This window comes from Lutjanus erythropterus, chromosome 3, assembly GCF_056507025.1.
Source record: "Lutjanus erythropterus isolate fLutEry1 chromosome 3, fLutEry1.hap2, whole genome shotgun sequence".
In the NCBI taxonomy this organism is placed as follows: Eukaryota; Metazoa; Chordata; class Actinopteri; order Lutjaniformes; family Lutjanidae; genus Lutjanus; species Lutjanus erythropterus.
The window spans coordinates 33,401,781-33,515,945 of NC_139319.1; the positions used below are offsets into that span (position 1 = coordinate 33,401,781).

General features: G+C 39.0%; 3 protein-coding genes across 4 annotated transcripts; 2 read left to right on the forward strand and 1 right to left on the reverse strand.

The window, feature by feature from the left end:
* Positions 1-14,912: 14,912 nt before the first annotated feature.
* Positions 14,913-18,945, reverse strand: c3h4orf33 (chromosome 3 C4orf33 homolog). 2 transcript variants are annotated; one of them, XM_084715854.1, is made up of 6 exons: positions 18,728-18,945; positions 18,177-18,370; positions 16,772-16,832; positions 16,622-16,673; positions 16,302-16,501; positions 14,913-15,111 (listed from the first exon to the last, which is right to left on the reverse strand). In XM_084715854.1, the coding sequence occupies exons 2-6, from the start codon at positions 18,364-18,366 to the stop codon at positions 15,015-15,017; spliced, it is 600 nt and encodes a 199-aa protein (XP_084571980.1). In that variant the 5' UTR covers positions 18,367-18,370; positions 18,728-18,945; the 3' UTR covers positions 14,913-15,014. The 2 variants fall into 2 exon arrangements, with proteins under 2 accessions (XP_084571980.1, XP_084571978.1); XM_084715852.1 differs by lacking the exon at positions 18,728-18,945 and adding an exon at positions 18,450-18,532.
* A 143-nt stretch (positions 18,946-19,088) lies between these two features.
* Positions 19,089-36,122, forward strand: sclt1 (sodium channel and clathrin linker 1). The gene is made up of 22 exons (XM_084715855.1): positions 19,089-19,195; positions 19,622-19,669; positions 20,808-20,875; positions 21,151-21,203; positions 21,349-21,421; positions 22,374-22,429; positions 22,836-22,971; positions 24,070-24,192; positions 24,393-24,458; positions 25,201-25,271; positions 26,149-26,239; positions 26,469-26,560; positions 26,892-27,069; positions 27,228-27,326; positions 31,360-31,431; positions 31,565-31,639; positions 31,766-31,908; positions 32,126-32,318; positions 33,918-34,114; positions 34,795-34,873; positions 35,564-35,659; positions 35,786-36,122. The coding sequence occupies exons 2-22, from the start codon at positions 19,636-19,638 to the stop codon at positions 35,843-35,845; spliced, it is 2,055 nt and encodes a 684-aa protein (XP_084571981.1). The 5' UTR covers positions 19,089-19,195; positions 19,622-19,635; the 3' UTR covers positions 35,846-36,122.
* Positions 36,123-37,362: 1,240 nt separating this feature from the next.
* Positions 37,363-108,625, forward strand: dnah6 (dynein, axonemal, heavy chain 6). Its single transcript, XM_084714481.1, has 81 exons — positions 37,363-37,432; positions 39,431-39,507; positions 39,673-39,803; positions 40,224-40,272; positions 40,540-40,869; positions 40,999-41,133; positions 41,259-41,346; positions 42,464-42,681; positions 42,806-42,907; positions 43,005-43,112; positions 43,285-43,374; positions 43,472-43,592; positions 45,885-46,036; positions 46,312-46,464; positions 46,671-46,922; positions 47,116-47,244; positions 47,436-47,549; positions 47,669-47,812; positions 47,999-48,151; positions 49,663-49,713; positions 51,713-51,805; positions 51,906-52,025; positions 52,341-52,521; positions 52,618-52,714; positions 53,355-53,583; positions 55,137-55,301; positions 55,897-56,007; positions 56,151-56,276; positions 56,420-56,575; positions 57,656-57,817; positions 59,867-60,004; positions 61,187-61,354; positions 61,449-61,597; positions 63,581-63,688; positions 63,918-64,044; positions 64,547-64,759; positions 64,841-65,062; positions 65,191-65,313; positions 67,085-67,267; positions 67,617-67,760; positions 69,867-70,088; positions 71,557-71,704; positions 71,912-72,069; positions 74,468-74,599; positions 74,838-75,009; positions 77,043-77,189; positions 77,316-77,389; positions 77,490-77,644; positions 78,219-78,450; positions 78,577-78,729; positions 79,821-79,961; positions 80,581-80,823; positions 81,093-81,260; positions 81,878-82,113; positions 83,750-83,894; positions 84,199-84,315; positions 84,557-84,680; positions 84,883-85,079; positions 85,923-86,126; positions 86,954-87,079; positions 87,263-87,427; positions 88,111-88,178; positions 88,367-88,547; positions 88,755-88,934; positions 89,086-89,319; positions 91,166-91,301; positions 91,533-91,699; positions 92,209-92,399; positions 92,625-92,785; positions 93,658-93,746; positions 96,450-96,596; positions 96,749-96,887; positions 100,989-101,108; positions 101,242-101,363; positions 101,787-101,916; positions 102,035-102,162; positions 103,147-103,332; positions 105,164-105,236; positions 105,583-105,734; positions 106,906-107,128; positions 108,371-108,625. Exons 1-81 carry the CDS (start codon positions 37,363-37,365, stop codon positions 108,472-108,474), a joined length of 12,072 nt encoding a protein of 4,023 aa, XP_084570607.1. The 3' UTR covers positions 108,475-108,625.
* The last annotated feature ends 5,540 nt before the right edge of the window (positions 108,626-114,165 follow it).

Here is a 114,165-nt window from a genome sequence, read left to right on the forward strand (position 1 = left end):
ATGAAAAGAAAAGTATAAATAAATAATTTCTTCAAATGAGAGGGAGGCCCATATTAGCCCATTCATTGATTATATCTGCTGTTAAGCACAGAAACACTATTATAATGATTTAAATGATTTAAAGGAATTAATTTAGGAAATAAAACTGAATGAAAAATGATGTTAAATGCAAAATTGTGTTGATCTAGGATTACAAATGTGCTTTGTTTGTATTTTGTTTAGTTTTTTCCTTTTCTTGTGTTTCTTTTCCACTTGTAAAAACTTAAAAATGGGAGAAAAAATAAAAATGTACATAGTTTTACACATTTAAAGTTCTAACTTCACAGGTCAGACATGTGACCCTTTGCACATTCTATTTTTCCTAACATTATTGCTTTGGCTTTTGCCTTTATTTTTCATAGTGACAGCTGAAGACATGACAGGAAAGGAAGCAGAGAGAAAGGGGACGACATATAGCAAATGGGCCACAGGCAGGAGTCAAACCAGAGGCCACTGCAGGGGACTGACAGCCCCAGTAGAGGGGGTGTATTTATTTACTTATTTATTTGTTTGTTTGTTTTTTGTTTCTTTATTCAAATCTGGTACCTCTAAAAAAGTAATTGAATAGGCCTGCAGGATTTAGTGGCATCTAGCACTGAGCTTGCAGTCTGTACCAACTTGCCTCCCTCTCCCCTTCCAAGAACCTACAGTGGCTGCGAAACTGGTGCAAAACCCTGTCTGGAGCCAGTGTTCGGTTCATCTGTTCTGGGCTACTTCAGAAATATGGCAGTACAACTGGTGTAGACTCTGTGGAAGAAGACCTGCACCCTCTGTAGATATAAATGTTTCACTCTAATGTAACAAAAACACAGTCATTCTTAATTTAAGGTGATTATGACAGATTCTGCCAAGAGATCCCCCTAAATCTTATACACTGGACCTTTACATGTTACATGTAATAAATGTATGAAATGTATGATATGAAACAGCAGTCACTGTGGTCATAAGTGGAAATGAACATAATGGCATATTGAATTGAAAATTCCTTCATTTCCCAACTGTTGCTTCTGTCCATTGGTTTAAAGATAGCATCTATGTAAGTGATGTGACCAAGAGCAATATGGGTCCACAAGAAGGAACTACAAACATGTCTGCTGGTAAGGCACAGGGTGTTAACTTCTTGTTTTACTTTTCCGTTAACAGTGTAACATTGACATAAGAAGAGAAGAGTCATGACATCAGCAAACTGATGCATTAATATCAGTTACACAGTTAACAATATGACATACCAGACCTAATACAGCTGTACAGTACCTGAAGTGTATTGGACTGATCAAGGGTGAATTTATTTACTTATGATTTCAAGTTTTCATTTGTAAGAGGGTGATTGTCTTGTTTCCTATTTCAGAAGTTACATAGTCTCACTTTAAAGTTGACTCATCTTGGACTGGATGTTGACTTTTAGGATAAATGTAAAGTCATTCAGATGAGCAGATGACTTGCATCAACATGCAAAGCAGAAAAGGGCATGTAAGGCCATTGAAACTACAGCGTAATTAATAGCTGGCAAGTTGCTTGCCCAGCCTAACTGCTGGGAGGGGCCTACCTATCACACTAATTTGACAGACAGGTTTTGGATGGGATTTGGTCCACTGAGAGTCGGCCGCTCACCAGTCCAGTCAGTCACCTTCATAGAGTCTGACACCAGACTGCTTTCCTCTAATTCAAACTTCACATCCAATCACTTTTCATTTTCTCATAAATCCTGTTAGATCCCGCCTCCCTCCCTGTACTCCTATTAGGTGATTGTGTTTTAATTTGCAGCAGCGAATGAGCTATTAGCTGTCGCTGACACGTTACCCATGTAATGCTGGAAACGAGCAGAGCAGCTGTGACAGTTTATCCTCATTCACTCACTCACTCGCTCGCTGAACTCCGGGCACGCACGCTTGCTAACAAAATTAAATGCACCTACTTTTGGAACCGAGATCGGCCGTGCTGTCCGAGTCCGACTCTCCACAGAAACACAGAGAGACACGACACAGAGCAGATGAGCGGAGCTGGCTTCTCCTTTAAAAGTTAGATGTGTGCCAACTCTCTGATCACATATTCACAAGGTGGCTCAGAGTGAGGCGAAAAACGACATGGGAGAAAAAGGCAGACAGAAAATATTTTTTCTCTTCTGAGGAGGGGAGACAGAGCTGTGGTTAATTGTGGTTGCAGGAGATGTCAGAGCATTATCAGCGCCTGCTTGGCTTCAGAGTTGACTGGCAGTTAGATAGAAACCTAATCAGCGAGATAAAAAGTGAGAAGAGGATGCAGAAATGGGAAGAAGAGAGACAGAGAGATGAAAGAGGAGAAAAGGATGGGGAAGGAAAGAATGAGAGGAGATGCGCAAAAGAGATGGAGAAAGAGGAAAAAGAGCATGAAGAGGGTAAAATAAAAGATATTCTAATTCTGTCTTATCTGTGAGAGTGGAGAATGTTTATCTCCTTCACTCATCACCTTGCTGCTTCTGATCACCAGAGCAGTTCCAATGGTTTCCAGCCTGCTAACATGAGCTATGATAAAATATATTATAAAGTAAAAATAAAACCTCTCATTTGGCCTCTTTTCTGTCCGTTTAGCTCCCTTTTGCAAACCTCCCCTCTTCTGTGCGTTCCCAGTAGAATCCCAGTTTTGACTTTTAGCATTTGTATCCTATCTTCCGCTCTTTCTCTTTAAGCTTGCCCTCTATTTCTCTCTGCTGCGCAATTTCGTTGTCTTAGACGAGTTTTGTGTTGCTTTCATCTATTTCCCATTTTTTTTCCCTTTCTGTGCTGTTTATGCTTTTTCCCCTTTCAACTCTGTTACTTTATATTATTCTGTAGCACCTCTTTGTATATCCTCTCTGCCTTTGCTGCACTTTGCTTGTACTACTCCAATCAAATTCTGATCACATCTTTATATCAAAGATGCCAACCCTCCAGGAGGCACTACTTTCATGTGATGAAACTTGCTTATAATCCTTTCAAAGCTGTAAAGCCAAGGCTGAATATTAACACTCCACATTATTGACCTTCTACTTACACAACACTTCTTTGTCAGTTTTCTTACTCAGAAAGAACTTACAGTTCTTAGCGTAACAACTACATGCTGCAGAGCAAAAACAGCGGTAAAATTAACATTTCCACATGAGGTCAAGAATGGAAGTTGTTAAAGTGAAAAGGGCGCAAAGTCAATGTTATGAAAGTGCTGTATGTTTACAGTTTCACATATTTTATACATTGCATTGTATACTATCTGTATGTCTCTTGGCTGTTTCAGTGACCCAGTTTAAACTCAGAGATCAAGTTTAACTTTTGCTATCACTGTCAAATACATTATGAGCAGGTTATAGTTCTGTCTGATATAGGTGAGCAATCCTTTCTGGTTTGTTTTCATCCATTCAATTCCATTATGCAACGTTGCAGCTCTAACTTAAGCTTTGTGATATTGCATTTAGTTGTTTTAGTCAGCAAGGTTGCATTTCCAGGATCCTGGGGCTGTCAGCAAGTTTGGAACTGTCCCTGTTTCTTCTCTTCATTTACAGTGACTCCACTTCCCATAATAGTAGAGCCTTTGTTTTAAAGAGATGTTTTATTTTACAGCCCCTCTTTCACTTTTTTATGGCTAACATTATCCTTTGTCCAGATTGTGGATGTGGGCTTCTTGGCAGACAAAGGTCTGTTATATCAGCTGTGCTGTCTTTGGTCCACCCAGGAGACTACCAGCCTGTCAACGTGCCACCATAAAGCAAAAATCTGTGTAAATGATGAAAAGGGTTTTTCCTTTTCTTCCACACCACCCATTTGAATGCACAGTAGAACTGCTGCCCGCTCTGTGGCCTTGCCATCTTGACAGATTTTCACCAGCATCATGGCCCAGTCACACTAAAGTGGCAAAACAAATTTTATCTGTGTGTTCATGAAATATTTGCTTCTGAAAGCTTAGTGAAGGAGGAACGGCTCACACAGCTAGCTGGTCTTACAAGATAACCCACTAACACACCAGCTAACAGGACTGCATCAGTTAGTCACAAAAGCTCTGAAAACTTTATTTTCTTGATATACTTTCCACAGGTATTTTGTTCCTGGGTTGGTACATCATTTCATTCAACCAAGTTTTATTTAAGAGGGTAAAGAAGCTCTTTGAGCTAACAAGCTGTCAGTTAACAAGCTTGGTCACTAAATGGACAGTCAAAGGTGACACAGTTTATTCAAAAGATATTCAGATTCCTGTCTTACAACTGCCTGGTTTTGGGAGGCTCTGTTGGAAACCGGAAATACAACGGTGGCCACCTGGTCACAATCTTTCTTGTATTACTGCTATGAACTGAATTATGTTTCTGAAAACATTTTCAGCAAGAAATAAGCAATGTAGTAACATGCTCTTGATCCATATTTGATTTAATGTCTGGGCAGCATCCATCACTCTACCGCCTCTCCCACAAATTACATGTGTATGTGTGTATACAAGCCATTGTGTGAGTAAAATTAACAATTGAGTGAAAAAAAATCGATTTCCCCCAAGGGGGATTAATGAAGGAAGTTCTTCTTCTTCTAGTTTGACAGTTTGATCTGATTTTTGTGAGGCCTGTGTGTTGCACTGGACGGACACACTGAGAATGACCTGTCAATCACACTGTAGCCCTGCCCTAAAGCACACCCTGCTTTATTGTCTATTTCACCTGAAATGGGACCGTACTTTTTAAAAAATGAGCATCACACTGTATTGAAGAAGGCTTGAATCTAGCGATTGAGAGCATAAACTCATTGGGAAACTGTTTACTGAGGTCATAAATCAAGTGAGAAGTAGAATCATTTTCTCATAAGATTCCAGATAATGTGACTTCTTTTTGCAACCAGTGGCGTTGCACCCTGCTGGCCACCTTTTAGACCCTGCAGGTCTGTCCATTTTTATAATCATTCGTTTCTATAATATTACACTTAATTGACGGATAAAGGAAAATATCACTAAGGGGCCCACCAGCCAACTTATGCTCCCTAATGTGCTTAATCAGGCCATATAGTAGTATAGCCTTTCTCAAACACACAGTCAACATCATGCCTTTCTGAGCACACAGATGTTGAATTATAAAAAAAAAAAGTGTATCCTCTGATTGCTGGCTTGTGTGTTTGATGTGCTTATATAATGACTAGGTTGAAACAAGCTTATAGAGCTTGTCATCATGTTTTGCATGTCAAAGGTGGACACATACAAGCAACCTGCCCACCTGCACATGTGCACTGCTTACAGACATTTTCGATTGAGCTGGATTAAAGGCATTCTGGTAAATGTAAGCCATTGTTAAGTGAAGTAGACAAGACAGGTTGAGGGAAAGTGCACACCACAGTAGGTAACAAGGAAAACACTCAGCATCACATCACATTGTATCACATTTTCCTACAGCCTAATAGCCCTTACATTATTGAACCTTTCATTTTAACTGTGTGATGTACCGAGCCATGCCCACCTCAATTTGTTTTAGAATCCACTGCTTTCCTTTCTGTTAAAATTATCTGTCAAAATTGTCTGTCTTTTTTTACACTCGCAGGCTATCAGTTTTCTGCCCTGATGCAGCACTGCACAGCTCCTTTGCATGTCAAAGTTCAGCAACACACGCGGCATGAGTGCAAATTAGTATCTCACTACCCTGATATGTTACTATTGAAGAGAGCTGACTGTTTATGAGCATCATGGTAACATATGGTAATTCTCAAAATTAATGATATTTCCCAGTAATAAGGGGCAATTAGTGCATCTTAGTAAAGCTGTCACTTAGAAATGCACTCTTTTGCGTTGATTGATCTGCTTAATGATAGTGGTGGAATTCATTGAGTCAGTGGAGATAAATGGCTTTGCACTGCTCATCCACTGGCTTTCAAAGCATTGATTTGTCCCTTATCTTGGCTAATAAGATGCTGTTAATAGAAGACAGGGTGGCAGCGGTTATTCACACCTAAGCCTATTAGTATTACCTTTTCCTTCGGCTGCAGCTGATTAAACCAATAACAGTTTAATTATCAAGCACAATTAACATGAGGGTAGTTTGTAACTAGTAGCATTAGTTGCAGCAATAGTAGTGATAGCAGTAAAAGAAGTAGTATTTATGTTTTTAAATTTAGTAGCAATGTGAGTGTCAAATCCTGTGAGGTATGTATATAAGAAACTGATGCCACAATAAGAAAAGAAGATGTGAATTTAAAAATAATTAGAATAAATTCAATTAATTATCTTCCTAAAAATCAAACATTTCCTCAAAAAGTTAATTGGCAAGTTTGTATCTAATAAGATTGATTCATCATTATCTTTTCTTAGTAACTGACCTTTTCCAAGCTCTGCACCTTTTGCTATGTGCTCCAATCTGCAAACTTGGTTCCTCAGGCAACTTTCTCTTTTCCAATAAAAGCACCGTACAGGGTCAAATTTTAAGATAGCTCATGTTAGCAAGACAGTATCTAACCGGAGAGCTAATGAATTAGCTAGGGTTTTGTGAACATTACCTCTGTAAGATATTAATATATTCTGCTTTTACATGTCCCCCAGCAACATATTTTAATTATTTTCAAAATTTTCTTTCAATGTAGAGAAGCCTAGCACATAACGTATTTAAGTTTAAAAAAAAAAAAAAAGGAAAAAAAAGGAAAGGATAAGGATTGACTGAGGTTGTATTTAATAATCCATCTGACATAATAAATTACTGGACTTTTTTTTTAAAGAATTGATCCCATCCCAGCTTACTTTGCATTTGGGGTAAAATTCACCAGACAGTAATGCTAGCAGCTTGTTACATTTCAGCCAAAGATTTCAATCAATGGTTGGATAGTTTGACTGCATGTTAGCACTATTGTAACTGTTGTTTTGATTAGGCAGTGTGATGCATGTGGGGTAATCAAAATCTGGAGTTGAAATACTGACAGTTAAACCTTATGATGATCTAAACATACAAATTACCAATTTACAGAACTAATAATTTTAAGTTAGATCAACCTAACATACAGGTCAAAATAAAGTTACAGTATGATTTATTAAACTGAGTTTAAAGGTCCAGTATGTACGATTTAGGGGGATCTCTTTGCAAAATATGGTAGAAAGTGTTCATTAGTGTGCCCAAAAATAAGAATTGATGCATTGTTGTTTCCTTAGAATAAGCTGTCTATTAGCAGTATTCAGTTGTGCAGTCTACAACTTCACCGCTAGATGCCACTAAATCCTATATTTTGACATTTTTATGTTGAACTAAATGATACTCTCATATTTTGACAGACATTGAAGGCCTAACTTTCAACAGCTGATCATGATACATTTCCAGAACATCTTCTGTTTTAGAAAGCGTGTCCTATAATGCAAATGGATGGGAACAACCAGCATACTGGTTTAAACATTTGAAATAGCTGAATAAGTTGAAGTGAAACTCGAAATACAAGTGAAAGAAGTTGAAAAGGCAGCTGAGAGAGGTTGAAGTTTCAGTTCAAGTGTAAGCACTGAAAAAAGTTGAAGTGTTTTTAAGTTTAAGTGTGCGAGTCAAGTGAAGTTTAAGTATCAGGTTAAGTGAAAGTGTTGAAAGCGGTTGAGGATACGTTGAAGTATGCCATTCATGAAATTTGGCACACTTATGATGGAAATGTTTTTTTTTTTTTTCTTTATGCATAGCAGCCCCTTTCCCCAAAGAATATGTTCTACTTTCATTTGGTTTGAATTCCTCTTAATTTATACTATTCTCCATATATCTCTATATTATAGTGCAAATAAATGAAATCCCATGAGGCCACAACAGTCTCCATTCTGCATTTGAAGACATTCACTTAAATCATACACTTCATCTGTTTCCTGTATAGTCTGCTCCCTTTAAAAAATTGAGGTGCAGGTGTTGAACTGATGGAATGCATTGAAAGACGTTTCAGCCTTTTATCTGTTCATAATGCAGCATAGGCAGCCATGACACCTAACCCAGATAAATACTATAATTATCGCTTCTGCCTCTCACAGCTCACCCGTCTGTCGATCGTCTGTCGTATCCATCATGCCTACACAGACACGGGAATGCACACACACCGACACACACACACACTGTTTTGATCTGTCAAATCTGTATCCATCATAGCAAGTCAAAGTGAGATTTAGTGCAGCGCCCTGGCGGGGTAACGGCACTGTGGGCGAGTCCATATTAAATTGTCTGCTGAAGTGGGCCAGATTGTGTTAGGCCAGTCCCTCCATTCATCTACGCTAATGCCCTTTCTGCCTCCATCCATTTCATGAGCTGAAGGAGGCTGGAGAGCAGAGAACAGGGCCCAGGAGAGGAAGAGAGGGGAAGAGGAGGAGAAATGAATGAAGGTGAAAGTGAGAAAGGAAGAGATTTTAAAAGCAGAAAGAGAATGAGGCCAAATAACAATACATTCTTAAGAATAAGGGTTCCAAAATGGTTCATCCCGAAGAGCTGGGGATCTTTTAACACCCATCTCTTCAACAATCCTTGAAGGACTCTTTCCTCCAAAAAGGGTTCTTTGAATGAAAAGAATACAATATGGTAAAAGAGCATTTTAGATTCCCTTGGTAGAATCTAAATGAAACCCTTATAAAAAGGTTTTTGGTAGAACCTCCAAGGTGAGTTCTAGCTGAAACCTTTAGAATACGCAAGGGTTTTTGGTAGAATCCCCCAGGTGACCAGATTAAAGCCTTATGAGGAGGAAAGGTTCTGAATAGAACCCCCAGAGATTGTTTTGACGGAGACGGAGAACCCAATATGGTTCTAATTAGCACCTTTATTTCTAAAAGTCTAACAGTAAAGAAGATAAATTGGAGGAATCACAAACAGACTAAGTGAAAGAAATGCACAAGTAGACTGTCACACCTAATGATGTAATTATTTTTTGGGGTCACTATATGTGATTAAATACATTGTTATTTCAACATTTGCTAAGGTTTTAAATGGCCAAGCTTGCAGCTCCTTCTGTAAGAGCAAAATGAAGAAAATAGGACCTAATGGAACGAAACGGCATGCCATGTACAGTACATAGCAGCAGCTATACTAACAAGGCTATATGGTAATGAGCTGGAGGGGGAGAAAACACATGTATGAGTGGACACACTCCCTCTCACACACACACACACACATCTATGACACTATCAGCGTGCTCTCATTTTGCCATTACCACTTTTAAGTGTTTGTTTCCATGGCAACAGTGTGATTTATTTCCCAATTAAGAGTTAGTGAACTTGCTCACTTACAACCAGTAATATCAAGCTGCACATAAATTACCTTAAAGCGTAATGCAGTCCATTTGCTATTTAAAAACTGGGCAATATCACCATCTCGGAGTTCCCAAATAAGCAAACTTCAGTATCAAGAGTTTGCTTCTTTGTGAGTTTATTGTGCGAGAGCAAATATTCTCTAATAATTGTGCACCATGTCTACTAGGCAATTAATGTGCTTGTTAAAAAGGATGAAATTCAGCGGGCTTCACATCCAGTAGCAACCTTTTTCATCCATCTCGCCTAAAATGAAGATAAACAATACACGGATGGATGAGAGAGTCGGCAGGCAGGTGGGAATGTAATGGAATCAATTAGGCAAACACTCATGATTTATATTCTGTCTTGATAACAAAGAAAGCATAATTTACTTTCTCCCTCCCTTACTGGTATCATTTGTTTCTAATGTTTATGCACTGATAACATATGAATCTCATTCCTTCTTGTGATATATAAATCGAGCAGCGGTGCCTGTCTGTATATTCTTCTGTGTGTACTCACGTAGGCGCTTGTGCAGTGTGAATGTGAGCTTATAAAGCAGAAGTAATTGTTAATTATTAACTCTAACTAAAATGTTAATGCATATATTAGCACCGACTCATAAACATGAAAGCAATTTCTGCGTGCGTCTGGCTGGAGTAGATTAAACTTTCTGTTTGTGTGTCTGTGTGTAGTTTGTCTTCATGTTGACATGAAAAATGCATGCATATCTATACATACGAGCATGTCAGGAGGAAAAGACCCTTGCTTGCCTATAAGTTTGCCAGTGGTTGTCTAACATTCTTCTGTAATGAAACCTCTCTGTCCCTCTTTTTTTTTTTTTTTCCTGTCCCCCTCATTCTCTCCCCCTCTCTTCTCCTCCTCGCTGCGGTGTTATTGAGAAGTAGAACTCGTCTGGCCCTCATTAATGTCCCTGGCATCCGCTTGGCTCTGCATCTCTCTTTTCCTCTCCCCAGCCCCTTACAGCTTCATCCCACATTCTAGCCATGCCGTCCTCGTACGCGCAACAGTAGCAGGTTTCAACTGCAATTAGTACCTGTGTTATCACGCATTCACACACACACACACACACACACTGCAGAAGCATTTGGGTCCAGATCCTTTTTGTGCCCAGCACCACTCTTCAAATCCTTCACCCCTGCAGCCTTCTCAATAATGATGGACTTGTTGGACAATAATTAGACAGAGCTATTAAGCATTCAGTTGGTCCAGGGAAACACTTGGGATGCCATGTTCTCTTCAGTTAGGGCTTCATTATATGCCTATTTACTTTAACCTTAGTGGAGGACTGACACAGCACAGCTCTGTTAGTGTATTATCATATTTTAAGACTGGTTTAGCCTTGGTCACTGTGAAGAATAGATTGGGGACAAGGTTGCCTACAGTTCTGGCTTAAATGGCCCTTTTGTGATTGAGTAAGATTAAGTCCCTCATGAACACAGACCAAAGTTAACTTCTGTTTGTGAAATGTGGCGTACTGGAAGTGAGCCATACTTGGATTGTGTACTGCACAGTGTTGATAAGTTCTATCTCTTTGCACAATCTGATACTGTTCTTGGCTGAAAAGGCTATGAGTTGTCCCAGTATCTTATTAGCTCCAGTATGAATCTTTCATTTGGGCCTCTATCACAGAACCCCTAAAACTAGGCAAAGTCATTACCGTTTTCACTTTTTCAATCTCTCGCTCTTTTCATGTTCCGAGATCACTTCTTTATCCCTTTGCGTTCTATTTTTCATCACAACTTTATCCTCATTCATACCCTCAAACACTCTTTAAACTTGAAGAAATGAGACCCACGTCTCTTGTAAAAAAAAAAAAAAAGGAACTAGGTCTGGGGTGATCACCAGAAAGTTTCTGACACGCAGAATCACCCTTAAGCTGGTGCTGAATGTTTTAGAGCAGGCTGGTCTCTTTTTCTGAGGGGGATAAGACGGCTCTTGTGTCTGCTTGTCTGCCGGGGCTTTGGCGGTAGAGGAGAGGCAGCTACCTGTTCTGCTCTCCCCTCTCATCTCTTCACACTAATTAGAGAGAACTGGGTTTAAGTCTTAGTGTGGACACACATCCTCTGCCTGTGCACAGCTGGGTGTGCGAAGCCATGTGTATTCATCAAAGTGTTTTATGAAGATCCTGTTTTTGTCTTCATGTGTCCAGGAACATATTTTTAGGTCAACATTTTATTAGACATGCTTGGGGACTACAATGTGCCAGCTCCGTGCACATGTGTGTGCTTGTGAACAGTGTGCAGTGCGGTGGCAAGGCACCGCAGGCGATGATAAGGAGGGGGCTTAAGCAGTGGGCTCTCTAGGCCTAATCACTGCACACATTTCAAAGGCAAGAACGCCAATTAAAACTGATAGGGCTCAATATGGGCTTTTGGGCTGCCACAGCGAAGAGCAACACATCCAACATGAAAATCAATCCACCCCCCCGTCCCCTGGTCAGGGGAAGCTGTTTGCCGACCGGTGATCCGAGAGGAGCCTCTGATAAATACACGGGCTCTACAAAGGGCTGTGGCAGGGGCAAGGGGGAAAGACTCATGGGGTCATGGAGGGAAGACAGAGATTTGTGAGTCACCAGTCATCGTGTGTGTGCCGGTGTGTGTTGGGGATCAGAGGGCCTGTGATCTCAACTCCTAAAAGTAGGTGGAAAAGTAAGTGAGGGGGACTTTGATATATATATATGAGGGGAATGAACTGCAGACTGTCAGGATGAGTCATTCTATATTCCAAAAAGCTTTCAACCTACTTTATTTTGTCTTTAAGTATCCATATCATACAATCCTTTGACACAATGAGAGGACATTCCACCTAAGTAAAAGTTAAAGGAATAATCCGACATTTCGGGAAAACCACTTATTCCTTTTCCATACACATGTACTAGCCTGGTTTGACCTGGCGTGTCAGCCCAACACAGCAGGGATTTGCCTCTTCTTTACAACAGGGCAACACACTTGAAGGTGTGTCTTTTAACTGGAGACAAACTTAGCTTGAGTTGAGTGGCTGAAAAATAGCAAATAAACACTCTTTTTCCTAAAAACTCTTTAGAATAAAAGTCCTGTTATAAAAGGTATTTTGCTTTTATTGTGAAGCAGAGAAATCAGGAAATGTCAGGTTTTCATCAGCAGCAACTTAATTCCTATGGCTGAAATATGAAACCGTAAAATAAGGCAGACACCTAACATAAAAACAGCCACACAGGAGAGAAACTAAACTTCAAACCACAGAGATTCTGTCAGGAGTTATAAAAGTACTAAGAGCTGAAAACTAAGACTTTAAATAACCTCTTTCTCTCTCTGCTCTCCTGCACACTACTTGAGTCTTACAAAACATGCTTGTTTGAGAGGGAGAAAGGGGGGCTGTCACAAGTTGGCTGCAGTCGGTGAGACACCACCACCGCCCACTTTGAGGAGGAGGTCGGGCGTGCTGTGGCCCCCCTATAGTTCATCTCAGGTGCAACTCGGCAGAACTCTGCACGTCATAAGGGGTAAAGAAAGCTTAAATCAGTGTGGCACAGTTTGACTTAGCATGGCCAACAGTGACAAAGGTAAAGCTCCATTAGATGTATGGTGACTAGGTGTCCCAGTTTGTGGGATTGTCCCGGTTTCAACCTGGGTGTCTCCAGTCCCGACAGATATATGTAAAGCACAAAAATGTCCCTGTTTTCAACATTGACTAACAAACTGTTAAAATAATAATTAGAATATTATACTTGTTTTCAGCACCTACGTAGACATCTATCATGTTCTGTCCCACCATTATTTCCTAACTCTATATAAAAACATAAACAATGCACAACATGTCTGAATTCAATACTAAATTGTCAATCAGTCAATGTTTGTCAAGGCTGTTGCTAGCATATGAGATAACAAAAACCCTGTGTAAATGTCATCAGTAGTGTTGAAATGTGTGTTTGGTAAATGTGCTAAGCACTAAAATAAAGTCTCCCATCCTGATGAAAGTGCCAGTTCTGTATGCATAAACCCATACCTGTGCATGTGCATGACATATTGTAAGTTTAAGTATTCTGGTTTGTGAGTCTGAATATATGGTCGCCTTAGTTAGATGATAAAATTGATGACCAGTGTAATATCTGCATACTAACTATAGAGCTAGAGCTAGAAGTCGGTTAGCTTAGCTTAGTATAAAGACCACAAATCTGAGGAAAATGCTAGGCAGGCTCAGTCAAAAGATAACAAAATCTACTAGCACTTATGAGGGTTCTTAATTTATAAATTTTGTTTTGTTAAATCCAAATAAAAACTTTAAGTGCTAGACTGTTTCTTGGCCAGGTACAGTCACTTTGTTTGTTACCAGTAGACAGAGCCAGGCCAGCTGTTTCCTCATGCTTTCAGTCTTGAATGGGACGGACATGAAGAGACATGTGACCTTTGCCCACCAAATTCTTACCAGTTTATTCCTGAGCCCAGGTGGTCATGTGGGCCAAGGCTGTCGCTGACGTGTAGGCATAAAAAAAAAAAGTTATTTTTTGAGGTTTTTCAAAAACTGTGAATCACAGAGGTCCTTCAGCATGTCATAAATGTGCACAAAAAATATTAGGTTGATGGGCCCGGTAGTATTCAAGATCAGCTGTGGACAAACTTGGGCCTGTTGGTCACGCAGGCTTATGCCTGGCAGAGATTATATCAGTCACAAAAACGCCATTAAGGGTGTTTGATAATTTAAGTACATTTTGTTAATGGTACTTGAGTAGGAATTTGAATAGAGGATTTTTAGATGTAATGGGGTAGTTTTACATTGTTGTCCTGGAACTTGCTTAAAGGGACAGTCACCAGGGTCATGCTTTTTTGGAAAGGGACACTGGTTTTGAAATTTTCAAATGCATTTTTTTGTGCTTGGAGCAACACAGGACTTGCACCATCTTGTCCCATTATATTGGAGAGAAGGCAGACATTTCTATGGCTGATATGCCCAAAAATCTGCAACTCACACCAAAAAATCTAGATGGATGAATAGCACTACAGGCCAGAGGGAAAATATGTACTTTTTGATTTTAGGGTGACTATACCTTTGAGTGCTGATTTTAACCTCTAAGCAAGAAAGCCAAAAAGCATATTTCTGAAAATGATGAAGTTACTTTATAAGACAGACATGATCATACATCAGAAATACAATTTAAGTGTCAAATAATCATAGAAAAAAAAAAGAAAATACACTTAAAGCAATATGTAATCAATATGTAAACATTTAAGTGGAATGATTGCACAAGGATCTAATTACAGTACAGCACTAATTCAAAAGTTCTGGCATCTATCTCTGAAAAAGATTTTTCACGTCAGCAGTATGTGATTGTTTGTGTATGTGTGTCTTAACAGTCAGGGCAAAGACTCACAAGAACCTGCTGTGGTTCACCTCACTGAACAAGCTGCACAGAAGCTGAATGTCAAAGTGAACATTCCTTGCCACCACCCACAGTATAACTGCTGCAGGTCACCCTCTGCCAAGGCAATTTAAGGTGACGTCCAACACCTTGTGAAGTGTGTGTGACTGTGTGCTTGTACAGATGTGTGTGGAGGCTAACACGCTCTGACATGCTGATAACATATTTCTTGTCATATCATTTGACATCATTAACTAATAAAGATTGATTGCCCTTTGTTCTCTGTCAATGAGTGTTTGTACTGTTGCCCTACTGCTGTGATGTGTGTGTGTGTGTGTGTGTGTGTGTGTGTGTGTGTGTGTGTGTGTGTGTGTGTGTGTGTGTAAGAGACAGAGAGAGAGAGATGGGAGTGTTTTTGAAAAGCTCAGGGCTTTCCTTCCCACAGAGGAGACTCTGGCTGGACCCAACCTTCTCCCATGATGCTTTGCAGGCAAAAATCTTGGAAATACTCCAGGCGGTGGCTAAGAGACAGAGAGAGAACTTTGGATATAAGATGTGCAAAAATCTCACACAAACACACACACATATTTATACATGCATATACTGTAAATCTCTTTTTGAGTGTAATTTCACACTGCAAAATGAAAAAGTTGAGAAAAACTCAAAATTACAAGGCAACTCACTCAAGCGAGTAAGTGAAAAAGTTTGACCATCTAATTATGTTTTGTTTAAAGATTTACTTTTCTTCTGTTGATCAACTTGTATCTTTGAGTTATAGAACACCCCCCCCTCCCAAAAAAAAATTATTTAAAAAATTGTTAAGTAAAGACATTGAAGTCAATTGCAACAATTTAATGTTCAAGCACCCAAATAATGACAAAACCAAAATTTCTTCCAAAAATTCAAGTTCATCTAAAGAAGAAAAGTAAATGATCTCAGTAAGACATTATAGGATCGCAAAACTCCTTTTATTTCAAAACTTAAAATGTTTGATTCAAACTCAACAATCTAGTGAAGACAGTAACCTTAAAAATTATGAGTTTTCTCAACTTTTTTTAACAGCATGGCAAGGTATTGGCAAACAGCTCACTGATCTAAAAAGTGCAAGTTGGAGGTTAGCCTGACAGCACATATAAGCAGAGGCTGCCAAACAAGGTTCCTCTGCTCCTTGCAAACTAATCGTTCACACACTCACTCACACAGCAATGGCAATACATCTGGGGTCAATTTGGGGATACTTTGACATGCAGACTTGAGGTAGCTGGGGATCAATCTTCCAATGAGTGGAAAATGAAACAGAAGGGAAAATGATGTTGTCATCATTATGGGTGATTTTGGCAGGGTCTTGAGACTTGCAACAGAAAACTGTGTCACAAACTGTGGTGTGAAGTTTGAAACGTGGCCATTTACTAGTAAGGGGAAGTCTAATGAAAGATGCTATGAAATTGCATCATGGTAAATGTTGGATCTGGTGTTTTAGGAGCTTGAAACATACTAGGGACTGAAAGTCAGGATATCTCAACGTCTGCTGCTTTAATTTTGACCAGTCTTTTAAAAACATGTCTCTCACAAGTTCCCCAGCTTCATCAAAGTGCAATGCTAAATTGCTGGAGTGCCCAGTCAAAACAAAACATCTTTTACTTAAGAAATGTTTGTGCAAATTACCTATATGATCTCAAACAAGTGTACTCATAGGAGTCAGCATACTCACAAGTTGGGTTTTTGGCCTTCCTCTATCTCCTCCTTGGGGATAGGGTAGAGAGCCTCATATGTACGCTTCTCTCCTGAGCCATGGATGGCGTAGGAGTTCATCTTGTTGACATTAGGAGGGAAGTAGCCCCAGGGAATAGTGGCCTCACCCATCCACCTGTCCCCTTTGATTGTGGTCTTAAACACCATGGGCAGTTGTTGCTGGAGAAAGAATTTGAAGAAAAAAAGTAAGAAATACTTAAACAGCTTAATGAAAAATCAACAAAATCAAAAATAACCAGTTGCCCCCTTCAGTAACTCCCTTGACTGATGTTGACCTACCACGAATGCCTGGCCAACTCCTGACAGCAATAATATCAGGTGCTGTCCATGTCTAAAATGAAAACACAGTTTGTTTGTTTGTATTAAGAATGTCTCATAAACATATGGTCACAAACATGGATGTTACAAACAGTTAAGAGTTGTACTTACGGACAAAGCTCAATTTCTAGGTAATTTACTGTAGTGCTATCAAGGAAGAAGGACTCAACAACTGTGGAGAATAAGAAAAATAATTAAAGCAAGATAAGAAAAAAAACTTTAATCATACATTAATAGACTGCTTTAAAAGGTGTTATTAACCTCATGAGCACCTATTCCAGAGAAAAAAAAAAGACAAAAATTTAATCATTTTAGTGATTAAGTTACAGTTTAACAATATTATGTAGAAATGACACGTACATAAACTTTCAAATAAGATACGAAGACCAGCACACCCGCTAACCTAGCAGCATGCTCATTATCTGCTTAGATTATAATGGGGTTGGTTTCCAATCTAATAAGTAACATTAATGAGGCCAAATATGTGGGGCTCATTAACCGGAAATCGAACTTACTTAAGGTCAATTAGATAGGATTGTTATTACTCAACCTCATCACTGGGTTTAATTGCTGTGTCACCATAATAATGATAATGCAATTACTATTATGGCCTCATAAACAGAGCTAGTCCCTCATCTCTCCAACCTCATTGGATTTTATTCATAATTTTTATCTCAGCTTTTGCAGTGGCCAAAAATTGCATCACAACTGAATCCCTAACACATGACTGGAATAACAATGTTATAAATACAGCTATTGGGGGGTGGGAACCATAAAAGCAACACCTGTACAATATAATGCAATCCACTACAACAGGCCATAAATGCGACCTTTGTGAAGTTTGGCCTAATCAATGCTATAAAGTCTGGAGAGTGTGAGTGGAAAAATTACACAATTATTAAACTGGTTACTTATAATCAGTCAAAGATATATCCAAAATTCGATAAGAAGATTGATAACACTTTCATGTCTGTCCATTTATTATGAAGCTGGAGCTTAGAGACAGTTATCTTAGCTTAGCATAATGACTGGATTTTTCTTTTACACTTCCTTTGTCATACAAGTTAAACAAACGATATGCAGTATAATGTGTAAATTGGTCAGTTTTAACCGTCTGCTGGCTGTAGCCTCATAATGAAGACATAACAGTGGTATATATCTCCTCATCTAACTTGACAATAATTGAATAGGTGAATAGACAAATTACCCAAGATGTTCCTATTCCTTTAATTACAGATGGATTTAAGCAACCCTATTACAAACTCTTGGTGAAAAAGTTACAAACAGTCTGTAACAATTAGTTTTCAAATGTTTAGAAAAATTATGTTTTCTGAATGGAGATTTGTAGAGTGCCCTTTAAGATGGTCTTAAAACTTCGCCTTTGTTATTCCATTTGCCAGTCACTTAATATCACATTTAAACATTCCAACTGTTGCTTTTAACGTCACACTTATGCAACCATTTTATTTTAGACAGATTTGTCAATAAATTCCTAAATTCCTGCCTTCTTACCCACCTTCATAATCCCAGAGTCCAGGGAACGGATGACCAGGGGGTCCTGCAGGAGCTGCTGGGTCATTGAAGAAGGGACCAAACACTTCCATCTTCAGCCCTCCTTGACCAGGAGAGAAAACGATCTTGATGGGGTCATGATTCAGAGGACTGCTGTCCCAAGTGTGCTGGATCGCATACTGCATTGGCGTCATGGGACTGAAAGAAAAATGAAATCAGAATGATAATCTCCTATTTGACCGCAGTGACACAGTGCAGCAATAAATTGCAAACCTACAGAGATTCACAGCATAGCAGAATGTGGACAAGTGTCATAAACTGTATTCCACGAGCTGTCCCCATGTTGTCAAAGCTGCAAAGACTGAAGTAACCTCAACTGTGCAACAACTGAGCTTGTCAGCTCTTAATATAACCCCTGTTCGGCTCTTTAAGCAGTTCGTTATCAAATTAGGTTGATGTTAATTGCAGTTCTGTTACTCAATAACTTGTAAAGATAGTGAATTTGGCTTCCTGGTATGGAAAAATTGGTACTATCACTTATCAAAGTGAACCTACCTGGTGTTAATATAGTAGTTTCAGTGTAGACTTGATTTCAATGCTGGCAGCTGACCCAGAAGACGCTGTTTTCCAACGGAAAGTATGTTAAATTAGCATAACCGAATCTAATTTTGGTAGTAACCTTATCATATGACCAGGTGGCCGAGAGCTAGTCTACGTGTGTTAACGTGTGTTGCTTTAAAACGGACCAGACAAGCTGGTGAAGGTGAAAACATAATCTATTTACACTTAAAAAAAAGTCAAATACAATAGTCAAACTGAAACTAGAGGATTAAATTTTTTAAATTGACATGTCCCTGAAAGTATATCCGACTGAAGTTTCCCGACACTAAGCGGAACCATTGTACTTCCTCGTTGCACAGACGGAACAAATTCAGTGCTGCATACCTTCATTGCTATTGGTTTACATTTGTTTGCTTCAAATCCGACGGCGGAACCGAAGCTTTGAGTAAAGACCCCACTTTTGTACGTTTGTATTCTAAACTGCAGCGTGTTCTATAAAACATTTATATAACTCGTAATTGTCACCTTGGTCTAAAAATGTTCTGCAAGTTTGCCATTTTTCAACAGACCAAACGGTTTAGTTAGCTAGCTTAGCTAAGCTCAGTTGAGATTGATTAGCTGCGCCAGCTAACGCTAGCTCCAGGTAACCACTGGTAACGCTTGCTAGCCAACTGATTTTCAGCAGATGTGTAACGTCGTGGCGTGTTTTTTTAGAGACAGTCAACCAGTTCTTAGACTTACGGGGTGAAACGTTGCCTTGAAACTGTTCACAGAACTTATGGTCAGATTGTACCTGCATCTGTTTTATCGTTAATGTTGAGTTTGCAAGATAACGTTTGTGGTTATCGTTTTTAAATTTCCAAGTCAAACTGATCTGTTTCTATCTAGGCTGCACCTTCATAATGGAAGCAGAAGTTGAGTTTTTACGTGATCAAGGTAAGTAAGAGACAAACCAGGGAGGATGCACTGGTAGCTTGTCACGTCCATCAAAACTGACCAGCCCCAAATCTGTTGAAGGGAAGTTTAGCCCAGCTTTAAGTTCAAATGAAGAGAAATGGGGTTGTATAGCACACTATATTGCAATTCATGTGTTACGCATTAATACTGATCTGATCTGAATTCACCAGTAGCTAGAGAGCAGGCTGGCTGACAATGCTGATGTCAAAACAAAGAAATGCATACATTGGTTTATGCTGTAGACCTACCTGCTGTAGATTTCAGAACGCCTCTGAAGATACAGTATGTCAGAGGTGACTTCATTATTATTCTACTTTTCTATACACTATATGATAATATATATTTACCACTAACCAGTAACACATTTAGATTAGATATGCTGTCATGTAGAATGGAAGAAACATGTTAACACTTAGATTTAGAAATGGTGGCTGAGGAAGTTTAGGGAACTATTTTCAGCAGGATGCATGAGAGGGCTCAAAAGTATTTCACCACCATCCCAAAACTCACAAGGTGGAGTACAAACATCATTCCACAGGAGAGACACTGACAAGGGTGCCTGCACATGTGTCTACAGACATTTTTGTTTATCAGCCTCGTGAGTGCTTGCATCAGCCGATGCTGATCATCTTGAAATGCCAGATAATTGTCCGAATTAATTGACCAATAGACTAATTGGTTTATCACTAGAACCAAGAAATACCACATCAGAGCATTTATTCATCAAGAATCTCAGATTTGGTCATACAAATCTATGCTGGGAATATTATGAGGCTATCCTATAGTCCTAAATAAACTATGGATAGCAGAGTCCAGCTTAATCAGAGAGCATAATAAGTTAGGCAGCAATTTATCAAGACTGCTGCTTTGCTTTCATTTCAAGATGCTTATGTGTGCATCAACAATTATGCAACGCTGATACAGCTGTGTTGCATTCAGTTTTGATTTTATATTAGCTAAGATATTCGTGACTGACAAATCCAAGGAAACAATTATATGAAATGATTTTGGTGAAATACTTTTACTTCAGTGTGGAGCAACCTGTCATCTTGAATGGTAGAGCTGGAGCAACTTGACTGTGTATTCTTGACTTTGTGTGCATGTTTTTTTTTTCCAGTCCACAGGTTGAATTCAGCTCTCAGCCAGTATCAGTATGGGCACCACACTCAATCCACATCATCTCAGGTACAAAAATATCTGTAAAAACTGTTGAAGCTTTAGCTCATTATTTGGTATGTTCAGAAAAACAACTGAAGATGCCAAATTTCACTGTGTTAGGAAATTATTAAACAAGATGCCAACTGTTGTACATATATGGGAATTTTAATTACTGTAGTCTCTGTAACCCCTTCATCTAAATTTTTGGTTTAATAACAGTATAAAGAATATTAGGTAAATGAACTACAACTGGTCACCCCATAATGCTAACCCTCACGCCCTGCATCTCTTACATTCATCAGGTGGAAGAGACAAGACGGGCAGAGTCTCCTGCACCCTGGATCTCTGATAGAAGGTCAGGTGCAGTAAAAGTCAGTCAGTCAACATGCTGTTTTTTGCAAGTCCAAGTTAAAAAAAATGAAAGTCTGTTGATACAAGTGCACTGGAGAGCATATATTTTTCCTTTACATAAATGACATCATTGTCTATCTGTATTACAGTATAATGGCTCCTCTGGTTGCGGAGTATGATCAGCACGTGGACGAAATGACTGAACAGCTGCAGAGATACCAGGTGAAAAAGGCATAAATTCAGTTTGGACAGGGAAATGCACTATATTAGAAATTCACAAACCTATTAAGTATCTTCACTTCATTTACTGTATACTGTTGATATAAACTAAATTAATGAGATATATCAATATAAGCTGTTGACATATGCTAAATTGGGTAGCGTAATGCTCAGGCCACAGAGCCAGCTTGTACCTGTCGTGACAGACACCTTGATGAACTGCTGCAGCTTGATGTCTATGGTGTCTACACAGGCAGTGTTTCTGTGTCAGGGCTGCTGCTGCCAGCCCTATCTTTAAACATCGAGTTTGAGTTGTGAAGAGAACAACAGAGTTGTATTCATAAAGCAGTGTGATTTTTTTTTAACCTTCATTAAGAGAGAGGGAGGCAGGGAGGGAAAGAGAGAGAAAGAGAAAAAGAAAAGAAAGAAAGAAAAACTTTTTTCATATCTGACATATTCTACAGATGTAGACGATGAAACTGAAGTTCGAAGTGTCATGTTGCTTATATGATGTCAATATGGCTGTCAACAGATCATCTTCACTGTGTATTTTTGCATAGAGCTGTGAGTGCCATGCCACAAAAAAGGGCGAGACTCCAAATTTCTAATTGAAGTGTGGCTGCAGCTGTGCTGCTCATGTGAATTGTGTGGCTGCTCTGTTAATGTGGACACCAAAATGAAAACCATCAGCATCTGTGACACATACATGCTTCTCAAGTATCCAGTGGGGCCTGGGAGTAAAGTCTAAAACTTTACAAGTTGGAGCTGAGTGATGAATATCTCTTTATTGCTTGGTCTGAATTTACTTTATTGCATAAAATATGGTTCTTGTCTTTCTATAAAAAATACTGACCATTTACTTTTTAGTTGTGTTAAAGTTAATTGCAGGTGCCGTAAAATGTATTGAGATGATGCTAGTTACTAACAATGTTGGTCTACTTGTTTCAATCAACAGGCGCAGATGGCCGATGTAAAAGTGAAGTTGGAGAGGGTTGTCAAGGAGAACGAAAGGTAGAAAAATAGTAGAGTAGGTTCAAAAGAGGAGACAAAAGCAATCATTGATCACATCAATTAACATCTGCTCAGCTTTTTGTCATGAGTTATGTTCTGAAAGAGAATGACATGCTAATTGTTTTTTGACTCGAAAATTATACATTGAGTGACTTTGATTATATTTGTATGTCCCACCAAAAATGGTACAATAGTGAGTAGTAGGAGAGTATTAATGTTATATTTCTTGCTCATTAGTTCTTTGTTGTTTATCAAGGCTTGTTGATAGTTACATTGCAGCAAAATAATGTGATTTATTGGCTAAAATTTAAGGTTCTGATATTTTATTTAAAATCAAAAGCTATGTACCATTTTATCATTTGTTAAAAAAATTAGCCCTTCAGTATCAACTTCCCACCTTTCCCAGGCTGCATGCGGAGCTGCGGGAGTCTGTTGAGAAGCAGCTTCATGCCCTGCCCATGGCTTCAGGAATGGAGGGCAGCACACTGGAGGAGGACACAGTCACTAGAAAGCTCCAAGAACAAGTCCAGCTGTCTGAGCAGGTCTGAAAATGTTCATATGTGATGTCTAAACCTGTGTAGACAAAGTCCAGATTTACAAATATGTGTTCATACTATACAAACAATTTGTTGTGCTACATTGTGGTGTAACCAGATATGCTTGTTTGATATGCTGAATTGCGTGTTGACCACCTGGCACGGCTGCATCACATTTCAGCTGTGACACAGCAGAAGTGTGTCCCCACTCTGCTCCACTTCTGATCTGTCTAATTTATTTTTGCTGGAAGCTGTGTCAAGCTGCATAGAGCAAGTCAAGCTGGGCAGGAAGTCAAGTCAGGGCAAGATGCTCTATACCACGTCTGTATAGAAGTGGTATGTCTAATTTAACTTCTGTATAGAAGTGGTTTGGAGCAAATCAAAAAAATGGGCAAGCAAAACACTCTTCCTCTGAAACATTCCTGGTGGGTATGAAGCTGTGTTAGCAAGACTATGTAAGATACTGTTTAGTATTTAGCTAACTCATGTTACAGTAGCACAAGTGGAGGAGAGTCAGTAAAGTGGCTCATAAGTGCATGTTTTAGAGCAGTATTTACCTAAATTTTGCTAACATTACCCACCATAAGCTGGTAGTCGCGCCAGGCCAAGTATGGCTATAACTTTAAAACCCCTGAGCACCTTGAAATAAAAAAAGTCAACTTTTTTTGTAAGAGGAAGAATGTGTTATTTTTTCCTTCAGAGGTTTCATAGTTTCACTTTACATATACAGTATAGTACCAGAAAACAAGACATAATGGTTTATTGAGTAGTTGGCTCACAAAAGTTTTTTACTGATAGTGGTAACAACAACCGCTGGTCCCAGTGGCTCTACACAGCACTGCCATTATAATAAAGTTGCCAGATTCACACTATTTCATAACTGAACAAAATTCTGTGGATTTTTTTTTTTTAATCTAGTAGTTCTTTTCCACACCGTTAGTACCTAATCCACAAAAAGTTATACCCTGGATGTCTCTCTCTACTGAATGCACAGAGATGCTTAGTATTGTTCCTCTCATGTAACTCTTAAGTGAGAAAAATATGCATAGATGCCTCTGAGTGTGCATGAGCTAGTGTGTATGGTTTTTATGTGTGTTTGTTTAGGAGCGGGTCCAAGCCATGGAGCTGTGGCAGACAGCAGCCCAGGAGCTGGACCGCCTCCAGCAGGTCTACCAAAAGACCATCTCTGATGGACAGATCCACGATGCTCAGAGACAGCAGCTCAAGGTTCAGTATTGCTGCACTAACAAACAGAGCCAGCACGCTAGCAGCACATTATTAGCACATCAGCCCTTTACCACTAGATGGAGCCATTATGATGGAAAAGAGGTTAATTAGAGCAGCTTGGCCTCAGTGAATGCTTGATATATGCATGAGGTAATTACAAGCAGTTAACTTTTATCTAATGCCTCTTTTTTCCATCACAGGATCAGCTTGTTCAGCTCCAGCAACACACACACAAACTTCAAGTGGCCAATCAGAAACTGGAATCGGTAAGTGATGGTTAATTAAAAGCGTGTTAAATTATTGCCTCTTAATTAGCCACAGGATCGAAATGCTGTGCAGTTCTCTGAAATTAACCCTGCTCTAATAATTAATCTCGTAACTAAGTGAATCGGTTTTTAAATCATGCTGGTAGTCTGCCAGAACTGTCTTGGTTGTATAATAAAGTGTCAGCTCACTTGGTAATCTTCTGACTACCATAGCCTTTTCTTTTGCCAGCACATATTGTTACACACTAGTCTGTCTCTCTCTCACACCTACAGTCACACATAAATACACTCGGCTTCAGACTGTTCAGACTCTATTTAGACAGTAATCTGACTCAGGCTCTACCTTACTTGGAGATTTAGGTGCACAGTGTACTGTCCTTATATGAAGTCACATAAAAACCCATGCACAGACACATATACATGCATGTTTGTGTGCATGCTTGCTGAGGAGACAATGCAATGTGTGAGGAGAGAGTAATACTATATCCCTTTGATGCATTTTTAATGAGGGGGCAAGCCTTGGGCTTTCCCCTCTCTGACTTCTCAAACAAACAGCCTTTTTCAGTCACTGACTGTAAGAACGATTGACTTTGTAGCAATGAATGACTGACAGAGACTCCCAAGTTTGTTCTAAAGGGACACAAAGTTTTGAGAGAGAAGTTTGAGGGGAAAGTTGGATAAAGTTTGAGTGTTTGGAGTCATGCCACACAAATGGCAGTCTTGTCTCTCTTGCCACACACAGACTAACCAGCAGTTCCTGAAGACTGTGACAGAGCAGAGCACGGAGATGGAGGAGCTACACAGCCAGCTCAGGTAACTAAATACCTTGGACATTCAACATGGCTGCTGCCAGAGGTCTTGCTCTGTGAATGTGCTCTGTGAGGTTAGTGTTACTCCCGTGACAGCAGTTTTCAACAGTTTGTTTCATGGCCAATGAGTGGTGTACAATACCACAGCCTGCACCAATGAAGTGATGGAAGTTGCTGTATGAAAACAGACGCAGAATGCACAGTTAGTTTTGGTCTGAACGAGTTCGTCCCCATGCTGGGAAATACAGGTGGAACAAACACAGTATGTCCATGAGGAAACATAATATTTTCTTTGATGCCTTGGCAGTATACAGTACATGAATTGTGGTTAAGCTTTACGGTCTACCTTTTAAATTAAATTAAAGGAATTGTTCAGTATTTTGGGAAATAATATTTATTTGGTTTCTTGCTGAGTGTAAGATTCATTAAGATTAATACCACTCTCGTATCTATATGGTAAATTTAAAGCTACAGCCAGCAACTGGTTAGCTTAGCACAAAGACTGAAAAAACTATGGTAAGCAGCTAGCCCAGCTCTGGTCAGTGGTAACAGAATTCCCCTTTATAGCGTAAATTGTAAAAGTGAGCTTTAGTGGTGCTGGTAGGTGGATTACATTACCTTTGGACAGAGCTAGGCCAACACTTTCTACCCATTTACACTGTTTATGCTAAGCTAACAATGCTGGCTTCATATTTCTGTGCAGACATATTTGGTATATATCCTGTCATTTAACTCTTAGCGAGAAAGCAAATAAATATATAAATGTGGAACCATTTTCTAATCGCATTAATCAAATAAGGCAGCTATCAATTCAAGGTGGCAGCCAGGTCTTGATGTTGTTATCTGCTTACACTATTGTTTGCTCTGTTTTCCTGGTGTAGGCAGGCCAAGGCTGAGCTGAGGACGGCCACGGCAAAAGTGGATGAGATGACCAAATTGCTGCAGAATGTCCAGGACCAGATGCAGAGACGGGTAAGAGACAAAAATATCCAGAATAAAAAATGTATTGCGGTATAAAATTTGTTGTCCACCGAATGAAGGTGCGGAAAGTAGTGGAGAACTTGATCAGGACTTAAGACTGAACACATATTTTTTGGCTGTTGGGCATCACTTTTGACGTTTTAAAAACAAAATGATCCAGTGAATTAAAAAAAAAAAACAATAAGTGTGTGTGTGTGTGTGTGTGTGTTTGTGTCTGTAGGAGGAAGATGTGGCAGAGGCTCAGGGCCGTGAGGATGCAGCAGACAGACGGCTCCAACAGCTTCAGGCGGCCTTGAGCCAACTAGAGACCCGGTAAACACACCTTCTTCTTCTTGATCTTTTTCTTACCGTTCAAGCATTTCAGTCTTTGGTCAAATTCATGCAGCATTGTGGTACTACTACTAGCTACTAGACATGATCATACCACATTCTGTTTTTCAAAATGACTGAAAATATACAGTATAGAGGAAGCCCAACAACATTTACCAATTTCAGAAAGAACAGTACTCAGTCTTGTTGAAGCAGTGGGATGTATGACTCTTTTGGGAAGACAAATTTTTACATTAAAATTACAGAGAGCGAAGGAGCAGTTCCCCCCTTTTCCCTTTGCTGCTGGTACTCACTACCTTTTGTCCATTGCCAGACTAAAAGCTGCGTCTCAGGAGGCAGAGGCAGTTCGCAGAGACCAAACAGTGTGGGAGAGAAAGGTGGGGGAACTCCAAGCACGTTGCACCACCCTAGAAGAGGAAAAGTATGAGGCCTTAGCCAAAGTCCGAGAGAGTGTTCAGGTGGCAGAGGAAGCTGCACTGCAGAAGGACCAGGTGACTCTCTCGTTTCCTTTCTTTCTCTGTCCTGTTTCCCATTTTCAGCCCTTTTCTCTGGCAGAGGCTGTCCCTCTCAAACTGCTGAGGTGCACTGTCCTCCTTACAAGTGTCCACATCCCTTGCAATGTGTTTCTCTTTTTACCATCTGTCTTCAGGCCCTGCTAAGAGAGAAACAGAAGGCAGAGGAGCTGGAGAAGACAAAGGAGGCCATCAAACAGTTAATCCAGGATGCCGCAGTCCGAACTAGAAAGGAGGTAATGGCTCACTGAGCAAGCTCTGTTTCTGCAGAAAATGATACAGCCCTGAAAGTCACTGAAAAATCTACAAAATATTATAGAATCACAGCTTATTTTACTAAATGCCCTCCATGTAATTTGCTCTGTGTGCGACTAAAATCTGCCTTTTAAGCTACCGAATGTATCACACCATTACTTAAAAGCACTGGATGATGTCAAGATAATTGGTGCCAACTCTGTATACTTAAATTCTCAAAGAAATTAATATCTGTAAAAACTACAGAAACCACAGAATTTCTGATTTATAATTAGCCTTACATGGCAGCGCAACCCCCAACTTTACTGATGTACTAAGCCAAAAGCAAAGCTTTGCTCTTTTCCCCCAGCCTAACCTCAGTCGGGGACATGGTGATTAATGCTCAATTAATGGGTCTTCTTCATCAAGCCCTTCAACTGTTTAATCCTGTTAATGAAGCCTAGTATGACTGCAGTGCTGGCTGTCATCTTAGTCTGGCTGGCCTTCAAAAAATGATGGTATTTTAGAGAGTAACTGTTGATGTTTTACACTTTCTCTAAATTGACCCTTTGCTAAGCCACGCCCTCCTTAGTTACTGTTGCTATGCCTGCCAAACTTCAAACTCCATCCTCACACTGCATTTAACAGTTTACAGTGATAACAGTGGCAGATTTAACATCAAAATAGGGAGTAATTGTTGAAACATGAGGCCTTTGAATCCTTAGAGACGTAAACAAAAGCAAGTACTCATTTCTAGCTGAAGGCGGTGGATTTTGTCGGCTAAAATAATGACTCACAAGGAGATTTCATAAGTGTAGCTGGCTGATGTAAGCTACTGCTAACTCCTTGAGTGGGCTGAAAAGTCTGTCTCCAGCTGACATTTTAGTGTTTCTATCTGACATGTTTTGAAACAAGAACCCTGTGAAAGTGTAACTGTGAAGTTACCTCTTACCTGAATGCTAAAAGACTGAGGTTAAAGCTAGCTTACATCTCAGCAAACACTGGTTGGATGGTGAAATACGGCAGGTATATCTACATGATAGATGACGGAAATACACTCTTTAATAAGGAAAAAGGAAGTGCAGGGATTCTATCTATTCCAATACTTCTTACACTGGCGGAAGGGGTTACTGATAAATCGTGTTTTCATCGTCATCACAATGTGAACACATGCGATAAACACATTGCAAAAAAAATGCCTGAAATACAATGAATAGGAAACATAATTTTATTTACACATGCCATGCATTCACATTCAGGATGTTGAGCATTTGACCTATCGGATGGAGACCTGGATACCAGGTTTTGGTAAACAATGCTTTTAAAAAGGTACCTTTACCGAAATGCTGCCTGGACTGATAATATCAAAAAAAAAAGAAAAAGAAAAAAGAAACGGCACAAAACTAGCATTAACATAAAGGAAGAGCTTTTCTCATTGCTAAGAAGAATTTGAACTTGAAATTGGATGATATATTGACTGTTAACAGAACACTTAATAACAGTTACAGTAATAATAATGCAAAAATAGTAGTAAAATACAGCTTCAAATCGGAGGAAAGGCTGCTGTTATCATCACCAGTGGTCTCCCCATCACAGATATAAAGGTCAAGTCATTATGAAACATCTCATCTAGTGTTTTAAATCTATCCTCCTCATCTCAGGGGTCATCTCTGTTTAGAACTGTGTCCTGTGTGCAGTATTTTTTCCAGTCATGAAGTCATGTCTATGGGTCTTTACTTAAATATTTGTTGGACATCGCACCCAGTGTTGGAATCATTACAATTGAAATGCAGCCACAGTTGAGACAGTTTAGCTCAGCATTTTAACCATGTTTACCATAGCTGCTTGATAGCACAAGGCTTCCTGCTGCAAGAGTCATGTAGAGTGAAAGTTGCGGTAATAATAATTGGGCAGGTTTTGCTGACATGTCTGTAACATCCACACCAGAGAGGAACTATTTCAGTCAACAGCTCAGGCATATGGCACTAAAATGAGGCACCGTAATCTTTATTGTGATTCAGTCTGGTAGGTACTGGTCACATGAGAACTGGTGGCATGTTGGCACTGGATTTCCGTACCCAACCTTACTGGATACATACAATTACATGAAACCTCGGCTAGCTATAAGTGATCCTTAGATTAACTGGTACCAATTTAGTGGTGACTGTGAGGTTAGCCAGCACAATGAGTGCGGAAGGAGAGAAAAGCGAGGAAAATGTGGTGAAAACAGTTTGTTATAAATCATATGTTCATTGGAGTATTGAACAATGTTATTGCACATTGCAGATTTTTCTCATATCATGCTAGCCTAATTGGCTGACGGACCTCACCAGTTTTGCTTGTGTGGTGGAGTTTCTCAAAACAGGTGTGTGTTTAGAGTTATCAGCCATTCAGACTCCAAGATTAAAGGTGCCCTGTTGAGTTTTGACCACTAGAATTGCTATGGAGCAGTGTTTGCAAGAGTCGACCTTATTTTCTCCTTCATTTGCCTGCCTATAGTGTCATGTTATTCCACTGATGGACAGCTGGTGTGTCTAATGTGTCAAAAATGTAACGGCAAGGAAAACACTAGTAAGCAAACATGGATGTAAACAATGAAGGCGTTACTCCAAAAATTAGCTCTGCACATGTTTTTAAGGAAGGAAACGTGCATGGGAACCAGACAAAATGAGGCTCACTTTTGAAAGCACTGCATCATAGTGCTACTAATGGTCAAAATCTCCATAAGGTATGTTTAAAGAAGAGATGTTTATTTGCTTAAGAATAATCACTCAATTAAGATTGGACAAGCAAGCCATACTTTATGTTGTCAATGCCCAAAGATTTTACATTTTTTTGCAGGCATCTAGGGGTACATGCAACAGCCTAAAAATTATGGATTTTCCCTTTTCATTATCACTAGCCCTTTTTACATCCCACTTTTTTTACACTGAACGAAACAATGCCGCAATAAAGCCACCCCAGCAAAATAGGTGTGATGTAACACAACAGCATCACCAGCTTGTTACCACTCTGATCAGCGAGTGATTCTGCAAACACAACGGTGAGGCAGAATAATGATGCAACAGTCCTGCCTTGAACAGGCTATGTAAAAGGGGCCACTTAATATTTTGGGGGGCTTTTTTCCTTCATTTTGATATTCGATGGTTGAACAAGGACAGAAAATGAGGGGGGAGAGAGAGATAAGCGACAAAGTACAACAAAGGTCCCCAGCTAGTACCCGGACAGGTGACATTGAGATTACATTGCCAGCATCTTAACATCCAAGGCTTATAGAATGCCCCAAGTAAAATGAAGTACTCAAAGTAAGTCGATTAATGAGACCCTCTGAGTCCGTACTTGGTGGCCCAGATTAACTGATTCTGAAGGCTGCAATTTTATGATAAAAATTATTAACCAGAATTCATTTTTCTTTTCAGATTTTTGTTATCTCACTTTTATTGGACCACAAGGACAGCACAGAAAACTATAGCAATACTACGACAAGATAATACTCACATGACAGATATTTCTCTTCATAATAATAATTACAATATTTATCTTCCTGTTTCTTGTAAGACCGTTGTCCCTTTATTGTTCTGTTTTCACAAGGTAGCAAATTGACAGAATGCAAATCAAAGTTATTATCCTCCTGAATTCAAGTCAATAAGTACAGGACAACGAACAAAATTACCTCTAGGTGTTTATTTACACATTTTTTTTTTTTTTATTTTACTTTTATTTTACTATTATAAAAGCATTTATGACTTTTTCACACATTATTGCCATTTCAGTTTTCTTTTTCTCTCACCCAATATCTTTGGTATTAAAGGTGGAGTGTATTATTCTACGGAAGGAGTCTTTTTATTTGAACTCGACAACCAAACAAATCCTCCTTCAGTGCTCCCTCAGAAGATTTAGCATCCCTTTCTCTCCCCCCTTCCCTTCCCCTTGTCCTGTGCACAGGCACAAATGTTACCTGTTGCTGATAGGCTGGAATACCCAGATTTCAGTAGTCACTGTCCACTTTGGAACTGTGTTACTTTTCTCTGACAGGTGGATAACACGCGCAAGCAGTGCAATGTTCAAATCCACCGTATGGCTGAGGAGCTGTCTGCACTCCAGCTGGTAAGAACCTGGCCCATTTAGGACAAATTCTTTAAAACATTACACTAAATTCTTTTTTCATTCTCTATCTGTCTACTCAGTTATTTTATTTTTATTCTGATCCTCCCTGTTCCTTCTTTCCTACTCTCCCTAGGAGTGTGCAGATAAAGAGTCTCAGATTGAAAGGTCCCTGCGGGAGAGAAAAGCTGTGGAGGAGGAGCTGGAGAAGGTACCGTATCTATGAAAATATCAGTGAAACCACATGAAAAAAAGCTGTTAAAGCTAACTGCAGAGTGCTGATAGTGTTTGAGTCCAATTATTGCTTAAAATGCTGCCTGTGATGTTTTTGTTTAAGGTGTATAAGGAGGGCAGGGCAGAGCCAGAGTTTCAGAAGATTGATGCCCTTCACCAGAGATGTCTAGATGCAGAAAGAATGAAGGACGACATAAGCCTCACTCTGCAAAGCACCCAGAACAAACTGAAAAAGATGGAGATGGAGTAAGTGTAACTTGGCTTTGTAGGTTTCGTCTTCACTATTCAGGGCAGGAAGTTCTGTCCATCTTTATTCCTTTCCTCCATTCCTTCTCCCATTCTGGAGGACTCACAATGGCAGGGGTAGTCGCCCATGTGGCTCCATTTCCTCCCAATAATGACTGCTGTATAAAAATAACAATTATCCTCTTCATCTCTCTAAACCCTTCCTTTCCATTTGTAGCTACACTGAGGAGCTGTCACGGTGCCAGGAGGAAGTGCGGCGGCTGCAGGGCTCTCTGGCTGCGGTCCGCGACGACTGTGTCAGCGTCAGTGATGAGCGACTCCATCTGCAACAGGAGAACCTGCAGCTCCGCAGGGAGATGGATGAGTTGCGCAAGGCCACCCTACTGGTCCAAAAGAAGGCCAAACAACAGGTAACTCAGTGATCAACAGGAAAGGAAGGAAATGAGGGAAGATTTGCTCTTTAGAAGAAGTGCCAGAAAAGACTAGTTTAAACAAGAGTGAAGTTATATTTTGGTAGCAAATGAAGAAGGGGAAGGAAGTGAACTAGTGAATTAGAATAACGAACACAAAGAAGGGAGACAGTGGGAGGGGCATAAAGGCAGTAGAGGACAGCCTGCTAAGATCATTTAGCAAAACTCATAAAGTCTGAGGACTTGCGAGACAAAAACAGAACAATGGGCTCTGTCTACCAAAGAGTCTCTTTCTGAGGCCAGTGCAGTTTTTTCAATGTTTGCAAAGAGAGTGCCACGAATTTACACTATGCTACAAATGCCAGTAGCATGATGAGGTGCAGTGTATCTATTCTGTGCTGAGTGTGGCACATTGGGTGTTTTTCTTTTGGTTTGTTTTTGTTTTCAGTCACCAATTTTATACACTAATAAAAACATATTTATGAATAATATTTTCCATTTCTGCAACATTCTGCCAACAACTGCTGATAAATATTACACACTGGATTTTTAAATGATAGGACTTGCTGAGATGTTTCCTCACCCATGAATTTCCCTAACTCGCATAGACTGGCAGGTCTGTCCTCTCTCCCTATGTACTGCAGACTGCAGGCTTCATTCTGAGCAAGGGCCAGAGCAAGTACTGTACCTTGTGCCAACATTTTTACATTCAGTATTTGAATTGATAACACAAACTACCTCTGGAATTTGGAACAATTACGTCCAGTAGTTTTTGAGATATGTCAATCAGGACCAGGGTGGTTGACCGACAGACCAACATTGCCATCTCTAGAGCCATGGTGCTGGTGGTGGTCAGAACTGATGGAGCAGAAATTTTCAGCCTGGGATACAGTGGGATCTAGCTTAAAACCTGTGGATCACATATTTCCTATAATGCAGCTCAATAACTTTATAGCTTTTGTTAGACCATCCCAGCCTTCTTTTTTTCCAAATTCCAACAAGCACCTTCAGTTTGTAACTCAGCCTTCCTGGTATAAATTTTCTGTCTCTGAGCCCAAGCTGACATAACCCTGATGACATCATCAGGATTATTTTCTCAAACTTTAGAAAGCTCCCTCTAAAGCTACAGATGACATTGAACAACAGTTTTTTCAGGCTCAGTAGTAGTACTCAGGATGAGTAAACTAATCTTCATGTGTAAAGTCAGTGGAGTGCCTCTTTAAGAAGAGTGGGAGAAAAGATGAAAGCAGTAGGAAAAGGAAAAAAAAGGATTTGTTTAGCCTGCTGATCTGAAGTGTTTGCCAAACAGCCATTTGGATTAACAGTTGGAAAGCTCTTACTGACAGAAGTAGAGACTTGCATAGAAGGTGATTGGATAGTTGTCAGAAGTTAAAAATGGAGATAGGTGGACAGTCTAATACATGCTGTACACACAACTCATGCATATATAAAGTTATACTATCAAATAGCATAAATGGCATTCATTTGAATTAGTTCTGACAAGTTAGGGCATGTAGATCTTCATCTGTTTCAATGAATTCTTGTCCAGCAGTGTGACCTTACACACCCTACATTTCACTCTGCTGACCCCTCCCCCAGGTGTCTCAGATGGAGCAGGAGTACAGCCTGAAGGAGCAGGGACTAGACGCACGGGTGCGAGAGCTGGAGGAATGCAGCCGAAGCTCCAGTGCTGATCTGACTCGCCTTCTTACAGCGCAGCAGAAAAGTACGCAGCGCTGGAAAGAAGAGGCCAAGAACCTGATTCAGTCCTTCGAGACTAAAATCACAGGCCTCAAGTAAGAACTTTTGATGATATATTTAAAATTACTAAAGAATGAATGAAGGATGCAAAATATGTACTGAGGAATGTGCTTCAGGACTGAAAGATTGCTGGTCTAAATCCTCTAAATGATAGCAAACGTAAATGAAAAAGATATAAGCCTACTCTAATGTCTTTCAGTGTGACTGCGTACTTTCCTTCTGTGTAGATAAAAGTTAAATAATGAGGTGATCAAATGAGCAAGAAGGCTGAGCAAATGTTTTCTGTAACTGCTGAAACAACACTCTTCTCATCCCCAATTTGATACAGTTTAAAATTAGTTGAAATACACAAATTAATATTTAATACAATACTCTGTTTGTATTACGCTTAAGCGTTTTTATGAAATAAGAAATAATCCTTCTTGTGATACTTCTGCTACTGCCTAAGGATAGTTTCTTTATTATATCAGTTTTATCAGAAACACTGGATTAAAGACTAAGCAACAGCTAAGGTGCAGCAGCAAAGATTTTGATAACATTTTTGAAACAGAAATTGACTTACCTCTTGGAGTTGTTTTGCCCTCAGCGACAGCTGTTCTACGCCGAGCTGTGTTGGAAATATTGAACATGTTGAAACACTTGAAAATAAAGCTTTATAAATGTTTTTGTCTCTGAGAGAAGTGGCTGAGCTCTTTTTAAAAAATGTCTATTTCAGGGCAGAGCTGAATCGGCAGAAGCAGCGGTCACATGAGCTAGAGATGCAGCTTGAAACTGACCATAATACTGTCGCTGAGGTTTGTGTAACATGCAGACATGCGCGCACACACACACACACAGAAACAACCCTGCAGCTAGAGTTTAGTGTGAAAGGCAGATGAACAGTGTGCAACTGCTTAGAATAATTCTGTTCTTGTAAGAGAAATGTGAGGTGTTTGTCCTGCACTGTAGGACACTGTCTTCTACCTGAGCGGAGAAGCTGCCCTTTGCTGTTCAGGCCTGATCAGCTGCTGTTAGCCTCTGCAAATGTCAGGCCTCCTTTGTTACAGCATGCTCCGACAAGCAGGTACAAAAAGACAAGAAGCAGGAGGCATTTTACTATAAATCTACAACATCACCATCAGATGTGCCAAGCAGCATAAAGCAGCGAAGATGAAGACAGCTGGGAAAGGTTTAAATTTATGCAGTCCATCCAATGGACTTCAACAGAATATGTGCTGACTGTTTAGCTTACATTTACTGCATGAATGGAAAATAATGATTTAGTGCATCAAGTGGATGATGAACTGAAACAAGCTGGGTTTGAGTGACACCAACTAATAATGTGAGGATTAACTCACAATTTCTGCATATTTATAAATGCAGAGACCACATCTCCTAAGACCTAGGGGAAAAGTATGCCTATGGAAATGGATAGTGATAATTGTGCACATTGCAGTGTCTTTTGTTTCACTCCATGTAACTAATTGTTATGTGTGTTTGTGCAGTATGAGAGGCAGCTAGCAGAGTACCAAGAGAAGACAAGTCGTCTCCAGAGACGACTGACACAAGCTGAACAAAGGGCCACTACTGCTACACAACAGGTATGGGTGATTACAATATATGCCCTGTGCAGAGATATGGTGACTTGGTGTGACTGACTTATCTGAATGAATATGAATATGATGACATTTATTTATTTATTTGTTGTTGTTCTTTGTTTTTAACAGCTGAGTATGTTGGCGTCACAGCGAAGGAAAACAGCCATGGTTGATCCAGACACTATATAATTGTCACTTTGCCACAGGAAAAATAATGTACCTGTCTGAGTTTAGAACATGTTGCTCCTTTTTTTAATATGACATTAACATTTTGGCCAAAGGCATAAGACAACGGTGGTGTTACCAGTGCACTGGTGATTCAAAGGAAACATTTTCTAATTTCATACAATAATATATTACCAGATGTTTTCTAGTGAATTGTATTTATAACAATGGAATAATGTGTTTTGTGTAGTATGTGAAATAAACTGTTAATTATAACTACAAAATAAACACCTTCAAAATACATCCTGGTCTCTATTGTATTTACAGTAATACAGTGCTTTGTGTCTTGAATATGTGAATGTGCTTATTTGCAGAGCTGGAAGAGTACAGAAAATCTATGCAATAGCAATGTCTTCTCCAGAAATCATGACCTGAGTATTCAAGATAATCAGCAGACCCTGCAGTTTCATGTAGGAACTACTTTATTTCTACAGTAGAATCTACAAGAATCACTTTATTTTTACTAGAAACAAAATAGCTCCTACATGAAACTGCTCACATCAAGGTCTATGGAATATCTTGAGTAACTGAGTAATGATTTCTAGAGAGACAATCCTGTCGAGGTTTTTTTTTTTTTCTTTTGGCACTTTGAGCATCCCATTTTATTCAAGAGAAGGTAGACATCTCTATGGTGGATATCCTCAAAACTCAACAACAAGCACCCAAACTATCTAGATGGATAAATAACACTAAATGATAAGAGGAAAAGTATGTATTTTTGATTTTTTAGGGCGAACTGTCCTTTAAGAAGGAGTACAATTACAGGCTGAAAAAATACTTAAAGCGTACGAACCCAAAACAATAACTTTCATCCCTGCTTATTGGTATTTGTCCAACTGCAAGGGTATGAAAAAAATTCATTGTGAAACAAAACCAGCAACGAGCCTTTGTTTGTGTGCGTTGCATGCCGGGAGAGAACTTGTTGCTAGGAAACCGTAAACCTCAGCGTTATGTCAGACCAAATAAACCATCACGGTGCGACAACTTCATAGTTTTATGAAGTAGCATAGGCAAAGTGCATCAACACATTGCGGAGTGAATAGTTGTTCGATACGGTAGGCATGCTCGAAGTATCTTAAAAGAATATATTAGCTCAATAAGATGAAGTTCACATAATAAGGAAGTTAGAAAAGTTTGCGAATTTAAAGTAGTTACTAACGGTAACGATAGATTACCATTTCTATCGGCTCACGACGTTTGCGTTACCTTAAACAACCTAAGCTATTTCGTATAGCTTAGCTTGTAGTTTTCTGTGTCTGTGTATTTATTTTTAGCGTTATATAATGACATTGGATACTAGTGGGCTCGCAAATTTTGACTAACAGCTACTAAGAATTTAGTTGCGTAAATGATACAGTTTAAATTCACTTTGCCCATTTGTCTGATAAAATAACTGGTCGCTGACGTTACTATTTATCTTCTAGCTAACTCCTCTGTCTTCCTGTCCCCAAACTGTCCCACAGCCTGTGAGGTCACACACCATGGCCTCTGCGTCTCCAGGAGCTGCTCTGCCGAGCCGCTCCGGTCAAAACAGGGGAAATGAGTACAGAGGTAAGCCAAGCTAATAGACCTTTGCCACGCTTGCCATGTTGATATGAAATGGCAAGGTAAACATAGGTGTTGTCAATAATACTAAGGTCCCATTCCATTTAGTGTAACGGAGCCTCTCCAGTGAGGCATCGTGGGCAACAGCAGCACTTTGACTATTTATTCTGAATGGACAAACAAGGTCAGGCATAGAACCTTAATTAATGACACCTGTAACACCTGTGTTTACTGTACTATTGCCGAAAAGTCCAGAATTACAAGCACTTGTCCTGTATGCTGTCCTGTTTGACCCGAAAATGAACCATTGTGGTAATATGAACAACATGAATTTTGAAAAATTTCTGATCAAATCATTGGCATCAAAGTATGATTATTATTGATGTGTTTTACTCGTGTAAGGCATTGGTTAAACTGTCATAAATAACAGATTGTTAATGTCACTGGACCTGTTGTAAACCAGATGACGGACAGTGCAGCCGCCAACTTGAGAGAAATTTGTGATTAAGAAAGAACAAAGTGTGTGTATGCTCCTGCAGCCTACTGACAACCTTATTTGCTGACAAGATGTTTAAAATGACTGAAATATAACTGGTCAATGGTTTATGACTATTGTACACACAACTGCTGTGATTCATATAATCTTCAGAATCTGCTGATCTTCACGAATGAATTATCAGTTACAATCTGATGTTTTTCTACATTAAGAGAATCTAGATTGGAAAAGAATTTGGAGTACCATTTCTCTAACATCACATGACTATAATCACCAGCTGATACATTACAAAATGATACATGACTATTATCTTTCAACAAGGAAATGTTCAATGTTCAATGGTCAGTTGAGAATGATCCCAAGCCCAATATGCTCTCTGTGTAACCAAAAGACTCTTGGTATCTATGTGCACATGTTTTTCGAATCTACTGCAGTTTATCAGTTTTGCATCCAGGTGACTGACATAATATCTGCTGTCATTGGGATGCAAATACCGTGCCTCTCAAACGTTGCACTGTTGAACAGTGATTCTTCACTTAATTTGTTAAACCATCAGAGATAGGTTCTTTAGCTGGCTTAATGGCAGCCAAAAAAATCCTTATTACAAGGTGGATACCCCCACGTATTCTGTCTGTTAATCAGTGCATATCCTCCTTTAATAATGTATTAGTCTTAGAATTGTTGATTTCATCCATTTCATTCAGTGCTAAAGCAGAAACATTAGAGGCCATCAAACGAGCTGCTGACCAGGTGATATTCTTGATGTGACTCATGATTGAAGATTTATGCATAAATTAATATCTTGACAATGATGAGATTTCATATTAATGTAAAAGTGATTATATGTACTCCAATAATTGCAAACAAATATGGGCATGGAGTGGGCAAAGGGATGGCTCATTGTCTCCCCTCTTTTTTTTTTCTTCGACTTATGTACTAAATTATTTATAGATTGTATAATTGCGGATAACACCAATAAAGAAATTGGTCACAAAAAAGATAAGTTAACTAGCCTAAAAGTAAGAGAATGTTCAGAAAAAAAAATCAAAATTGAGCACAATATAAAGACCCTTTAAACACACAAATCACACATATACTGTACATAGCCAGTTACTCTGGAAGATACTCTGGTAGCTGGTACATCCTGTCGCACTCATTTGACACAGGGGCAGTGTGTTACATTATCTGCATTTAAATGTCAGTAAACACAAGTGCATCACTTAACCAGCATTGTGCTTTAATGAAATGTTGAAAATTAGTTTAATCGACTAGTATTTCTGGTACCTACTATTGACAATAGCAATGTTTTATTGACTGTTTGACTTATCATGTACAACCCTGATCAAAATGTTTTCTGTGACAGAAGGTCCATATAGGGCCGTTTAGTTATTATGAAAATGGCTTTGTTAGGCACTTATTACATGTGACACTGTATCACCAGCAAGCCTTGGCTAGTAAACTCTTAAAGTCAGTAAGAAACTTAAATTCCACTTGCTATACTGTCCCAGAGGGATTGCACAAGCCCTCTGAACTACAGAGCTCCACCATCCAACCAAGACCCCCAGTCCAAGCTCAGGATACACAGGTGAGACTTTGAAAACTAAGATCAGACTGAGTTATGAAATACCATTGACTGTACACCCGATTTAGTACTTCCTATAATAATATATATTATCCTTGCCTTAATCTTAAAGTAATTTCAGTATATAGGCATGAGTCTTTAGATGTCAGTTTCTTCCCCTTCATCAAGGCTGTGTTGAAGAGACGTGTGAAACGGAAAGAACCAAGTCTCCAGCACTTGAAATTCCGTGAACAGCTGTACTTTCCAGGCTGGGACACCCAGTCACGTCCATCTCAACAAAGACAGCAGCCACACAGACGCTGTCCACCTGACCGCCTACCTCCTCTGACCAAGGTCAGTGCCAGACATGTTTGAGGAGAGGACTGCTTATAAGATATCCATAGTGCATGATAGACAGCTTTTTGTCCACTCTACATATGACTAGTGAATGTTCCAATGTCAAGTTTACCAGCTACTCTATAGATAACCATTGTTTTTTGTTGCCCACTGAGTGAAGCATATCTGCCAGCCACGTGCTGAATTAACCATCATTTGGCTGGTGGCTGGTGCTGATTTTGTGCCCTGATGGACGTGTTTGTCAAAAACATCTTTACCTTCAAATTATTTCCTATATCTTAAATACAGGCCATGCAAAATGCCAAGATTACTAGTAAAACTCTGGCAAATGTATCTATCTTCCAGGATACCAGTTCGCTTTCTAGTCAGTCACCACCATCTCACAGACGCCATCCACCTGTCCACCTACCTCCTCTGCAAACCAAAACTAAGGTCAGTGACAGATATGTTAGAGATGAGGATAAGCATCGTGTAAAACTGCCAAATGGTACATTTTTCAGGCTGCCTGTTTACCTACCAATCTAAATAAGTAGTGCCAAAATATAGTGTAATCTCAGTAGTCTTCAAAAATCAGGCTCTTCTCTTCAAAGGATTGAGCAAGCATTTGTTAAAGCCCCAATTCATAGTTCGTTGACAACTGAAAATAGCTACTTCCAGGAATAAATTCATCTTTTCCTATATCTCTCCACTAATTCCCAGTTGTCCCAGAATGTGGTGTCAACCCCTAGCCTCCTCAGACGGCCCTTTCTCATTGATGAACATCTGGACAAACTTCAATTGTATGAGTACCATAAGGATGACCATTTTATCATCAGCCATGAAGGTGTGTTATCAGTGTGTGAGGGCGAGTTTATAACCATTGAGGACTGGAAAGAGGAGTATAACCTCCACTGCAAGCTGCTCCGCATCCCCCTCTTTGCCCACTTCAAAATGTGGAAACCCTTCTATTTCTGGCGCACCGGTATTCGTGGCAGGAAGATTGATTTGGCCAGGGAGAACCTCCAAAACAATTTGTTCCTTGTCAGTCAGGTGTGTGACTTTGTGTACAATTTCAGGTCTTTAATTTTTCTTAAGCTGCCTTAATGAATATGAAATACACTGTAAATATGTGACGAATACACTTTGAGGTTATTATTAACATTTGTATATATCATACAGTCTGCAAGTCCTGCCCTGATAGACATCAGGAAAATGTGCTGCCAAATCAGCGACACGAGCTTGTGTCACATGGAGAAAAAACATACTTACACACTGCAAGAGTTCCAGAACATCCAGTTTAAACAACTGCAAGAGGTACAATTGTGTATTTATACCAAAACTGGTCCAGATGTTTGAAGTGTGAGTGCATATAGAACATCGTGTATGCCTCTATGTGCTTCCTCACAAGCTCATTACCCTCATTTGTTCATTTTTATCAGGTATTGACTGATTTGGAGAAGTTTCAAGATCTGGTAAAGGAGGTGACAGTTATTGCCTGTCAGAACTACCTGTCACAGCATACATGTGGTGCGTCCACACTGATCATATGAAGACACTGAAATATACATACATAGGCTACAATGTTAAAAGACTGATAGTCCTCTCTGTTTCTCACAGATGATGAAAAAAACGCAAAGGCTTTTGTGAATTGGAAAAAGGTGAATATTGGTAGCCGCCTCACCAGGTGGGTAATTTTCTTGCATTTGTTTCCCTTCAGTTTGGTTTTAGGGGTGCCATGATATACTGGTATTGATGATAACTGGGATATTTATAAAATGCAATACTGACATCAGGTTAATAATACACAACACATATTTACTTGATAATATCATGTAAATAATCCAGTGTCTTTTAAATAATTTCCACTTCTTTCCATTCATGCTTTGTCTTGTTTTTGTATATTTTTGTACAGTTATGGTTATAGACTGTCTTTCCAGCTCCCTAAAGTTGTATTCTGAGTGTAATTCATTTGCCAAAAGAGAGACAAAATACACAATTAAACAAGTGGAAGATTACAACAGATGAAGTTGAGTGATCAGATTTTTGTCGAGATGTCGCAATCATATTGTTCTCATGAATTCTTTTGGCTACAATAATTGCAGCCCTATTCTGTTTGTTTTCTGTCTCTATTTGTGTATCTGAGATGCTACTTTTTTAATCGCAGGAGACAGTTTTACATGTCACGGCTGAGAACACAGGTGTAAATAATGAAATTAATGACGGCTTACTGGGTGATGTTAACAGAACAGAGACATTGTTAATTAATTAGTCAGTACTCTCCTTGCATTCTAAATTGTACAAAGTATGTATTTTGCATGCAGTATGAGACATACTGATTCCTCATATCATTGTGTCTTGAACTTTAAACTTCTTATTCATACACCCTTGACAAAAGATTGTGGGTCAGAATGCAAAAGGAAAAGCATGATGGCTTGCATACTGCAAAATGCAACCAGTAGGACATCCTTGTATTTTTACATACTGACATAATATCTGCTGTCATTGGGATGCAAATACTGCATTTTGCATACTATGTATTTGGACATACTAAATAGCAGGATAATATAAGTTTTGGGATGCACAATATGCCAAGTCAGAATGTCTGCTGTGAAAAAGGTCTATGACATCAGTGACAATAAGTGAGTCCAACCCTTCTCTGTCTCTCACCTTCCTAGCTTCATCCGTCTTGTTGACTATTTGGTCATCAACACCTTGCATACGTTGGTAGTGAATGCAGTGGCCAAACTACTGGCTGTGCTCCAGGAGCAGATACGTCAAACACCCAGCCATGCCATTATTCAGAGCTGGAGCCAGCACTCTGAGGCCACCACTGACCCTGCTGAAGAAGAGAAGGACAAGAAGGTATTGGTGTTTAAGTATTTTTTAACAGTTGAACCACTGTAATCACTATATCCACAAAATGTAAGCTTTCAAGCAGACACAGAACAGTATCAAGTTTTAGTTGGTATGTGTGTGTCTGTATTAGTCTGTCAAGTCAAAGGCTTCCCTTATCCAGCCCATGTTCATATCTGAGCTGATGCTGGGCAAAAATGCTTTGACCTACCAACCGTCTGAGGAGAACTTTCAGGTCAGTTTTCCAGTTTGTTATGAACTGTTTCACTCTAAGTTTTTTTTTTTTACTCATTTAATACACGTCTACAATATAGTGTTTGTTAATCCCACAGGAGACCATTGCAGAGATCATTGGGCAGTTTGAGAAAACAGTGATGTCACTTAATATGCTCACGGCAGATCCTGATTTTGATTCAATGACACAATCTGAATCGCACAAGGTAGTAAAAAAAAGGCAGCACTGATGTGTATATTCTTGGTAACTTAGTTGTTCTAAGTATTAATGTTGTTGATATGTTGATATGTCAAAAATATCGCGGACTGTTACATTTTACTTGGTAATTGAACTATGAAACAGCCAATGTGCATTTATTTGTGTTTGTTACCTGTTAGGATTCTGAAGACGAAGTTTTGAATGCCCCCTGTTTAGCATTCATCATAGGCAATGATGGCCACCTTCAAAGTCTCAGACAAAATATTAAGGTCAGTTTTACTCTGCCTTGTTTTCTACACCCAGAGATTGCACTTTGTCTGTACAGTACTGTGTATGTACGGGACTGATTTGTGTTTTTTCTCTTAGGAAACACTCCAGTTTGCTTTTGACACAGCACAAGTGTACTCACACACATTTGAGTGTTTTTGGCTGTTCTATAAAGAGAACGAGAGCCTGGATCTGGATGCAATGAAGCAACAGGATCATGGTGATGTACCGTACCTCAATGTAAACATTATTTTTGTAACACATCTCCCACTCACAACACTTAGACCTGTTCAGTTGAGAATAGTGTTCATGTAAGTATTTTTCCTTTTTTGATAAGTGAGAGGCCTTTGTTACCAGCTGTACTTGTATTGGAAACATTTTCTGTTTTTTTAAGACACCTCTCAGCTCCCCTCTGCCCTAAAATACCCTATGTTTTCTTAAAAACAAACAAAAGTTCTGTTTACATTCAGCATTTCTCGCCAAAATGTATTGGGTGAATCCTCAAGCTCTAACAAACGTATTGAAAGCATTTCCCTTCTCATAATATGTTTACAAAACTGGTGTTTTTAATCTTTTAAATTCTGCATTGTTTACATCTGTTGTCTGCTAGCATGTAGTGATTTTCATCGCTGTCTTTGGTGACACGCAGCTACAGTTCATGGTGTGTTACTGCCACAAACTGGTAAACAGCAGAATAGCATAAAACAGGCAGCACATGTACATGGTTGCGTGCATATGATGCAAACAAAACATGGAGCCATTTGTGAAAACATTGGGGTACCTTTAAAGACCATGTCATTGTATTTGTATTTTGTAGCCTCTTAACTACAAATATCCATTTCCTAAAAAAGATACACTTTCTTGAAATAATGATTTATTAATACCTTGTAAGTATCACAAAATAATGACCTAGTATCTAGAGTAATTATTTTGAGATACTAAGTCAGTATTTCAAGAAGGTTTATCATTGAAATGTTAAATTAGGATGATCTTTTTGTTTGCAGCACATTAGTGAAAATGACCAAAATATTTTGAAACATTTCCATGTTGCTGCATTTAAATCTTGTGATAATCTCTAACATTTGCGATGTGAGAATAGATTGCCAAACTGTTTGGCAATCATACGCAGTGCTGTCACTCTACTATTCCTGTCCATCACAGTTGGGTTTACTATATCTGGGAGCACTAATTGCATCTTCTTGTGATGCATGTTTCAAATCTTTTAATCTTTGCCAAAAGTGAAGGTATATGTGACTACTGATCTACATGGAATTGTATAGTCCTGTTGTTGTTATAGCAGAGTTAGTTATTAGTTATTCTTTTGTATTTGTTTATTTTTTCATATGTCATTCATCTTAATCAGTTTTAATGGGAGTTGAGTTGACTGAAATGATTACTGTGACTGTTTTTGCCAGCATACTTGTGACCAGCCCCATGAGACAGAAAGTTACTAACTTGCAGATCCTATCCTAACTGTGTCATAACTATGGTAATTGGTTCTTAAGTCAATGCTCCTGTCTTACCGTAAGATATGAAAAGCTATTACACAAGCATCCTGTCTTTCCAAAATCTTAAAAAAAAAACTAAATCCTAAACTGTCCTAACTTTTTCTGTCCTCAAATTCACCACATAATGTCAACTAACTTGTTTGATCCGTATGGCTGCTCTTTTACTGCTTACTGAATGTTATGTTAGCCCACTTTCTGTCTTTAATCTCCAGAGTTAAAGTTGTTGGAGATTTTCTGAAAAAGTTGGCAACGCCCCTAACTCATCTGTCTTGAAGTTAATTGTCTGTCGTTGGTTTGCTCATTTTTTGTATGTTTCAATGAGAAAAAAAAATGTTGCAAAGTTGTTTAGCTTGGCGAGATGACAAAAGTAGTGTCAGTTTCCAAGCAATTCACATAGAAGTTGATTAGTGGTGTTGGACTGAGTATTTAGGATTTCCCAACCTGTGATAAGGTAGAATGAAGTAAGATAAGATAGGATTCCCAAAGTTAGTTGGGATTTGCTTTTATAATGCCAAATTGGAAAAATTCCTATCTTAGACTCTTCTTATCTTAACTTAAAAGACTGAAGATAGGAAGTTTCTGTAATATGGTCCCTGGGAAACATCTGGGGAGACTATTCAAAGAAGGGAGAGGTGGTGGGTTTTGGGTAGAGACAAAAAAAGTTTCCAACAATACACTTTAATATCATTTCTTAAATAGTGACTAATATATTCATGAACTGAACAATGTGGTATACAGTTGCTGTTGGCAACATCATGTCATCTTTGCATTTGCATGTGTGCATGTGCATTTTTTCTGTAAATCGTGCAGTTGTGGCACACAAAATTCTTACATGCCTGTCCACCACATAAAACAAACAAAAAAAAAAACCTGAAAAAAAAAACAAAACTGAAAGACATTCAATAAGCAAACATACACAAGTTTTAGTTAGGGAGTAAAGCATAACAAATGAGATGGTTGTTTTAGACTGATTGATGTTGACTCTTGACTGCTCTGTTTCACAGATTTGGCTTTTTTTGGAAAAGCACTGGAATTATACCACAGGGAGCATGAGGAGGCCTTATCCATCCAACAGAAAAGGCACCTAGGCTTACTGCTTGTGGACCTAACGCAGCTCAAAGAGAAGCTTGTGTCTTCCCCACTCCGCTGTCTGGAGGTGAAGACTAGCTATTTGCAAACACATACTGTATTACTGCTATCACACAATATTTTTTTTTTGTTTAAGAAGTGTGAGTTTTTTGGGGGGCTTTTTTAGCATGACAAACAAGTGCTTTAAACAAGAGGGCAGTGAGGCCATTCTGTGTTAATTAAAACTGACTGAAATGATTTGGAAGAAGTATTTTCTCATACAACCAAATATAAATAAATAAAACACTACAGCATCTTAAAACCATGTTGGAATCATTGCTCTACTCTGAATCTCTGCTTCAGGTCGTCAACCAGGTGCTTACTGAGTTGGCTAAGAGGAAACTAGATGCTGTCATTGCCGAGGCTTGTGAAGCCCAATTTAAACTAGAGTCCAGTCCCTCCACTACAGCTGAGTTTGCCAACTTCCTCACATTCCGGGATGAGATAGAGAAGAGGGTAAGATGTACATTTCATAGTGATAGCAGTTTATTGACCAATCATAAGTGTTTGCAACAAAATCAACAAAGCAAAGTTATTTTACAGTGTGTAGTCATCAACCCAGTCTCCTGTTTTCTATTCCATCCACTCTTCTTACCTCCTCTTCTCTCTCGGACTCTTTTCTAACACATTCTGTTCGACTCTTTCTTCTATTCTCTCACCAGATATCAGTGCTGGAGGAGGAGCAGGAGACAGTACGTCAGCTGTACAATCTGATTAACACGTACTCAGTTCCCACACCACCTGAGGATCTGGTTGTTTTTGCTACCTTGCAACCCACCATTAACTCGTTGCACAGCATAATCAGTGAGGTAGCGGTGGATGGTTACTTCCTCATGGACAGCTTTTGCAGCTCCCTGCACAAGGACATAAAGGAGCTGAACCATGAAGTTAAGAAAGTAAAGCATAAGTCATGGGTACGTGAAGAAGTGGTTTTCATTTGTGCATTCACCAGTGCAGGTTAATTAAAATAAAAAGGGTCCTATGTTTGGTTAGAATATGTAGTTTGGAAGGGTGCGTTTCATGCTCAGCCATGTTACTCAAGGGGTGTCTATGCAAATGTCTTTTCTTCATTTTTATGTGTTTACCTTGTTATTTTTTCATGTGGAGGATCCCCAAATCCTAGACGTCAATGCAGATTCCTCCAAAGTGCGTATGCTGTTGGGGGCGATCCAGATTTCCATAGATGAGCTGCAGGCCCAGGCCTCCACCTACACTTCCTACCAAAAGACATTCAAGGTGCTGGAATTCTTAAGCTCCTTTCAGTAGTTCCAAAACGATTAGTGCAAAAAAAATGTTCAGAGTCAAGACAATGATTTTATTTTATGTTGGAAAACAGGGCAGAAAAGGCCATGTTATTTAAATGTAACAAACAAGCCAACCAACCCAACCCAAATGAGTTTTTCTCTTTTACCTTGTGACAAATAAAGGTTGAGGTGACCAAGTTCGACACCCTGGAGGAGTTAAGTGCTGAGTTTAGGCTGAAGAAGCTTCTGTGGGACTCTCTAGAGGAATGGGACTCTTTACAAGATGGATGGAGGCAGGTCAGTTGCACTTAATGTATTGGGCATGAACTCACATGCAGTATCATGTACAGACAGACAGATGTGAACAGCTCTTCATCTCTGCTTGACTTTGCCCATCCATGATCATCTGTCCCCAGAGCACACTTGAGCAGTTGGACCTAGAGCAGTTTAGCTCACAAGTCATTAAATATAGCAAATATGTCAACCAGCTGGAGAAGGGACTGCCACCCAACAAGTTAGTGCCACGTCTTAAGGAGAAGGTGGAAGTCATGAAGCAGAGGGTGGGTATGATACTGTGTTATATAGTGACTGACATTAATGTGTGCTGTGTGTGGTGTGAACAAAATTATCACAAATCTCTTATTGAAATTATGCCATTTACAATGTGGACTGCAAGCAAGTGATTTTGCCAGTTTGTTCTGGACTACAAGGTTGTGACAAAATCAAATTCATATGTTTTCCTTCAGCTGCCTGTGATCACTGATCTACTTAACCCATGTATGAAACCAGAGCACTGGAAGACTCTAGAGTCTGTTGTGGGGACCTCCCTGAATGCAGAGTTTACTGTTGCTGTTTTGGAGGAGCTCGACATCTTCTCCCATGGCATGGAGATACAGGAGGTAACACATAAATATAGCCAGATAATGAGTTTCTCTTGCTTTAGTTGTGTTACCTTGGTTACTGCTGATGATTTAGTTGGTTACAGGGCATGTATGTACTGTCACTTGTCTAATGTAAACTACAACCTTGAGTTAAACTGATCATTGCTTGTACTACACAACATATTGTATAAGTACACAATACTTGCACACAGGCTGTTTATACTTGAAGGGATCATTTGGATTATTTGAAAAGGGAGAAGCAGTGAGGAGCACCAGCATGGAAGCCTAATAATGTATTTCTGTTGACATGGTCAGCAGCAAAAAGTGTTTTAGCCACTTAAAAAAAACCCAACCTAAAAAAAAATCAATATCAGTTTAAGTGTACATTACATTTTTTATATTTTCAGTTCTTTACCTCACTGTCAGATAGCCTTTTCTCACAGTAAGCTGATATTATATAAGTCAAATATTGTTCTGTTTAGCCCAACCAGACACCATTAGGTGATTTAGAAGGTTATTTCAAATTCACTGAAGTCACACAATTGCACAAACAAACTTAACAAATCAAAGCATGTTCTGCGAGGAAAAAAATTGGATGTTATTTTTGCTTAAGTTTGCATAGGAGAGATGATATTTATCTTTTATAATGCTAGTTTCCTGTCAGGAAGGGATGTCTGATTGCAAGGTAAAGCAGTGAAAATACTCTTAATCAGGGGTCTTCAACATTTTTCAGACCATGGGCCGCTTACCTGCTAGAGATCAAGGCATATATTGCACTGAATATTTTGTGTCTTCTCTTGTTTGTGTTTACCCGTAGTTGCTAAGTTATCATCAGTTGTAGCGTGACTAATGTTAGGTTTGTTAGTCTCACCCTCTGTAGGTGGAGGTTATGTCAGAGTCTACAAAATTATCCGTTATAGTAAGTATCTGTGCACTTGGGATAAGAATATAGCTGATTGGCCAATATGCTTCAATATTGTGTAGCTAACTAGGTCGCTGTTATGGACAGGTGCTGCACAGCGATCTAGCTCACATAATGTCACAAGGATTAATGGGTAGCCTTTTGTTAAAGTTTTGTAAATTGTATTTTTTGGATTTATGAATAGGGTGATTTTTCTTTACTAATTGTTTGCTCTGTATTTTCAGACATAATTTCAGAAAAACAAAACAAAAAAAGATTTAAATGACAAACAAAAAATTGGAGGACCCCCTAGGAGTCATGGACCCCCTGATAAAGAAAACTGTTCTAAATATAGCATAGACTTAAACTGCTATTGAATTTTTTAAATGGGCCTTTTTGAAGTAGTTAAAATATGTTTTGCTGCTGACCCTGCCGACAGCAGTACATTGCTTCCCACACCGGTACTTCTGCTGTTTCTCCAAACTGTGGGCTTGTCAACCGACATCTACTGTACACTGACAATTGATAAGTACTTCATACAACTCTGCTTCAAATAATATGAAGTATCCTTTTAATACCTTTATGTCTGACCTGGATTAACAGGACTAACACAATCCTTGACTTTTAGGTGTCAGGACAGGCTTCAGGAGAGGCATCAGTGGAGGCCATAATTACAAAGGTGTGTTGAGGGGAACTACCTCTGAATTTGTATATGGACATTATATCTTCATCTAAATGTATTGGAGCAACTGCAGTAGAAGTGTACTCAACCTTTCTGCCTGTTGAAAATAATTTGCTTTAATCCTACCATTTTATGCCTACATATGCCAATTTGATGACTCAGTCTACATGAGTCAACAGTTTCATTGAGAAATACAAAGATATCTGCTTTTTTAGGACTTACTAAGATGCTTCCTAGTATCACGTCAAGCTGAATCCCTATTTTTGTGATTTGACGCACACAGCACAAAGTGCAATTTTTGTGGTGGGTTAACGTTAAGTGGATTCACAGCTAGTGGCTGGTGGCATGTGATTCACTGATGGTTGCAACATAGTTGGACTTGGAGTAATACATTATTAGTGGATGGAGGCTGGCATTAATTATAGCCAATTAAAATCAGTTTCTTTGATCCACTGTAAAAGTAGTGGCCTCTCCGACATAGCAGATTGACAGTTTTGTAATGAAGAGGGGAGCCCAGACAAGTATCTCTCAAGAGGAAGCGAATGTTCTTTCCTAGGAGGAGAGTTACAAAAACTAAACTGATATATGACACCATAAATAGCGTATGCCGCCAAATTTATGTTTTATCTCTAAAAGAATAGTTTGGCATTTTGGAAAATATGCTTATTTGCCTTCTTGCCAAGAGTCAGATGAGAAGATTGATATCACTTTCAAATGTGTCTGTTAAATGTGAAGCTACAGCCAGGAGACAGTTATCTTAGCATAGCATAAAGACTGGAAGCATTGGGAAACAGATTGCCTGGCTCTGTCCAATGATAAAAGAAAATCTGTCTACCTTTTCTACAGAGTAAGCAAATGAGATATAACATAGAGATTACTGAGCTTTAGTGGTGCTGTTAGGTTGAATTTATGTTTCTGGAGACAATGAAAGCCTGGTCACCATATTTATACAATACATCCATACATATGTCATACATATTTCCATTAATATATGGTTTTAGTTTTCAATTTTAGTAATAAATGCAATAGCCACATATGCAGCATTACATATCAGAATCAGAAGTATTTGATCCCCACGGGGGAAATTGTTATATATTACATGCTATATTTAGTAGATATAGCATTATACTACAATAAATACAATATACACAAATGTACATATAGAGTGTTTAGCTCATACAGAGCCACATCAGCATTATGGTTGCCCTCAAAGGGACGGTTGTAAATGTCAGACTATATCAATTTATTGACTTATCATATTACATAAGTGCCTCTATATTCGATATTGATAGGTTTTAGAAATAACTTAAAAATTAAAAACTAGCTCTGAAAGTAGAAGTCCAGGAAAAAATATGTCAAGCAGACACTCAAATGTAAAACTATTATTCAAGATATAAAAAAATAAATACACAAAGCAGCGTAAGTAATAAAAATGTATATTTGCATAAAAATAAAATGATTTTGCTAGCTAACTTAACTAGTCACACTTGGCTAGAAATGCTGGAAATGATTGTATGATATTGAGTCACCATCTGCACTGACATCTAGTGGCTAGACACCTTCATTGTACATACAAAAAAAATCTGGATATATTCTGGGAAATTTAGTTTATGGACACAATATATGTAATTATGTTGTTTGCAAGCTCTCCTGGGTCACTAAAATGTCATGGAATGATTATCAAACAAGTTCTCAGTGAATTTTCTGATGATTAACTGATTGATTAAATGAATAAGGGAAGAGTTGTAGCTCTAGGTCTGGTGTTGTCTGCCATTCAGATTTGATAATCATGTTATTCCTTTGTGCCACATCCACTCTAGCCTAGTAAGTAAGTAAGTATTGTGTCACTGTTAACTTCTGTTGTGACCACCAATCTCCTCCCTTTATGTCTGTTGGAGAATACACACATGATTCACACATACACAAGAACGTATTTATGGATGCAGTACAGTGAGCCCGCACTGTATAACCTCTGCTTTCTCAATGAGCCCTGCAGGTGGAGGACGTGTGGAAGACCACAAAGTTCACCGTGTTGTCTCATGGTGACTCCAAAGACGTCTTCATCTTGGGGGGCACGGATGATATCCAGGTGGTAACGCACAGCATTCATGCACTGTCTGTTGTAACACACTAGTTGTGTTTCAGCACATCTGATTGGGTGTGTGTTTTCACGTTTGTTTACTGTGAAGGTACTCCTGGATGACAGCATTATCAGTGTGGGCACGGTGGCATCTTCTCGCTATGTAGCTCCCATCAAGCTCAGGGTGGACAAATTGCTGACACAACTGAACCTGTTCAACCAAACACTGGTAAAAAGCTGAGAAAAGAAGAGCAAAGAGTGATCTTTCACTTGGCTCCAAGTGATTCTTCTTTACATATTAAATCTAGGTTTGTACTTTGGATTTGGCCTCAAATGTTACACAGTAGCTCTCCCTGGTGGCTGCAAGCAAGAACTCACATTACTTGCAGTTGACTTCTATATTTTGGTTCATGTAAGGACAGACTAACAGTATTGTGTTTAAGACCATTGTTTATTCAGATGATTTACTTACTTTGTTGTCTACTCTCTTCTCTCCCTGTCTGTTTCTTTCTTCTCCCTGACCTCTCTCTGGCCTCCTTTCTAGGATGAGTGGCTTACGTGCCAAAGGAACTGGCTATATCTAGAGAGTATCTTCTTGGCCCCAGACATCACAAGGCAACTCCCTGCTGAGTCCAAGATGTTTCTTAAAGTGGACGGTTCCTGGAAGGAGATCATGGCAAGGGTCAATAAAATGCCTAATGCCCTTACTGCAGCCACACAGCCTGGTAGGTATTCATGCAGCAGTGGTGGAAAATTAGACAAGACAACATGAAAGGCCAACAGATGCACTCACTTACGTCAACACATTTTATTTGACACAGATCTGTTGCAGACATTTCAGCACAATAATGCCCTTTTGGATGAGATACAGAAATGTCTGGAAGCCTACCTGGAGTCCAAGAGAGTCATATTCCCCAGGTAAACACGAGCTTGGTGTGCTACATGTAACATTTACATCATACTTCATCTTCTATGAACTTATCATCCTAACTGTTTCCTAACTTTTTACCTTATTTTAAATTCCTTTCTTAATTAGTAGTTTTCACCGTCCACAAGCTAGATTTAAAATGTAACAAAAAATGTAGAGTAAAAAAACAAGGTCTCCAAAATGTCAGAAAATGGTGAAAAATGTCAGTCAGGCTTTCCTAAAGCCTCCATCCTCAAATGTCTTGTTTTGCTCACAACCCAAAGATATTCCATTTGCTGTCCTAAAGGAATAAGGAAACCAGAAAATATTCACAGTTAAGAAGCTGAAATGACTAAAAAAAAAGACTCAAATTGATAGATATGTACACACACGTATATATTTATACTCACTGGCCACTTTATTAGGTGCACCTGCTCAACTGCTATTTAATCAGCCAATCACGTGGCAGCAACTCAATGCATTTCAGCATGTAGACATGGTCAAGATGACCTCCCCTTTACATGTGACCAGTTGTCACTCTATCACTCTAAACATCTTTTTCCTGTGATCACTAAGTGATAAACACCACGAGGTGGGTACTGATGTGTAGTGTTAAGTACTCTGATATTTGTCCTTATCTGTCCCTTGCAGGTTCTACTTCCTATCCAATGATGAGTTGTTAAAGATCTTGGCCCAGACAAGAAACCCCCAGGCAGTGCAGCCCCACCTCAGGAAATGTTTTGATGCCATTACACGGCTTGAGTTTGCCTTGCTGCCAGAACAGTCTTCTAGTGCTACAGGAACTGCACTAGATGCTGGAGAACAGGAGGCAGTCTACAGCAATGACATCCTGAGCATGGTTTCTCCTGAGGGAGAAAAGGTCAGGTTTGAGTGACCTTAACACCTTCAGTCATCATGCTCTCTGTTTTATCCTACCTGTTATTCTCTTGTTGCAGTTCTTGCTGAGAATGAGAGCATGAGAAAGGAAAAAATACACTATTATGCTACCATCCTTGCTGTATAAACCATGGATCTTCAACAGGGGTCCGCAGAGTTATTGCAAGGGCCCTCCAAATTAGTGTTTTTCTTTTGTTTAAATTAAAATATTCCTGTAAATACACATGAATACCTGAATGAATCCAACACATTATTAGCTAAGATAGCTTAGATAAATCAGCCTATTTAGTTACTTATTGAAACACTGGTCAATCAGCTGTATTATTATCTCAAGTGTGGAGCTACAATGAATCATTTTACAACTTCACTAGAAAGAGACTCTGATATATGGTGCGCTCCATTTACCTTGGAGGCCGGAAGGCAGAGCTGGTAATCATGTCACGCTCAAGTTGACCGCGTACTAGTGCAACAAGTTTGTAAAAACAGCAGTATTTTGTGCATAAAAAGTGTAGCATTGTACCCACAGACTGTACTCTGTACAGTTGTTTTAATGAGACACAAGTGCAAATAAACAGTTTTACTACTGTTGACACACACTGCAGCCATATTGGATTTTGAGGTTGGGGTTGTTGAGGTTCCTGCAGCTTTCCTTGACAGAAATCTGACTTCAGGGGGTGTTCAAGTTAGAATTTCCAAGGGGAAACTCAGAAACTCTGAATTCTGACAGTTCAAATGAAACACACCAGTGCCCTCCACCTCAGAAACCAGTGGCAAAAAATGTAGACAGTGAGGCTAACACATGCAAATGAGAGGAGACCCAAAAATATTCAATGCAATATATGTAGTAGGAGGCCCCTGCTCCATCTCTTTCTCATCTTACGGGTTATGGTTGGCCTGAAACACATTGAAGACCCCTGGTATAAATTATTAAAAAAAAAAAAAAACACCACTCTTCCCTTACTAACCCTTAATCCTAAGAATAAGGCACATTCTCAAATTATGCAAAATCATTAATTAAAGCAAAAAATGGATATGCCAAATTCTGGTTTGTACTGATCAAAAAAGAAAAATTAATTGTGTAGTACTGTTTTAGAAAATACACATTTGACAGTTGGGTAACAGCTATTTCTCTTTGCCACTGGTTGGCTGACTGGTCTGATCCTCTGTCTGTGGCTGTGAGTTGTTTCATGATCATTTTGTCCAGCTGAGGACCAGGCTCTTCTCAGTTGTAAATTATAGCCTAGCAGTTGTTGTGATATAATGTTTGACATCTCAATTTCAACAAGGATGATGAACAATTTTTGAGAGCAGGCAATTTTGCATGCACCGATCCCTTAGTCACCTGCTGTATCAGACGTAGGGCTCGTCAGTTATGACCACAGGGGTCATTAGTTATCCACTGTGCAGTCCTTTGATCACACAAGGAAAATAAAGGCTGTGAGAATGACCAGAAGATTAACATTGAACTCTTAATAAAGATATGTATAATTATGTCCTTAACTGTAACTGATCCTGTCCTTCTGTGTTTAAGTGTAGGTGGGACTGACCAAAGGTTTGAAGGCACAAGGCAATGTGGAAGGCTGGCTTTGCAAGGTGGAGAAGGCTATGTTCTCCTCACTGCGCCGCCTCAGTCAAGCTGCCATTGCAGACTACCAGATGAAGTCTAGAGAAGAATGGGTGGTGGCTGGACATCCATCGCAGGTACACACACACACTCACTCACTCACTCACTCACTCACTCACTCACTCACTCACTCACTCACTCACACACACACACACACACACACACACACACACACACACACACACACACACACACACACACACACACACATTTGCATTAAAGGGACCATTGCTTTTCAGATTTTTTTTAAATAACAGACTTGTGTGCTCTTGTTTGACTTATGTTACACACTTTTGCATTGCATGGGAACTGTCAAGACATCATTACACATTTTTTTTACAGTACACTAATGAGATGTAAGAAGCTGTAATTTATTATCATATTAGACAAAAACTATAAGTAATATATTCTTTATTAGACAGTAAAAAACACATTACCATAATAAGAGCTACCAAGCTGTAATTTGTATCAAATTTGACAAAAAAAAATAGAAATAATATGTTTAATTAGACACTCAGCTCATCAAACACTATCAAAGTACATCATAATACCTGTCAGCCAAATAAAGGCCGTTGATCAATTTGTGTCAGCATATATATATTCAGGAAGAGGTAATTATCCTCTTTGTTTCTATACGGTGATTAAACTTTAAGTGGTTTGTGTGTCCACCAGGTGGTGCTGACCATCTCTCAGATGATGTGGTGTAAGGAAATTGAGGCCTGTCTGGAGGGAGACCATGACCACTTTGCTGCCCTGCAGGAGTTTGAACAAGCAAACTTTGATGTAAATCACACTAATTACTCTCCTGCTTGCTTTTCTTCTAATTGTCTGGTTAAACTTTTGATTTGACAAATCAAATCTTAGTGTTTGTACTTTCTAACTTCAACTTTTTAACCCAGTAATGTTTGTACTTGTGTGTATTCCAGAGGCTCAATGCCCTGGCGGCATTAGTACGAGGACAGCTGCCTACTTTACACCGTAATATCATCACTGCCCTCATCACCATCGACGTCCATGCCAGAGATATTGTTACAGATTTAGTCCATCATAAGGTACAGTAGTGCAGTATTAAGAGCACACATGGACACCATCAAGCAGCTTCTATCTTTTCTGAGTTTGGTATGATAGGTGCAGGTATTCACTGAGGATTTTCTGGTGTAGCTGGCGAAAAGTCACTTCATCCGTTTTTTTTCAGGTGGACACCAGGTCTAACTTTGAATGGCAGAAACAACTACGCTACTACTGGGACATGGACCTGAACAACTGCATAGCCACAATGGCTCTATCGACTTACATTTATGGCTATGAGTACTTGGGAGCCTGTCCTAGGCTGGTTATCACACCACTCACGGTAACACACGCATGCACATTAATACTCAAAACACTTCATGTATGGATGTGATCCCTGTGTAACACAGAAACCTTTTCATGCTTTATGATGAATGCAAATGCAATTAGATGAAAATGGGCACAAATAATTAATCCAGAAACAGCGTTCCACAATATTATGTTACTTCATTCAGATTGCTTGTAAACCCAGAGACCTGTAAAGACTGCTACTAGGACATAAGCTATCAAACCACTATAAGAAGTTAATACTTATTTGACAGTTTATTTGCATTAAAAGAAGATCACAGAAAACACAATAAGGTCACAGGACTTATTTCCATTGTGGTCCTTGTTGTAATCGGATCTCATATGTGCATGTCTGCATGTGTGTGTGCATACTTGCACAAAGAAGTAGTAAAGTACAGGATATACAAAAACTATTAATATCAAGCTTTAACAGGAGTCATTCTGAGCCGGTGTTTCCACTTTGTCTTAAATACCATTGATGCTACTGACTCTTACCAATTTCAGTTTTGCTACACTGTACTTGCTGTTGTGTCTGTCAGCCTCCCTGACTTGTGGGGAGAAGTTTATTAAGTAATTTCGGGCTACACCATTTATATTTTTTTTAACCTGGCACAGTTTTAACTGTGTCACTCTGGACTCCACAGGGAGGCAGTTTAGCTGCATGAGCTGGTTCCTCCCTGTGTGCTCTTGTGGACCGAGACAGTTTATTCTGGGAGACCTGAAGTTTTCTCTTCTCTAAAATGGGAAAGCTGCAGCATCTGGTGGTGCTAGCATATTAGAAGTGGCATTGTATTAAGCTGAATATTATGAGTTTCTGACTTTCTTTGACTTTCTGGACAAGAACTTAGTTCTGGTATTTTCTGGCGTTTTCCAATCACTCTTAGGAAATACCTGCACTTCTACATTGCTGTCAAGTGTTTTAATGGGGATACCATTCCCTAAAAATGTATTTCAAAATGTATTTCTTTGTTTAATGTGACACAGAAACAGGACATATTGTGTGTTTGTCTGTTATCATGTTAATCTTCAGTCACAGTTTACTGTCCCATATCTCTCACCCCTCCCTGATACACAGGACCGTTGCTATTTGTGTCTGATGGGGGCTCTCCAGTTAGACCTGGGAGGAGCTCCAGCTGGACCAGCAGGAACAGGCAAAACAGAGACTACCAAGGACCTGGCTAAGGCTCTGGCCATACAGTGTGTGGTGTTTAACTGCTCTGATGGACTTGACTACAAGGTCAGCCATGACAAACTGTATTAACTTACAACCCACACCTGAACGTTTCTGTCTTGTTTGCTTGTTTGTCCACTCAGTTCTTCAATATTTCTTCCTCCCTGTACCTCTACATGTGATTCAGCAATTTTCTTTTTGTTCCAAATATCTTTCACTGCAATTGCATGTTTTCACTCCAATGGACATAACATTAACACTGATTGTACCTACTAAGTGATTCCATTAGATGGCACTATTGCTAAAGCTGTCAGACCTTTTGTCCAGTTCACAGATACACTGTACAAAGCCTTTAGGATAGTGGGTGCTACTAAAACATTGCCAGATTTGATCTTTTCATATATGTTCATAAAGCAATGTTTCTTTTGCCACCTTAACAGAAATGGTAACAGATACATCAAAAAGTATCTTGTTACAAAGTACAAATACCGGTACTTGCTTATCAAATGTCCCAAAGTAAAATGCTTTAATTAATATATAGATTTAATTGAATGAAAATACAAAAGATAATTCTGTAACATGTCAGGGATTTAGAAGCCTCAATATTGGTTTCACCTTAACCCCCCTAAACTGTTAAGACGGGCTCTGCTAATTACCTACATCACAGATTTGAAATGGCCAATCAGGGTATCCTGGGGGTGGGAGACTGTGAATTTTTGGGTGCATGCTAAGTGGTTTCAAGCTAGTAAGTAGCCCATATTTGCTAGTTTTAGAGCATGTGTTTGCTAATTGACCTTTTCTTCTGTTATATTCTGGTGTCATTAAGTAAGCTTGCCTTAGCATGCAATATCTAATCATACTTTGATCGCATACCTTTGATTGCATACATACATTTATTCTATGTGGCTGGTAATGATCAAAAATGTGTTAATTGCATGTGTATTTAGTGCATTAACAAAAAAGTTAAAAGATGTCTTCTGTGACCCAAATGGGACTTCTTTTGGATGACTGATCAAAAAAAAAAAAAAAAAAAAAAAAGGTTTTGAAGCCACTTTAAGGGGCTGGTCTTTTATAATGAATTATTGATTGTTTCTATTTGTTTACAGTTTGTTTACATCTATCAGACTCCATTTATTTTGTTCAGGTGACAAACAAACACAATTCTGATATTTCATCCATGAGTTATAACTAATATTATATACTAGTATATAAAATATTTGTAAAAAACAAAACAAAAACAAAACTGTAAGCCCCCAGAACTTCAGATTGGACCTTTAACCTTGAGACAAACTGTAGATTTCAGCTGAATGTTGAGCAGTATTTTGTCTTTCAGTGCTGCTTAAAGCATGCTGACAAGACAGCTGGAAAGCCATTCTCTTTATGTCTTCTGCAGTTTCGTGTTGGACACCTGTGTATTAGTGTTGGACAGGGCTTTGATTTAGCCAGACTAGAATCATGGCACTCAATGGCTTTAAGTGTTAATGCTTTGTTCACCTCTGTTTCACTGTGGAGGAGCAACATTCAGCTGTAACATTTAATTCCACCACCCATGAGATATTAATGCATTATTTTTGAACAGTGCTTTTTGTGTCACCTGTGGGAGTCATAAAAATAACACAACTTAATATGATCATAATAAAATTTACTGATATTACCTGCAGCTGCAAAGACATTGTACACTGTGTTCACTAGCAAACATGGCTGCTTTCTGTTGAAAAAATAAAAACATTTAAAGCCAAAAAGCCACTTTTATATTTAAATTTTTATTAGGATTACAAGAATTTAAGGATTTAAGTATGTATGGACTTAAACTTCAGTTACATATTTTTCTCTCTCTTTTCTCATATTTTTTCCTTAAGTCATATTAATAGCTTGTTTACTGTATATAAGCAAATATTTTCATCTATGCAGACAACTAAGGCAGGGTGAGGAGAGACAAGTAGAGCCAATTTATCTGTAACCTTCAATTACAGTGACAGTTTGACATGGCCTCAATATTTTCACTTTATGAAATGATATTTAAAATAAAATTAGAAATCACATCCCAAACCTGTATATATCACAATAATACATGTATTTTTCTTACTTTTAATCAGTGAAACTTCTCTCTTCCAGATGATGGGGCGCTTCTTCAGTGGGCTTGCTCAGTCGGGTGCTTGGTGTTGTTTTGATGAATTTAACCGAATCGACATTGAAGTGTTGTCTGTCATCGCTCAGCAGCTCATAACCATACGAAACGCCAAAGCTGCAAAGGTACACTCACACACACACACACACACACTTACACAGTACTTTTGCTTTGTTGTAAGACACAGTTCATCCTATGTATGGAGAAGAATTAAGGACATTGCATGCATCAAGTTATGTGCCTTACAGATGTCAAAACTGTCAGTCATTCAACAGTTAGACTCCACTGTGATTCCACTCTACCTTTGTGATGATGGTCTTCTATTAGACTTTGTCACTGTAAATGTTTTATAGATCGAAGAAACTGTTACACTTTATACGTTTTCTTTGAGTTTCAACAAAACATCTGTAATTCGCTTTACACAGCTGAATGACAGTGAATTCCATGGGATATCACACAACACGTTAGCTTTAATCTTTCATTTTATGACCCAATGCACACAGCTTTGATCAAATAATATGCTACAATAGCCCTGTTCAGTTTTTTTTCACAAGGGTCAGATTTGAAGAAGCGCCAAGGGGCAGGGCATATAAATTACCTATATCTGATCTGAAAACATATGAATTTAAATGTATTAAACAAATGCACCTTTTCACCTTTACCTTACCATACCTTTTACACACCTTTTTCTACACTGTCTTAGTTTCCCAGTTGTAGAAGAAACATTATATAAAAGAGTACAGGAAAAAACAATGCACCTTTTTGATCTTATATTAGAAGTAGCTCATTGTTCTAATAAACTCAATGTTGCATTTAACAATTTTTTTTCACTCAGTGTGAGTTTCCCAAGTTCCCTCTTCTGAAACAGCCTGAGAAAGGGCTATTTAAAATAATAAGTGTCTCTGTGCTTAACAACAAACATAAACAATGAATGGGGTAATTAGTCTTCTAATATAATGCTGACTTTCTAATAAGCAATGTAAACACCCATTAACTTAGAATGTTTGCAAATTTATTGAAATAAAATCACAATTATATACTTTTTTCATATTTATAAATGATCAAAGGGCTACATTGAGGTCATTAAAGGGCCCACATTCTATCTCTTGATTAGGCCTGTGCTACAATTTCACCTGAATATCAGCCAATGATGTATATCAGCATTGCTGTATTTTCCTTAGAGGACATAGAGAAATACATCAGGTTAGGAGTCTGATTAGATTACATAAATTAGAAGTTAATTTGGTCCATAAGTCACTGCCTCATACAGACATAAGGAGCATCTCACTCAACTCTGTTTTATGCAGCTTTCAAGGTTTCGATTTGAAGGCCAGGAGATCAAGCTGGTGATGACATGCGCCGCGTTCATCACCATGAACCCAGGCTATGCTGGAAGGACAGAGCTACCCGACAACCTTAAAGCTCTCTTCAGGCCCATAGCCATGATGGTGCCAAACTACGCACTCATTGCTGAGGTAACAAACTCTCTGCATGTGCATTGTTGTGTACACTTCCTTATTTTGTCTACATAACAGTTTATCATTCACCTGTTTCTCTTCCTCACTCCAGGTGATTTTGTACTCAGAGGGATTTGAATCGAGTAAGACACTAGCAAGGAAAATGACGCAGATGTACAAGTTGTGCTCCGAGCAGCTGTCCCAGCAGGACCACTACGACTTTGGCATGAGAGCAGTCAAGTCTGTCCTGGTCATGGCTGGGTCAGAACATCACACTCATACGTACACTGACACACATGTGCATTCAGTTATAGAACAACCAGAAGGACCATTGTGGTTGGTGACACACATGCATAAGTACACACAGTATACTAAGCTTCCACATACAATGTCCTATGACTATTAATGTTAAATGGGTATATTGCTAATCAGCACACAGTGGTTATGTTTTAGTACTTTGCAGAGGCAGTCGTCACCAGTGAGTTAGACAGTCATGTTTGTAAACTCTTATATGTCCAGCTAATGTTTTAAAGGGATAGTTCAGATTCAGTAGTTTTTTTTTATGCATTTGCATTGGATTAAATGGATAGTTTGTTATTTTGAGTGGTGTTGTATGAGGTTCTTTTCAAAAGTGAGTGTATTACTTACAGTAAATGCTGGTTGGCACACCCCTGTTTGTAGAAGAAGAGAGGAAGACCAGCACGGTAGCTAGGCAATTACTTGCTGTGGACAGGTTCAGCAACAAATGATGTTTTCGCCACTTAAAAAAGGTGTGCCTAAAAAAATCATATTATTTTAAATGTACACTGTAATTAGAATATTTTCATCATTTTATCTTGTCATCAGCTATCCTTTTCTGACGGGAAACTGACATTATGTAAGCCTAATATCACACTTTCCAAACCAACCAAACTCCCTGGGTGAAATTAGTAATTAGTACTGCACTACTGTGCAGAACATGGGAGGCGTTGGTCTATCTCTGCATTGATCTGTTGGTTTGTGTGTTTAATTGTGTGACTTTAGTGAAATCCAACTATCATTTTAAAACATAGAAGACACACAATAACACAAACAAATTAACAGATCGATGCAGAGATAGACCAGCAACACCTGTGTTCTGCAAGATAAAATTACTGATTTCATCCATGGAGTTTGATTGGTTTGGAGAGAGTGATACTTGACGCATATAACAGGGTTTTCCTGCTGTAAAAATGAATGTGTGACAGCAAAGTAAAGTGGTGAAAATATTGTTAACATAATGTACATTTAAACTCATAATAATTTTTTTAGGTGGACTTTTTTGAAGGGGCTAAAACACCTTTTGTTGTTGACCCTGTCCACAGCAGTGCATATTTCAGCCTCTCTGCTTCTCCAAACTGGGGGCTGCCGAATGCAATTCACTGAAGGTAATATCAGTAAGTGCCTCAAAGAACCCCACATGAAATAATCCAATGTAAAAACAAAAAATAATCTACTGTGTTAGTGTTTAGTCAGATTTGAGGGTAAGAGACTGTTGAAATGATCCATTTCTTTGTTGCTGTGGCTGCAGTTGATTAGAGAAGATAAGCATTTCTTCAATTCAGTACCAGTTTCACTGTGTGTCATCTGTGTGTAATTCCTTCACTCAGTCAAATAGTTTTCACTCTACATAAAATAGCCTTAGGACACATGAGGAGATGAGTAACAATATTAGGTAGACAAAAGAAAGATTTGGAGACAGCTAAAGCACGGTTGTTCCTGGTCTGCGTGGGTGCATAAATGAATTTGAATAGATGTTCTTGACCATATGTATTGAAAGTCATGCTTTTGCCTGTTGGTTATTAGCTGAAGCTCAGGGAACTGTTGTAATTGGCTTGTGATTCATTGTCTGGCTTTGCTTAGATATTACTCCTCTGAGTCTGCTCATTCCACACTAAGCACACATTCATTATCTCCCACTCTAATGTCTCTAATGTTTTTTTGCTTTGTTTTTTATAATCGAGTGGAGGTCAGATTGCGTAATATTTAATTATTAGCTTGTCGACTGCGTTTTATCTCTATTATGTCTGTATTTGTAGTGACTCTATTTTACACTAATTAATTTTCCCATTGTATCATTACTTCTCCTTTATTATTAATATTTATGTCAATGAATGCAACTGATGCAACTTGCACCATCTTGAAGAAAATGCCTGATGTATAACAAAGTTTGCATGAAATGCATATAATTAGTAAAGTAATGATTTTTTATTTGTGTGTTCTTAGGTCTCTAAAGAGAAATAACCCCCACCTCAGTGAGGATGTGGTTCTTATAAGAGCCCTGAGGGATTCCAACCTGCCAAAGTTTCTTGTTGATGATGCTGTGCTGTTTGGGTAAGATGATCAGTCATTTTGGTAACAAAGTACATCTTACTTCTGGTACTTCCAGTTGCACACATTGTGACATCTAACAGGACATTGGAATATTACACCAGACAATGAATACAAGCTTCAGTGAGAAAAGGTTATTTTTAATGCTGTTACATGTGAAAACAATATTTTTTATTGTGTGTTTGTGTGAATACTGTATATGAGTATGTGTTATGCCAACCTCTCCCTCCAGCGGTATCCTATCAGACCTCTTCCCTGGTGTGTGTATCCCTGAACACGACTACGGTGTGCTACACTCCACCATCCTGGACTCTCTGGTTAAGCGAAACCTGCAGCCTCTGGCTAACATGACCGAGAAGGTATTTTTGTTAATTTATTTATTTATTTAATTTTGAATATTTTTGCTCTGTAAAATACTTTGTATGTAATGTGCACATTTTTAAAACACAATGCTGGTATTATTCTTAATTCAACCACCAACATGTTAGGCTAAGGCACTTATCCCCATGCCTGTTCATGCTTGCTGAAAATGTGGACCTTTTAAACAGGTCACAGTTGTATTTCCAATGGCAAAAGGAGCCTACATGTTAAAGTATGATCGAGCAAGACACTGAACCCCAATTACTTGCAATAAATGTGTGTGTAAATGGATAAACGACAGGCAAATTGTAAACTTTAAGCACTATGGATAAAAGCACTATTTTGTATAAATGTAGCCCATTTACGAGCAATACAATGCTTTGTAATAGTTTTTGGACACTGGAGGTTGATGGTACAGGGGAATAAGCTATTATCAAGCTTTGGCTCCATTGACATTAGTTAATCTTGTTACCTCCTCTGCTTTCCACTTCTTTTTATTAGGTGATCCAGCTGTATGAGACCATGTTAGTGCGTCATGGTGTCATGTTGGTAGGGCCTGCTGGTGGAGGTAAGACCACTGTCTACACTGTCCTGGCAGACACACTGGAGACCCTCCATTGCACAGGGCACAAGGCTAACAACCCCTTCTATCAGCCTGTTAAGACATATGTTCTTAACCCCAAATCTGTCACAATGGGAGAGCTTTATGGAGAGGTACTGTAGCCAGAGAATAAATGATACAGGAGCTTCTTTGCACCTCTCTACTTTGATTGATTATTTACTTCAACCCCTCAGGTCAACACATTAACACTGGAATGGCGTGATGGACTGATGGCGCTGAGCGTCCGTGATGCAGTCAGTGACACCAGTGATGACCACAAATGGGTGGTCTGTGACGGGCCAGTTGACGCCCTCTGGATTGAAAACATGAACACGGTGCTGGATGACAACAAGATGCTCTGTCTGGCTAACAGCGAGCGAATCAAACTTACTCCCTCCATACATATGGTGTTTGAGGTTAGAGCTGAAAGCAGTGAAAGTAGTCAGTTTTTTGTCTTGAATATGAGTTTGATGTACTCTGCTTTAGTCTATACTTAGAAGTTTCCCTAGATTATTTGTGTTTCTTCTGTAAATGTGTTTTTCAGGTCCAGGACTTGGCTGTAGCATCTCCAGCCACAGTCAGTCGTTGTGGGATGGTATATATTGACCCAGATGAGCTCAAGTGGATCCCCTATGTCCAGACATGGATCAGTGGTCTAGGAGCCAAGGTTGTATATGTATTTCTTTTAGACCAGTATATGGAATTGGTGGGAGATAACTTTTGAAAGTGGCTAAAAGTATGTTCATTATAACAGAGAATTCATGGTTGAGGCTTGGCATTAAAAAGACAGACAGTTTTTTGAGTTGGGATTGTATGAGGTACTTATCCATAGTTAGTGTCTTACCTGCAGTAGATGGTGGTCGGCACACTCACAAGCAGATTGTAGTGCCAGCATGGAAGATAAACAGTGTACTGCTTTGGACAGGGTCAGCAGCAAAACACATTTCAGCTACCTAAAAAAGTACCATCTGAAAAACATCAATGGCAGTTAAAATGATATATTTAGAATATTTTCACTGCTTTGAAAAGTCGGCCATTGGACAGCCTTTTTTAATGTGAAAAAGACGTTATATAATCCAAATATCACTCTCTCCAAAACAACCAGAGTCCTTTGGCAAAAACATTTTACATCACAGAAAACAGGAGTTTCTGGTCTATGGCTGCCTCAATCAGTTAGTTTGTTTGTGTTATTATGTGACTTCAGTGAATCCGAAATAACCCATTAAGTGCCTTTAAAGCAGTATAGTTCTTAGTTCTGCACCCTTGATTACAGACAAAGCTGGGGAGAACATACAGACAGTGGTCCATCATTGCTCTAGTTTTCTCTATGTCTGAGACTGACTGTATGTTCCTGACTGTTTGTACACTGGTACATGGCTAGTAATGTGCACAGGCATTACAAGCAGGAGAACTTTAGCATCAACATAAACATTGATGATGGTACATCACATCAAAGTTTATAGCTTGCAAGATTATCCCTGAGCCGCTTAGGGTGACTTAACACTGCAGTAAGAGTCGGTCATCTCTCCTCTCAACTTTTAACTCTCTTTTTCTCTTTCATTGTGTATTTCTCTGTCTCAGTGTTTAATTATTCTGTTTGTTGACAGTGCATTTGGTTTTTGCTTTTGTTATTTTTCTTTTTTCTGCCTTCTTCTGTTGTCTTTGCTCATTTTTCTTTCACTTTTCAGTAGTTCATCCTCTCCATTAAGCTACTTCAGCTCTTTTTTTTTTTTTAACAAGTATTTTTTTTAAATGGACTTTCTTTTCTTAGTTTTAATTGTTGCATTCTGCTTTGGATGGGACAACATTTACACTTTCAGAAAAATGTGGAGTTGTTAGAGTCTGTAATTAATTTTGTATTGATTTCCACTTAGGAGTCTCTCTCTCTCTCTCTGTCTCTTGAGTAAAGGGAGCGCACTGCCCACTCTTATTTTAATTCTCTGTCTTCTTTTGCTCTAAAACTCTCCTTGTTCAAGAAATATTTCAACATTATGGAACATAAGCTGAGAGTTAGATGAAAAGATCAATACCACCCTCATGTCTGTCCATTAAATATGAAGCTACAACCAGACAGTTAGCATAGCTTAGGATAAAGTCTGAAGACTGGAAGTGACATAAGTGAACTTTGCAGGTGGATTTTTTTCTACCTTTCCACAGAGACAGAATACATGGGTCCCCCTTGCTTTATGTTTTTTATGTTAAGGTTACGTAACTGTCAAATTTAGCAGACAGATATGAGAGTGACATTGATCTTCTCATCTAAATCTTCGCAGGAAAGTAAATAAATGTTCTTCCCAAAAAAGTCACTCTAACGAGGTTACTTCAGTGGTTAAGTGGATAAACGAATCTTAAAGATCACTTCTTAACCTTACCCTCTTCTGCCTACATCAGTCTCTGTGTGACGCTCTTTCTTCTTTTGCTCTGTGTTGTGTTTTTAGCTCCCAGACCCAGTGCGAACATACCTCCTGGAGCTGTTTGAGCAGTATGTGGAGAAGGGTCTTCAGTTCGTGTTGAAGCACTGTACCCAGGCGATTCGCCAGGTGGACATCAGTAAAGTCACCACACTTTGCTCCCTCCTAGAGGCACTACTGCTGGGCGAAGGAGGGCCAGACCTCAGAATGGTACATTTATCACAAGATTTAAGTGTCACTTTAATTTGTCTCCTTTCTGTCTGTGGTGCAGTCTGTTAATGCAAATGAGGACACTTTTGCACAATGACTGTAATCAAAAGAGTTGCTGTGGGAAGATAAGAAAAGTGAGATGACAAAAGGTCAAGGCAGAACCTCTTCTTAAGTCACACATGACACCAACACCTTATAGATGATTGGACTCCACAAGTATACAAACTGACAAGAGCATAATTTAGGTTATATGTATGCTTAATTTTGAACCATTACTTGTCATTACTTACTAACCGAGACTTTTCCTCTCTCATGTTTGTGTATCTGTGCGTTGTGGTGGTGGTGTCAGGATTCCAAGCATCTCAACAGCGTATTATGCCAGACCTTCATATTTTGCTACCTATGGGCAGTAGGTGGCAACCTGACCAGTTCTCACTGGGATGCTTTTGACACCTTTGTCCGAGAGCAGTTTGAGGACAACAGCAATGCAAAGGTATGCACACAACCACAAATATATGTAGAGATAGATGGACAGGACAGAGTTATGTTTTTTTACACTATACTGCATTATAACCACATATGTTCATAACACACTGACATTAAAAAAAACAAAACTGTACATCTCACATGTCCACTGTTGCAGGTAAATTCCTCTCTGCCATCCAAGGCACTTTTATCCCTCATCTGTATTACTGAGGGTCAAATCCATTTACCCACACATTGCTGGTATCGACATGAAATATGTGAAAAGGCCTGTAGGTTAGCTCATATTATATATTACACCAAAGCACTCTTGGCACTGGATGTATCTAGCTGAAGCACTCCTGATCCTAAAGAGGATTCTTTTCTATGATATCAGTCACTTGTGTGAAATGTAGCCATTAAAAAAGAGCATCCATATTGTACAATTTAGTTATACCCTCAATGGGTTACAAGGAACGTAAGCTAAATCAGATGGATAGGATGAGCTCTGTGCCAAGGTTATATAAAAGTCTATTGCATACTATTATTTTACTTCATCACCCTTACAGAATTATGAATTGGCAATTATAGAATGAAGGAAATAATTTTTATTTGTAAAGGACCAGGCGCAGAGAATATGAGAAGGTGGAGGCTGATGTTATGGATCCTTCAGTCTTTCAGTCTAAGAGGAAATAGAAAGATAATTGTTTGAGGTTTGTCTTGGCTGGCATTAGCAGCAGATGATTGAAGGAATGTTTTACTGACAGAGGCAGAACACAGTTGGGTAGGAACATGGCTCACTCACCTGATGGTGGAGTGAGCATGTTAAGCAAAAGATTTATGAAAGCTGCAGAGTATCTTCTGGAACATCCCACATGCTTCCACATCTGTTCATCTGTCTGTGCATAAGGACCTGAAATTTCATTTAAACGTTATTTATATCAGAGGACTGTTTGCTTGTATATTTTTGTTTGTTTACCATGAGACGAAGCCACTGCAGCAGGCTCCCTGCTGTGTAGCTTGAGGGAAAAACTGCACATACACACATCAGTTACAGCTGGATTCAGGGAAACAAATATGGCAGACAAATCCTAATTCACATACCACAGAGAAACATCCATAGTACCACATAACAGAAACTACAATCAGCAACAGCTCTCAACAACAGAGTAGAATAAGTTTCTTTATAGGGACAGCTCACCCCAAAGATTAAAGATACATATTTCCTCTGGCCTGTAGTGTTATTTATCCATCTATACTGTTTTGGTGTGAGTAGCCAGTTTTGGATATATTGGCTGTAGAGACATCAGCCTTCTCTCAAATATAACAGAATATATAACAAATATATGAAATATAACAGAAGCAGATGGTGACAAAAAAAGAAAACATTTGAAAAACTCAACAATGTCTCTTTCCAGAAATCATGACCCAGTTGCTCAAAATAGTCTATAGATATTGTTGTGAGCAGTTTCACTTTCTATCTGCAGTAGAATCTACTAGAACTACTTTAGAATCTACCAAAACTACTTTCCCTCTAATAAAAAGATGAAACATGAAACTGCTCACAACAAGATGTATGAATTATCTTGAGTGACCAGGTCATGATTTTTGGAAAGAGACACTGGTTTTTAATTTTTCTTCTTTCCTTTTTTGTGCTTTGACCACATTGGGCCAAGTGTCATTTAGTCCCACTATATTGGGGAAAGGCAAATATTTTTTTTTTTTTTTTTTGGGGGGGGGGGGGTTGCCTATATTGACAGTGACAGCTGAAGAGTTGACAGGAAAAGGGGCAGAGGGAGGGAGTGATACGCAGTAAAAGGCCACAGGTGCCTCAGTACTGTTGCTCTACCAACAGAGCTACAGGGGCACCCCAGAAATGCTGATATCTTTTTCTCCAAAACTCTGCAACTCGCACCAAAAAACAAAAAAAGAAATAGCTCTACAGGCCAGGGAAAACATACGTGTTTTTGATTTTGGAGTGAACTGTCACTTTAATGCCTTATTACTAGGGGGTTTTATAACTAATGGCATGCAGTCAAATGTAGATACTTTAATGCATTTCGTAAAATGAATTACTCTACTTTTTGTGTGCATTTTCATCTTTGGTGATTGATGTCCATTCATCTGTGCCATGTAGCTGCCGAAGAATGCTACCTTGTGGAGTGTTTACATGAACTTTAACCACAAATGTCTGGCGCCATGGGAGAAGATAGTCCCTTCATTTAAATATAACAGGGAGCAGCCCTTTTTTGAGATGCTGGTTCCCACCACAGATACTGTCTGCTACGGCTACGTGATGGAGAAACTGCTATCAGTGCATCGCTCTGTACTCTTTACTGGCAGCACTGGAGTAGGGAAGGTAAGGATTCATGGGTACAGTAGAAATAGTAGCAACACTGTAATATACTGTACTTTAAATCTTAGCACACTGACCTAATATAAAGAAGTAAAAAGGAAAATCACTGGTCTACCACAGCTGGTTTTACAGTGAATACTGGCAGTGCCACCAAAAAAGTAAGTTCCTCTGGTTGCTTTTTGCACATGGTTTGTCAGGACCTACTGCATGTACTAAGGTTGAGACATGCTTCTTTGTCTGTGAGTTTGCAAACACTGTCTAAATATTATAGTGAAGGATTTTCAGCAATTACTGGTATTTGGCTCTGTGCACTGATTTCTTTCACAGCTACTGGAAATCTTTCCCACAGTCACCATTCAATTTGTTGGACACAGAGGGCCACAGATACATATTGTGTGTAGCTGAGATTTTCAAGGTGTGAATAGTCAATATACATACAATCTAATGACACCCCAGGCTTATGTCTCCATACAAGGTCATTTGTGCTTATCTTTCCTCAAGCATATTTCAACCCTGTTTGTTTTGGAGAAGATATAGCTGGAGCTCATGAGTAAATGAAAGATAAGAATACCCACTAAAATCATCAATACCGGTAACTCTGGCTTTACATCGGTTCCTGATGTATCTTTCGGGATGGTTGTTCTGTGTGGAAACTGGGGATTATCAGTCATCTCCAGCACCCCTATGGAGTTAACATTTTGATGCCAGTGACACGCAGTAATATATCTCCTTTGACCTAATGACACCAATCAAAAAGCAACCTCCACATGTGTATGGCAGAGATCAGTAGCTGGATGGCATCAAATTTTCCACAGGTGAAGTAAGAAAAATCCAAGATTATTATGATAGGAACATAAGAACACATTACAAATTACACCGATTTTAAAATCACTTAATTATCTCCAGTCCAGTCTATCTCAGATTACATTTTAAAATTTTAATGAGTACTTTTAAGGCTGATAGAGGGTCAGCTCCAGAATACATAGCTAACCTCCTGACCCTCTGCAAGCCTAAGTGCAACCTGACATCCAAAGCTATTTCAAGGAACTTTCATATTTTGTTGATTTTGGAGGCCCCTGTAGACAAAAGTGGTGCTGTTTCTATCATAATAGCATCAAAATATATTGTCAAAAATAAAATAATCTAAATAGAAATCTCCCCCTGCTTCTTATAGACTGGTTAATGTGCTACTCACTGTAACTTGGGAAAATGAAAACAAAATCTCTTTTTAATCGGATTTCACAGAGACTCTGACCAGGTTGCAGGCGTTAAGAATAACTATGAAGAAATACTAAATCTTCTCACTGATGGTCTTGTTAACTTATGTAGGTCATATAGAAGCATCAGTATTAAATTGTGACTGTTTCATAACTCATTGTTGTAGCTTTAACAAAAAAAAAATCAAGATAAAATAAAATTCAATAAAACTGTTGGTAATACAGAAATATTGTCATGTGTCTGTTACTTACAGTCAGTGGTGGCTCGGGGCCTTCTTAGCAGTATCCAGGAAAAAGCAGGATACCTTCCAGTCTACATCAACTTCTCTGCTCAAACCTCCTCTGCCCGCACGCAGGAGATCATTGAGTCCAAACTGGAGAAAAAGAGGAAAAACATTCTGGGTACTGGGTTGCTGTTGAATTACCACCCAAACATTCATATACTGAATTATAGAAAATCTGTGTAAAAACTGGTATTGAGACAGTTCATCTGTTCATGTAGCTGTTCATGCAGTTAACCTTCACTGTCCTGCATCTACGTCAAACCACATCATCATTTCTTCCCATCTGTCTGTACATCTGTTAAACTTTTACCCCTTCTCCCTGTAGGTGCTCCTGGTAACAAGAGGTTAGTGGTCTTTGTGGATGACCTCAATATGCCTAAGCTGGACAGTTACGGTTCTCAGCCCCCTATTGAACTGCTGCGCCAGTTCCAGGACTTTTCTGGCTTCTATGATAGAAACAAGTTCTTCTGGAAGGAGATCCAGGTATAAATATGTTCAAATAATATGAGCAACATTGCAATGGCACATTTAACAGTAATCATGTATATGCATACATCTTACATCTGGCCTCATGGAATTGGCGGTTATAGTGTTCTACAGCATGTACTCCTCTGCTTTATGAATCTGCAAACAGACAAGTAAACATGCCTTTGAGTATTCAGTTAGAACAGTTGTTGGATAGAACATTTAGAAGAACATGGCTCCGCTGTTGTTGGGCCAGACTAGCTCTAATCTATAATCCACATATGTGCCCCTTTAACCATAGTTCAGATTTTATATTTCTACACATTATACAGAAGAGACGTCCTGCCAACAAGACAGTCCTGCGGGGCTTCTTAGACTGAACTTGTCTAGCTGGTTCCTCTTGTTCCCAGTCTTTATGCTAAACTAGGCTAAACCATCCAGGAGCTGTATTTAACACAGAGACATGAAAATGATTTCTCTGGGTGAGATGGCAAATAACCGTATTTCCCAAAATGGCAGAGGGCCTTTGTAATGTTCGATTGGTCATTAAGCTAAAAAGAATATATATATATATATATATATATATATATATGTCTTAAGTTTTGTTTTTACACAGTCAGTATCAACGTAATTTGTTCTCTAGCTGGACATTTAATGAAGTTTGTCCATTTATATGAGAGACTCATTCATCTTGTGTGCCTGTGTGTGTGTGTGTGCGCGCACGCATCTGTATTTGTGTTTATATAGTGTACCCATTAAGTGTGTGTGTGTTTGTGTGTGTGTGTGTGTTGGTGTGCGCGTGAGTATATGTGATGTTAGAGTTGCACATAATACATACACAATACATTCAGGATCTTGTGTGATAATCCCCTGCACCACAGACAGACAGACAGTGCAAGGACATACACATGCAAAGAGCGTTTATATACCACTATACTACACTAATATTAAAGCTTAAATTCAGAGGAAAAAGAGAAGGTGTATGTGGTTTTCATTCAAAAATACAATTAAAGCATCAAACTTAATTTATTCAATATACTTATTTTTTATTTAGCTAATTTATGCTAAAATACTTTTTTAAATTAAATTTTTAGTCATGAAATGTATCACAATCTGGATTGTTTAAAAAAGTCCAAAGGTTAACACCTACCTCATGTTCTTACTGACTAAAGCCGAAATCTGTGCAGCATAACAAGCAAGACAGCTATAGGAGGGACTGTATTTTACATCCACCTGCCTTCACAGGTATTCTGACCAATTCTGTTTCTCCATCTGATGCTCCATCCCTCTACCACCTTCTCACATAGAGAATCTTATTACTTTCACAGTCAATATGATTTTGTTTTGTTTTATTTTTGTTTACCCCAGGAGCAAATAAAATGCATATTGCCCTTATGGATTTTTTGAATCTAAAGAAATGCTAATATAGTTACTTCACTATCTGCAGCTTTCCAAATGCTGAATGTCAGGCTTTAGAGCAGTATAAATATTCCTGTTGCTTACAGATCTGATTGGATTAGATTGGATTGGATTTTATGTTTAAATTAATTTTATGTATGCCTTAAAATGGAGAGAAAATTCAAATGGGTAAACAAGAAAGACAAACTGAACTGAAGCTATAACTTTATTTGGAACTATATTTGCATGCGTACAGTTTATTAGAAGGCAGTTCTTTTAAATTTTCCCTCATCTCCAGCTGGATGCTACCACCGGCTACCTTGGACATTGAAATAAATATTTAGTAATGCTGAAACAATTAGTCAACCAGATGATTAGTAGATTGAAAGAAAATCAATCAAAAAATTTTAATTGTCAAGCATGTAAGAATGTAACAATGCCAAAAACTTAAGACCATACCTAAATAAAAAGTCCACAGTATGATTTATCACATTATCAAAAAACAAAGAAATGTGTGAACTTGAAGAAATGTCCCTACAAAGATCTGGCCTTGGACTCAATACTCAAATTTTCAATAAACAACAGTAAAATTCCTGACAATTAGTATTACTGTTTGAAATTTTAATTATCATAAAAAATAAAATAAATAAATAAAAAAATGTTTGATTATTGCACTTTGAAACATACTGTCCAGCATCAATAAAGTGAGTTTGTTTTGTCTCAGTAAAAACACTGACATCACAAAGGACTTAACGCCATTTCAAATTGTTGAGACATTTTCCATATAAAACATGATGATTTCAGTGTGTGTATCAGTACTTTCTGAAAATTCTCAACAAATTTTAACAGTACCTTGATAATACTAATAACTGTTTTATATTTTGGTCTCTACAATTGTGATATGAAATCTTTACACTATTTCATATCTGCTGGGCATTTTTCACTGTTTTCTGACATTTCATAGACTAAATTAATTGAGAAAAATTATGTGCTCTTCCTCTTTCTTCCTTTTGTCCAGGAAATGACCATTGCAGCAGCATGTGCTCCACCAGGCGGTGGGCGTAATCCAGTGACCCCCCGATTCATCCGCCACTTCAGCATGCTGTGTCTTCCCACACCCTCTGAGCACAGCCTCAAGCAGATCTTCAAAGTGAAGAGACATGCACAGACACACACACATAGTATATACACCCACATTCATGTTCTTAGTTGGTTTAGAAACATTTTTATGTGGCCAGAATGTACATCTTTGTGAGACAGATGACTCTTGCTCACTCTGTCTCATTTCTCCATTTCACCACATTCCTCAATATTAATCTGCTTTCAACACACTTTGTCCCTTCTTTAATTCCTGTTATTATATCTTTTCCTTCCCAACCCTCCTTTAGGCCATCCTAAACGGTTTCCTCAGTGAGTTTTCCCAGGCAGTGAAGGACTGTGCCGATCAGATTGTGGATGCAGCTGTGGAGATTTACAACCGTTTGAGTGTAGATCTGCTGCCCACTCCAGCTAAGTCCCACTATGTCTTCAATCTCCGGGACCTCTCCAAGTGTGTCCAAGGTAAGACGTAAGCACACACATTCAGATCAGCGTCATTGGACACCCAGGGGCTTTGACCCTAATCAGTGAGCTTTTTGGGTGACACTTTCCAGTCAGTCCAGTGATTGCATTTTAATGGACACACATCCGTCCTTCAGGCATGCAGCATGTACGCCTTCTCTTTTCCTCAGCAGCACAAACTTACCTGAAAGAGACTGACAGATACAGAGTGTCTAAATTATGACACCTCCACAGTATGGGGTACAGCTATGATACATCTCTTCAAGCCACATTACCAACTTTTATAAGCTCTGTCTAAGTCTCATTCTCCCAAATCATGTGCACCATCACCCCTTCTGCCTCCTTTCCTTTCTCCCTCCCCTTTCTTTCTTTACCCAGCAGGCATCATTACAGCATGAAGATGAGCTTAAGTGACTCCTGCAATTGCTTTCTACCCACTACTTGCTCAATATAGCTAGAGTGCATTATTCAAAGCTTCAGCTATACATACTGTTGTTGAGGTGTAATAAACTGACACCCACTCTTCCCATTTTCTTTGGCGTCACTGGCATGACGTGGCCTCTCTCAACATGTTGTCCTCTTCTGTTTTGTTTCCCTTCATATAAAACCTCTCTAGTTACCGTTAGATGGCTCTGATTTAGGTTGTTTGCATTTGTCCTAGTGCTGTAATCAACCAAAGAAAAAGTCAACCAGTTGATTAGTTGGAGAAAAAAAAAAGTCTGCATGTTATCTCTAGATTAACTACATCAGCCAGAGTGCAGTGAGCAGCCTAGTAGCTACTGGTAGCCTTGTAGCCTAAACAGATGGTAATCAAAGTTAGACAATGCTTCCAAGCAAATGAATTCCATTCTAACCATTTCTTTTTCACATGTAGCTATATTGTTACCTTCAGGGCATGTCTATCCAGAAAATGCACATACGGCAGAAACACAAGTACACACATGCAAATACAAGCAAGGCTCACAGAGCAGAGCTGGTGTTCATTTATCAACAAACCTAATGCTAGCTAAGCTAACATGAAAAAATGTTACTGACAGCCAAACCCACTACTCTCTCTTTCTCTTTCTCTTTTGTTGGCTTATGAGGCTTAAAGGTGCAATAACCAATTGTGGGGAAAGAATGATTGTTAAACCTCATTCCCAGGTCTTAAAATGGTATAATTTTATGAATGAGACTCAACAATTAATTATCTTACTGGCCTGTGATTTGCCAGAGTCTCATGGGATAGATTTTGTAAAGTCTGAAAAACCGAGCTAAGAGGAGGAGCAGAAGTCTAGTTTTCTCTCAGACCACTTGAATTACATTAAGCTAAAAGGTTATTATTGAGTACCAAATGACGGCAAAAATAAACTTCCTACCCCAGTTTTAACACTCACACATTTTCTCTTGCCTTCCCTGCAATATTACAACATTGGTACAACTTCAACCCGGCCTGTGGGAATAGCCACATTTGCTGTGCAACATACTTAAGCCACGTTCAACAGGATAACCTACAAAATAAGCACCAGACAGCTTTTAGCTCTTAGCTTGAACTGTTACTGGGTGATCCTCGTGGCAGAATAAAATGCGCCACATATGTTGTCATCAAAATTTTTTTCTCATTATCTACTCAGCTCTTCTGTCCTCTGAGGCTGACAGCCAGTGTACTAATTTGTACTAGTACTTTGACAGTGTCAGTTAGTTTGGAGTGAAGTAAATGTTGAGTGAATAGCCTCTCACTCAAAAATTATATACATCAGATCTGCATATATCCATCCCACCTCTGAAAATTAAGGATTTAGTAGCACTTTTCTTGTTCTTGTGACACCAGTGATTGTCCATCCATTGAGAATTTGTCCACACAATACCATAACATACCATATCAACCAACCAACCAGAAGATGCCCCTGATTGGCTTTACCTTTTTGTTGAGCTTTGTTTTTTTATTCTTTCTTTTTTTACAAGCTCCCTTTTTTTAGCCTCATATTTTTTCTTATAATTTTGCTCCTGTGTATTATGCAGTTGGGATGAAAAAACTTTCCTCTCTTGTCCAGGTATACTACAGTGTGAGCAAAGTCAAGTGAGAGACAAAAACCAGATCTTCCGTCTCTTCTGCCATGAATGTCAGCGGGTGTTCCACGACCGACTTATCAACAACCAAGATAAGACCTATTTCAACACCATCATCTGTGAGATGGCCAGTAAGAACATCCTGATGGCTCACTTTTCACAACTGTTTCTGTCCCACAAGTCATTTTCCACTTACTTGATTTTTCATCTTTCCCTCTTAAAGAATACAACTCTTTTTGACTCTCTCTTTCTGATAGGCAAATATTTTAGCATTAGCCTGGAGCCGTCTTATTTCGTGACTCAGCCCATCATATTTGGGGACTTCATTAAGGTCAGATTTTGTCTTGTTTTATTGAAAATGAGTTTTAAGTTCAGAAAACACTGACACTTTATATGATTACACTGAAATACCTCATAACGTCTCCCTGTAGGTGGGTGTGGAGAAAGAAGACCGTCTGTATGAGGATCTGACAGACATGGATAAGATTCAGGCTGTTCTCCAGGACTACCTCGATGATTACAACACTACCTTCTCCAAGGAGACCAAGCTTGTTTTCTTCCAGGATGCCATCGAGCATGTCTCCAGGTTTGTACATGGGAACTTGCACCGCTGAATTGCCTGATGTTTTGTAAGGCGACTTCTTAGTTGGTGGTTAATAGTTTTTATCTGTAGGTGGTACAAACTGTGAGACGAAACACACAAAGGACGAAGTTATGACACAATTATGTGGTTATGTATCTGTTATACTCTTTGTCTGTGCTTATGTGCTTTGTATGTATGTGTTTTATTTTTAGTTTCTTTTTCATTTATTTATTTCTCAGGGACAGTGCATATTAATAATCATTAACAAAAAGATTTTTATTATGTTGAATGTCAACCTGCCAGGGAGTGTAGACGAAAATTAGCCTACCTCTCTTAAAAAAATGTAGAAATTAAATCTCTGCTTATATGGTCAAGAGTTCTGTTGTATCAATGTATATCGCTCCAAACAAACGTGTTGTATTGAGTTAGCAGTGAGTAGTTAGAGCCACAGGCTCTAAGACCTCTGAGGCGATACATGGTTCACATGGCATGGTACCTGAGACCTGTGTTTATCTTTAAAACCAAATGCTTTCTTGCTCAGTTTTTCTTTACAAATGATGACTTTTTTTTCCACTAGGATTGCTCGCATGATTCGCCAGGAGAGAGGCAATGCCTTGTTAGTTGGGGTGGGAGGTACAGGAAAGCAGTCACTCACTCGGTTGGCAGCCCACATGTGTGGATACCACTGCTTCGAGATCGAACTGAGCCGAGGCTACAACTATGACAGCTTCCATGAGGACCTGAGGAGGCTCTACAAGATGGCTGGTGTGGAGGGCAAAGATATGGTGTTCCTCTTTACAGATACTCAAGTATGATATAAGGATTTGGCTGATATAGTTAATTAATATATGGATGCCTGCAGATGTTTTTTTTTATTATTCTTTTTGGACTTCAGAGTATATTTACAAGTGTCTACTCTCTCTTTCCTGTTGTAGATTGTGGTTGAAGAGTTTTTAGAGGATATCAACAATATGCTGAACTCTGGTGAGGTGCCCAACCTCTTTGAGAAAGATGAGCTGGAGCAAGTACTGGCTGCCACCCGGCCTAAAGCCAAGGAGGCTGGAATCAGTGAGGAGAACAGGGATGAGGTATGCACAGACACAAACACTTGCCACAAACATATATCATTCTGAAAGTAAGAATGTAGCACAGTATATATCTACAGCATGTGCTGGCAAACAAGATTCAAGATTCACATGTCTCATATAAACTGATTTATATGCAGTAGCATTTAAAATTGATCATCTTAGGGAGGAAATTATATCAAGTTTTCTTCACATGACATATTATGCTGCAAAATGTTGAATGAAGATTTGAGGAAAAATTTGGCTGTGTGAAGTGCAAAGAACTATAAACAGTCTTTTTCCAATAAATTCCAATGGTGCCCAAAAAGACTGTGGTTTACTCAAGGGTAAGACTTCTGAAGGAATAGTTCTGCATTTGGGGAAAATACATATTAACCTTCTTGCCATTAGTTAGATGACATGATCGATACCACTTTTTCTTTTTGCTGTCAGTGTGATGCTGTCAGCAGCCAGTTAGCTTAGCTTAGCACAGGGACTGGAAATGGGGAAACACCCAGCCTGTCATGTTTTTTTTGTTTAATTCATACAGAAACTGATACACATAATACAAAGTGTCCTCCCAGAGAGACTTCAATAAAAAATCTAAAACAATACCAGATATTTGTCACCTAATGTTTTAGATTTTCAAATAAAATCAAGGGATTATCAGCATCAAATGCCACAGTAAAGATCTAAGAGAAATAAAAGACTGACCAGTGTCTGTAGCCAAAAGAACATACTCAAAGCTATATGTAACATTTCTGCATTAAAATGTCTAAAAACACTAGACTGATATATGTTTTGTTGAGTTGTGTACTTAAATTAACCCAAATATTTCTAATAATGTCCAAATACAGAGACATCTGTAATTTATCCAAGGTTTGTTTCCTGTTAGCTGTGGCTACCTAGTTGCTAGTCGCTATGACTTCTGAATCAGATATTTCAGAGAACGAACAAGGAAGTCCCCACATCTGACAAAACACAAACATAGACTGTGCCCCCAAATGAGCTGAAAGAAAATATCAGCCATTAAAATAAAACTTTAATGTTGTCTGCCCGCAGAGGCCATGCTTCCAGAAATAATGGATTCTCTGTATGTGTGTCCTGTCCTTCAGGTGTTCCAGTATTTCATCTCTCGTGTACGCGAGAAGCTGCACATTGTGCTGTGTATGAGTCCCGTGGGTGATGCCTTCAGGTCCCGCTGTCGTATGTTTCCTTCACTAGTCAACTGCTGCACTATTGACTGGTTTGTGCAGGTATGCTGAGATACCTCTCATTTTCTGACCATATCTAGTCATATATAACTACTCAGTTTGGTTTGGGGTTGTGAAATTAGATGATTATGTAACTATTATTATATAAAGCCACTGAATATTAATGTAATCAGTCTAACTAGTACAAACATTTTATATGGATTATCTATATGTTAGGATGTACTCACCTCGTCTTGAACCAGTCTGTCTAAAATTACAACCATGTTGCTGGTCCTGGCAACTATACTGCAAAATGTCATTTCTTCTCCCCTCTGATGTAATTTTCCACCCCCTTCTTTCGTCTTATAGTATTTTTCATGTTTTACAACTGCCCTCTCTCTTACCCACCGTTCTCTTCACCTGCTCTTGTGCAGGATTGTAGTTTATGGCTTTCTGTCCACATCATTCCATTTATGTCCTTTGTTAGCATATTGAATTTTCTCGTTAATTCAGTTGTGGAAGCTTATAATTTGCATCTTTATTTAATGTCTTTATAATTACATACATTCTTTATGTCTTCCTAATGCTGCTCTTTTGAATAATCATACAGATAAACAAAAAACAAATCAAAAGCTATATATCTCACTCTGTCCTTTTTTCCCCTTTACCCCCTGGTGCTCAGTGGCCTCGTGAGGCGCTGCTCTCTGTCTCTCAAGCTTTCTTCCAGAATGTTGACTTTGGCAGTGAGGAGCTGAAGCAGAGCTTCTCAGCAATGTGTGTGGAGATACATGTCAGTGTCTCTAACATGGCTGAGCGCTTCTACTCAGAGCTGAGACGCCGATACTACACTACACCTACCTCCTACCTGGAGCTCATCAACCTCTACCTCTCCATGCTAGATGAGAAGAGACAGCAGCTTGTCCTTGTAAGTCTAACCATCAAAATGCACAAGCAATCACCAGTACAAGTGATTAGTTGTCAGTTGTAGTATTTAGGATGAATTGTCACCTGACATTGAAGAGGATGTAGCAGCTAGTTGCTCTAACTTGTGGTTAGTAGTAATTGTGAACATTTTTCTATGTGATCAGTTTCTTTGTGGTTGTGCACTGTAATGTATTTTGTCATAGATTTTGCAGATGATGTCTGCATGAAAACTGAATAATATATCTGTGTGGGGGGGGCGTTCATGTTTAGGCCAGGGATCGCGTGAAGAACGGTCTGACCAAACTGCTGGAGACCAATGAGCTTGTGGACAAAATGAAAGTGGAGCTGTCTGCTCTGGAGCCCGTCCTGAAACAAAAATCCATTGATGTTGATGCCCTCATGGAGAAACTGGCTGTAGACCAGGAGAGTGCTGACGAGGTGTGTGTGTGTAGAGAGAGATAAGCGGGAGAGATATACACAGAACTTTAAAAAATGTGTCTGGTGTTTGAAATTGCTTCAAACAATTGCTATTGGTGCAGCACCTGTGCTCCTGCAGCTGTCGATGTTTCCTCAGCAATGACATGTCTAGCTTGTGGCTATCAGTAGCAATTACTTGTAGGCACTTTTTACAAGCAGTAAAGCCAGTGACAACATTACTCTTACAATTCTTGAACTTAGCAAATGTCTGACTTGGCCTTCAACAATGTATTGTCTATGATTTGTTGTTCTCTGCTGGCTTTTTTTGCCTGTATGTCATCCATTTTTACTATCAGTGGCCTTCAACACTGTCAGATCAAACAGTGAACTCCCATTGTTTGGTAGGAGGTGGGTTCAAAGGTTGTGGCGTAGGCTTTCACAATAAAATCCTGGCAGTTGATCAGGCTTGATATTGCTGTATAAATAATTTTGTCCTGAAAAAAAAACATGTTTTTGTATCATAGATGCTACACTATCAGTCACACAACTTTTTTGTGGGTTACCCTGCAGGACTCTACTCTTTTCTCATTGCGGTAGCTTACATGTATGCATCCTACAAAAATGTATCCTTGCCACAGGTGCGTAAAGTAGTGGCAGAGGACGAGGCTTTGGCCAAGGTCAAAGCTGAAGACACCCAGGCCATAGCCGATGATGCCCAGAGGGACCTGGATGAGGCTCTCCCAGCCCTGGAAGGTGCCAATCAGGCCCTTAATTCTCTCGACAAGGCTGACATCTCTGAGATCAAGGTGTTCACCAAGCCCCCAGACCTTGTCATGACCGTCATGGAGGCTGTCTGCATCCTGCTCAACTGCAAGTCAGTGTGCTTCTCTCTCAGTCAATTCTTCCCCAGAGATTTTTGATTAGAAATGTCTCTCCTCCTCTTTTATCACATAAAAGTGCCCTTCTCTCCCCAGCTGGTATTCCAATATTACAGACTCACTTTTTACTAATTATGTCATATCCTAATAGTCTTTTTCAGAAAAAACGGATGGCAGATGCCATTTGATTGGGCTTTGGAGGACAAACAGCTCATCTCTCTATGATATGTGTTTCATTTGTTCAGCACAACTAATTTAATTCAACACCAGTGGAAAATAGGCGTCTGTTAACAGTGTCTAATTCTGTCAGATGAAAATTAAATACTGGTGTGTGTACACATCCAATTCCAGTCAAGAATATGTCACTAAAAAAATTAAGACTGCAAAACAGGAAAATGAATTCACCCCATGTCTGTGTCCCAAAAAAAAAGATCCATCATAATAATCACAGTCATCACTGTAGCCACCTAATCATCACCGTGGCACTTTCAATATCATCTGCGTAATTATTATTGTCAACATAATTTTAGTCATTTCAGAAATTATCATTATTATAATCACAATCATCACTCTGCCAAATGAATGAGATTTGGGCCATTTTTTCAGTCCCATATATCTTGTAGTCAGCATCCAGAGGGATTACCCCACCATCTCATGACTCATCCCTCTGTCAACCTTTAAATTTCATTACTCATTAATCTACTGCATTGCTGCACTAAATCCAATCCTGCCCAATGTGTTTTCTACTTTAACCTTTTAACAACTTGTGTTTTGCCGCCGGTACACTAGCACTCTTTGGAACTTTCATTGATTGCTACTATGACAAGTTAAATGAGTATGAATATGAAACATATATTTATTTATAGAGTAGACTATTTTGTTTATTCTTGGTATGAGTGATGTGAGTCTTTCTGTTGAATGTGATTTGTAAGCCTTACTTTATTTTAAAGTGTAATTCCTGCATTATTATATTTACAGTATCCAGACTTACACTAGTTTGCATGTGCTTTGATTTGTAAGTGTTTCATTCTTAATTCATTGTTAGCAATTAACTGTTCCAGACTGCCTTTTTTAACTCATGCAGCATGTGCTAAGTAAGGGATAATGTACAGTGAGCAGGTAATTATTGCAAAATAAAACCTGAAGGGGTTTACTTTGCAATAATGACATGCTCACTGTGAATTTTCCTGCTTCTTACATGACTGCTTACATGACTACTTACTTAAAAAAATAATTTGACAAAATATTAATTTTAAAAGAACTGTATTGCAAATTGTGTGTATCTGTATCGTGTGCAAGTGTATCTCCAAAATCTGTGTTCAGAACTGCATTGATAGCAACAGTCTGTTCCTCAGAGAAATCTACTTCAATATAACGTCCTGCTATACAGAAATAACAGACCTTAAAATATTAAACTGACCAATCAGAACTGAACATGTAACAAAACCATGAAATAAAATGTGTAACAACCTGCAAGACTCAAATTGGAACTCAGCTTACATATTTTTTTGGTAGATATGTTTTGTCTCCATATAAATTAAACCACACATGAACATTCAATAATTGTTATTAGGAATTTTCTGAAGACCTCTTTTTCTACAACTCCTCACCAACATCCCCTTCTCCTTACAGATCGGACTGGGCTGGTGCCAAGCAATTACTGGGAGATGCCAATTTCCTCAGGCGTCTGACAGACTATGACAAGGACAATATCAAGCCTCAGATCCTGCTGAAGCTGCAGAAATACATCAACAACCCTGATTTCATACCTGAGAAGGTCTGTTTGGATTTCATGTCAAACACTCTGATGTGTCAGTCAGATCCTTTGGAGTTGGGCTCAGAGTAAACAGACTGCAGTGAAATTGGAGTTTAAACACTTTGACAGTATTAAATATGCCAGAACTGTGATGGAAACTGCAAAATAGCTGCATAAATTTCGCTTATGGTATTATGGTCATATGTATGTTACTGAAATTAAATGTGTACATTTTGTGGTGGCACAAATTGTCAGTAATTTATGGAACATAGCACAGGATGTATCTGTTACTCTGCTTAATTTCATAATATGTTGCTGCTGTTAGGTGGAGAAGGTATCTAAAGCTTGCAGATCAATGTGCATGTGGGTCAGAGCCATGAATCTTTACTCCAGAGTCCTCAAAGAAGTGGGCCCAAAGAGAGAAAAACTGGCCCAGGCGCAGGTCAGTAACATACTGTAGGAGTATAGTAAGCATACAGATACACAAGTTAAAATTTATTGGCTTGTGGTTTATATATTCCTTCTTTAAATCTCAATAATGCATCCATTATCTATTCCCGCTCAATCCCTAGGATTGCCATGCATATGTTGCACAAAATATTGAAAGTTAAAATGGACTAAATATTGTCAAAATTGATGGTCTGTACCTTAGCTCATTTCTCCCCCTATTCAAACACATGCAGGAGGAGCTAGATGCAACTATGGCCACCCTTAGGGAGAAGCAGCAAACGCTTCAGGAGGTAGAGAACCAGATCAAGGTCCTACAGGACCAGTTTGACAGCAGCCTAGATGAGAAGGAAGATTTGGGTAAGGCATGTCCCCAGCCACTGTGTATTTTATATTTATTCATTCCTGTTGTGTGAACATCTCTAGAAATGGAGCAAGTTCTCACTTGTATATATTTTATCACTTTCAGTATTGAAGGAAGTTTTAGAAAACTGAAAAGTCCACCAGTGCTGATATTCTCCCCCCCTCCTTCTGTCTTTGTGACCCCTCTCTGTCCTCAAAGCTAACACCATGGCTCTGACACAAGCTCGGTTGGACAGGGCAGGGAAGTTAACCTCTGCTCTTGGTGATGAGCAAATACGCTGGCAAGAAAGTGTTGCCATGTTTGAGCAAGAGATCATCAACGTTGTTGGAAACGTCTTTATCGCAGCTGCCTGCGTGGCCTACTATGGAGCGTTCACTTCCCACTACAGACAGCTGGTAGGTCCAGTGTGATAAAGATGATGATGTGATTGCTTTAAGGGTGAGGGCAACTAAAATGTTGCTTGTTGAGTTGTTAATTCCATAAGTAGTCACATGTTTATGATACTAATTGAATTACTTAAATATATATTTTTGGGGAACGAAGTGAGCTGTCTGTTAAATGCTAACAGCCTGACTCTGAATGTGTTGGAACAAACAGCAAGGAGACTGATCATTTGTTAATTTTTCTTAACACAGTACAATCTCACACAAGTCTTGTTGAAAATGGGAATTCATCATTTCCAACTTCACAAAAAAAATACTGACAGCACAGTTAGCAGCAGAGCACTGCTGACTTCAGTTTTGTAAGAAAAATGGGTCCTTATTGCAATAATCCCCTGATGCATTAGCCCTGGACCTCAGTCAAGGTTTTTTTTTTTGTTTTTTGTTTTTTTAATTCTGTGACCACCAGATAAATGAAAACTTTGTCAACTAAGACTTTTCTCATAAGTGTAGTTGACTATTGTTTAGAACTACTCTGGTATGCAGAATGGACTGTATAGAGAACTGGTAGCTTCAGAGTGTACGCTTACATTTTGTTGCAATACAGTGCACTGTGTCTCTTTATGTTGCAGTGTCCATATGAAAGAAAATTAGCTGAACTGTATATACATTATTAAAACATTTATTAAATTAGTATTAAGAAACATTATGAAATATGCAGGATACAAAAACACAAGAGGTTTAAAAACAAAAAACAGAACAGTCATCTTTCAAACAAAACAACCAAAGAAAAAATGTATGAACTCATGTGTGTGTGTGTTTGTGTGTGTGTGTGTGTGTATGCTCCCCTTTCTCCAGCTAATTGACCAGTGGATAATACAGTGCCAGGAACTGAAAATCCCCATCAGCTCTAGTTTCAGCCTGATCAACATTCTGGGTAACCCATTTGTCATTCGCCAGTGGAACACAGAGGGTCTGCCTCGTGACACTGTTTCCACAGAGAACGGGATCCTGGTGACAGAAGGCCGCCGCTGGCCTCTTATGATTGACCCACAGGACCAGGTGAACCAGAAACAGGGATCAAGGCAACATTTATTCAGTGTATATTTCAGGCATAGATTGATTTGTTGACAGTTGTGATTAGCCAGTTAATCCATTTATCTTTTGAGGTCTTTCTACTCAAGTTTCACACCATGTCTTATTAGGGGCATATAAATGTATACACACAGGGTTAAAAAAAAAAGTGTGTCGTAGTCACCTTTCACATGATTTAAAACTTTTACTACATGGTTTTGGTACCAGTGTGAAGAACAGAGAAAATCTCTCAAAATAGAACTTCCTGTCAGACAGGGTCAATGACAAAGTCGCAGACTGGCCGCTGCCCCAGGACACACACACACAGTTCCCAGCTTCCCCACATAAAAAGGACACAAACCAGCTCACTCAGACTTAGAAACATGCACAGGATGGAAATTCTGTCTCAGCTTCAGTTTTTTATGCTTCCATGTAGCTGACTGTCTTCTTGACCACTGACAAGTCCAATTTTCTCACTTGTCATGTTTTAGCCTTTTTTTTTCCTCTATTCCTGTAACTCTCTGTTGTTCTTTTTCTGACTGAGCTGCTCTCTCCTGCTTTACATATACAGAGAGAAGCTCTGACAAGTCATTTATGAAAGCCTCCATGTCTGATTGTACCTGACAGACACATTGTTCACTGTAGATTATATATATAGTCCCATGACATACAGTAAAGTTCTGTTTTTTAACGCTGCACTACACTGGCAACAGTCTCCCTTTATTACATCATGTGCTAACATTCATTCTTATCATATGATATGCATATACATCTTTTTTATCACATTGGATAAAGGTTATTCCTTTCATTCTCAGGCCAACCGATGGATCCGCTCCAAGGAGTCCAAGCATGGTCTGAAGGTGATCAAGCTGACAGACTCAAGCTTTCTCCGTACGCTAGAGAATGCCATACGCATGGGCATGCCTGTACTGCTAGAGGAGGTAGGAGGACCCTAAAAACATAAAAAACTTAACACTGTTTATATACACACCTTTTTTTCCATATTGTAGTGTACATAACTGTCCCGTTCTTAGCTTTATGTCTGTTCAACTCCTGTGTAAGAACAGTCTTGTTTAATACCATTTGTGTGTGTGTTCCTGCATTCCTGTATTGTGTTTGCATAGTTAAAGGAGACCCTAGATCCTGCTCTGGAGCCCATTCTGCTGAAACAGACTTTTGTGGCTGGTGGACGGACATTGATCCGTCTCGGAGACTCAGATATTGACTATGACAAAAACTTCAGGTTCTATATGACCACCAAGATGGCCAACCCACACTACTTACCAGAGGTAAGGACAGCACACTCTCACACACACACACTCCTTTAAATCTCCAGATTAGGTTTATCTGGCATGAATTGTTATGCATCAGACAGGCAATGCCAGTTCACTATGGAGTCTTGGATTAAACACCAGCACACTCTGCTGGTTACCTCAAGGTTTTTTGAGAAGAAATCCCAAATGGATTCCAACTATGGCAACCAGATATTTATAGGCTTGTGAAAAGCAAATGTTTTGCCGAATAAGAGAAACAGTAACACAAAAGAACATTTGTGCCCTTCTGCCATGGTGTTGGCCTCCTGTAATGTCATCGACTATAGTCAGTTTTCAGGCATTGTCAAGAGACCTAGTTACCTGCCAACTCACTGACTGTGCGGTGGCCTTTTATTCAACACCAGCCAAGGAGAGCAGCAACACCATGTGAATACAAGCTTTGATCCCGGTGTTAATTCAAACCAGCAATGCATGAATGCAGTATCTTAGACAGCATGAAGCCATTCAGCAGTTGTCTACAAAAGGATTATTGTTGGACATCAGCATTCAAATGCTTTGAAAGATTTAAAGTGACATGGCAGTTCAAATCGTTTTGCAAATGAATACAAATTTAGGGTACATGCAGAATGGTGACTGTTTGAATGAGTGGTGATGGAAATGCACCAACAGTTTCACTTTGTATTTCTGTTGCCCTTCAGGTGTGTATCAAAGTTACGATTATCAACTTCACTGTGACCAAGTCTGGCCTGGAGGACCAACTGCTTAGGTACATATTTGCATAGACACACAAGAAAAATAAGAATGAATCTTTTCCAAACCACATGGTTCACATTTACAACCCGCTATCCACCTCTATATGTACTGGCTATTTGCACTCTGCACTCGCACCTTTACTATTATCTCAGCCTTCTTTATCTAGTGATATTTGTATTTGATTTATCTTTCTCTCTTCAGTGATGTGGTGTGTCTGGAGAGTCCCCATCTTGAGGAGCAGAGGAATGAGCTGATTGTACGCATCAATGCTGACCGCAACCAGCTAAAAGATATCGAAGACCACATCCTCAAGCTTCTCTTCACCTCTAAGGGGAATGTACTTGACAATGAAGAGCTAGTGCAGACTCTCCAGGAGTCAAAGGTAAATGGATGTTCTGTTTTGTTCTGTGCAGTTAAGATGATGGATTTTTCATAACCAGTCATTTTCTATAAAGATCATTCTCATTTGTGTTTGGAATTTCTTTTTCTGTTTTCTTGACTTCCTCTACCTCGATCTCATCTCTCCTGTGTTGTTGCTGTTCTCCTCTTTCTTTTTTGCTTTATCCTCTCTGTTAACACCATTCCTTAGGTGACATCAGAGGCCATAAAGCATCGCCTGGAGGAGGCAGAGGCCACTGAGCTGATGATCAACTCTGCAAGGGAGCGTTACCGACCCGTGGCCACCCGAGGCTCAGTCTTGTACTTTGTCATTGCCAGTCTCTCTGAGATCGATCCAATGTACCAGTTCTCCCTCAAGTACTTCAAACAGGTGAGTAACCAGGCGTCATTTTACGAGCTACAGACAAAGCTTCATCAGGCTTTGTTAGGAACACAGTATGTAAAGACTTAAAGCCCCCTTGGAACATATTGATTTTATTCATCTTTCTGGACCATTGTTTCATTTCATTCTTCACCCTCAGCTCTTTAACTCCACCACTGAGACGTCAGAGAAAAGCAGTGTGTTAGAGAAGCGCCTCCAGATCTTGTTGGACCAGATTCTGCTCAACTCCTACATCAATGTGTCCCGTGGACTCTTCGAGCAGCACAAACTTATATACAGCTTCATGTTGTGTGTGGAGGTCATGAGGCAGCGGGGAGAAATCTCAGATGCTGAGTGGCAGCACTTCCTGAGAGGATCTACCTCCTTGGAAAAGGTGAGGTGGGACATCAAGTAAGAAATAAAAATTCATTCTGATACATTGCTGGTGTGAGATTAAAATCTATTTAATGGTGGGGCATGTGCATTCTGTGTGTAGCCAATTAGTTCCATTCAGTTCTGTTCAGTAGCACTAACTCTACTTACACTATAACTTAACTAAGTCGGCTGTATTGAAAACGTTGCAGAGAGTGACATTTCAACTAGACAAACTAAACACTGTCTCTAGAGAGGGAGTAATTTCTCCTCCAAGCTTGGAGGGGGAAGGTGAGGCTAGCGGTATTTGGTAGGTTGCAATGTACGTCACCACTAGATGCTGCTAAGTTCTACACAAAGGTCCTTTAAACCTACCAAATTTATAGTTAATCTTAGACTTACTTTCCAGCTAACTTGTATTGTGACATCAGCTTTTACTAAGTTTTACTAAGCCAACTTAAATAAAGAGTAGCTGGTGCAACAGACTGCACAGTGATTGAGAAAAGCTACGTCAGTTCAGCTATTCAGAGTTTGAATGTACCAGAATGGTCAACTGTCAATAAGGTGATTGGACCACTGAAGCCAGAACAAATCCTAAGGTATGAGGCTTAATTGCCTGCAGGAATGGAGAGATAACAACCTATTTTTAACTGTGTCATGAGTTCTAACTGAAAAAAAAGATTATTTTTCAGCTTTTTTGGCTTCCTGGTATTCTCATAATTAGGCGAAAATAGAGAAATTTGTTACAGTTTGTTGGCTCGATCCTCTTAACTGCAGATAAACAAGGTGCTATTTTATATCCCCCGTCAAAAATCCCCCTAGGTTGGCCTGTAGGCATTATCTTCATTCTCCCCTCCTCTTATGTTTGGATTGAGATGATCGAAAAAAAAAAGTCACAAAAGCAGCAGTCAGGCTGTCTCTCTCTTGGCGAGCTTATTGCTCAGGATCTACTGAGACTGGTGGAAATGCAGTGAGTGAGAGACAAAAGAACATATGAGAAAGTCTGTCTGTGGAGAGGTTGACAAAATAAATATTTCTGTGGAGGAGAGATAAGAAAAGGAGAGTATCTATGCTTCTCAGCTGTCCATACAACCTGTATGTAGCATGCTAATAGGCCTTGAGCAAAAGCCTTACTATCTGAAATCAGAATAAGGCCTGTTTTGACGCCTTCAGAGAGGCTAAATGAGGTCATCCACATTGAGAATCTGCCTGACCTCAGAATAGTCCAACTTTCTTACATTTCAGTGGTATTCTTTGAATAATAGCCTTCTTTGTCTCTCCTTTTCTATATATATTTCTCTGTAATTGTTATCTTCCCTGTCAAACCCCAGTGGGGCAGGAGGGTGTGCAGCTAAGGCACCACTGGTTTGGGCAATAAAGAGGCTGAAAGGTAGTACAGAGCAACGAATAAAAGGACCTTTGAGATTCAGCTCTGGTTTTATTGATGAGTTCAGACAGGTTTGAGATCAGTCAGTGCCACCCAGGGGTTTATGCCTGTGTTCACCCACCATTTGGCTCTCATTTATATGGCATTAGTTAGGCTGAGGGTGCTGCCTGTCAGCTGCTGCGATCCTCATGCTAATGCTGTCCTTCCTTTCCCATCCTTCACCTCTGCACTTCTGTCTCCTGTCTTTAGTATTGTAGCTTCAATACATCCATCATCTATGCTCCTCTTGCTAATTTAGAATTTTTTCTTATCTGTTGTTTTACATACCTCAGATGTTATGAATCGTCCTCTCTTCACAGTTTTATTGACATCCTTTAATTCTTATTTACTGCCTCTCTTTTCAAGGTCTGTCCTCCATCTTTTTTCCATCTCCTTCCTTTACTGTTGTGATCATCTCTTTTACAATTTCTCCTTCTTCCAGGACTATGCAGAGCGTCCAGATGTGCCATGGTTAAGTGATTTTTACTGGCAGACATGTTGTGAGCTGGAGGACACACTGCCCTGCTTCAAGGACATCTCCAAGGAAATCACCCGAACTCATATCCACATCAAGCTAGGTAACCCAGAGCTACTGTTATCCTGGCTAATCCAAGAAGAATCAGTATTTTTAGTGCATCCTGTTTTTGCTGAATGTTTGACCATAATTTTTCACTGTCAGGCTTGGACATTCAAACCATTCTTCTAACATTTATCTACAAAATAGTATACAAATCTGTACATACAGTGCTGGGTAAAGGTCTCACAAAATCCCTATGCGAAGCATTAAATGACTGTCACTTTTCCTTTAGGGCGTTTTGAGGCATCTATTAATCCAGAAAACTGGGAGAGCTATGTGTCAGAATTGCCTCCTCTTGGGGAGTCCAAAGAGGTGAAGCAGGAGATCAGAGGCTACTGGAACGAAAAGTTGGGGGCCTTCCAAAAGCTAGTTCTTATCAAGAGCTTCATGGAAGAGAAGGTAAAGTATATGAAGGGATGATTTTAAAGATGTTGGAATTTGTTTTCGGGTTTACAGTTTTACAGAAGGAAAGTGAAATGAGATGAATTGTTGTCCATGACAGTTGATCTTTTATTTTTAAACCCAGCAAAGATTTGGCTAATTACACTAATTTAAAATTATGCTGGTCTTCAGCCCTCAGCAAAACTCTGCCAAAGCATTCTTCTCTCTGTTGCACAAACCAGACATGCCAGCAACTGGATCTTAGAAAATAAAGCCTTCCAGTCAGTGATGTCCTGTCCACTGCTGTTAAAAACATCTTGTTTACCCATTTCATTTTATTTCTATTTATGTCCCCATAATGTCAGTCTTCCTCAGTCCCCTTGGTTATAACATCTGTCAAATTTTCTTTTTATGTTCACACATTGATGCTGTCTCATTACTTTCTCATCTGTCTCATACACACAGTGTACCTCTCTCTCCTTACTGATGTTTCACTTCTACTTGTCCTTTTTGTCCTTTTATTCCAGGTGGTGTTTGCAGCAACAGAGTTTGTGATTGTCAGCCTGGGGAAGCAGTTTGTGGAAAACCCTCCAGTTGACCTGGCAAACCTTTACAACGATATGTCGTCCTCCACACCATTGATCTTCATTCTTAGCACAGGATCTGACCCCATGGGGGCCTTTCAGCGCTTTGCAAAAGATAGAGGTTGTCTTGACAGGTAAAATAAGATAGACAGGCAGATAGGGGACAATAGGTTGGAGACTGTGACAGAATTAAGCTGAATATATACAGGCAATGGCCAGCGAGCTGAACAAGTGGGGTGTAGTAAGGCAAGGAAGGATTTCTGGATGGAGAGAGAATGGAGGAATTTGGTGTAATGATCAGTATAAACTGTTGTTTACACATGATCACAGACATATTTCAATCTATCCCTGTCTCTCAGAGTTGAGTCCATCTCATTGGGTCAAGGTCAAGGGCCAATAGCAGAGAAGATGATCCGTGAGGCACTGGAGAGTGGCAAATGGGTCTTCCTGCAGAACTGTCATCTGGCTGTCTCCTGGATGTTAGCCATGGAAGAGCTCATCAAGACCTTTGCTGAGCCTGGTATTACTACACTAAACCAGCAATGAAACATGTCCATATAAGGCAGAGCATCATAACATCTAATCCAGATGTGGCTAGTGACCCATTTGTGATTACATTTTTAACTGCTGCTTCAGGAAATAAGAATGAAAGAAATTCGTTCAGTTTCAGTTGTAAGATTTTGAAAGGGAAAAAAGTAAGGTTTTCATTTATTTACTACAGTCTTTATCAGGTTTTATTAAAATTATGTATTTTTCTAATTTTATCAAAGAGTATGGAGGCAAATTTGTCGGTTTTATAATTTCAAATTCAGATTTATTTATTTTTTTTTATTATTTTAAGATAGATCCCTTGTCCTTGTTCTTGTATCTCTATAATGCTATAGATTATAACAATGAAATCCCTTAGGCTCCAGTTTAGTTCCATGTTTGACAGGAGGACAAATAAATCTCCACAGCCACTTTGTTACATGCCAGAGGATTAATGTGTAAAAATGAAGTAGGAAGAAGGAAACTTGTTCTGCTGTGAAAATGCCATGTGGTAATTTGTGACTTCAGGATCTAGTGTCATGTCCCTGATTTGTGCTGAACAGGTTTAATATGTGGTGCCTAAGAGCCAGTCTCAGTTTGGAAAAAAAACACTAAACACTAAGAACATACAGAAAACACTAGCAAGCACACCACACACACTGCAATATGTACACAACACAACACTTCTGGGGGCAGAAATGACTAAATTACATTATGTTTTTGTGGTTGTTTCCTTGGTTTTTCACAGCATTGGTATTAGTGAAAAATAATTCTTAAAAGTTGTTTGTCTGTGTAGTCAGAGAGACAGTCATTAACTTTTTTTTTCTTCTTATTTAAATCATGTTCCTCTCTATTTCTGTGCAGACACATCAATCCACGAGAATTTCCGCTTGTTTCTGAGTTCGATGCCTTCCAAAGTATTTCCTGTTACAGTGCTCCAAAACTCTGTCAAGGTAAACACACACACACTTACTGTGCCACTTTAAAATCTCAATTTAATTCAGTTCATTTCATCTGGAGTCTGTCAAACATTGCTCTGCAGGAGAAATGTTCCCAGTATGAACAAATGTGTTGCATTCACTTTCAATATGAAAAAGTTCAGCTTTGAACAAATCTTAATTTTCTCCACTGTACAGTTGTGCACGGCTCTGCATCATTCTTCATGAAAAATATTCACACCCACATGCCTTGAAAGCAAATATTCAAAATTTATATATTGAGTAACTTCTTAGACCTCTGTGGGGAAACATACAGTTGATGCCATTATTGCATCTAAACAAAGACTATTAATAATTCATTATTCATAATGCTGTTAATAATACTGATGTGTATTCTAGAGATAGCAGGTAGAAGAAAGCTTATTAAATACAAAGATGAACTTGATACTAATATGCTAAAGCTGGGTTAAGAGATGAATATATGTATGTATGTGAGGAAAAAGGACAAAAGGATACAATTTGCATACCTTTTATTGAAAAGTTCTGTGACATTTTGCATGCTTTGTAATAGGTGAAACAACAGACAGAATTGATACCTTCTCCTAAAAAAGAAGTGCCACAGAGAGAATGTAAATAGTGTTTCATTGGACAATAATGCCAGACTGTGTGGTAGTAAAATGAGCCGTGAAAAAAAAACGATTTATTCATTATGCCGCTGTGCCAGCAGTCCGTCCCACTCTCAAGAATGCAGTATCTCAGGAACACCTTGAGGGCATTTCTTTGAATTTGTCACAAACATCCACTTGGACACGAGGATGAGCTGATTAGATTTTGATGGTCAAAGTTCAAGTTCACTGTGACTTAACAAAAGTCATGCTTCTGGTCACAATGCAAGAATTCAGATGCTAATTATGCAATATTACACACAAATATCTAATAGGAAAAACTAATGAAGTGATGGCATTTTATATCCAAAAGGTCAACTTCACTGTGACATTATAATGTTATGCAATAACAGTTTTCTGGCCCTTATTCAACACCAAAACTCAGGAATAGAAGGGGAGATAGCGGCCATATATCACCTTTAGACGGATACTGTATTGATGACACTAATCTTGGGTGCTCCCTTGCCTAACCTTATTTAGGTTAATTTGAGGATTGCATGTATTTAATTGGGTTTCAGCTATGTAAGTAAAACTGAAATGACTCAAAATGTAATCCATTTACAGATCTGTAAATCCATTTGACACTTGCATATACAGCTGTCACTGAGCCTATTCAGTACTGTACATTAAGATTCAAGCAAAAGCTAAACAACTGTTAACAAATGCTCTTTGTTTCTTCAACATCTGTGAGCTCACTTAAATTGTTAATAGTGGATGTCAGCACAAATCAGGAGGTTAAAAAATTGGTATTTGTGTGTGTGTACTGTCCAATATCTGGAACAAACCACAGTGTCAAAGAACTTGAAATAATAGCAACGCACCAGAGCATTTAGCAACATATTTTATGGCAGGTCCCGGTTTAAACCCTGCTATGTTTTCAAAACATGAAAGATTTAATGATGTAAAGCTTTGAGAATGTTATTGCTTCATATGCAGTTCTGCTGCATTTCAGTAACTGTACACTTTTTGTCCACTGGAAAAATTATCTATGATAACTGTAGAAGTTTTCAGTCATTTTCAGGGACCCTTACAGGATTCTTCAAGCAGAAAGACCATTTTTAGATTTTGTATTGTTGCAACACTTTGTTATATATTAAATGAAAACATTTAATCAGCAACAAATAAAGAACTTTGCTTTAAGGCCCTCACTTGACTATCTCAAAACTACTTACTTTTAGATGCAACACCTGATTTTGTCTGTAGTAGCCAGGTCAACCTCACACATATTCTTTGAATATTTTTTTATTCTTGTTCTGAACTGAAAACATCCTTCAGCAGCTTCTTAAGTAAGTTTTGACAGGAAACTCTTCACAATATGAACACACCATATGTAGTGCTATCTGAGCTACTACAAGTTAGAAACATACATTGTGAATACAGCCCTAGCTTTGCTAGGTCTCCACTGAAAGAATTTGCTTTGTGGCCTAATCTTTCTCTACATTCCTGGGAGGGACAATATCAGCATAAGATATATTTTACATGAATGCACAATCAGACACACACACATTTAAACAAACAAACACTTGGAACAAAAATCCACGATTGCTTATCCTTTGATGGATAAATGATGAGTTGCACCAGGGATTATTTGTTTATATAACACATTTCTCCTCTTACAAATAAAATTAGATACTCTTTCTTTAGGTTACTTTACAGTATGCATTATTGGTATGTATTTTTTATATTACTATTAGGTATCCATCGAACTGATCTGAAATCTAACAGTCCTTTTACTCATTAGCTCCTTGAATATTATTGATAAACAGTATGATTTGTCTTGTTTTGGTAGATCAACAGGATCAGCTTGTGTCTGCAGGATAGACATGATTTTCCAGCTTTCAGGATTAGCAACAAACCAGACCTAATGAATTCCAATTTTGCACAGGTTCCCATGAGGGAGAACTGCATGAGAGCTACAGGTCATCATAACTAGGCTTACTGAGTGCCTGCACAAGAAGGAGGAATAGCCACTTTTTTTGCAGTCTGAGCAGAGCTCACTGTGGTCTTCTCAGTAGCAGCTACCTATGTGCCTTTGTGTTGCTGTTGTTGCCAGGTGACTAATGAGCCTCCTAAAGGCCTGCGAGCCAACATGCGGCGGGCCTTCACAGAGATCTCCAGCAGTTTCTTTGAAGACCATGTTCTGGGTCGACAGTGGAGGAAGATCGTCTTTGGCATCTGCTTTTTCCATGCAATCATCCAGGTAACACACTGTAGAGCCTCAGATGTATATGATCATTACTGATTTGTGTGCCTGTACATGTTTCACAGTCTTGCATGCTAAGGGATGCTTGTTTGTGCAGGTATGTGCCTGTCCTTCTACATGTCCCTATTATGTGTCTTGTTTTGTCTTAGGAGCGAAAAAAGTTTGGTCCTCTGGGCTGGAACATCCGCTACGAGTTTAATGACAGTGACAGGGAGTGTGCTCTGCTCAACCTCAACCTGTACTGCAAGGATGGCACCATCCCTTGGGACGCTCTCATCTACATTACTGGTAGGGAAGCTAAGTCACAACCTTCACACTTCTCTCTAAATGCATACAGGTATACATGTAGAGCACAAGCAGATGCAATTGTGTATGTGTGGTGTACAGCACCAGTGATGCACATTAATTTGGCCCTAAAAACACAACATTGTAAAGTGCAATGTGCAAAGCATGACATGAAACCTCAGATCGGTGACTTTAAACAAGGCAGGATGTGTGGATGGAAACAGTCTCTTCTGTCACTGGGGTCTGGCATGTTTGTTGTGTTGCCAGTCTGTGACACAGACAGCACACTGCTGTTTTGTCAACACATTTTCAGCATCATGTCAAATGGGGAAAGCAAAATGTTTGCTGATTTCACAAAGCAGGGCAGTTCTGTAACACAGTTTCACTCTGTTCTGCAGCTGTGATCCTGTGTTTGTTCAACTTTCACTAAGTGAACTTTTGCTACTCTCTTCCACTTGGCTTTGTGTTTATAGAAATGAAAGTAAAATAACAGATGCTCACAGGCACAGCAAAGCTCCTTTTCTATGTCAGACACAGCAGATAAAGAAATCACAATGTTCTGGCTATGAAGGCATTTATATGAAATAATGACAAATCATGGCATTTATACATACATGGGAGTGTCCACCACATTTATATCAATGAGGTTAGACTAAATGTTAGAAACACCTCCCGCTGTAATGCTATAATTCAACAGCACCACACTGCAGCCTCCGAAATGACCAGATAGATCACCTAGATAACCACATCAACACCTCTAACAGTTTTAATAAAAAAAAGTCATATCTTTAGATTTTGTAAAGCCACCATAAATTTCCATTTAGTCAGTACCACTTTACAATAAGACTACACTTAGAAATACTATATAAATTGTATATAATTACATTACTAATGAGGTTGTAAATACTATAAATCATTAATAAACAAATACAAACAAGTTATAACAGAGTCTTTGCAGGCTTACTATTTTACTTAACTACTTTATTGTTGTACTGGTTACTACTAATTAATTTTACTTCTGAATTCCTGCTATTTATAACTGGCAATAGAGAGCCTTGTTGTAAAGTATAAGCCTCCCAACATATCATTTTAATATCCACAGTGTGTAAAAACCTGATAGCATATGTCATATCAACACCTGTGATTATAATGAGGAAGGCCGCTTATAGCATACTTAATAGCTGTCAGGGTACATGGCTTTGTTAAATATTATATTATTATTGGTCAGTTACAGCATTCTATGGTCAGTTATTTCTGTATAACAGACTGTTACTATAAAGAACATTTCTATGTACACTGCTCTGATCACAGACTCTGGAGGAGCAAGAAAAGTGTTTAAAAATCCATAAAGTAATTTTTAAATTAATTTTTTTTGTCTTTTTTTTAGTGACCTGCTCTCACTGTACCTTATCCCTTACATAAACCCCAAAAGGGTGGTGTAGGACCCCAACACAAAGTGGAAGGGTTTTGAAACATCATGAAGGGGTTTATTTTGCAATGACCCCCACAGCTGCTTACTTAAAAAATAATTTGACAAAAAATATTAAGTTAAAAAGGATTTTATTGCTCCTCCAGAGTCGATGAGTCTGTTCTTCATAGCAATTGTTTGTTATTAATAGCAGTGGTCTGCTACATAGAAATAACAGACATGAGGATGCTGTAATTGAACAATGCTAGTAACATATTAATGGATATCTGATAAAACTGGCAGCTGTAAATGCTGCTGATGGAGAGCACAAAGTAAACAATGAGATCTGAGGCTTAACACTACACATGAAAGAGGGCTCACTATTTGGCAACCAACAAGTCACTGTTGCCCTTTTTTGCTTTGTAAGAGATTATAAATGAATTATAAACTGTTTACAACCTAATTCTAAACCACTTGTAAATAATTTATAAGGGTAGTCTAATTGTGAAGCAGCACCAACTTATTTGTCAAGTATTTTGTTATTTTGTTATTATATAATGTGTTGTAGGCACACATGGCCACACAATATTTCAGTTTTAATTATATCAGTATTGTTAGTTCTGGACTTCCGTAACAGGCATCCTCAAAGTCATTAAGAAGGAGTGGAAAGGATCCCTTTCATTAACAATACTCATCATATCTCTAAAGTTCATTTGCTTTCCTAATCTGGTTTTCAATTACACTTTCAAATGATTATGTTCAGTCTCAGTGGAGCGCACCACTCCGGCATCAAATTGATGTCTCTCATTGTTGTTATCACACTACTGTGTTATTAGTTTAATCCTTAATTCTAATAGTTCTTGTGTGCCAGAGCTACTCATTCTTTGAGGGAAAGAATTTGGTCTCAAACCAAGCATGATATTGCCTTTCGTCTTTCAGAAGGAGCCGTTCCTCTCCTCTGGTGAGGAACAAAAATCTCTGCCAGCTTTACCACGCCTGCAGCTTACTAAAGGCTTCAGTCAGTAATCATTTGCCTGATTATTCACTATTCACTCCCTTTCATACTGTCTTACACATCTATGTATTTACAGTAAATATGGATTTTAAACGTTGAAATATAGATCTTAAAAATAAATTTCTTTCCTCATGTCTGTCTTTATGTCAGTGACTACTACCTATACACATTTGCCTCTCTGTGCTGTGTATTTATACATGAAAAGTCAAAGAGCTGGACACACTTCTCAATCAAAATGTTACTGGTATCACACTATTATTTATGTCTTTTTACATCACTGTGTGAGTGAAGCAGATATTCTTTTAAATTGTGGCCGCATGTTTAAACTCTTATGGCCCTATCTTACGCTGATCTAAAGTGCAAGTGGAAAGTGCGAGGCGCACTGGATTTAATTTATTCAAGGTGTGTCCAAATCCACCTTTGCCGTCTTGCGCCAGCAGCATGAGCAGTATTTTGCCCTGCCCCACCCTTTGCAGCAGCAGCGCAGAGCGGGATACACATATCAGGCGTACCCAAGTACCCTCCTTAATTCACAGGCAAGTTTAGGCCGAACATGCAATAAACCAATTAAAAGGTCATCTCTCATCACCTTTAAGAGGCAGGTGCGCCAGCATTGCAAGCAGTGGCAGCATGACAGTGGATTTACCACGAGGAAACAACGAGAAAAGATTTTCAAAGCGAGAAGACAGATCTTCTGGTTTGAGAAGTGAAAGTGCGAGAGCGTGCAATATATGGAGATGGCAGGACGTCTCCAAAGCAGCTTCATGTGTAAATAGTTTATTTTACATTGACGCTTGCAAAAACCAATACAATAAATGAACCACAAATGTCATGCAGATATGTAACTGGTTATGTTTTACACTGAAGCACCTTGAAATTGTGTTGTATTTTATAATGAATTATCATCATCATCATTATTATGCAGCTCTGCTGGCTGAGGAGGGGGGAGAAAGATGGTGCGGGAGAGAGGGGAGGCGACCCGATCCAGTCTAGCTGCGAAGCTGCCAGGCTCCATGGCCCACCTGAGCCGGGTGGAGGAGCAGTTATGTGGCTGTCCATGCTCCTCCTTCTTCTCCTCTCCCATCTAATCCTCATCTCCTCGCATCCTCGCTCCTCTGTCCCACGACAAAACACACAACACACATACCTTTTTCTCTCCAGGTCGGACTGGACTTATGCATTTTGTATGTTATAAATCCTTGTTTTTCTCGATCACAACAAACACGCAGACACAAACACTTTACTAATCTACAGTCCTGTGTGAGGGAAAGAATGAACATAAATGAAGGTGTTTTGTGATTGTGATGATGTGCATGTGTTTGGGCCAAACATGCAGGGTGCTATCTTGTGCTCAAAGACCACAGACTTTGCACTTCAACCAAGTTTTAGCTGGTCTAAAGCACAAGCTAGCAAGATAGCTTCATGTTTAGACCTCCCACCCATGACTGCACAGACCAGGCGCAAGTGCATTTGCTATAAATATTTAAAGTCGAAATGTTTGCTTTAGACTAAGTGTTTTATCCTGTTGATTCTGAATGGAATTGGAATAATTTGAGGGTGGCACTCACACCGGCTGACTTAAATAGGGATGGTCATTAAAATCACCTCCTCCTGTAACAGTTTCAAAGAAATGCTGTTGCAGGCTGAAAACATCAGGTTGTCTTTGTGTCTGTCTCCCTAGGCGAGATCACATATGGTGGCAGAGTGACAGATGCCTGGGACCAACGCTGCCTCAGGACAATCCTCAAAGGCTTCTTCTCACCTCAAACCCTGGAGCCTGGCTACAACTTCTCCTCCTCAGGTATTTTTCAATCTCACGCTCTCTCCTTCCCCTCCCTCTGTATATATACAGTGCATGGACAAAAAACAGGAACAATTTACCATATAATGTATCTTTTCTTTGTATGAGTTGTTTTCTTGCTTGTGTGTTTAAGGTACCTACTTTGCCCCAGAGACCGATGAGCTAGAGGAATATAAGAAATACATTGATAGTCTTCCAATCATAGATGATCCAGAGGTCTTCGGCATGCATGAAAATGCCAACCTGGCCTTCCAGGTGAGGAACAGGTGTAGTGTTTTACAGAAAAATGTACAAATCTACAAAAACTTTTTTTAGAGTGCATTCTGTGAGTCTGTCAGTTGCCGCCCTTAAATATGCATGATTAGATTTGATGTGATTATTACTTTTCATGATCATACGAACATATGTTTTAAAGTAACTAACTTATTCTTTGCTTTCATTTTATTTGTTTGTTTTGCATAAGTGCAGTGTGTTGAATAGCTCATTTTAACTAGTAAATGTAGTCATTTGTGCGCCTATTCATGATTTAATCTGGAGCTGCTTGTACATTTTTTAATGGACGGTTATAAAAGCATCTGCATTTTAAGAGCATGAGAGTGCAGCTGCAAAATACTAGTAAACAAGGATGCTACAGTGTGTGTGTTTCATTGAGTGTGTGTTTTGTGTTTGCCTCCACAGCGCCAAGAAACCCTGACTCTAATCAACACCATACTGGATGTTAATCCTCGCTCATCAGCCAGTCATGGAGCTAAAAGTAATGATGACATTGTCTGTGAGCTTGCTGAATCCATCTTAGCCAAGCTACCCGGTACACACACACACACAGATACACATGCAAACACACACATACTGTACATTTTTCATTGTTGAGAATGGATATCATTACCTAACACTGTGTTTGTCTCCCTGCTTGTGTACCTGTTCAGAGCGTCTGGACATGGACGAGGCAGTGGAAACTCTCTTCGTCCGAGATGAAAGTGGGCGCCTTAACTCCCTGACAACCGTGCTGGGCCAAGAGACAGACCGATTCAACAACCTGCTGAGAGTGCTCAGGGTGACCCACTTAGATAGCACCCATGACCACACACTTTTAATCAAAGTTTATTTCCTGTCAGCTATTGATGTGATTAAACACTGCCAGAGGAACTGTTAGGGCTGAATATCGGTGCTCAATACCTTTAAAGTATAGACTGAAATAACCCAGTACAAAGTAGTACTGAAACTCTACCAATCAAACACTACCTAAATCTGATACCTAAATTTTGTACACAGATGCTTCTGTGGTTTTGCTGACAGCCAGTCGCCACAAACATTCTTCAACTTAATGCAACACGTTATTGTCCCACTACTGCAGCAGCCACAACCCATACAGTCAAGTTGGCAATTCAGTGTGCCAAGATGCCACCAAAACTGGCATCTTGGCACACTGAAATGCATTAAATGAGAACTAATTATTTCAGGAATGCTTCTACTCATATGATGTGTATCAAATGAAGTTCTTTATTTCAATCAGTATCACTGTAAGGGTACTGGGATCGTCATTTTTTAAACGATTAAAAAGAATAAAACTTAATAAAAAACCATCATTAATAAATGGTAAATTGAGTTACATAAACGTAGGTTAATCGCTATTCTACTGTAAACAAACAATGAAATGATAATCAATAACATTTACTATTTATTAGTTATACTGTAATGTTATTTGAGATGTCTTTTATCCAGAGATACTATTGCAATGTGTAAACTGATCCTTCCTAAATCCCGCCCCCAACTTTGTTTTAATATTGCAGCTGATGTAATCAGAATGAAATTATTAGATAAGTATTACTAATACTTAGCTATTTACATGATATATTTATTATGGAAAAAAAAGTTTAACTCAGTTTACACTTTATTAATGATTCGCATTATAAAGTGTTACTGAAAAAAGTCATAAATTATATATGAAAATATTGTATATATTAGAAATAAACAACAAGAACAACCATGAATTCTTCTACCACCTCATTGTGATGTATGATATTTTTGTCTTTCCCAGATGTCTCTTATCACTCTGCAGAAGGCCATAGCGGGTTTGGTAGTGATGTCAGAGGAGATGGACCGCATATACACGAGCTTCCTGAACAACCAGGTTCCCACCCACTGGGCAAACTCTGCCTACCCCTCCCTCAAACCCCTGGCCTCATGGGTCAGAGACTTGACCCTCAGGACCTCATTTATCCAGGTTTGAGAAAGGAAAAGAAATTCCAACACCCACACTCAGACACACATATGAGCATCTTAGGCATATGATAATGCTGAGTGGTATTGTTAAAGGGACAGTTCACCCCAAAATCAAAAATACATATTTTTCCTCTGGCCTGCCTTCTCTCCTGTGTAAATGGCACCTTGGTGAAAAAGCTCACAACAACTATACAATACATATAGGAAATACAATGATGGGAAACAGGAAAAAAATATTGTATTTATGTAAATCTTTTAAACACAGATCATATTAAAATTTATTTTAAAAATGTAGGCTGACAGTTTAGTGTCATAAAACATGCAGCAGATATGTGTGTGTGCATGCTGTGTGCCGGTAAAACACAACACAACGGATTAATTAACACAAAGCGCTATGATTAAAAAGCACATGCATGCTCTGAGTTTGACCTTGTGGGATTGTGCCTCTATTGTAGGTAGTACGGTAACGCCCATCAAATTCATTCTGTTGCTGGCTGACCTGTTGTTATTGCACCAATACAATAGTTAATACGGTTGACTCACTGAATTCATCTGTTGCATGCAGCTCGCACTCGCAGCCTCAGCTGACACCAGTGGAGCAGCCGTAGAATACTTTGTTTAATAGAATGGCTTAGAAGACACCAAATGACTCGCTCTAATGAATTTCGTTGAAGACTTGTAAATGAGGTACATGAGGTTGTTATTCTCAGAAGACAAATCACAGACAATAAACTTGCCGTTTCATAATTCTGGCAGTCACAGTGAGCAGCAGATATAACAAAGTTCAAGCTGGATGCGATGCTTATATTAATTATAATATTGTTGGACATAAATTATGTTCTTTTTCTTTAATAATGATCAGAATAATACCCAAAAAAGTCAGGTTAGGAACACGTATATGTGTATTTGTTGCATTTATTGCTGCTTGAAATGACCAGGGCTTAGCTGAAGTTATGCCCTTACAAAAACAGTTTATTTCCTGGGATTCCCGGGAAAATTGTCTTCTTTCCCAGGGTAGAAAAAGTCTCATTTTTTTGAAAAATATTAATCCCTACTATGCACCTCACACAAAAACTTTTCCAGTTGGATAAATAGCACTACAGACCAGGGGAAAAATGTGCATTTTTGTGATTTTGGGGTGAGCTGTCCTTTTAAGTTATTTTAAAATAATTTGACTCAATGAAGATAATAAGCATGTAAATGAATCTAAAAATACGATAATAGGATTCACTTCCTTCTACTGGCTCAAGTCTCTCTTGCACACACTGACATGACAAAAATCTCACTATGCATACTGGTTTGTTGGTATGTGTGTTTGGGTGCATGAAAGTGTATTTTTGTGTGTTTGACCGTGTGTGTGTGTGTTTTCTCATCAAGTCAAAAAACACTAATAACACATGAACATTCTGCGTTCCTCCCAGAGGCACAGACCATCTCCCTCCCTCTCCCTGTACACCCTCTTTCAGCATTTGGTTCATCTCCTCTGACTTAAGCTGCTCTTCCGTAAGACTGGTCTGAACATGTGTGTTGCACAACCACTGAAATTCACTCTCATACACCCACACAGAAGGCACAAACGGAGGAAGAGTTGCATTAGTTCAAAAAGTGATGGGTAGCCGCTGAGTCAGGCTGCACATGTTCACTACCTCAGAAGAGAGAATCCACCTCACTGTGCCCGTCCAGTGGGGCTCACTGAGTCACTTTCAGGTCCCATAAGTACAAGGATGCCTGTAATGCACCATGGCTTGTTAAACACCAAACACAACACATAAAAAAATTATTTAAAGATATTTTAATTTCATCACTCTCTTTCTCTATCTCTGTCTTGCTAGACTTGGATCACACGTGGTCAGCCCAAATCTTTCTGGATCTCAGGATTCTTCTTCCCTCAAGGCTTTCTTACTGGTAAAGCACTACTGCACCAAAATGTCTTCCATGTTTTTAATGAACCATAGCAGCGAGGCAAATTTCAACACTGCTAGAATATAGTCATACGCTATTCTTTCAAGTATACAACATGAAAATAACATGATTAGCTTTTAACTGCTCAACAACATCCTTAGCTGCCACTAATTACGTGTTAGATCTTGCAAAAGAACATGATGAAATACATTGTTCATGTTCTCCTCTGCGTGCCAGCCCATATCTGTATATATGTTGTATTTTGTGCGTATTATGAAGGAACTACAACTCTAATTTCGTTGTACAACCCTGTGTTGTATATTGGTAATAAATGTCTTTGAATCCATAGGGTTGCTTCAGAATCATGCCAGGCACTACAATTTGCCCATTGATGAGCTGAGCTTCCGCTTCAACATGGTGCCGGTGTACAGAGACCAGGTAGCAGTCTGTGAGGCTCTACGCAATCTGCCCAACAATGCAGAACTGGACATGGATGAGCAGGTACTGGAAACTTCCTGGAAATTTAGTGTCATCTCTGTCGGTAGAGGCTGTCTAAACAGGGTATACATACAAAAAAAGAGATTATTTCCAGGATGTTTGTTGCGGCTGTTATCAGGCCAACAGCCACCACAAATGTCCACGGGCAACACAATAAATAATACTAAAAAAAGATGGTCAAGAACAAGTAAAATCTTAAATAGTGTCTTCTGACATTAGTAGGTAATATTTTTGTTAATCACGATTTTCACTCCAGACCCACAGCTCAGCTGAAGTTATGCCAATTTGTTCATGTCCATCTCATCATCTCATCATGTCAACCATCTCATCATTTGTTATTTTTCCCCCTGAACTAATTTGGCTTCGCACTAAATACGGTTAAATTAACAAGGCAAAACGTTTAGTGACAGTGGTTCATAAAGACTTTGTACATTCACAAATATTTACAGGATTTGAATGGGTTGTTTGGGAAGTCCCTGTGCCCAGCAAAGTAATAGTTCAGTTCAAACATGTGCCGTTATTTCACTTACACAGGCACTGGTATCTTATTACTTTTGGACAGAGCCAAGCTAGCTGTCTTTGTGCTAAGCTAAGGTAACCATCTGCTTATTGTACAGAGTACAGAGCGGTATTGATCTTCCCATCAAATTCTCAGCAAGAAAAGAAATAAGCCTATTTCTCAAAAGATGAAAGTATTCCCTCAATGCAGACAGACAAGGGAATTGTTTTCCTAGTTTAAAATGCTCTGTTTTGCTCTGCATTTTATCATGGGGTCAAAAATTCAGCTAGCATGTTTCTCACAAATACTCTTGCACCTGACATCAAATCCAGTTGGTCAAGTAATTTGATCTCAGTTACTTGAATTATTTCGCAAATGGAGAGCCCATCTTTCCAACTTTTTTTGCAACTCTGCTATGGAAATCAAATTCATAAAGCTCTGATGGAACAGCTGAATAGAGATTGTACAAAGGCAAAGAGAGTGTTGTTTCTGTGGGCACCCCAGCTTCTAAAAGGAGCAGTGATGGTTACACGACATGACTGTGAAAGCACACTATTCACCATTTTTATATACATTTACTGTGAAAACAGAGGAGACAGAAATGTATTGAAAAGAGAGGTTTTATAACTGTGAATATGTATCTTCCCCACTGCTCCATCTCATTCTTCGACACAGTTACCAGAGCCGGAGGATGGAGCACTCGTGCACGGCATGTTCATGGATTCCAGTCGCTGGGACGATGACAATATGGTGATTGAGGATGCATTACCTCGTGTGATGAACACCATGCTGCCAGTGGTGCACTTTGAGCCACAGCGGAACTACGTACCCGAGCCTGACCTCTACCACGCTCCTCTGTACAAGACCTCAGTCAGAGCTGGGACTCTCTCCACCACTGGTACATACTGGATCCAAACAGGAACCCTCACACACATGCCAGTTTAGATTACACTTAAAGCCCAGTTCAGACCAGAGATTCACAACAAGATGAAATCATTTGCAGCAGTGTGAACTGATCCGTCTCAACTCAAGCCAGCTGATGGCATCGCCTGTAACTCAGCTTGTTAAATCACCAGCGGCTGGTTTTAGAACATCTACTGTTCAACAGCCAGTCAGCTGATGGCAAAGTCAGTTTTTGACAGGAGAAAAAGAGTATCACCTCATCAATTTGTTTGGAAAAGTTGTTTGTATAATTAAACAAGACATTCAGACTGAATCAGGCATTGTGCAGTGGTCTGAGGAGTGTTAATTTGTGCTGAGAACATAACTGCTGTGAAAAAAAACAGAAAAATAAAGTTTTGTTTCTGATTCACGGGCTTTCTGCTGCCAGTACTCACTCATCTGATCACCCATGGCTACACATGGTGTCTCTTGGTTGTGTCTAGAAGGGAACCCTAGATTTACAACAACCTTGTGAGATTTGTATGCATTGTTTCTTTATTGTGCACTTTGTAGACACAAATTATGTTTTACAAAGTGACTGTGGTTAAGGAATATATATTTTGGGTTAAAAAGATCACTCTTATGAGATCTTTTGCGGGTATTTGGTTCCCCCCCAGACATGACTGTGCTTCAAACTGTCTTTTCTCCCCTCAGCCACACTCACTCCACACACACATTCTATGTATTCAACATTAAATCAACACTAGAAATGTAAAAGTAGCAAGTAACTCATTACTACTGTGCCCATTCATATTTTAAGACGTTACAAATTATCTTGCCACAAAAAAGGCTGAACAGCTGGCAATTAAAGCTTGAGTAAAGAGAGAGGTGATGGAGATGATACACCATCTCATCTAATATTGGTATAAATTGGTAGGTTTTCAGAATGGTGCAATGCAAGTAATTGCAAGTTTCAACTCTTCTCATTGCGAATCTTTGGTCTGAACAGGGGTTTAAATTTTTACATTTGAAGGCACTTAAATAACACATTTTGTACTGAATGAGCAGCAGGGGCTTATTGTTTTGCTCAAGGGCATTTAAGCATGGAAATAGATGTCTTGATAGGTACTCATTAGTTGACTTGGGGAGTTTTTTGTTTTTTTTTGTCCAGAACAGTCTTTTTCAACATTACACACTGTTATGGATAGTTCATTTGATTTGACTTTGTCCCTCACCTTTCATTTCTGTCTCCCTCCAGGTCACTCAACTAATTTTGTTGTGACAGTAATGCTCCCCTCCAAGCAACCCAGCGACTATTGGATATCAAAAGCCTCTGCTCTCCTGTGCCAGTTGAATGATTAAGTCTGTATTAAAGGACAAAAAATGAATTTTAAATGTGACTGAAACACATGGCTCTAATACCTTTTGTCGAATTATTTATAAAGATTTTCACAGACATGATTTATGCTGAAACTGTTCTTACTTCACACATATTGTAATAAACCGTTCTTGGGATGCCTGACTGATCTGCTTTCTTCCTTGGAGGTTAATATCAGTTAAGTGCAGCAACAAAGTCTCATCCTGCCGACACTTGATGATGTGAGTGGTACAGTACATCCTGATCTGGCTGCAAACACCATATACTAGACTCCCGTCCTGGAGAGCTCCATTCCTGCTGTGTGGTAAGTCAGTGGATGAATGTGCTTACTGAAATTTACAGTACACATGTAGCCTCGGGCGGAGAAAAGACGGAGGGACGGGCGGCAGAATAAATACAGTAGATGGATGAACGGAGATGGGTGGCCAGACACATAGATGTTAATGGTTCACAAAGGAAAAAAAAAAACAAGATAGCTGAGAGGGATGAGTTGAGACAGGAGAAGGAGTGATGATCATCAAATGATGAAATGTTTCCGCCACAACCCCCACACACATCAGCAACCTATTTGTGTCACTTAGGGCATGCAGTGCAAACACATAAAATATGGCTCTTCACACACATTAAGTACACCCACTTCAACACTGGGGCAGTGCGCAGACACACTCCATCTCTGTCTCCATCACACACACACACACACACACACTACCTCCTCCACACCTTACTGCTCCGGTAACAGCAAGCAGGAATGGACATATATGAACATCATGTTTAAAATCAACCTGGTGATGAGCAGCACAAAAAAGTTCAAAGTACAAAATATCAACATTTTATATGACAATATCTCTGACTGCCCATTACAGTATTTGCTTAAAGTATTAATAGTAGTAGTAATAGTAGTATTAATTTGCAAAACTTTTAAGATACAAAGGAAACACTTCGCACAACTATTAAAAAAGACAGGTACTAGACCTTCATCAGGCAAAACCGGGTTTTGCCTTTTTCAAACCTTTTAAGATAAAATGCTATAATACTAATTTTGCCCTCATGCAGCACACAAAACTAAAACTATATTGATCATATGTGGTAATACATCATGAAATAAGTTTATCAGAGCGTCACAGACTTTGTATGTTTATCCTTTTTTTTATTTTAAGCATTGTTAGATTTAACCATTAATTGTTGTATTGTAAAATAAAATTAAATTAAATAATCAAATAATGATACCAAACAACTTATGCAATGGACATTTCCTCAAGTTCATACAAAACACAAGAAGACAGAATGTATCATTTATGTAGTAGTTTGAAAAAATCCATTTTATTAATATGTTGCTGTAAATATAGACAATGAAGTCTGGAATCTGGCTGCAGTAAATCATTGTGAAGGTACTTCATTGCACCAATTGACTGTTCATGTTGCGTGTCTGCCACAAAATATAGTAAACTGACCAAGCCAAACCTAACTGGTATTTCACTTGACTTTGCTGCAAAAACACCTGATGTGAGGCCAGCATGTCTCTCATTGGAAATTCATCATGTAAAATATAGTGATAACTTCAATTTTGTCTAAAAGTACTTAATAACTTAATTCCTTCAAAGTCTTCACTAAATACATTATGTGAGTCTGAACAAACATGAATGTAAAAGGCAACTTGACTGGTTGATGGAGACATACAACACAGAGGCAGTAATTCTAGTTATATAGAAAAGCCACAGTTATATTGTGATGCTGGAAAGTCACGTCACTGTAAACCACAATTTATACTCATAACAGACAGTCACAGCTATGCAGTGCTCTTCATGAGACTGCTTTCAAGGCTAATGATGAACTTAAAATAAATAATGATGAAATACTTGAAAACTCAGTGGTCTGTATTCTTAGTAATAATTTAAACTTGAGCTGATTTAAGGTGTCTGAGTGCTGAGGACTGAGCCTGTGCTTTAGTGTTGAGCTTATGAAAATAATTTTGTGTTTAAAGGTATGAATTTAGAATGTTACTTCGCCTTGTTGAATATGGCTTTTGCACAATAAATACAGTGATAGTATGACTAAATGTTGTGCAGGGATCATGACTTTTCACCACATCCATCAGCTGAAAGAGGAAAAAAAATTAATCTTGACAGGTTAGTTATGAGGTTCTACCTGATTTCCCAATCCCCCTGCAGTCTTACACTTGTCTTTTCCCATCTGTTCATCATCCGCTCTCATTTTTCCAGTATCTGTCATCTTTCCACCATCTCTTCTCCTGTCCTTCACTCTCCCACATTTACAGACCACCGTGCACTTTGGTTATTAGAACGTACTCTGTCTATTTTTGGGATCTGTAGCAGAAGCAATTGCGTTACATGTCATGCAAAGGTTTCCGTAAAGCTGTAAATGGTGATGAGTTGTCTGGCTTTGCGGGGGCTTTTAAGAACACATCAGCCAGACATTTAGTTTAGAGGTGAAACCTTTCTGTTTATTAATCTCACCTTCATACAGATTTCATCACAGATAATGAAAAACAGACTACTGGCTGAATCTGAAAGTAAGTTTTGTGCTCAAGAAAAGCCCGTCTGTTTTTCTTGAGCACAGTGATCTAGTTCAGTTCATTTCAGTTTTAAATTTGTGCAGTTCCTTCCAACTAGTGCATACACAATGACTGCACAGATTACTTCACACATGCATGATTTCCTGCAACTCTTGTATCAAACAGCAACATCCTCTGACCTCCTAACCTCCTTTATTAACCTCCTTTCTTCTGATCAATCCTTTAAGAGCCAAGATTAAGCACTATGAATAACTGTGAATGTACTGTACTCTTTTTTTGGGTGGGATAAAAGTCGTAATGAAGAGCGAGGAAAAGGATTGAAGGAGTAAATAAGATTACATGCCCCAGTCACTCTGAAACCAGATTAACAATGTTTTATCATCACACACACACTTTCATCCCTGTGGATTAAGTCAGAGGGAAGAGGACATGGTTGATGTTTGAAACAGATGGGTCCAAAGGAAAATGCGGGTGTGTTTTTTTTTTTTTAAGGGGGAAAGAGAAATGGGGGAATAGAGACTGACAATGATAAAGAGTGTGTACATGGATGAAAGACAGCTGTTAAATGAATATTTGACAACTAATCAACATGTTTGTAATAATGAAAAGCACAGATTCGCAGTGGGTCAGGCTTGTGCTCTCATTGGAGTGGTTGGCAGTTTAGTTTCAGGCTGTGTAGGTCACACTGCTTATTCAACTGCAGTTGATTTGATAAAAGTTCCAGCACTGAATGTCAAGCTTTTCACTGTGCACACTCTGATTTTCTTGTCAGATTAAAGAAAATGTTCAACATTTTGCGAAATTTGCTTTCTTCCCAAGAGTTCTGTCTACTATATGTCTGGCCTTAGGGTTAGGGTTAAGGTTTGAGTGAGAATTTGTATTTTCAAAGCAATGGGCATTTGTTTTTTGGGATAACGGGCTGTCAAACAAATGTCCAAAGGGATATTTTTTAGACTAGTGGGGTTTTGGAATAATGGGTCTTCGGAACAATATCATGACACCATGAGCTGTAATAGTCAGACACACAAACCCCATAAAACCACAGCGTGTCATTTTTATACAGCAACAGTTAGCAGCTGCTAAGCATAGCATTAAGAGTGGAAACAGGGAGAAACAGTTACTGCTAGCTGTACTGTAAAACCACAAATTCATGTTTTTACACTTGTGTTTTTCTACAGATTAAACAAATGAGATACAATATTAATTAGCAAGTTTTACAGGTGTTTAATTGGCAGTTTCTGTTACTTTCATACACAACTAGTTAGTTGTTTCCAGTATTTATGCTAGCTACGCTAACCAGCAGCTGGTTGTACCTTCATATTTAGTGCATAGTATCAAGTCTTGCCAAGAACCAAATAAAAATATTTCCTAAAATGGCTCTTGAATGCACACATGGATTAAAATTGAGAATAACAATCCAAACATATTCCAGAAATATTGCAGTGGTTTAGTTTGGTCAGACTCATATTCATGCTCTGCATGCAGAACACTGACAGGACTGAGTAACTCACAGTATATAGTGTACAATTTAAAGTATACAGGTCAGAATGAGCATCTGAGGCTGTGACCATGAAGAAGCCTTCCACCTCAGTCACGCAGAGGTATTGTCACATGTGGTCAGGCAACGAATGAGCAGAGTCCCCACCTGAACACCAGAAGGGTGTGTGCATGCAGGCAATTATTCTACAAAGCGAACAGCCGTAGCCTATAGATCTCACAGGAGGGGCAGGTGTGAGGTCTTTACATTACACTAACTGAACAAAGTCCACAGAGATCTGTTCCAGCTGACCTGGTACCAACAGTGCCACCAAAGACAGGATATATTATTCACCAGGACTGAATAACACCCCCACCCCCACCTACAACTCAGGTGGTCTGTTCCATCTCTGGACCAGAAAAAGGGAAGCAACAGTGGAACAGTCTGCGGGGAAGGGTGGATTGGGGACACTGTCTATGTCAGCTCGGCCTGTTGGCAAATGAAAGGTTTGTGTATGTGTGTCTGCATGCTGTGATACAGTGTGGTGAGATTCCAGCCACCAACAGCTGTCTGTCTGCGCGTACTGAAGCCTGAGATTAGATTTGACCAATTTGAACATGTCATCACTCTGCTGAGCAGCATTTGGTGTGTGTGCATGTGTGTGTGTGTGCGTCTGTGAGCTGCCAAATGTCCTGACTAATATCGGAGGCAGTAAAGAGATTGGATCCCTCCAGACTTGGTCTATCTCATTCATTCATTCATTCCTGCTAGGAAATTAAAAAGGTTGCTGAGCCTTGCTTGCTGAAGTCTCACTCTTACATGTTCACATACAGTACCTGAGCTCATGTTAACCTATCAACTCTGGTCGCAGAAAAGCTTAAAAACTTAAACTTTAACGCCATCAGGACACATGCATATATGAACTACACTAGAAAGCCAAATGAGAGAGCACATACATACCATGTAAATACTGTTGGATTGAATGTTTGGATTTAGTACAAATCAGATGTAAATATTTAGCTATATTCAAATGAATAGTTCCCTTCTCAGTAAGTGTGAGACAGGGCTGAAAAATGGAAAATGTGTCAGTTTGTCAATCCAAGAAAAAGATCAATATAGAGAGCTGCCTGGTCTCATAAATCAAGAGAAGATGGGTTCAATTCTGACATCTTTATCACACTGTCAGTTTGCAATTAACTAGTTCACACAATCAAAACATTAATACTTTGAATATGCTGGAATTTTCAGATTTAAAGAAATAGTTTTCTGGGGGGAAATATGCTTATTTGTAGCCTTACCGATAGCTGGACAAGAGGATTTATACCACTCTCATGTCTGTCTATTCAATATGAAGCAACAAAACAGTTAGCTTAGCTTAGCACAAAGACTGGAAATGGGTAAACAGCTAATCTGACTCTTAAGATAAAATCTGTCTACCATCACCACTAACTTCCTTGAGTCTTGCTTTTGAGATGCTGGTAGATGGTTTATCTTTGGACAAAGACAGGCTAGCTCCTTCCAGTCTTTGTGCTATGCTAAGCTAACCAGCTGCTGGCTCCAGCTATAGAGCTATCTAGCTATATGTTACATATGTGGAGGTCTGACAGTGGTATCAGTTTTCTTATCTTACTGTTGGCAGGAAAGAAAATAAGCGTATTTCATAAA

Excerpts from the sequence above, each read along its gene's own strand:
- sclt1 (XM_084715855.1), top strand. The coding sequence starts at position 19,636 with ATGGAAGCAGAAGTTGAGTTTTTACGTGATCAAG. Across the intron at positions 31,432-31,564 it reads AGCTGTCTGCACTCCAGCTG|GAGTGTGCAGATAAAGAGTC; the intron begins GTAAGAACCTGG and ends TACTCTCCCTAG. Across the intron at positions 31,909-32,125 it reads CTGAAAAAGATGGAGATGGA|CTACACTGAGGAGCTGTCAC; the intron begins GTAAGTGTAACT and ends TTCCATTTGTAG.
- dnah6 (XM_084714481.1), top strand. The coding sequence starts at position 37,363 with ATGGCCTCTGCGTCTCCAGGAGCTGCTCTGCCGAGCCGCTCCGGTCAA. Across the intron at positions 51,806-51,905 it reads GGGGCACGGATGATATCCAG|GTACTCCTGGATGACAGCAT; the intron begins GTGGTAACGCAC and ends TTTACTGTGAAG. Across the intron at positions 85,080-85,922 it reads CTTCCCACTACAGACAGCTG|CTAATTGACCAGTGGATAAT; the intron begins GTAGGTCCAGTG and ends CCCTTTCTCCAG.
- c3h4orf33 (XM_084715852.1), bottom strand. The coding sequence starts at position 18,514 with ATGGGGACAGCTCGTGGAATACAGTTTATGACACTTGTCCACATTCTG. Across the intron at positions 16,833-18,176 it reads TGGACTCTGGGATTATGAAG|TTGTTGAGTCCTTCTTCCTT; the intron begins GTGGGTAAGAAG and ends TATTCTCCACAG. Across the intron at positions 16,502-16,621 it reads GAGTTGGCCAGGCATTCGTG|CAACAACTGCCCATGGTGTT; the intron begins GTAGGTCAACAT and ends TTCTTTCTCCAG.